The sequence below is a fragment of the Pogoniulus pusillus genome, chromosome 4 (assembly GCF_015220805.1).
Source record: "Pogoniulus pusillus isolate bPogPus1 chromosome 4, bPogPus1.pri, whole genome shotgun sequence".
In the NCBI taxonomy this organism is placed as follows: Eukaryota; Metazoa; Chordata; class Aves; order Piciformes; family Lybiidae; genus Pogoniulus; species Pogoniulus pusillus.
This window is the reverse complement of record NC_087267.1, coordinates 6,240,522-6,359,864: the sequence shown is the minus strand read 5'-3', so window position 1 is coordinate 6,359,864 and position 119,343 is coordinate 6,240,522. Positions and strand designations below refer to the sequence as shown.

Genomic DNA, 119,343 nt, shown 5'->3' with positions numbered 1-119,343 from the left:
ATTTCTGTCCTTTGTTACAGCTTCTCGCTTGCTCCCTGTGATAGGAAGAGGAGCAATGGATGTAAGTCGCAGCAGAAGAGGTTCCCCCTCAACACAAGGGTGAATTTCTTTACTGTAAGGGTCACAGAACACTGGAACAGGCTCCTCAGACAGGTTGTGGAGTCTCCTTCTCTGGAGACTTTCAAGGCCTGTCTGGATGCATTCCTCTGTGAGCTGGGTTAGATTGTATGGTCTGGCAGGGGGGGAGAGGGGGGAGGTGTTGCACTGGCTGATGTCTTTGGGTCCCTGGCACCCTGTGATCTTTGCTCTATACTTTTTTCTGTCTGTCATGGTTTTCTTCACACCAGGTCCCTCATACTGTACTTTTATCCTACTATTCTGGCACTCACCCAGACTTCTTGTCTGTCTGTCTGTGTGAACATCCTGCACTGCCTGATTTTTCTCCATCCAGCAATGCCTGTTGCCCACAGGGAGTTCTGGATCTCCTTGAGTCTCAGTTTCGCCGCCTCACTGTTTCTCTGCCGCTCAGCCTTTGTCAGCTCCAGTCTCGGGCCTGTCGCACCGTGTAGCGCTTTACCGACACAGCCTGCTCTCGCTTTGCACAAGGGTTTGCAGCACAGGCTGGCCAGGAGGCCAGGGCTTCTCAGTGCAGCCAAACCCAAGCAAGTGCTAAGCATCACCTGTTCTTTTTTGTGTTTTCCAGGATGCTTCTCAGAGCAGCAGACACCTGCGGGAGAGTTCATTAGCTGAATAACAAGATGCCACGGAAAGATCAGCAGACAAGAACTACTGTGTCATCAGGATCAGTGCATACTTCCAAGTGGGCATGATCAGTAGTTTTTGTGTGGGTCATTGCTAAGAGTTGGGAGTGGCAAGTTGGACTGAGTGAACAAGGAGCCGTTTCAGGAAAGGAAAAGGTAAATAGAGCAGGAGCAGGGAGTAGGTGAGACAGATGTGCAAGCTGTTGCTACGCTCAGAAGGAGCTCTTTGCAGCAGTCAGTCAGTCACCTGGCCATAGCATATCGTTCATTGAAACAGGGTCTGCCGTCAGCACCTGGTGCCTATCTCAGCAAGGTCAGGCAGCATGCTGCAGAAATGATGTTTCTGTTTGCCCTCTGAGAGCAAGTGTTTTGTAAAAGGCTGGAGAAGAACCATCATTTTCTTTCAGTTACCGTGCAGTTCAGGCTGGACCAGGAGGTTAAGTCTGTACCGGCCTACACAACGAGGACAGCATTTGTTTCCCATCAAAGGTTGAGAAGACCTCCCAGAACAAACACTCTTTTACTTGCTGCCTGTGGGGTAATGGCTCCCAGGGCTGTTTGCCTGAAGCTAAGCTGGGAAGTTGCACATGCTGTTCATGGTGGAAAATGGAGCACAAGAGATTAAAAAGAGAGAGAAGAAAAAGAGGCTATGAAGCAAGCACAGTGGAAGAAAAGAGCAAACAACCTTCATGAGAATTTTTTTCTTTTCACATACTTCACTTTGCACACATCTGATAAACCTAAACAGCTGTGTAAAAAAAAGGACTCCTCTCAAAACACTTAGCTTGAATACACATGCTTGAAGTGTTAAAAGGGGAGTGTGTGTCTGTGTGCACAGCATACAGCCAGAGAGAAGAGCATGCTGACTCTAATACTGCACATGAATATTTCATTTTACAGCCTGCTAGGAAGAAACAAAAAAAAAGCTGATCTGTGTGAAATTACTCTGCAGCAGTTCTGTAGCTCTCCCCAAGTACAGAGGGGAGGGATGGCCAAACTGCTAATACAGCACTTAGAAGCTTCTAGGACAGCAACATTCAAACAAGGTTAGCCTTAAAGACTTGCTGAGGCACTTAGTGCCACGGTCTAGTTGATTGGCTAGGGCTGGGGGATAGGTTGGACTGGATGATCTTGGAGGGCTCTTCCAACCTGGTTGATTCAATGATTCTATAAAACTTGAACTGAGCACATTGTGCCATCTTTACAAATCTTATCTATAAAATAACTGCACAGAGCAGCTGGTAATTGCCATTAGGGGGACCTGCTCAATATCTGCTCAATATCTCACTGAGGTCAAAGCAAGCTGCTATTCCAAACACAAATTGAGTTTCACTATGTCTTACCACCTTTGGTATTTTATTCTTTACATGCCTATTTCCAGAGTCTTTATGATTCATGTCCTCCCTTTCCATAAGTTCCACATCCCTCAGTGTCAGTGTTGGAGCTGCTGGACACCCAATGGCTTCCATGCTTCTCAAATTCTACGATGTTCAAGCACCAAGTTTTAGTGGCAGCCCTTGGGAAAATGTACTTTTCACAACACTTCCTCACAAGAAGGTTAATTCTGGATTTGTATTGTTAGCCCAGCACAAGGCTGTACGGGGCACATTATTCTGCCCTGACAGTTGGTTTCTTCACACTTTTCATTTTGGAGCTCATGCTCAGCAGCAAAGTAACTGAGGCAAATACTGTCTGATGAATTCAGACCTTCTTTGAAGGAACACATTCCACATTCTTTGTCAAGACATATGAACCATTGGACACATGCTGAAAGCTTTTCAGAACTGACTTACAGGGGAGAGCTGAAATGTTTAGGACTTTGTGCACTTGAATGGTCTTTTGTGTTCCTTTGGTTGAAAAAAATTGAGCCACGTATAAGGAGTGAAGCATAGTCAAATAAGGGATAAGGCAAATCTTTTCACTGACCTAGCAGGCTGTGGAATTGATGCAATGGTAGAAGTTTCCCTGTACTTTCTGAGGTGCTTTTCCATGTAGATATCTTCACTTACCTCTTTTAAAGATATGGAAAGGGTTAATAGATGGAAAACAGAGAGCAGCATTGTAGCATACTTAAACATCTTTAAAGTTTCTTTTCTCCCATTACTAATCCAAGAGTAGTTGGTATTACAAGTCATATAGAAGTGCTGTTTGTAGCATCACAGGAAGAATCTGAAGGTACAATGAAGCCTTGGACTCATGAACAGAGCCTTGCCTCATTTCTGCACAAGGGCACAATCCAAAAGATAAACTGATGGAGAAGCCTTTAGGTTCACCTGCTAACTATTTGATAGTTACGTGGTTTTTCACCGTTTGAGGTCAGGACCCGATATGGCCTAATGAGAGAACTTAACTGTTATTACAGAAGGTAAGGTTCAATGAGGAGATCTGCAAAACACCTCATGATTAAAGACGTATGAAGATCGCAGATTGCATTGAACTAAATTAGACACACAAAGTGACAGCAGGTGGAAATCAACCAGGTAAAAGATGCAGATGGAGAGGACAGCAGGCTGAAAAGAAAGGATAATGAGAGCATTGAAAGGCGATCCTAAATTTAGCAGAGACCTGACTTACAAACCATGAACAGACGATCAAAGTTGCTCAGATTTTCACTAAAAGTACAGCACAGAAGACCTCTGATTCTCATAGACAAGATACAGTCTTAAAATGTATCTCAAAACATGCTTTAGGACATCGTGCTTAAGACCTTCCCACACAGAATCATTCTGCTAATTCCTGATCTAAACGAAGTCTGACATTTCCAAGGCGTATTTTCAACGTAGAACAAACCTAGCTTAGAAATCAGGATTTCAATTATTTTCTTACTAAAAATAAAAGAATAATTTAAAAAGTGTTATTACAAATCCTAATTTTGCAACTCATGTCATCACTATGAAAAATGTCTCCTGTATTGTGGTCCTGCTCACCACAAAATCCACCTGCTTCTCAATCCAGCTACCACACTACTGCTCACTTAGAATCAAGGAATCAGTATCTGCAGCAACCTCCCAACCCTTCTGGTGTTATCTCTGTCTTGTCTGCACTCGCCACGCCAGACTATCAGGATCTGAATAACAGACTCAGGCCAAGCAGCTTTTCTGAAGGCCAGAAAAAGTGGGAAGTCATATATCATTGCTTGGTCAAGGGACTGCAACCCACATATGAAACTAGCACCACTAATTGTCCTGATCAGAAGACAGGAAATGGGTCATAAGAGGACTTGTGGCACGAAAAGTTAGCAGTTTTCAGAAGAAAAAGATGTTTCAAGGTGGCAGATGACTCAAAAGGAAGAAAATAGTTTAAGAGGTAATGTATTTAATCCACAAGAAACTACTACCATTCTCATAAGATCTCTTCCAGAGTAGCTCCAGATTTATCTGTATCAGGCCTGGATCTTTACTCTAGAAGAATCTTAAGAACTTAAACTGATTTTGTCTCATACCTTAATCTGGTGAGAATCAAGTATGTCAGTGTGCACAGAATGGCAAAACTGCTTTGCACCAGGGTGTTACTTTCACACTAAACAGCTACATAGAACAGCAAACTTACCAGCCTAAAACGACTGCAAATGGACAATGTGGACAAAACTATGAGCATCACAGTGAAATATCACTGCAAATGACCAGTCAGAAAAGAAGGAGATGGAAAGCAAAACCAATTTCACATTAGGAAGAAAGCTGCAATTGGAGCCTTTGCTACTACATTCACGTAGATCCAAGGATGTAAATTCCTGGTACTACAAGTCAAAGGTGTTTCACAAACAGGTGCATGTGTTCCAGCTTTCCTCCCCATTTCTAACAGTGCCAAAGTTTATGGGGGAAAAAAATAACAGTTGAACTACTTTAAGATTTCTTCATTTTCCTAGCTTCAGCTCTCACATTACTTGAGAGAGCAATCACACAGGGACTGTTTAAATTCCTGTTTCTAACATTTACTCAAATTTTGCAAAAGCCACCATAATGTCATAATGTTCTCACTGCTGGCCCAACAGTTATTTCACTAAAAGATTGAAAATGAGAATGTGTGCTATTTCAGTAACCTCAAACATAAACTAGAATAGAATAGAATCAACCAGGTTGGAAGAGACCTCCAAGATCAGCCAGTCCAACCTAGCACCCAGCCTTATCCAGTCAACTAGACCATGGCACTAAGTGCCTCATCCAGTCTTTGAAGGAACACCTCCAGCATATAAGGGACGATAACTGCTGGGCCCCACTGCTCTGACCTGCGGTAATTCACAGCTGACTCATTCTGCACAGAAGCAGCTGGAAAAGCAGCACCCCATATTTTTTGGCAACAAAATTAATGTGTGAAAAAAAAAAAGAATTAAAAAATCAACCTCTAGAGAAATCATCCCTATGTGGTTCTATGTTGCTATCACACAAGAAATTGAAGTTTTAATCCAACAGTGAGAGATGCGATACTTGCTAAATAAATACATTGTGTGAGAAATGATTACGGAATCAAGCTTCAAATGTTCCATATCTGAAGAGGTAACACACACACAAACTACGAGACAGACAGACAATATGCAGTACAAAAGATTTATTGACATGAGTTTGGGATGACTGTTTTACATACAAAGGTGAAGTGCTAGGAAACAGTTAGCTAATCCTTCCCTCCACACCTATCTTGAGAAAAAATGGCTACTTTGGAAATTATAGGCATGACTGCGTTACGGCTCATGGCTTTCAAAACCATCTCCTGGTAGCCCACTGAAAGGCATCAAAGCCTGACCTCAAGAGAAAACAGCACTTTCCTCTGCCTACCAGACAAGGTATCGAAGCAGCGAGCATTTCCACGTTGTTACAACTTGTAAGTATATGAACATAGCTACTGCGGGAGAGGCTATGGACACACTCTCTTTGTAGAAACCCTCCCAACATGGGAACATGATCTATCTCTGTAGTAAAGGGCAAAGTGAGAAAGACTTCATTTTAACTGCAACTGAAGCATCATTTCACATCAATTACATCTTAAACCCATAATAGAAATTGATAATTACACGGTAACTCATCACTACTACGATATCTCTGATTATACTGTAGTTAAGTTTGTGCTCAAATTCCTTTTTGTTTCTGTAAAACACTATTATTTCTTGGGTACTTTTGAAACACTAAGGAAGTATATAAAGTTTTTTTTTTTTACAGTATACAAGAAAGCTAAGTTAATAAATGCTCATGTTTTCTTCAATCCTATCAAAGAATAAGAGTCTGAGAAAAATAACTTTTATTGCATTCTAATTTCTCAATCTCTTTTTTTTTTTTCCCCCAAAAGATAAAAGTTAAAATGGAAATTAATGACATTTTAGATGAAGAGAAGCTTGAGAGAAACGAAATCACAGTTCAGCAGGCAGATGATGGGGAAATCAAAGCATTTAATATGGCTTGTAGCTGAAAGTAATTGGTCTGTATCTGCAGTCATTTTTAGTTATTGCCACATTCCATTAGTTTTTCATAAAGTGAAAATAAAAACACGTCTTTAAAATGCATGGACAACAGCTTTTAGCCATTGCTGTACATACTGTGCAACCCATCTGAATGCAGTTTAACACATGAACTTAATAGAATATATTTATATACAGTATATACACAAACAGAATCCTGTGGTAGTACCCCTGAAAATGATCATTTCGATGAGTAGTTTTCATAATAAAAGAAGGAAAAAACCCCATGTCTCTGAAGGTGGCAAAACTGCCTAGTTCTAAAGCTGAAGCCAAGATGTTTTCCAGCTGATTTACATAGAAATAAAACTGTGGTCCTGTACAAACTTTACATTACAGGGAAACAGTTTATTAAAAAAAAAGATATTTACATATTTTAGTACTTGGTTCTTTGCCATAGAGATTATAGGAACACATAAAACTGTATGCTAGGCAGGTTTATTTATTAGGTTTTTCTATTTGTTCTTTTTTGTGCAAATTCCAAATCTCTCTTTTTGTGTCATTGTCTGCCTCTATTTGCCTTGTATTACTGCTGCTGCTTTTTTTAGTATTCTGAGGAGGCTGGGTGACTTTACTTCTAGGAACAGGAAGAAAAGACTTAACTCTTGAAACACCCAACTCTGTCTTTGATTTACTGTTGCTGCTTTCCACAGTTCGAGTGCTGCTGAGAGGACGCATTCCATCCTGTGAATAATTAAAAAAGCATTTTCTGTATAAAATATTATTTCTGTTTGACTTGAAAAACAGCCAAGCAACCCTACCAGCCCCGCAGATCCCTTGTCATTTATAGTCTTATGCTCTTTAACGGGACAGCTTCTTATTACTTGGTGAATATTTGCCTGAAATGAAGTATCATCAACATCTTGGTCTACAACTACCTGAGGGGTGGTTGTGGCCAGGAGGAGATTGCTCTCTTCTCTCAGGTGGCCAGCACCAGAACGAGAGGACACAGCTTCAGGCTGCGCCAGGGGAAATTTAGGTTCGAGGTGAGGAGAAAGTTCTTCACTGAGAGAGTCATTGGACACTGGAATGGGCTGCCCGGGGAGGTGGTGGAGTCGCCGTCCCTGGAGCTGTTCAAGGCAGGATTGGACGTGGCACTTGGTGCCATGGTCTAGCCTTGAGCTCTGTGGTAAAGGGTTGGACTTGATGATCTGTGAGGTCTCTTCCAACCCTGATGATACTGTGATACTGTGAATATTCAGTGGGGTTGTTGCATTGCCATTGTAAAAAAAAACCTTACATTTGAATCTTAGGTGCCTTTCAAAACCATCTCCTGGTAGCCCTCTGGAAGGCATCAAAGCCTGACCTCAAGAAAAATCAGCACTTTCCTCTGCCTACCAGATGAATTATCAAAGCAGCGAGCTCCAGGAATGTTACAAATACATGTAATTTCTTTCATTACTGTGCAGAAATGACACCTACAGCCACAGCTAAAAGGTAAAAATTGGAAAGTTAGGTAGTTCTGAGCTAAGAAAAAAAAAAATCACCTTTACAGCTTGAATAAAGATATTAACTTTTCTCTCTTTTTTTTTTTTTTGGGTGTATCACCAAGACTGTCAATAATAACAAAATAATCATGACAAAAATGATAATTGACAAAATAATAAGTTGAGAGAGGAAGTTGAAATGCTGGTTACATTTTAATCCATAATCTTGCAGGCTGTTTTCTTATCAATTCAATTTTAGCCTCTCAAATTAATTTTGCTAAGAAGCCACTGTATCCACTCTGCCCAAATTTAGATACCTGAAGGGCCAGTCAGGTATGTTGCTATTTTCTATTCCTTTACAGTTAAATAGAAAGATGTTAGTTAAGCCATTTTGTGATGGGTATGAATATATATCTTTCATGAGAGATGCCTGTCTTTCCACTGGCAGGAAAAAAGAATTAGAACCTCACCTGTTAACAACAGTTGAATCCAGATCATCTCTCTAGGCAGCAATATTAACAAGTTCATTTTCATCACCATCTATTGCTCTTCACGTAAATCTTGCTGGCAGACCAACAGACATCACTCTCTAATCCTTGTTAATCATTTTTAATCAATTTGTTTCTATCCTGAACCAACTATTTTACATCTCTTAGCAGCTTTTTCTTTCTTCTTCATGTACTTGAAAGCACTTTTAGTTCCACCCAAAAAAATTTAAAATGATGTGTATGTTGCCCTTCTCAATAATTTGTCTCTTTAGTGTTAAAATCTCAACTCCTGCAGTACTGCTTTTGTTATGTACAGGAGTCTATGGTAAATCACAACAAGGAAAAAGGTAGAGAAGGAAACCATTAACCAGCAATGCTGCATGGAGGATTTATCCAAGTGTTGGACTTTTGCAGACTTACTGAATGACATGAATTAGGGGGAAACACTGAACCGGAGGCTTTTATTTCTCTCAAAATCTGATGCAACTCATTTAGAATGTTAGTGTGATGTCAGCAATATTTGGCCTGGGGAGCTGGTTTTATGTAAACATGACAGTGGAAAGAAATGCATCCACTGTTTAATAATCTTTAGATTCCATTAAGACACGTGGAAGAAACATGGTATGTCTAACAAGTTTCCTAATAATCACGGCAGTTTACTTTTGTGATCAATATGGCACTGAAACATTAATTCTTTGAAGCTAATAAGGACTTCAGGGTTTGGAGAAAGTCAAGATATCTTCCCTGTCCTACTACAGAACTTGTTTCACCTACCTTTTGTGCTGTTGTTTTACTTGGGTTAGTATCACTGGCTGAGAATGCAGGAATGTTCTGGGAGTTCCTGAATGTCAACTTGTCCTTAGAATCTGCAATCTAAAAGGATACAAAAATGGGGTGGTGGTTATTTGTCTTTTTTTTGGGGGGGGTGGGGGTGGTGGTGTTTAATCACAGCAGCTTCATTTGCCAAATTTTGGTGTCTGTATTTTATTTTGATATAGTTTCTGAGCAATGCAAAAATATTCGAAGGACAATGAAAATGTTTTTATTTTACTCTTCAGTGTGTTTGTAGGAGATAAGAGAGAAATTTCACACTGGCTATTATCAGAGGAAGACGAAGCCTGTATTTCCAGAGCAATACAAATCAGCAGTGCTTAAGGGCAGTTTCTCATTAAATTCTATCCAGCTTCAGGAACATTACAGGAAGAAACAATCCTTTTCTATTTCTCCTCTCATATATCTTTCCTACTACTTAACATCAGACCTGGTAACTATTCAATAGCAGGTAATAGTCTGATCCACTTTCTGTCCTCACTGAAAACTTGGTACTTGATTCTCAGGCAAGCTGACAGATTCAAATCTGCAACTGTCACAGCTTTGAAGTTCTGTTCCAAACGTAACAGAGGCAGCAGAAACAGGCTTGGGTGAAAAAACTAATTAGAGAGTAGCACTTTTTTTGATGACAGCCTGAAATTACGTTGCACAAAGGAAAATCTATAACAGCACCCTTACTTCTCTAAGGCTCTCCTAAGCAGCTAGGAAATTAGTAACAGAAATTCCAGCCATGGATGGCTCCACCCATGGTGAGGAAACTGAACAAAAGACAGTGACATCTATCTCCTTCCTTATCTAATCTGTGTTTCCTTGAATTGTCAACAACAGGCAATTATATTTTTCATGCTGTTAAGCAATTTTTTAAAGTTGGTTACTACTTCTTTAAGCACATCCCATTCTTTCAAGGATAGATTGCTAACTGACTGGTGACTTAGGTTGCCAGCTTGGTGCGTGTGACTCATGCAAGTACTGCACATACTTAAAAACCAAAACATTATAAAAAGGATTTTATTAAATAGGTTGAAAAACCTTCCCAAGCAGAGTTTGTTTTTTTTTTTTAATAAAAACTTGGTTGAGTTCTAAGGCTAAATTAATGGAACTGCTGTGTGGGAAGATCCTTGGGAATACAATGCATAACCTAACTGGATAATAGCCTATGGCTGACACTGTCTGGGTTTCAGAAGGTACAGACCAGCTGATCTGGTGTGAACCTGCCTGCTGTCCCAGCCATCTATTTCACTACACTAGAAGGAAAGGGAGAAAGAAAAGAAGACATAGCTACAGCTGTAGGATGTTCTAAGTGTAGAAAAAAGAAAACCATTAATGAGATCCACAGCTACATGCTCTGCTCCAACAGGCTTCCCATAGCCATCCACAACTCATTCCAGCATAGATCCATGGAAACATCCTTCACCATCTTCTGCTACTGCTAAAGAAAAGTAATTAGGCTAATCATTCTTTCTTGCTTGAGGGTGCAAGACTGCATTTTGCCTACACAGCAGAGGAACTTTAAGCCAGTTCTATGATGGCTAATGAGATTACATCAAACAAACCAATGTGCGGTGCATGTTAGGGAAATCTTTCTGTCTTTAAGGCTACAAACTTTTCCCAGTGGAAGCAATGATAGCATGAAAGATACATGGGGAACAATAATGCAGAAAAGGCTACTGCTGCTAGCATTCATGAACTTACAAACTTCAGCTTCCACTGCAAAAATCCCTACAAGACAAAATAGCAAAGGTGCAATTTAAAATATAATATATGAAACTAGAACAGTTGCCCTCAAATGCATAATTAGTTGACTTTGGCTTATTCACAAATCATTTAATAATTTTCTTCAGCTCAAGCAGCGTTTTTAAATTAAAAATGTATTCTAAACATGTAGCAAAGAACTGCATATGGTAATGATGTAAATTATTTAAGAACCTCGTGTTTACCTTACTGATATCAGGCTCGGATTTGCTGGAACACATACTTTGAAGTTCCTGCACAAGATCTACTTCATCATCAGAACCAAGGGACAGTCTTTGCTCTATATTTAATGTTCTCAATTGATCCTTCTCTGAAGATCTGGTTAAAAAAACCCCAACAAACAAACAGAGAGAACAATTAAAATTGAGCTATGATACAGAATTTTCAAGTGAATACTACATGCACCTGGAAAATAGCGATTCCTTTCCTACCACAAAGAGAAAGAAAATAACATCTAATGAAGTGGCAGCAAAAGCTATCAGTAGTTATTCTACCACAACAGATTTCTTGTTCTATTAAAACTCATCTCTCCATTTTGAAATTCTAACGAAGAATTATTCTGCCTTCTATCTTAAAAAAAATTACCTCATTTTAAGACGGAGCCATCAGTTTACTCTTCTCTCCTTTTCCCACACACTTAATAAACCCCTGTGGCAGGCAGCAAAGAGAAATAGCCTGTGTTTTTTGTGTCTGTGACTATGGCAGAGCCAAGGTTTCAGAGTGAAGTACAGACTCAAATGCAGTTCCCTCTGGCTAATTCATGTACTGTAATTCGTGTACTGTATCACTTTGACTGAAGTGCATGCACTACCCCATTTAGATTTGCCGTTCAGCAAGCTAAAAGAGCCAGAGGAGTTTTTAGAATGTAATGCTAGTTGAGAGAACCATACGGCTGGTTTTTCATGGCAGAACAACTCTTACATAATATTCTTAAGTCATACACTATTCTGTTCCATAAAAAGACACGTTTGAAGTACAGAAATGCATTCCAAACTTGAAGTGGAGATACATTTTATTTTCTCTTGGAAATGAAAAAGGACTCAAAGCAATCCTCTAGATAAGACCAAAACGCTACCAAATTCAAACTCTTTGTCTATTCATTACAATGCGCTGCTTTACAACATGACTTTATCATCTTTATTGTTCACTTTTCACCAGAAATTAAAACTTACTTTGTGGTGAGAGAAGCTCTTTTCTTACAGTTTGGTTGCAACGTAGTCCTAGATTTAATACCTGCACAGAAGAGGAATTGATTTATCAGTGTATTGCCACGTGTGTTGATTTTTTATTCTAAAATCTGCAATAAACAGGCAAAATCTATTTCCTTTTACTGGCTAATTATATCAAGAGTCTGACAAAGATCAGAATAGATACTTTGAAGCTCTTCAGAGTAGCATTAGGAAATGCTAAAATGGCAAACTGGGCATGATTTGTGCATGTTTTTGTGGAAGACTAAACAAGAGGCTTCTGTGTAAGGTACTTGAACAACTTTTACTGGTTCTCTCAAAGAGAAATCACTTGTCAACAGGAAAAGATTTAAGTTTCCTTAAGTACTGTAATACAATTCACCCTTACTTGGGTAAATATTTGGTTCTGAATAGTCTTCTGGGAGGGCTACTAAAATTAAATTCACCATTCAGTTTTTTACTTCTAATCACAAATATTAACTGGTCTCCAAGAACATTCTCAGGATGCAGAAGATAAGAGTATCATGCATCCAAGTTCAGGTTATCATCATTTGATTCCTTAAATCCCCTTTGTGGTATTAGGTTAACTTCACCGTGCAAACAGAGGACTAGCAAGCAAAACCAGGACATCAGAGCTGTGGTTCAGGAGAAGCAGACTTCCTTCAGACCAAGAGCTGAAGAGATGAACAGCTCAATTTAACATTACAAAGCAATGCTAAATAATTTTCAGGATTCATGATCAAGCATCAAGTATTTCCTTCTTTTATATATGAGGTAATTGAGGCTAGTATCTCACTGTTTCTAAAGTCTGTGTGTAAGCACCTTTCTCTCTAAATCCCTTCCTAACTCTTTCTTAAGGAGTTACCTTCATTCTCTGAAAACAAAATAAATACTTCGATTTTGACCTCTAGAAGTTTTTCTGTGCAATATTGTATTCAGTTACAGTATTCCTAAATTTTCATTCTAGCCAGATGTGTCCTTCTAGAATGATGACATCAGAATCATAGAATGGTCTGGCTTGGAAGGGACCTCTGAAAGTCCCTCCAAACCCCTCTGCAGCAAGCAGGGGCATCCTCAACTAGATCAAGCTGCCCAGAGCCCTGTTGAGCCTCACTCTGAATATCTGCAGGGATGGAGCCCTAACCGCCTCCCTGGGCAACTTGTTCTAGTGTTCCACCACCCTCACAGTAAAGAACCCATTCCTAACATCTACTCTATATATGCTCTTCTCTAGTTTGAAGCCATTGGTCCTCAACCTATCACTACAGGCCTTTGTAAAGTCTCTCTCCATCCCTCTTTTAGGCCCCTTTCAGGTACTGGAAGGCCACTATTAGGTGTCCCCAGAGCCTCCTCTTCTCCAGGCTAGACCAATCCCAGCTCCCTCAGCCTGTCCTCGTAGCAAAGGGGCTCCAACCCCCTGATAATTTTCGTGGCCCCCATTCTTTGCCTGATATCTTGCCTCTGCACATGTCCAGATGCTACCCCTATGCAGTAAACTCCCTTACGGTCTTGAGGTGAAAAGACATTTCAAAAGTGTCCATTACCAACAGAACTTTCACGTTTATTCACACTCATAGTCCCAGTCACCTAAACTCTTCTTTATCAAACAACTTTACAAAGCTTTGACTACTCATAATTTTCCACCTTTTTTTGGTTTTGCAATTAAAGTGAAAATCAAACAAAAATCTTGCACTACTCTTTTTTTTCCAAACTTGGATTTAGATAACAGAAATTATTGAAGAGCAGCTATAAAGTACTTGTAAAAACCACAAGTGAAAAGGTAGTTAGGGGCGGAACTAAGGAACGCCAATCTAATAATGAAGCTTACTCTCGTTCCACTGTTGAAGAAAAGAATAACAGAACAGGAATGGTGTGGTCAGCAGGAGCAGGGAGGTCATTCTGCCCCTGTTCTCTGCACTGGTTAGACCACACCTTGAGTACTGTGTTCAGTTCTGGGACCCCCAGTTTAGGAGGGACATTGAGATGCTTGATTGTGTCCAGAGAAGGGCGACGAGGCTGGGGAGAGGCCTTGAGCACAGCCCTACGAGGAGAGGCTGAGGGAGCTGGGATTGGTTAGCCTGGAGAAGAAGAGGCTCAGGGGAGACCTCATTGCTGGCTACAACTACCTGAGAGGACATTGTAGCCAGGTGGGGATTGGCCTCTTCTCTCAGGTGGCCAGCACCAGAACAAGAGGACACAGCCTCAAGCTATGCCAGGGGAAATTTCGGCTCGAGGTGAGGAGAAAGTTCTTCACTGAGAGAGTCATTGGACTCTGGAATGGGCTGCCTGGGGAGGTGGTGGAGTCGCCGTCCCTGGAGCTGTTCAAGGCAGGATTGGACGTGGCACTTGGTGCCATGGTCTAGCCTTGAGCTCTGTGGTAAAGGGTTGGACTTGATGATCTGTGAGGTCTCTTCCAACCTTGGTGATACTGTGATACTGTAACATTATTCCATGCAATATGAAGTGGAACTACTGCTCAGTTTCCACTCTCTGAGCCAAAGCCTGCCTCATTATCAGACAACATGAAGAGTATTAGAACAAAAAAAGCAAAAAACTAATTAAGATACCTCACAGTCACAAAGAGGTAAGTTTGGGTTAAAAAAGTAAACAATTTTTTACTGATAAAGATGAGTTTCATTTAAGTGAAAACTGATGCAGAAGAAAAATTAGATGAATAATCTATGCATCTTGACCACTGACACCTTCGTTCAGAACTGAAAACAGAAAGTTTTACCTTCGGGATTGGTCTCCTGCTTATTCCATGCCTGGGAGGATAAATGGGCTGACTTTTTTCGAGGACTTGTGCTCACTTTTCTCCAAGAAGCATTCTCACCTCTTTTCTTACTGCAATTTTTGTAGCTCGAAACAACAGACAAAGGGAAATTTCCTCCCTTAAAATCTGCTATATAGTTATCTAGCTCTGAAACAGAAGTGGAAGAGTGTTATGAAGGTACTGTTGCAAATGGTGCTTTTCTGGCTAGCTTGTATGACTGCTCAGTTTAGTGACTGTTATGCTTTCAACCACATTTCTCTCATTGTAACCACAGTTCTGTGGAAGTCTCACAGAAGGAACAAAACAGTTAAAAGTCTCACTTTGTTACTGTTAAACTACTTGCCTTTCAGATTGTTCACTCTTACCTGCTCTGGGTAGAGGGCAGCCATGCAAAACAGCTTTATTTAGCAAGATACTGAGAGCAGCTTTAACAACAGCCTGTTGACCTTGGCTAGGGCTTTTTTTTGATGTTGCTTGTCCTGGCACAGGTGGTCTTTTCACAGAGGCTCTGGAGAGTATTGCTTCTTGAACTCTGGGAGCTATCACAGCATTCCATAACTTGGACATCCACCTGTTGGCACACAAACAGTCCCTTAACTTCAGAGACAATTACTACAGATTCTATACTTTGGGTAACATGTAAGATTTTGCATTTTCAGTAAGCAGGTATCTTTTGGTCTTCCTGTTGTTCCCTGGTTCAGAATGGAATTGATTTCAAGTTTGTTTCTTTTACATTAAGTTATTTGAATTCATTTTCTTCACATTGCTTTTCAAACTGTTTGCCATTTGATGCTTTTCCTCCTTCAGATAAGAACTGTAAAACATCCTTTTCATTTTAGGGCTAAAAGATAGAATGTCCCCTAGAGACTCATGTTCTTATATATAGATATACACAAAAAAGAAGCTCACTTCACCTTTGCCAGTAAATAGAGAAGTTTCCATGATGGCAGGTGCTTATTCATAGTCTCTATGCTGCCAGTGTGGTAAAAAATAGGTATTCAGTTACTGTTGCACCCTGTCCAGCACTCTTCCATTTCCAAACTTGTTCAATTTACAAGATCTTTCTTTTGTAAAACTGCCACCTTCTCACTCTCCTGTTGTCTGTTTGATCTATGGAGGACACTTTCTAGGATGCTGTGGATTTTCCAGATTGCCTGGTTGTCTGGGTAGGGCATAAATCCTGTCAGGCAAGTTTAACCCTAGCTCTTCTCCTGTCATGCTGGGGTCCAGGAGCGAGTAGATGAGCCCTTGTGGGCTAGGGGGCTTAGCACCACATGTCAGGTGTCCTGTGCTGCCCTCACCGTGCCTGCACGGGCAAAGGAGGCACAAAGCTTTGAATTCATTGTCCAGAATGGTGCTAGTGCCTATTGGCCAGTTTGATTTCAAAATCAAGCATATGAAGTGGGATAATTTAGAAACCATGCCTGTCTGCAATGTGCCTTTCTGTATTCAGCACAGAGCTTTCCTATGTCTCCTTATTTGTGGCTCATTAAAGGCAGCCACATATTGCAGCTAACACTAGAATCATAGAATGCCACCCTCTTTAAATAAAATTCCAGCTTAGTGTTTCAGTCTAGTCTTAAGTTTGTGCTCATCTTGATCCAGTCCCCAGTTCTTGATACAGCTGATACCTAGGAAAGATGCAGAATCCCCCTGGCCCTGAAAAGAGCTAAGAAGTGGAATTATTTCCTGTTGGAACATCATCTTTCATTCCCTAGATCAGAACCAATAAAAAACACGTAGCTAAAATTTTCCTTATTTGTTCACTCTACAAAACATGAGAAGAGATATGAAACAGTAACAGCAGGGAACAATTCCTTGTCACACCTTCTTTTCCCTTCCCAGCTTCCTGCGCTTACCACTTGCCTTGTGCTAACAGCCCAGAACAAAAAGATGGCTGTCTGCTGTCTCAATGGATCTAACTGACTCAGTAATGATTTAATAAATGCAAAACCCCAGCAGAATAGCACAGTGGAGAGGAGGGGCAAAAGGCCATGAGTGATTAATTAGATGAAGTAACAGCAACCAGTGAATTGCCAATTAAAGCTATTTATTGCTAGTTCTATGAGCACATTGTTAGCCATCCTACTGCTAAACTTAAAACATCCAGTAAGTGCTCACTGGAGCTGTGCTGTTAAATTTTTTATTAGTGGATAAAAACTACCTTAAAATGAGGAGTCAGATGGCATACTGCTACTATAAAAGACATTTTGAGGTTGTGCTCCAAATAAAGCATTGTGAGTGCAGTTGTGCTGGTTTGAAGATTTCAATGAGAAACTGGAAGATTTTAATGAGAAAAAATAGATTGTAGGCTGTGAAAAGAAAACAATCATGATGTCTACTTCACTCACAGGTTTGCTGAGATACATAAAAACAAGAGCACAAACTCTGTTTGTCAGAGTCTGTTGGTGTCTGTGTGTCTCCCTGGATTCTAACTGGATCTCTGTAACCCAACTAATTGTTCTGCTTCTACTGTTGGTGTCTGTGTGTCTCCCTGGATTCTAGCTGGATCTGTGTAACCCAACTAATTCTTCTGCTTCTAACCTCCCTTGCCAATCCTCCCAACTCACCTTGCACCTAAGGCAGATTCTGGGATAAGAGTGGGGGGTGGAAAGAAGGTGGGAGGGGGATTGGGAAGCCCTCCTGAGGACTCTGACTTCTGGGAAGGTGTATTCTGTTTCTGTATTACTTTTAACTTGTATGTTTCTGTATATAGCTGTAAATATTTGTAATATATTGTAACTATCTGCTTGGCTTTTGTGCTAAGCTGTGAATATAAAGCTTCATTCCTTAACTTCCAGCTGGCTGAGTTGAGTCTGGGTGAATTCATTGGGGGGGAGGGCAGGTAACTCCCAAACCATCACACCAGTCAAAGTTATATTTAGGAGAAATCCAAATTCAGAAATGCAGAATTAAGTGATCTATAAACAGCTTCAGTCCTCTACTAATGCCATTGCAATAAATAAATGATTAAGACATTTCAGAGGTCATGATTCAAGAGGGAAATATGAGATAGACACATGGTGTATATATATATATTGTTTCACAGCAACTATAACATTTCAAGTCAATGCATATCCACATTTAGACTTTGAGAATTACTCTGGATATTAGGTAGTCTGTCTTTTCAGGGAAAAAAAATACAAAGGGAATCACAGAATGTTAGAGGTTGGAAGGGACCTCCAGAAATCTTCAACTCTAACTCCCCTGCCAAAGCAGGATCACCTAGGGTAGTCTGCACAGGAGTGCATCCAGGCAGGTTTTGAAAGTCTCCAGAGAAGGAGACTCTACAACCTCTCTGGGCAGCCTGCTCTGTCACCCTCACTGTAAATAAGTTTCTCCTCATGTTGAGGTGAAACCTTCTATGTTCATTTTTGTATCCATTGTTCCTTGTCTTATTACTGTGCACCACTGGAAAGAGATTGGCCTCTCCACTTGACACCCACCCCTCAGATATTTGTACAGATTGATCAGATCTCCTCTCAATTTTCTCTTCTCAAGGCTAAGCAATCACAGGTCTCTTGAGCCTCTCTTCATAGGGAAGATGCTCAAGTTCTCCAGTCATCCTCACGGCTCTTTGCTGGCCTCTTTCCAGCAGGTCCCTGTCTCTGTTGAACTGGGGACCCTGAAATTTGACACAGTATTCTAGGTGTGGTCTCACTAGAGCAGAGTGGAGAGGGAGAAGAACTTCCCTAGACCTGCTGGACACACTTCTCCTGATGCACCTCAGGCATTGGCCCTCTTGGCCACAAGGGAACATTGCTGTCCCATGGAGAACTTGCTGTCCACTAGGACTCCAAGGCCTTTCTCCGTGGAACTGCTTTTCAGTAGGGCAACTCCTAGCCTGTACTGGTGCCTGTTGTTACTCCTCCCTGATGCAGGACCCTGCACAGTCCTTATTGAACTTCATGAGGTTTGCCTTCACCCAGCTCTCCAACCTGTCCAGATCTTGTGGGATGACAGCCCAGCCTAACAGGGTATACTCAATCCCCTCACTCAGGTCACTGATGAAGATACTGAACAAAAATGGGCCCAGTACTGATCCCTAGGGGACACCAGTGGCCACAACTGTGCCACAGATCACCCTCTTAACTCTCTTGTTGAGTCAGTTTTCAATCCATGTCAAAGACTGATCATCCATGCCACATTTCTTGAGCTTTTCTATGAGGACATTATGGGAGATGGCATCAAAAGCCTTACTGAAGTCAAGGTATATGACATCTACTGCTCTTCCTTTGCCTACCCATTTGGCCATGGTTTCATAGAAGGCTCTCAGTTTAGTTAAGCAAGATCTCCCCTTGGTAAATCCATGTTAGCTACTCCTTATAACCCTCTTTTCTTCCATGTGGTTAGAGATGGCCTCCAGAATGAGCTGCACCATCATCTTTACAGGGATGGAGGTGACACTGACTGGTCTGTAGTTGCCTGGGTCTTCCTTCTTGCCTTTTTTGAACACTGGAGTGACATTGGCTTTCTTCTGGATGTTAGGAGGAAGCTCTTCACAGAAAGAGTGATTGGCATTGGAATGGGCTGCCCAGGGAGGTGGTGGAGGCACCGTCCCTGGAGGTGTTCAAGAAAAGACTGGATGAGGCACTTAGTGCCATGGTCTAGTTGACTGGCTAGGGCTGGGGGATAGGTTGGCCTGGATGATCTTGGAGGTCTCTTCCAACCTGGTTGATTCTATGATTCCATACATTAAACATTATTTTCCTTTTTGATTTTTTCCAGGAGTCCCTTGCTTATCCATGCAGGTCTCCTTCCTCCCTTGAGTTTTTTTTCCCTAGGGAATAATATATTTTTCTTGAGCTTGGAGGAGGTAATGTTTGAATATTAACCAGCTCTCTTGGGCCCCCCCTTCCTTCTAGAGCCCCAGCCCACTGGACACTTCTGAATTTTGAAGAGGGCAAAGAAAAAAAAGAAAAATGTAAAGCAAAAGGTATCAAGATTTGCAGACAGAACTAAAGATGAGAAAGCCAATGCACATGCTAAGCAAAGGGCCCTGGAAGAAGAGTCAGCAGAAACCCGTATGAATGAGAAGGCTGAGAGGAAACAGAAGTGGCAATTAAGCAGAATGCTGTGAAGCAGGGTGAGAAAAGTAACATCCTATCTCCAGAAACCAGTGTTATTTGAATTCTGAATACGTTTGAATCTTAAGTAGGGTCTCCTTATCTAATATAGCCAAGTAACATCTTAGCATGAAATGAATATATTTTACAAGTCTCTAACTATTTCTTGCATCAGTTGCCAGCATCTGCAGAGAAGCTACAATGTGAGCAGTTGTTCATGCAACTGTAAGCAAGAAAAGATAAAATTTTCATCATTGTTTTATATAATTTGGCATCTAACCCTCTGTATAGCTAAGTGTATACATCTGCCTCATTTACTAAGCTAATACATCTGTGAAATTGTATGTGTGCTTAAGAATCACAGAAGCATAGAATGTCAGGGGCTAGAAGGGACTTTGAAAGATCATCTGGTCCAGCCCCCCTGCCAGAGCAGGATCACCTAGGGCAGACCACACTGGAAGGTATCCAGATGGTTCTTGAATATCTTCAGAGAAGGAGACTCCACAACCTCCCTGGGCAGCCTGTTCCAGTGCTCTGTCACCCTCACTGAAAAAATTCCTCCTCAGGTTCACATGGAATCTCCTATGCCTCAACTTCCACCCACTGCCCCTAGTCCTGTCATCAGGCATCACTGAGAAGAGGCTGGTGGTGCTCATCCCCTACATAAACATTGATGAAGTCACCCCTTAGTCTTCTCCTCTCCAAGCTAAGAAGCCCCATCTCCCTCAGTGTGTCCTCATAAGGAAGATGTTCAATTTCCCTAATAATTTTTGTGGCTCTGTGCTGGACTCTCTCAAGCAGCTCCCTGTCCTTGAACTGGGGGGACCCAGGACTGGACACAATCCTCCAGATGAGGCCTCATCAGGGCAGAGGAGAGGGGAAGAACCTCCCTCGAGCTACTAACCACAGCCCTTCTAATACACCCCAGAATGGCACTGGCTTTCCTGGCCACAAGAGCACACTGCTGGCTCATGACCATCATTCCATCCACCAGGACTCCCAAGTCCCTCTCCCCTTCACTGCTCTCCAGCAGGTCCATCCCCAACCTATACTGATACATGGGATCGTTCTTTCCCAGGTGCACGACTCTACACTCGCCCCTGTTGAACTTCATTACATTTCTCCCTGCCCAACTCTCCAGCCTGTCTAAGTCTCTCTGAATAGCAGCACAACTCTCTGGTGTGTCAGCCACTCTGCCCAGCTTGGTGTCGTCAGCAAACTTCCTGACAGAGCACTCCATGCTCTCATCCAGCTCATTAATTAATTCATTGAATAATACTGATCCCAGTACTGACCCCTGAGGAACTCCACTAGTTACAAGCCTCCAGCTAGACTATGTCCCATTGACAACTCTCTGACTTCTTTCCTTTAACCAGTTCCCAATTCACCTCACTACTCCATCACCCAGACCACACCTCCTCAGTGTATCTATGAGAAGGCTGTGGGAGACAGTGCCAAATGCTTTACTGAAATCAAGGTGAAGCACATCTATCACTCTTCCACTATCTATCCACCTAGTTATGTCCTCATAGAAGGTTGTCAGGTTGGTCAAACATGAGTTCCCCTTTGTAAAACCATGCTGACTGCTCCCAGTGACCTTCCTGTTCTTGATACGGCGAAGCACAGCACTGAGGATAAGCCACTCCATTATCTTTCCAGGAATGGAGGTGAGGCTGACTGGTCTATAGCTACCTTTTTGAAGACTGGAGTGATGTTTGTGCTCCTCCAATCCCCAGGCACCTCTCCTGTCCACGATGACTTATCAAAGCTGATGGAGAGTGGTCTGGCAATGGCCTCCACCAGCTCTGTCAGCACTCATGAGTGCATGCCATCAGGACCCAGGGACTTATGGTTGTTCTGTTTACTTAACTGTTCTCTAACCTGGTCCTCCCTAACCCAGTCCCCATCAACCAAAGAAGCCTCCTCCTTAACTCTGTCTTCCTCTCTGGCCCCAAGGGTGTGGGGCTCCTGAGTACAGACGGAGACAAAGAAGACATTTGGCAACTCTGCCTTATCCTCATCTTCCATCACCAAGGCACCCACCCCATTCAGCAGTAGGCCTATATTGCCTCCAGTGTTGGACTTGCCTGCAGTATATTTGAAGAAGGCCTTTCTGTTGTCTTTGGCCTGCCTTGCAAGATTGAATTCCAAGGAGGCCTTAGCCTTTCTAGTAGACTCCCTACATCCTCTGGCAACCATCTTATACTCCTCCCAGGTAGCCAGTCCCTCTTTCCATAATCTGTGGACTTTCTTCTTCCACTTGATTTTGTTCAGCAGCTCCCTACTTAACCATGAAGGTAATGTAAAATGTAAATAATGTGATGTAAAAATGTAACATATTAAAAAAAGTGAGAAATCAGTCTCCAAATTGTCTTCATATACTTCTTCATATATTAGGAACTTTTTAAACTCAGAATTCTTTTTGGTCTGTTTAGTAATGAACTGTGTTGATCTGTTGGAGGGTAGGAGAGCCCTGCAAATGGACCTTGACAGGCTGGATGGGTGGGCAGAGGCCAATGGGATGAGATTTAACTAGGCTAAGTGCAGGGTTCTACACTTTGGCCACAACAACCCCAAGCAGCACTACAGGCTGGGGACTGAGTGGCTGGAAAGCAGCCAGGAGGAAAGGGACCTGGGGGTAGATAGTAGCTGAAGATGAGCCAGCAGTGTGCCCAGGTAGCCAGGAGCGCCAATGGCATCCTGGCCTGTATCAGGAACAGTGTGGCCAGTAGGACAAGGGAGGTTATTCTGCCCCTGTACTCAGCACTGGTCAGGCCACACCTTGAGTACTGTGTCCGGTTCTGGGCCACTCAATTCAAGAGAGATGTTGAGGTACTGGAATATGTCCATAGAAAGGCCTGGAACACAAGCCCTATGAGGAGAGGCTGAAGGAGCTGGGGTTGTGCAGCCTAGAGAAGAGGAGGCTCAGGGGTGACCTCATTGCTCTCTACAACTACCTGAAGGGAGGCTGTAGCCAGGAGGGAGTCAGTTTCTTCTCCCAGGCAACCAGCAACAGAAGGAGGGGACGCAGTCTCAAGTTGTTCTGGGGGAGGTATAGGCTGGATGTTAGGAGGAAGTTCTTCCCAGAGAGTGTGATTGGCATTGGAATGGGCTGACCAGGGAGGTGATGGAGGAGCCATCCCTGGAGGTGTTCTAGAAAAGACTGGATGAGGCACTTAGTGCCATGGTCTGGTTGACTGGAAAGAAAGAAAAAAGAACTGCTTTCTTCACAGTGATGTCTTCAAATTAAGAACAAAACCTTGAGAAATTTGCACAGTATCAGCCATTCCAGTTAAGTAATATTTTGCAACTTCTGTGTCAGAAAATAACTGAAAGATCACAACAAAACTGACTTTCAACCAATGTCACACACTCAGTTCTCACTGTGGCTTTCAAAGTCGCCCCTCTAGTAATGAAATATCAAACAAAAGGTTAAAACTAAAATACTTTCAAGGTTGCTGAGTTAGATCAGTTTGAGGAGAAATGCAACTACTACATTTATAATAAGTATCTCATTGGCACTGTGCAGCCTCAAACAGGAAACAGAAATCTTACTTCACTGTTGCTTGGCCATGCCCTGGTACCACAGGACAGGAGAAGAAATGTTTAGGCCCCATAAGTGCTTCAGGCGCTCCTAGACGTGATAAGCAAGAGTTCAGCTGGTGCCAAACAGCCAGGATCCAGTCTATGATCTTGCACACAGGATCACATGGAGGAGGTACTTTGCCTCTGAACTGCAGAGAGAGATGTTTGAGGTAAGAGCTCTGCTGCAAACACTTCCCTTGAAAGCACAAGAAGGCTTGTGTTTATTTTAATTGGGTATATTACTATTACATAAAATAGGAACAGTCACAAACTGCTCAAACGTTATTATGAAGCACCATCACTAGGGGTATTTAAAAGAGGTGTAGATGTGATGCTTAGGGACACAGTTTAGTGGTAGACCTGACAGTGTTATGCTGATGGTCGGACTTGATGATGTTAGAAGTCTCTTCCAACCTAAGTGATTCTTTGTTCTGTGAAATAACTATGCACTTGAAAAAAAATAAACTAAGACAAATAATACATTAAAAGTTTCATTGATATATTTCACATTACTTTATATTCTATATTCCTGTTCTTGCTATTAAAGAAATACTTTAGAATATTTCTAAATTTCCTCATTATCATAACTGAAAGGCTTGGCTGCCATGCATTTTTGGGGGGTATCTGTTTGAGTCATTAATCTTTTGCAGATGTGAAATGTGGCACAGGGCACAGGAGATGACGTCCCCAGGGATAATGAAGTTACATACAGCTGAACACTCAGAAATGACAGTGGGTCTGTTATCCCAAACCAGAATTCTCTACTACAGACAGCTTCTTCTATTCCTAGAACAATCTCCCTTTTTAAGCTTGTTCAAAACTCTGCTGCCAAGATTATTTTCCTTTGCAGCTGTTTTGATTAAACTTCCCCTTCCAAAGTCTAACACTGCCTGACTGTCTGCAGTAGCTGCTATCACATTAGAATGGTTTTCTTCCAAGTAACTGTCAAAATTCCACAATTCTGGTTTTGCCCACATCCTTCTTTTCATTTCCCATCTTTCATTTATTTATTCATGTTCAAGTAGACTTCCCATCTTTCTTCTCTTTTGGACTTCCGTTCCAAGTTCAGCAGGTTTACTAGCTCAAAACAACTTCCCTACCGATATATCAAGAAAAGCCTGGCTGAGGCACTCAGTGCCATGGTCTAGTTGATTGGATAGGGCTGGGTAATAGGTTGGACTGGATGATCTTGGAGGTCTCCTCCAACCTGGCTGATTCTATGACTCTTTACCCCTCTTTCTGTCTTTGATTTGAAAATTATTAGAATAAATTCCTCAAGAAAGGGGTTTTAAATTTGCTGAACAGATACAAACTATCATTCTTACAGAGAATATGAAAAAAATTACCTAAGCAAGTTTTCATACAGCAGACAACAAAAACAAGGTGGGATGGGGTTCAATAGCTCCAAGTGCAGGGTGCTGCACTTTGGCCACAACAACCCCATGCAGAGCTACAGGCTGGGGTCGGAGTGGCTGGAGAGCAGCCAGACAGAGAGGGATCTGGGGGTGCTGATTGATACCCGCCTGAACATGAGCCAGCAGTGTGCCCAGGTGGCCAAGAGAGCCAGTGGCATCCTGGCCTGCATCAGGAATGGTGTGGCCAGCAGGAGCAGGGAGGTCATTCTGCCCCTGTACTCTGCACTGGTTAGACTTCACCTTGAGTACTGTGTTCAGTTCTGGGCCCCCCAGTTTAGGAGGGACATTGAGATGCTTGAGTGTGTCCAGAGAAGGGCGACGAGGCTGGTGAGAGGCCTTGAGCACAGCCCTACGAGGAGAGGCTGAGGGAGCTGGGATTGGTTAGCCTGGAGAAGAGGAGGCTCAGGGGAGACCTCATTGCTGTCTACAACTACCTGAAGGGTGGTTGTAGCCAGGATAAGGTTGCTCTCTTCTCTCTGGCCAGCACCAGAACGAGAGGACACAGCCTCAAGCTATGCCAGGGGAAATTTAGGCTTGAGGTGAGGAGAAAGTTCTTCACTGAGAGAGTCATTGGACACTGGAATGGGCTGCCTGGGGAGGTGGTGGAGTCGCCGTCCCTGGAGCTGTTCAAGGCAGGATTGGACGTGGCACTTGGTGCCATGGTCTAGCCTTGAGCTCTGTGGTAAAGGATTGGACTTGATGATCTATGAGGTCTCTTCCAACCTTGGTGATACTGTGATACAGTGATATTATTTGCAGCCAGCCTGTGTGTTTGTGCTACTTAGCCATAGCCAGACACCTTCCTCTATGAGGCCAAGCACAACATTTACAACTACACAATCTGGATCTTCCCAGAAATTAGTGTTTTTTTCCCCCAAAACAGCTTAGTTATCTGCTCAGCTTTTGACATATTGCAAATATTTCACAGCCAATCTTGTGGGAGCTGATTCAAGCTCTTACCTTGTTTATAACTTTCCTTCTTAAAAATCTTTGAAGCAAGCCATGCATTGGCTCTCCATCCCACCTAAGTTGAACCCAACGGAAATGTTGTTGCACCAGCAGGTCAGAGCCATGAAGATGACATTTTGCAATTGTCCCCAGTAAAAAGCAGTTCTCATGAAAGTAAAAAGCACCAGAAACTCCATTTGCTAAAAATAAACCATGAAACATTTTACTTAAATACTTTAACAGGATCTCATATAAAACCCCCAAAAAAAAGCAGAGCCATGATAAGAAAGAAATGCACCAAAAGTCATCCTTAAATCATGCCATATTTGATTAAGAACAATTGTTAGCAATAAAAAAAAAAATAAAAGAGATGATATTTTTCTCCTGTTCCCTGTTTGTCTTGTAGAGCACATCAGCACTATAGCAAAACCATTTCTCCATTCCAAATTCTTTAAATACCTCTTTGAATAGTGCAAGGATTTTCCATACTCCGATTCTCAAGAGGTGCCAGGAAATCTCCCAGTAATTCAGACAAAGAAGTCCTCTCCAGATTTTCTAAAATCACAATGATTGTCCTGCTTACAGGAGGCTGTTTAACTGGGACCAGACAAGCTGAAATGTAAAAAATCCCATTAATGTCTGCTTATGAAAACTGACTTTTATTTATGTTCACAGATTTTACTGCTGCTAATGTAACGAAGGAATTCTCTTTTTTTTCTGCCTTTTAAGTTTCACATAAGCAGATAGACTGTGCAATACGTGCAAAACTGGAAGCAAAAAGTCAAAGAGTCCAAAGAATATCATATTTATAATAGGAACAAAATTTGAAAGCTATTGCCAAGATTAATTCCTGCAACAGCTATAATTGGATTTTCATAGATAGGAAGGACTTCATCACATTGGAACCAAATCAAAGAGAAAAAAGATAGCAGAGATCTGAAAGAGTTTCTTTCGTGTGCTGCAATGCATCTTAAAATTGTAAGATGCACTCTTGATATCGTATAGTGATAGAAGGATTCAGAACATTTCATGTTTATAAGAAATTTAATCATTCTATGAGATTGTCTTTGTTTGCTGCTCTCCTTTCTTCAAAAATTCCTTCAATATATTTAAGACTCACCCAAATAATCAGAGCTAATGTGATGCACAAACAGTATCACCTGAAACCAAGGGGCATTAAAATCATATATCTATATCTCCTTTGCTCATAGAATCATAGAATCAACCAGGTTGGAAGAGACCTCCAAGATCATCCAGTCCAACCTATCCCCCAGCCCTATCCAGTCAACTAGACCATGGCACTAAGTGCCTCATCCAGGCTTTTCTTGAACACCTCCAGGGACGATGCCTCCACCACCTCCCTGGGCAGCCCATTCCAATGCCAATCACTCTCTCTGGCAAGAACTTCCTCCTAACACCCAGCCTGTACTTTCCCCGGCACAACTTGAGACTGTGTCCCCTTGTTCTATTGCTGGTTGTCTGGGAGAAGAGGCCACCCCCCACCTGGCTACAACCTCCCTTCAGGTAGTTGTAGACAGCAATGAGGTCCCCCCTGAGCCTCCTCTTCTCCAGGCTAAACAACCTCAGCTCCCTCAGCCTCTCCTCATAGGCTTTGTGTTCCAGGCCCCTCACCAGCTTTGTTGCCCTTCTCTGGACACCTTCCAGCACCTCAACATCTCTCTTGAATTGAGGGGCCCAGAACTGGACACAGCACTCAAGGTGTGGCCTGACCAGTGCTGAGTACAGGGGAAGAATAACCTCCCTCATCCTACTGGCCACACTGTTCCTGATGCAGGCCAGGATGCCATCGGCTCTCTTGGCCACCTGGGCACACTGCTGGCTCATCTTCAGCCTAGTATCTACCAGTGCCCCCAGGTCCCTTTCCTCCTGGCTGCTTTCCAGCCACTCAGTCCCCAGCCTGTAGTGCTGCTTGGGGTTGTTGTGGCCAAAGTGCAGAAACCTACACTTGTTAAATCTCATCCCATTGGCCTCTGCCCACCTATCCAGCCTGCCCAGGGCCCTCTGCAGGGCTCTCCTACCTCATATTTCAAGGGCTTTCCTTTTATTTTTCCTTTGCAAGTGTCCCTATAACACTATATCCCAGGGGAATGTACAAATATTCAACACAACAACTGTTCATTTTTTCAAAACTTTTTAAAGGTGGTACTGAAGATGGCCACTAAGGGAAATGTTACATCATAGGCAAAACTGGAGCAACTGACTGTAGCTGATGACTGCTATTTGCAGTTTCCTGAATATTATGCCCTATTTTCCTAAGAGCATACAGCTGGATAGCAGGGGACAGGTACATGCTCAGTATTTGATGGAATCATTTAGAGAACAGTGCTCTCCTAGAAGAGGAAAGGCTGCTGAGTAGTAAAAAAGAAGCAGGCAGAAAGATTAATGCCTCAAACAGCAGCATTATGCTGAAATACAAGCACAGATTATTAAGAAGAGTGTGCTGCTGACACAAAGTAATGCATCCAAAAGAAAAAGCTTTCCTAAGAGAAAGTGGCTAGTAAACAAGAAGAGGCCTCTTGCTGCAGGCACACAGCAATTAGCTGGCAGCATTCACTCACTGAATAGTAGTTTTTTCTGCATCCAGTTCTGGGGCCTCCAATACAAAGACACTGAACTGTTAGAACAGGTCCAGAGGAGGACCACAAAGATGATCAGAGGGATGGAGCACCTCCCCTATGAGGATATACTGCAGGAGCAAGAGCTGTTCAGCCTGGAGTAGAGAAGGCTCTAGGAAGACCTTATAGCAGCCTTCCAGAATCTGAAGGGGGCCTAGAAGAAAGCTGAGGAGGGACTTTACAAGGGCTTGTAGTGATAGGATGAGAGGGAATGGATTGATGCTGGAAGGTGATAGACTTAGACTGGGTAATAGGAAAAACTTAATCTTTTTTACAGTGAGGATGCTGAAACACTGGAGCAGGTTGCCCAGGGAAACTGTGGAAACCCCCTCCCTGAAGGTGTTCAAGACCAGGCTGGACACAGCCCTGAACAACCTGGTCTAGAGGGAGGTATCCTGCCCATTGCAGAGAGGTTGAAACTAGATGAACTTTAAGGTCCCTTCCAACCCATACCATTGTATGATTCTATATACTCTACATTAACATACTATACTGTATTATTATTGTATGGCTAATACTATGGTGAAATAGAAGAAATCAGAGTTCAAAAACAAGATTATGGGCAAAATGCAGCACAACCTGTACTTCACAAAAAATACTGCTTTTCCCTTCATTTCTAGCACTATTCTATTCCTTTCATAATTTTATGTTTTACTTCCTCCTCCTGACTACACTATGTGCTCCCATTCTTCTGCTTCCATACTTAATTTGTGTCCTTCTTCTTTGTCTACTTTGTACTTTTTCCCCACTGTTACCATTTATTCACTACACGTTTACAGAAGTACAGCCTACTGAGAATACTTCACTGTGGAGCACCCAAGTAATAGAAGTTGAATCTACATGTAGCTATTCACAACCATTAAGAGAAAATGGTTCATTTTAACAGAAATTCAACTTTGTGCTTTAGTAATGAGTCAGAACGCACACAGCAACATTTGCCTGCCAAGGCTGACAAAATGTGGCTGAGATCCACACTTAAATATCTAGTAAACAAGCATGTATCAAAAGTAAGTGGTCTGACTTTTTAAGACCTCTTTCAGGGCTCCTCTCACTCGGAGAAAGGCAATAATTATAGCTTCCCTTTTTGTGTATTTTGTTCTTTTTTATGTAATAATTAGAACAGTTACAATAAGACAACAATAGACTTTCATTTCTGATTTAGTAGATGTGAAACGTAGCAATTGACTTTCAAAGGCTCACAAAGGGAAAATGGAATGAGACAAAAAATTATTAAGAAGTGCTAATTTCCATCAAATGACACAAGCTTTTGACAGAGTTCTCTGCTGGACAAAGTTACACATTCTACCAGTTTAGACTCATTATTTTCCCCTAACCACCTGAAAATCGGTAGGTTCTTTCAAAAAATGCCACCCACTATGCAACATGTTCTCCTGTATTTCTTTATTTTACACCATCAAATCTTTTCCTACAAATTACCAAAACCAGTCCTGCTGAAATAATCTTACCGCTATTGATGAGCAGTTCTGCGAGCTGCTCCTTGGAGAAACCAGCATCCACTTCAACTCTAACAATTTCACATGTAGATCCTGCAGACACTTGCTTTTGCTGTGTTGAAAATTTATAGACTTGGTGAAATCAGGAAAACTCTAATTTATGAACTAATTTACTTCCTATGTTTGTGTTAATACCTTGATGCAGGCTGCTATCTGATACGCTATGTAGTCCTGCAAGCTTCCTTCTGGACCATGGAAAATGACATTATGGTATTGTTCAACCTATGGACAGACAATAAATGGTTCTTGAAAATTCACCAACTTGAGTTTGTTTTTTTTTAAATCTAGATGAGACAATCAGCACCTGAACAGACAAAATTCTTTGGTTTGCACTACTGGAGTTGGTACTCTGTACTATGTTAGTTTCAAAACAGGAAATAATTGCATTCAACATCCTTAAAACAGACTGATAAATTTATATCCTGACTTGTAAAACTACATGAAAAAGGTCACTATAACAATCTGTAAAACTTGTAAAATTCATGAATGAAGGAGGACCTAGGATTTGCAAATATTTTCTTGGTTTTGAAGATAGGTAAACCAGCATGATGTTAAAATCATCGAGGAGTAGTTAAAATCACTGCTAACGTTAAGAATTTAGACTAAGGACTTCATTTCCACTGAAACAGAATCGTACAGTAGAATTAAAATGATTTCATCTGTCTTAACTGCAAAATGACTTTACCTCTGAAAAGCCAGCAAAGGGAAACAACTCATCATTGGGTGATACTGCTAAATACAACAGAAACCTACATCACTTAACTCTTCTAAAATGACTTTACCTCTGAAAAGTCAGCAAAGGGAACAACTCATCATTGGATGATACTGCTAAATACAACAGAAACCTACATCACAGAACTCTTCTAAAATGACTTTACCTCTGAAAAGCCAGCAAAGGGAAACAACTCATCATTGAGTGATACTGCTAAATACAACAGAAACCTATGGCACAGAGCTCTTCTAAAATGACTTTACCTCTGAAAAGCCAGCAAAGGGAAACAACTCATCATTGGGTGATATAGCTGAATACAACAGAAACCTATGGCACAGAGCTCTTCTAAAATGACTTTACCTTTGAAAAGCCAGCAAAGGGAAACAACTCATATCATTGGGTGATACTGCTAAATACAACAGAAACCTATGGCACAGAGCTCTTCTAAAATGACTTTACCTCTGAAAAGCCAGCAAAGGGAAACAGCTCATCATTGAGTGATACTGCTAAATACAACAGAAACCTATGGCACAGAGCTCTTCTAAAATGACTTTACCTCTGAAAAGCCAGCAAAGGGAAACAACTCATCATTGGGTGATACTGCTAAATACAACAGAAACCTATGGCACAGAACATTTCTAACAACATAAAAAACTATTCAATGACATAGCAGAAATTGTGCAGATTTCAAACTAATTCTGATCTGATTAGCAATGTGAAAAGATCTTAAAAGTTAACTCCTAAATTGTTAGGAAAAAAATAATTAAAACTTGTTTCAGAAGATAACTGTGTAAGGAAATAATTAAATGAAAGACTCAAATAATTGTTTACATGAATATTATTCAAATTTACAATCCCCTCAAGAAGTGCAGTGAAATAACTTTGGAAAAAGATGACATCACAGAGCTCTTGATGTATTTTCTTAAGTAGCTCACTTATCAGGTGGCAGCTAATCAAAGCAAATAATGTTCTCATGTGAGTAAAGTTATTGGAGTAAGAAGGAGAACTTTATTTTAAAGTGATAGCTTTCCTTCCATTTTATTTTTTAGAAGTCTTGATATTCTTTCACAGAGCAGAAGATTAAAGTTTTAAAGCAACACTGTAGCAAAAGTATTTTCACACATAAATAGCATGCAGAGAGGAGCCAGCATGGTATTTACCAGGCGGAGGTAATTCTGAAGTGTCTGAAGGTGGATCATAGATGCATAAGTCACACTATCTAGACAGCCTTCTTGAGGACCTTTAAAAAGGAGATACACAAACAGATTTTGTACATCTTTCACATTTATAAACATGTATGATGGACACACAGGCTTTTCATGCAGTAGTCTACAGCAATCACCTAAAATTACAGACTATACAAATTAAAATGGTAAGAAGTGAAAGGCATTTTAGGTAGCAACATATTCACAGGTATCCACAATGTAAGTAAAATGGATATGGCTGTAGAACTGAAAAAGGTAGTAAAGCTTCTATGTGCTATGTTTTCTAAATGTTGTAGAATCATAGAATCACAGAATCAACCAGGTTGGAAGAGACCTCCAAGATCATCCAGGCCAACCTATCCCCCAGCCCTATCCAGTCAACAAGACCATGGCACTAAGTGCCTCATCCAGGCTTTTCTTGAACACCTCCAGGGACGGTGCCTCCACCACCTCCCTGGGCAGCCCATTCCAATGGCAAATCACTCTTTCTGTGAAGAGCTTCCTCCTAACATCCAGCCTGTACTTCCCCCAGCACAACTTGAGACTGTGTCCCCTTGTTCTATTGCTGGTTGCCTGGGAGAAGAGGCAAACCCCCACCTGGCTAGAACCTCCCTTCAGGTAGCTGTAGACAGCAATGAGGTCAGCCCTGAGCCTCCTCTTCTCCAGGCTGCACATTCCCAGCTCCCTCAGCCTCTCCTCATAGGGTTTGTGTTCCAGGACCCTCACCAGCTTTATCACCCTTCTCTGGATACCTTCCAGCACCTCAACATCTCTCTTGAATTGAGGGGCCCAGAACTGGACACAGTACTCAAGGTGTGCCCTGACCAGTGCTGAGTACAGGGGAAGAATAACCTCCCTCATCCTACTGGCCACACTGTTCAAATTTAGTTAATGAATTGAATACATTTCAGAGGATCAAGAAACATTGTAGAATAAAACCAGTAGCAAATGATTCTCAAATTATGTATTTCATATGAAGTGCCTTAACATTAAAACCTGAAAATTATGAATTGAAAATTACCAAACAGAAACACTGTAATATGCTCAGCTCTGTTGTTCTTCAAGAAGTCCCACGGTGGCTGGGAAAAAATCTGACCTGTTGACCATGAAATGTTTCCTGTCAAAAAGAAAAGAAAAAAGATATATTCTCTCTATCTGTATGAAGTGCTCTGTGCTCGAGCATATTCACTTGCTTATGAAGATGATGTGCACACACTGACAGATTTGACAACCACATGAGTTCCGTGTAATAAACCATACTATTACTTAGTATGGTTACCAATGATTCATGCCAGTTTGGGACACAAATTTACTAGCTAGCCTGTCTTTACATATTTACATATAAAATAAAGCTAAAAAAAAAGATAATTTGCCCAGTCTAATATGTATAGGTGAGATTTATAGGGGTGGGGAGGGGAAGGGGAATGAAGATGAAGCACATGAATTTTCAGAATACTATGCAACTGTTACTTCTCCTACCACATTTTGGCCAATCTCATCATTTCAAAGAATTTTCTGATTCACCTTGATAAATCAAGTTACATAAAACAGGAGTAGTTCTGTTCTATGTATGTGATGATTTACAGTCTGGATTTACTGTACATTCTGGAATTACAGTAAAGACAGCTTGGGCTTTGCTTCAAATGGTTTTGTTTCACCTCTCCTCTGGAGTTCTAAACTCAGTAAAGGACTAACTAACATACAACCACAAGGTCTCCCAGGTGACAATAAAGTGCTTAATGAATTGTATGATACACATAGCTAAAAGGAAAGGATGCTTTCAGGCTAGCACTGTTCCAAGTTTCATTTTAGTATTGTTTTTTCTTAGTCTAAGCTTTAAAATAAACAGAAATATAAAGATATTTTTATCCTACTCATAAGATTTCACAAATCTAGAGGAAACACTAATATTGATACCTAGTTTGACAGATAATATACTGCTTGCACTGAGGCCAATGTTGGATTCTGCAGCACTGTTATATGACAGGTCCTCTAGGCTCCTCCATCCATCAGAAGTGATTGCATGGAAATGGTTTGTCACTGCCTGACTCACGGCTTTGGAAAAATCATCCCATGATGTCTGTTTGCGAATATTTAAAGCACATATTGTGGTTTCTGTGTCAAATTCCTCTGCACCACAATGGGTTGGTTCAATGCCACTGACAGAAATCCTCACAGGTAGATTAAGAGCATCTGTTGAAAACCAGAAAACCAAGAATGAGAAAAGCTGCAAAATCCAATTTAAAAAATCCTATTATTATAGACCACTATTATTTAATATTGCAAAGAAAAGCTACACAATAACTCTTGCTACAAACAAGCAAACGTTAGTGAGCAGCACAGGTCACCACAACAAAACCAGAGCACTGAAGAAACAAACATTATGGTATCTATGTTTGGGGTTTTTTTTTCTTTACAATACAAAATATTGTTGTTGTTATTATGGTTAAATAACAGGAAGCAAGACAAATCTCATCCAATCTTTATTTCCTCTTTACAGACTAATTGCTTATAAATGAAGACAGGCAGTAGTAGCTGGCATCTTAATGGTTCCATTTATTGTGGTCATTCACATTATTCTTATCAGTACAGAAAGGAAGGTTATGACACTTGTGCACAAGTGGAAAAGTTAGCTGAGCCAAATATGTCCTAAGTGAAATGCTAAGACAGAAAATCACTTGGAAGCCCTGAGGAAAAGGACCTGGGGGTCTGGGTTGATGAAAAGCTCAACAGGAGCTGGCAGTGTGCACGTGTAGCCCAGACAGCAACCGTGTCCTGGGCTGCAGCAGGAAAAGTGTGGTCAGCAGGGCAAGGGAAGGGATTCTGCCCCTTTGCTCTGCTCTCGTCAGACCTCACCTGGAGTACTGTGTGCAGTTCTGGAGCCCCCAACACAAGAAGGACATGGAGATATTGGAGTGAGTCCAGAGGAGGGCCACAAAGATGCTCAGAGGGTTGGAGTACCTCTGCTATGAGGACAGGCTACAAGAGTTAGGGCTCTTCAGCTTGGAAGAGAGAAGGCTTCAAGAAGACCTTATAGTGGCCTTCCAGTATCTGAAGGAGGCCTACAGGAAGGCTGAGGAGGGACTATTTACAAGGTCTTGTAATGACAGGATGAGAGGTAATGGGTTTAAACTGGCAGAGGGGAGATTCAAACTAGATGTTAGGAAAGTGTTCTTTACAGTGAGGGTGGTGAGACACTGGCACAGGTTGCCCAGGGAGGTTGTGGATGCTCTCTCCCTGGAGGTGTTCAAGGTTGGATGAAGCCTTGAGTGACCTGTTCTAGTGGGAGGTGTCCCTGCCTATGGCAGTGGGCTGGAACTGGATGATCTTTAAGGTGTCTTCCAACCTAAACCATTCTGTGATGATATGATTTCCTATAAAATTAATTGACAAAATATTAAAAAAGATAAAGTAGAACATTTACACATGCACTCTGCAAACAAAATTAATGATGCTATTTAAAATCTTGGGCTTTTGAAAAAATGGAATACAGTTCAACAGAAGCAGCTCTCCATATGGATTATCTGGAAGGCAATGAAACTGAAAATGAAACTAATGCCAAACCAGTACCTTTCAGAAAACATCCCTGAAATTAACTAAGTGCTCCATAAAAACCCCAAACAAAATGAAACAAACAATCCAATCCAAAACCATCTTCTTATGAAATCTTGCAGCATGATCTTAGTCTTCCTTTTGAGTTCAGAAGTCTTCATCTGATACAAAAACAGTGAAGTTTTTTTCTGATGTCAGAAAAGCTCTGATTTAAACTTGCTAGCCTACCACAGGGAAAAGATTACTCAAAGGCATCCTTCAGATGTGGGATTGTGAGAAATGTATCAATGGCTTGCCTTTCTAATGGCTGGACCTCAGGGAAATGAGCAATGGCTATAAGAAATACAGAGTTCTCTGGAAGGAAATGGGCCTCTGGGACAGAGGCACAGTGTATGTCTCAATTTCAGTGCACATGATCTCTGAGACACAACTAGCAATCCTGGCCCCTAGTCTTTGGGATCTGTCCTGCATCCATATAATTCCTTACAGTGGAAACTTTACAGGGCTGTGAGGAAGGCAGAGGATGATACATACACAGCTTACTCAAAGGGCAGTCTTGGCTTGCTGAAGCACAGACTCAGAGGAAAGCAGTGTTTCCAAACTCCCACAGATCTGATATTACAGGAGCCTTGAATGACCTGTTCTAGTGGGAGGTGTCCCTGCCTATGGTGGGGGGTTGGAACTAGAGGATCTTTGAGCTCTCTTCCAACCTAAACCATTCTGTGATTGCACGGATGCTAACTACAGGCCTAACAAAGGAAAGAGAAGATAAACGGAGTCCAAAGGTTGTGATCTGGTAAGAGCAGTGGGGTTCATGCTAGGCCTAACAGGGAAAGAGGGTACTACAACCAATGAAAATAATACAAGCATCAATTTAAGAGGCTACAGATTCAGCTTTCAGATATTGACCTCATCTTACAAAGAAGCAGAACACAGGAGAGCTTCTAATAGGACATAAAGTAAGTGTAGCTACAGTAAAAGAGAAAAATACCTACAGTACCTACAGCTGAAAAGGAAAATCAGAGGCAGCACATAGAAAGCTTCCTTATTTTTTTGATATTGAGTGAACCTAACCACCTACAGCCCTACATCCCACTATACAAACATGAAAAAGGTCAACAAATATAAAGCATACTAATGTACAAGACAACTCTTCTGACTCTACAGAGAAGTAGGAAAGGCAGAACTTCTGAGTGGAGAGATGAAGTTCTATCTCAAGATGTCTAAGGATCAGCCTCCTCCTGAATTTTGAGAGAACTTATAAAGAAGGAAGACAATGACAAATTCCATCAAAGTTAAAATCAGAAGTTCCTGATGCTGGAAACAATTGCTTGATGCTGTCCCTAAGAATAACTTAAGGAATAAAGCAAATGATCTGCTCAACAAGAACCAATTGACAAAACCATTCTTTAAAAGGAGATTCAGATGTGTTTAGATGATTAGCTTAACATGAGGAAATTTGACAGCTATCCACCACTGTGTGATTTTTCTGCAAGAATTTGAAGAGAAGAAGAAAGTAGACTTGGAAATAGTAGCTAGTAATTAAATTAGGAATACAAAATGAAGACATTTTAAGAGAATATGGATGTTTGCACATGTACATTATACACCATCTTTTCAAGTGGTTGAAATACAAAGGCACCTGTAACTTAATATCTCCAACAAAATTCTACCATATGCTTTTGCAATGCTAGCTTAAGGAAACTTAATTTTGTGCTTCCAAAAAAGCAACAACTACCCTTTTAATATTTCTCATTTTCATCCCACAAGCTCTTTACCAAAATATTGTTTGTATAGTGCATATAGCATTTACTTACTTAAGTTTTCTAGAAGGTGTTTGCAATCATCAGTAGCAACATCATGCAGTGTTCGGTTACACTTATCTTTTCTCTCAGCTTCTAGTCCACCGTGGCTACAAAGGATTTCTAGACAGTTCTGCAAAGGTAAGAACTGTATTATTTAATTGTCTATTTGCTGTACTAAAGAGTTCTACCAATATGCAGTTAGACTTCTAATTGAAATTCTTATATATGGATTTCCAAAGACAGCCAGCTACAGAGTTTCAATATATCAGCATCCAAATAATGTTCCTCAAAGAGTTGAAAGCCAAGAGTGAAAGTATTTTATAGCAGATTTCAGTCTCAAATCAAGACTTTGAAAAAGCAGGACATGCACAGTCAGGCTCCTACAGTCTCCAAGCATCAAGTGCTAATCAGTTGAATTGAGAAATTCTTAACATCTGGCCACAGTTTAGGTATTCAGATATGGAAACAGAAGCCCAAATATGCATCCTGTTTTGAACAGCTTGCTCTCTGTACTCAAGCAATACTAACAAAATCTATTCTAAATCTTAATATAGGCTAATCAATGAATCTGTTCAGATGGCACTTCATAAAACTAGTTTACACTTTGCAATTCACCAAGTAGGAGTTTTCATCATGCCTGACATCTGAGTGTGACACAGCAAAAAGTCCCAATCATTCTAAAATTGGCTTGCAAGCCTCTTTAGCAGCTAAACTTCAATTTCAGTAAGCACTGTAATAATGCAGTGAAATAAAAATTCATTTCTATTAAAACCAGACCATAAACATTTTGTGGATACCAACAATGTGATGGCCTCTTAAAATCAGAAAAAGCCATATACTCAACAGAAGAATAATTCCTGACAATTCAATAGAAACAAGCTACTAGCTTATAAATTCATATTGGCATGATCATACATGAAAAAAGAAATATATATTGATGCTCCCAAACTACCTGGGGTGGAGGGGGAAAGCCCTCACAAAACTACACTCATATGTTGATTTAGCAGCAGTTAGAAGACTGATGAAATCCTGGTTTTTATCATCACCCATTCAGCAACAATACAGGTGGCCTTCATGAAAGCTTTGTCATCCTCAGACATTCCTTTCAGGGACAGATATCCATATTAAAAGATAACACCAGTTGATACTAGTGAAGTGATACTAGTGAATGGTGTATTAATAACTCCTGGGGTTGATCAAAGCAGAGAAATCAAATCTTGGAAATACCAAATCTTGAAAATTAAGTATTCCCATTCAGAACAGTGACTTGTTTGGCTACTGTTACATATTTTTATGGCTGTTCTAATAGAAAGACTTTGGCCTTTTTCTGACACCTCTCATGACCATAACAGTCAAGGTGTATTTTTCTGTGGGATGAAATGTTATCAGATTGTGCTTCTGCACTTGTAAGAACTTCTGGTTTTAAATTCAATTAGCTCATTAACTTTGCCAGATGAAAATTAACAACAAACAAACAACCTGGGAAAAAAAAAAAAAAAGAGCATGTTTTCTGCCCAGGTTAGTAAGTTAAGTTTGTTTCTCAAATAGAAGCAATGAATGGCAAAGACAGCAGAAGGCAGGAGACTGAACCATGAGACTGAAAGCAGGAAGTAAAAAGTGAAGAAAGAAGTGGAAGATAACAAAGAAATGAGGGTGATTTCCTTAGTAAAATGAGAAGCTTTGCTGGATCTTCTGCCCATGAAATAGCAGCTAGGATGCTGTAGAGTAATTCACCTCTAAGCAATGGCAGCCAGCAATCTTTAAAGGAAAGGGTGCCAGTGCCAGTGCTAGTGCTGTTTATGTAGTGCCTGCATGACACGTAGTGCAGATAAAGGATTAGAGAATGAAGCTGAAATGTTAACAGTACTTGAAGATGGGTGGGTGCTAGGTTGGACTGGATGATCTCGGAGGTCTCTTCCAACCTGGTTGATTCTATGATTCTATTAAGCTTTCCTCAGCTTCTAAATTATCTCAAACATCTCTCAAGTCAATAAGTGCATTTAATCAAGTGCAATTATATAAAGTGTCTGCAACATCAAAACCAAGAATCCAATTGCCAGCTATATACTGCCTTCATCATCTGAGAGAATATCCTGAGCCTTCAAAACCAGTGTTATTGAACAGTTGATTTGGAATGCACTCAGAAATTCAAAACCATGAGTTATTCATGAAAGACATATTTGAAGACTTCCAATACCAGAGCCTTCAGAAAGACCAGCTAGCCAATGCCTCTTTTAGACAGCAAATAAAATCTGGCTTCCAAGCTCCTGTGGCTTATATAATTGCAGAAAGACACAACATGATGTAAATTATTTAGGTATTTGCAGACTGTAACAAATACTAACTCCACCTAAATTTAAATGAATAGAAACTGAATTAAGAGTCTGCATCTGCTAACAGACACTGGTAATGGAATATTGACTATGCAACGTAAAATACAGAGTAAGTAGTAGTTGTTCCCTAAAAATATATAATTTAATAAGTTTAGTCTTAAATCTGTGCTTATTTGAAATGTATCAGTAAATTTACCAGGAAAAAAAACCCAATATATTGATAAATACTGAATTATGTATGTAATCATAAGTGTGATTTTTGAAGTCTTGGACTGTATTTTCCCCAAATTCACTCTCTTTTCTGTTTAGTGTTCTCTATTTTCTCCCTGGGTAAAAGTTTCACAGTAATACCTGACTGACAGCTGTCACAAAACCCCTCAAAAATCTTTTAAAGGGTCAGTGCTAGAAGTGTAAAGCTTCTGATGTCAAATACTTCAAGCAGTATCCAATTTCCAGAAATCTTCCTGTTTATCATCAACAAAGCCTTTCAGGTCATTCTCCACGTCAGTTATCCCAACCCCCAAAAAACATATTCATTGCCTGCTAAAATGCTGCCCAAAATAACAAATTAAACAACATATTACTGCATAAATTTGCTCCTACAATGTATTTTCCTCCCTCTCACAGGAAAAATTGTTCATAGTTTAGCCATCCTTAACTGGAAGCTAGGTCCATCTAGCATCTGTAATGATTTGACACTCAATGAAATGACATTTAGAGTGACATTCACCTCAATATCACTTTGAAAATCACTTTGAAAATCTGAAACTCAAATACTTGTGTTTTCTCTTTCCATTGCTGCCCCAAAAGCAGCTTCTGGAATAAATTGTCCACTAGAAGTATCTCTATCTCTGTTAAATCAAGCATGACAATAAACTAGATAACAAACTTAGATTTCACATCTAACTTTTAGTTCTTCAAAGAGAAAAAAGATTCATCTTGCCTAAATTCTGTCAGGTTACAGTAACTTGTCCATATAGACTGACCTTAAAGCCTTTTGAGGCTGCTATGTGGGCAGCAGTCCAACCCTCTTTGTCAGCATGGTTGAGGAGATCTGCAGAAATAACAGGCTTTAATCTACTGCTGTAGTTGTCTTCTCTCTTCTCCAAAGCAAAGTAGTCTAAATTAGGTTCTGCATCAGTCAAAGGGTTTCCGTTGTTTGGCTCTCCATAGTACATAAGAAGCTTGAGACTGTCAACATTACCAGAATCCACTGTTGCATGAACTGGTGACCAGCCATCCTAAAAAACCACAGAGCAAAAGGAAAAAAGCACACTCCCACCAAACACATAGAAAATTGTCTGCAGAACCTAAATCAGCAAAGAATCTGAATTGAAGGATGTGTTTGGAAATTAAAAAGACAAGCAAGAGTGACATAACAATCCTCTGGAAAAACAGAGCTTCTTGTATGTGAATGGGGTGGACAAAAGACAGGGGAGAAAATGTAGCAGAAAGAATTTAATAGCTTTCTCCAGGGGCAGTTCAGCAGTCAGGAGAATTTCAATTTTCAGAAGAGTCCAAGTGATATAGAAGTTACATGCTGCTAATAAACTGTTTCCTTATCATGTACTGAACTAACATGATTCTATTAATTAATAATTTGTTTCACATTCCATTAATCAATTTGTCGTCACATATTTTCATGGTGTTGAAATCATAACTTTAAAGGCAAATATATATACTTTCCAAATCCAAAATAAATGAATAAAACCCCCCAACAACCCAAAACCCCCAGTGTAATAGGGGAGTAGAATGTACTGTGGAAACAATACTCTTAGTGCTGTGTTTCCAGACAGCCTACATTCCACATTTCTTACTACGTTTAGGCCAAAGTCTTAGGAAAAACTTTAGGAAAACACCTGAAAAGGTCAATACTTAGGCATTAATTCTCCTCCATTTTTCCTGTATACACTTTTTGGGGGGGGGCACATTCTCCCATTTGTGATATATCAGACTTTACAACGCTAATTGACAAATCTGGGGGTGGCAGATCCCCTGAAGGACACCAATAAGGCATTGAAACACAAAAGATACAACAAAACCCCAGTCACAACTTCTCCACCTTAAAAATTAGTCAAATAACTCTTGATCTGCTTTGCAAATCCAGAGCTGAATTAAAAATCTGCAGCAAACTGCAGGTGGGATCTGAAATACTTAAAACAATAAGGGAGTCCTGTAATGTAGGAGATTTTGGACAATACATGGCTTAAAAAAAAGCAAACAGAAAGTATGATGAGAAGAACAAAATATTATTTCCAAATTACAAGGTTTGTTCCAGCTGTAAACTATAAATAGATATTTAAATGTAAATATTTCTTAGCTGTTTTCAGTTACTCAGTACTATACAAGATACTCTAATTTCACAAACTATTTTAACTTACGCTGGTTTTAACAGTTCGATCTGCTCCACTTTCCAACAATAGCTTAATACAATCATTATTTCCATTTTTACAGGCCAGGTACAAAGGTGTCTGTCCTCTTTCAGCAGCATGGTTAATATCAGCCTGATACATAATTAATAATTCTGCACACCTACAGCAAACAATGAGGTAGTCAAATTATCTTATATTTGACATTCAAAACTTCTGTGTAACTTTTCAACATTTTTAAATCAAGCACTGATTTTTAACATACAGATCTACCTCTGGTTTTAGCCATCACATATACACAATATAAGTTATAATTTTATGTAAATGTATAAAGACAGACAATTCAAACCTTTAACTACTACAGCTGCATTTAAAAATGTGAATGTAAAATATCTGATTTCACAAGGCTAGCAAATAGTTGATGATAGCTGCTTAATAACAACCTTCAGCTGTGAAAGAAAGTGACATTTATTTTCTGAGTACTAATATTTCAAATACTTTGAGAAGGAAAAAAAAGGGATAATTGCCTAGGGCAACATACTTCCTCACAACTCTGCAGCACAAGATCCATCTTTCTTCCCAGTTCTCATGCCATGTTCTCTCTTTCCCTCCCCAAACTTATGTTTTCAGCAGCTCTCAAGACTTTCAAAACATCTTAACGCCAGTCTATTTCCTTTGCAGTTCAAATAAAAGCTGTAAACAAATCTAATTCCCCATGTCTCTGGCTCAATATTTTAAACAGAAGCATATAAATAATAAAACCACAAAACAATTAATGCAATGCTAAATAACTACAGGTTAGGAGACCATGCTTATAACAAATTCGATGACAAAATACTTAAAACAAAGGAAGCTATAGACAAAAATAGAAATATATAATAAAGTGCAAATAAGCTACTATTTAATCAAAAAAAATCAATCAAATTAAAGATTACACGGAGGTTTAGAATAGAATAAACCAGATAATATTAATTACTGAGCTGCAGTTCCTGCACCTAACCTGAGTTGGGGCAATCCCAAGCACAAATACAGACTGAGTGACAGTGGACTGAGAGCAGCCCTGCAGAGAAGGACTTAGGGTTACTGGTGGATGAGGCACTTGACATGGGCTGGCAACGTGCACTGGCAGACCAAAGAATGGCCAGCAGGTAAAAGGAGGTGATTCTGCTTCTCTGCTCTGGTGAGGAGCCACCTGGAGTACTATATCCAGCTGTGGAGCCCCAAACACAAGAAAATGGATCTGTTTGAGACAGTCCAGAGGAAGGCTACAACGATGATCAGGGAGTTGGAGCATCTTTCCTATGATGACAGACTGAGAGAGTTCCTGGAGAAGAGAAGGCTCTGGAAAAACCTTATAGCAGCCTTCCAGTACCTGAAGAGTGCTGGCTGGAAGGCTGGAAAGGGATTATTTAAAAGGATATGTGGTAATAGGACAAGTGGCAATGAGTTTGAACTAGAGCAGGGTAGATTTAGATTAGATATTGGGAAGTTCTTCCAGTGATGGAACACTGGAACAGGTTGCCCAGGGAAGCTGCTGATGCCTCATTCCTGAAGTATTTAAGACCAGGCTGAATGAGGCTTTGAGCAACCTGGTCTAATGGGAGGTGTCCCTGCCCATGGTAGGGTGGTTGGAACTAGATGACCTTTAAGCTCCCTTCCAATTCAAACCATTCTAGGATTCTATGAAAATGTTCAAATGAACAGAAAAAAACCCCAAATAAAAGTAATGTCCTATCAAATATCCAGCAGGTATCCTAACTATACAGTCACAAAAGTCATCATAAGATGGGTCTATAACAAGACACTTCCACAAAGCAACTCAGATTGAGTTTTAAGTCTGCTGTATTGGTGCTTTGCATTATATTGAGTAACACTGGAAATGCTTCATTGACTTTCCCCCTCAAGGTCAGGTAAGGTCAGCCTGGCCTGGAGTACATGGGAAACTATTTTGAAAGTTCTTTCTAAAACCATTTTCTGAGTTGGGGATATTATTGAACAGCCTCAAAGAACTTCTTTTTTGGTGATGATAACAGAACTAGGGCTGGAACAACAGTCTCAGTTCAGGAATAAGTGTAATGAACATGTCACAGGGGAATGGCTGGGAAATCTGGCACAGAAAGTATTGTGTAATTGACAGTTTAGTGCTGCCATTAACCTCAGATTCTTAGTCCTGTAGTGCAAATTACATGGACTACACAACATAATATCTGAAGGGGAACAGACCCTACCTATTGCCCCAAATTCTGCCTATTACAGATTTGTTCCCTGACAGAACTTTGCAATGATCAATAAAACAAGAACCTGCATCCTTTGGTCTCTGATATTTTTGACTTGCCCTGTTATTATCACAGCCTCAAGCTATGTCAGGGGAAATTTAGGCTTGAGGTGAGGAGAAAGTTCTTCACTGAGAGTCACTGGCCACTGGAATGGGCTGCCCGGGGAGGTGGTGGAGTCGCCGTCCCTGGAGCTGTTCAAGGCAGGATTGGACGTGGCACTTGGTGCCACGGTCTAGCCTTGAGAATTGTGGTAAAGGGTTGGACTTTATGACCTGTGAGGTCTCTTCCAACCTTGTGGATACTGTGATACTGTGATTATTCCATGCCTATGTTTACAAATTGCTTTATTTTTAGTATCTAAAGAAAAGTGAAAGCAAGGAAAGTGTTTAAGGATATCATACTACAGAAATAATTGAAAGGGAAAAGAGTATGAACCCTGCAATACCCTAACACAGCTGATGATATATTAAAAAAGTGCTGTGAGAGCAAGCCAGAGAAATAAGTAGCTTCCTATTTAGACAGTCTAAGGTATTTACTGTAGTGACAGAGTTTTTTATGTAGAACACTGAAACATTTAACTAGTCACGGATTTTTGTGCTCAAAACACCTAGTGGGAACCTGCTGCCCCTGGATGAAGACTTTCAGCAAAAAATAATCATTAGCTGATGAGGTTCAAGTCCTACAAGAAGCTGCAAGAATCTCCAATGTCATATAATGATATATACTCATGGAAGATGATGAGGACAGTGATTCCACTCTTCCTCATTGTTGCATCAGGGCCTATCACAGCACAGTAACACTCAAAACTGCCCTCCTATATGCTGTTGTATCAGTAAAAATCTTTAATAATAGTAAATTGTGGCATTAGAAGAATCAAAAACTAAAACACAAGGAAAACCAAAGATAAAATCTGCAATAAAGATTTCTAGTTATGCTCTTTAAGACATTTTGCATTTGTAAAATAGTTTTGTCTGGATAAGGATGCTCTGGAAGAGGTTGTCTAATGGTTGCTTCCAACTTTCAGTTACTCTTGCTATGATTTTATGATACAAAATAAAGCTGAAGAGTGGAAAACAACATCAGCCTCTGGTGAAGGGAAGGGAGGAAATAACTCATATGGATGAGTAGTTGTGTACTGGTTCTTAGCAGAAAAAGAAGACAGAATTTTCCAATCATGCTGTCATAAAGCACCATTATTTATAAAACTAAGAGGTTCAAAACATAAAAGGAAATGATGGTAAGTGTATTTTGAAGAATGCTCTTAGAAATACTCTTTGACTCATACATAATCTTCTGATTTTCAAGATAGTCATACAAAAAAACCCACCCTTAAACCTTGAAAAAAACTGTTTTGTTTTTAAAAGCATTTGATTTTGTATTGCTCTGGATAATACACAGGTGAATGTTCTTCTGTCTCTGAACGATATTCACAGTTACCAATGTTTCAAAAAATCAGTGCAAGAATAGTTCTCTTTTCTCCTTCTTCTGTTAATGCTGTATTATGGCTGATAACTTGAAGAAAAGTAAGAAATTCAAAGCTATGACACCCATGTAGACCAGTTATTAAGAATACATGTTCATCAACCTTATGAGCTGCAATTGGAGACAGAACCAGTGGAAAAATATTAAACCCAGAACAGCATAGGAATAACATTGTAAATGCTTTCAATACATTATAGTTCAAAGCATTTATAACTAGGAGTGCAACAGTAAGGTAATGAAGAACCATATAATATATAGTAATAAAAAGAGAATACAATATTGAGTAACAGCTGACAAGCAAAATCTTGGACACTTCACTTACTTGACATGTCCCTGAGCAACTGCTGAACACAAGGGTGTAAAGCCATTTTTATCAGCAGCATCAACTTGTGCTTCTGCAGTCAGCAGCAATCTCACACATTCTATAAATAGAGCAAAAGCAAACTGATGCAACAGAAACAAGTGATGAAAACCAACAGACATTCAAACCTGCTCAAGAGGCAACGAGGACAGGTCTATTTACCTCTAAATCACACAAGGTAGCAAATGGACATAAAAGCTCAGGAAGCAGTTTGCAGGAGAGAGGTGAGAACTGAATTCCTGGGGGCACCATCACTGCTTTGCAAAAAGGGCTTGGGTTGGGATTCTACTAGAATTCAAGTATGTGCCCACTGCTGACAACTCCAGCAGTGTTAGATAATTTACCTGCAAAGCAGGGGATTTGCCAGCAGCCCCTCAAGTCAGCAGAGGTCCACTAGCAGTCATCTATCACATCCCAACATTGCTCACAAGCTAGACCTAACTCAAGCAACACCCTGGTGGTGGCCAATCTTCTTTTAGGACACTGACTTGAGGCTGCAATGACAAATCAGATAAACTGACAAACTGAAACCTCCTCAAACCACTCCAAATTCATATAGTTCCAAAATAACATGCTAAAAATAGTTGCAGCCTGATTCTACCATCCTACAGCTAAATTAAGATAATTAATGACACAGTAATTAGACTGCTTTTCATCCACAAAATGGAATATCAGTTGAAGCAATTAAGTTTGAAGAAAACACTTAATCTGCTCTATAGTCTAGAAATTGGTTCTAGACTAAACTAAAGCAAACAATTTGTAGTTGAAAATACTACTTTGTAAATACGTTCAGCCAGAATACCAACTAAAAGCTCCTGACCTGATTTCTGAGCAATGCTTAATGCACTGGGTAAGATCCTGAAGCCAGGCTTTGCTGCTGAAGGCTATCTTTAGATGTCAGAAACATGTATTGAGAGTTACTCAGAAAGCCTTGACTAATCTAAACCATTCCTGAACATATTTAATCCTGTTACAATTTTTAAAAATATGAACAGACATAGTGTGGGGTTGATTAAAAAAAAGAAATGAACATTCATCATTTAAGACTTCAAAACACTGTAAATTATTCTATTGGAAATTAAGATTCTTAATTTTTTTAAGGAGTGATCTGAAATTACTTTTTTTTTTGCTTTTGGTTGCCAAGACAAGCTACCAGGAGTTCACTTGGACATTTTGTTTTTAAGTCATAGAGAAGCTTTTTGTGAAGTAACTTACCTAGTTATTTCCATTTGTCAGATAATATCAAATCAAATTGTATTTTCAATCACTTTGTAACAAATAATACTCTGCTAATAATGGCTTTTTTCCCTCTGTTGTCAATCCCAGTCTTGTATTAAAAAAAAAGAATTAAAAAATACAGATTCCTGCCTGACCTCCTAAAAGACTTCCATAGTTTATAAAGAATTTTGAAAACATTTTTTTCTAGCAGTTTCAAGTATTTGGTTAGAATACTTCTTGGTTTCTTCATAAAGCATACATTAGCCATGCAAAAGCCATGAAGAACATACAGAACAAGACCACCTGTCCATAAAGATATGATTAACTCACAATTATTGATTGGCAGATCATTCAGGTGGTCACTTGTCAATGTGAAAATACTGTTTCTGGTGGAGATCACTGTGAAGAGCTTTTTATTCTCAGGGATAGGTGCAAGCACGAGGAAATACAGCTACTTTCTTAAGGCATACCATGTGAGCTACTAAAGTCTACATGAGCTGTTCTGGTGGCATATTGAATAAAAGAGCAGCATCTCCAGGAAGCCTGGGTCCTCAGATGGACTTCTAATTGCGATTTGAAGAAGGGTAATTTGAGTCAGTCCAGGCTCATTAGCTCCAGTTCACTGCTGTCTGCCACAGAAGTAGTCAGCAGTGGAGAAACTGGGCAGAAGGGCAGGCACAAGACACACATTAATGTTGTTAAAGGTTTTGGTCAAAACAAAAGCAAAACATGGAAGCATATTAGCACAAACACCTGGAGACTTCACTGCTCTCCACCACAGCTGGGTACTTAGTTCTTCAAGAGTGTTGGCAAACACCATGCAGATACATCCCGTGGCTTGGCAGAGCTGAATCCATGTAGCTGTGTGTCTCTGCACCTCACTCCTTTCTAGTTCCCACATCATTCCAGTTTTTCCTATCAATCAGGGCGCCACAGCCTCCAAATACTCAGGACAGAAGAGAATCAATTACACCGAAAGTGCATACCATTAGCATATAGCTGAGTCCAAAGGATATTATTAATCTCTTTACATGTCTCAGGTTCAGGATCTCTTACTATTTTTCCCCCTCGACTGCCTCTTGTGTGGCAACACAATTCAGATGTATTTGCTAATGCACACGTTATCAAGGGCATAATAGTCTGAAGTGCCTACTGGTTTGTTAACGGATCAAACCAAGATGGGCTGATAAAGCAACCTGTTCATTTAACCCAGCCTCGTGGTGAAATCACAAAATTAAAGCTTCCTTGTGTCCATTCCAACACAAAGAAAGTATTTAGTGTGCATTTTTAAGATGGCAGTTCTCTCTCAGATTTACAGAACTGGGGATGGTGTATGCAGGAAACATAGCAGCTGCTATGAGCTTCATGCACCGAAAACCTCTCAGCTGCAGCTCTCAAAAGGCAACTGTTTATGAACAGGAAGACTACACATTTTGCAAATAGGACAGATTAGGAAAGAACATTTGAGTGTTCTCTTTTCTTGTGTAAGTCAGTTTTCTCTACAGACTTAGCTAAGAATACATACCAGCTGCTGCCACCATGGTGGTTACAATTTTCTCTGCCGTTCTCTAGTCATCTATACTTCTCAAACACTGTATTTCTAAACTGAAAATGTGTGATCATTTGCTTTCAGGTCCTCTCAGACTAATGCAATTTGGTTTCTGAAAGGATGTATTCATTATGCTGGCTCTCAATAAATCTAGAGCTTTTCTTTTCTTCTGGCAGATATTTCCCATAACAAGTGAGAAATTCTGGTTAGTTGACTTAGAAGAAACAATGGGCCCTGGAAATCTCTGAATCTATTTAGTCACTAACTCCAAAGTTGAAAGTATTCTCAATAAACTAAGATGATAGTGTGACTACCCACCAAAGTAAGCTTATGTGTTAAGTCTTACAGTTGGACTCCATGAACTTAAAGGTCTTTTCCAACCTAAGTGATTTTATGATTCTAAGGAGAAAAAAAAAAGCATCTAAAAGACAGTACTTTATAACTGACAATTCTATTCAATGGAATGAAAAATACTGTACAATAAATTTATTTTCTTTCTTAAAATTACTTCACCATCTATTCTTCTTACAAAGATTTTTTAAAGTAAGGGTTTTATTCCTATACTTCTTTTTGTTCATAAAAGTCTGCTTTGAAGAGCTTCATTTACCCATGCACTTGGAGACATATCACAAGTAACAAAGAAAGGATTATATATTAAACACAAAAACCTCTCACCAAAAAAGTAGTTAATCTACTCCCATTGTTGGTATAACATATTAAGGAGATATAAATACTGCTGCTGTGTGCTTCTCTCATTTCAAATTAATACAATCTATTTAGTTGTTAAAATGTGATGATTTGTAGCACGAAATATTTTCACATCCTGTGTCAACTCTAAATAGAAGAGCAGCACTAAAAGCCTTGTAATAGATTTGTTTATCTTTAAAACTAAAATACACTAAACAATTACAGAATGCATATGCATGTGTTTGGTTTTATTATCGTGCTTTCATTCTTCTGTCAAGTGCCTCTCTCATTTGAAATTTTGACAATAAAAGAAGAAACTAAATTGCCTTTGCTGTCAACAAGTAATTGTAACTAAAATAGAGGACTTCAAAACATTTTAAGAATACAAGATGTGTGATATACACTGGATTTTACTTTGATTTTTGAAACACTTCAAAAAAAAATGAGAGAAGTCATATATTGAACACTGGAACAGGGTTTTCTAATTGTGTTACTAATAAATACATTGTTAAATAAACCCACAAAGTACTCTTGAAATACAATGTTGAGAAACCTGTGGCACTATGTTCCACCTTCTACAGTGAAATAAAGTCTTGACTTCACTGAAAATGAATGGAATTTTTGTTATTGGTTGGGGTGGATTTCATCTTTAGTTGTCCAAACCAGCATAATATTATTTCCAATATAAGAATCTAGGAGAATTTTATGTAAGTAGAAAAATCTACATTAACATATACTGGAATGTTAAAGAAAGCTGCTGTTCAAGAGCCTTATGTTAACAGTCTGATAAATACTGTTTGGAGTTTGTATCCATGAAATCCGTATTTGCTACTAATATATTTGCCCTATTTCATAAATACATTAATAAAATATTACTGTTGAAATGCTCAGAGATGCTACCTCCTTGAGTCTGAGGCTTGGAATAGAGAGCAAAACAGAAAGAAAATAGTTAAATATTTCAGTAGAGCCTAGAGAAGGTGGTTTCATCTAATTCAAAAACAAAAAAGACAGTTCATTTTAGTTCAGAAGTAACGCACTACTCTTGAAACCATCTTCCATCACTTTTGCTACTACAGCAGAAGATCAAAACACTGGTGATAACCTATTATTTTCTGCTTATTCCCTGTAAAGCTTTTTCTTTTATGCCTTTGCTACAAATGATCTTCTGTTTGTCACAGAACACAAAGTGGTGAAATGCAGTGGCTTTTTATAGGAGTGGAGTGGACAATCAGAATGGATGTTCCTGCAGAATTAACACAAGCAAGAATGTGTTTTGTGACCCAACTTCTGCCTCGATAACCACTGGTTATACATATATACACGACTGTGACTTTTGTCATATAATTTATGTATCTCAGTTTCAATTTCAAATTTAAAAAAGAAAATAAATGCATTTGATGTAGAAATCTTATGAAGTTTTGACTTTCACATAAATGCCATACGAGAGCTTACCTGTATGTCCATTTGTAGCAGCAGAATACAAGGCAGAATAGCCATCTTCACAAGAGTAATTAATGTCCAGTCCTTCTTCATTAAGCAGCATTGATAATAAAGTGACATTTCCCTGGGCAGCAGCTTGGTGAAGAAGGGTGGGCCTGCCACCCAGGGGGACAGGACCACCACTTGCTAACAAAGGGGTTAGGGAGGAAGACCAGCCTGTGAGTTAAAGCAACAGAAGTTAGACAGAAGGCACATAAATAAAGCCCTGCTTTTTCTGTCTTCTTTTAAAACTTAACCCAGATGTTCAAGATGACAGCATTTGTTAGTCTAGCACAAGTCTTGTGATGTTGCTTTCTCTATGCATCAGGAGGTATTCTGAAGAACGAAAGCTGTGTACAGAGGTGACAGTAGTTAATGCAAGTGAACAGAATTTCATTACAAAAGGTTAATGTGAAACTTGTTATGAACTATAGCAGCAGCTGGATGTCTCAGATAAAATTATATTATTAACATTCAGAAACTATGGAAAGTTTATTCAAGTTTTAAATTTAAGTGCTGGTATGTTGGGAATGTTGTTTTGAAGTATCTGAAGAAAGGCTTCCAAAACAAAACACGTTCCATATGAAATTTCATCTTTCTTTACAGTTTAGTGCAAACTTGAGTATTTTTATCTCATCTGTATGCACACAGTAAAACTGTGCAGAGAGCTCTTTAGTGTTTTTCAATAAGACTGGGAAAAAAAAGTCAAAATAACTTACACAAATAATATAGAAATAAATGATTACTGAACAGTACCTTAAGGTAATGTTCCTTTTGCTCAGCAATATTTTACTACACAATATATTACGAAATACTCTAGTGGGAATAACAGAAAATTTACAAGTGAAATACTTCACCCTGATAAAAAAATTACTCATCCCAAAACTGTGAAAGCTTAGGAGTTACATTGATTAAATGTTGTGTTAATTTTTTTACCAGCTTTAGTAGATAGCTTGTTAATAAACTGAAATTTGCTGCATAAGACACAGAATATTTTATGCACCCTTTCTTGATCAAAGACTGCAAGAAAAAATAAAGTTTTTTTTCTTATTTTTACTATTAACCTCAGAAAATCCACATTACATTTCTCTCTTTAAATAAAGAATTTTGTGTTCTGTGGCCTTTTGTGTGAGGCTGAAATCTGACAACACAAAGAAAGTTCAGATTGTGTTTGCTGTGGTTCTTCGATACCCAAGACTAAAGAGGAGCTTACAGGGCATTGCCTCCAGCTCCACTAAGCTGACCAAGTGCTACACAACCTCCAATATCTGCAACTAGAAAAAAGCATGTGGCTGTAGATCAGCCACAGTGAGATGCATCTGCTCCACATTTTGGAAAAGGAAAAGAAAAAGAGTACTATGAAATTCCCATCAGAGAATGGGAGAAACAGTAGATTTGGGAACCTCGCAAGATTTGGACAAATTTTAATTGAAGCCCAGACCTACATAAAAGTTCATCATCTGAGCAGGTCCAATGAAGAAGACATGGTTTGATCCCAGTTAAAAAAAAACCAAACAAAATAAGTGCTTGAAGTATTTTTGTGTTTGTTTTTCAAGCAATATTTGTCCTTTCAAATGAAGTTTACTAGATTAGCATGTAAAATAAAGATATTTGTAGTATGTTCACAATGTTATCTTATTATTCAACTTATTTAATTTTGACTTCAGAAGTCACCACTACAACGATGAAGTTACCTTATAAATCTAACTTTAAACCATTGACAAACTACAAAGTTAACTCTACCTCCATATAACTTCAATTTTGAAGCTACTTTCTGGCTATTTGATTTGCCAATATTTTTAATCAGAGGATTTTGAAGTTTTCATGAAGTTTGCACAAGAATAAGCAATATACAAAAGCAAACTTCATCCATTAAGTAGTAAAAATATATGTATTTATTTCCACTTTCAATATTTCAGAATGTTTAACTCTCACAAAATCCCCAAATGTCTGAGCATAACTTTTGTTCTTCCTTTCCATTATAGAAGTGGTTTTATTTTTCCAACATTTTGCTGTTCTCTGAAACTAGCTGTGCTGCAGCTGTTGCTATAAATACATACACATATATTATATATATATATATAAACAGTTTAAAATGGTGCTTGTAGTTTCCACTGACTTGCCATGGCAATTAACCAACAGCAAATATTGCTTGTGTGGCACTCCAGATGCTAATATCCTTTGACCAAGTTATATTGTAATTACATGGGGGAATTTGAGAAGCTTGAAACTAAACTTTAAGAATGATTTTCACTTTAGCAAGCAATTTTCTAATATGAATAGCATTTCTGGGTTCCTTTCCTATTTAAAAATAGTCCAAGGGATTTTTTTGGGTGTGTTCTAATTTTTTTGTTTGGTTTGGTTTGTTTTTTTCTGTTTTGTTTTGTAAAGCATAATTAACAGAAATATCAAAATAAAACAATGGTTTTGTTCCATATGTGGTACCTTAACTTTCAAGTCCTTGAAATTAAAAATATGTTGTTGCAATTCATTATTCTAGGTTACCATCTGATTAAGTCCTACTGAAAAATAGACAAGACCCCAAATAATAACATAATTTTAGCATCAATATAAAGCAATATAAAAAAGCTGAATTCATCCAACAAAATACAGCAACATTAGAAAACACCAATAAATCAGAGATGAAAAAAGTTAGGAAATATGAAGCATCTATGGAAGCTTGTAGGACATGCAGTGATGAAGGGCAGAGGGACAGACAAAAACAGCTTCTGGCATCAGCTTCAGAATGTGAGATGGTTAATTTCATAGCCCAGATCAGTCCCTCCCTCCAACCCCTTTTATCTTTGAAGCCAATTGTATATACAGAAATAAAAAAATCAATCATTACAGAATGAGCAAAATAAAAAACATACTTAATTGAACAGTGACATAGTGCAAAACCAAGAAGAAAGTAAAAGCAGAAATCCCAGGGGTATGAAAATCCAACTGCCTACTTTCATTTCCATTTAGAAGTCGTACAGCCATTGAAATGTAGAAATCCAAACAGAGCAGAAGCATTTTGGCACCATTTCAAAGGCTGCTGAAGTTAATGAAAACACTGTCACAGATTTTGAATCAGGCCATAAATGTTCATTGTAATTTCTCTATGTGCAGTCTGTTCAGTATTAATGACAAAAGCTGGTGTCTTTTTCTACCAGAGATGAAAAGAGTAACACGCAGTACAATGTCCTGTCTCTAAAAGAAGGTATCATCACATTAATTTTGCAGAACACATAACTGAAAATGTCAGTGCTCTGATTATAAGTTTGCTTTAAGTAAGAAAAAAAGAAACATGAACATATTGACAGACAAAAAAATACAGAAATTGAAGATTCTTTCAATCCCGTCTGTTCAAGGCAAGGTTGGACGTGGCACTTGGTGCCATGGTGTAGCCTTGAGCTCTGTGGTAAAGGGTTGGACTTGATGATCTGTGAGGTCTCTTCCAACCCTGATGATACTGTGATACTTAATTTGCACTGCTGATTAAAAATATTAACAATTCTAATTAAGAAGCTCACTACTTGCTCTACAATAAAATATGAATAAGATTTCACTGTGCTCTGCTGTAACTCAAAGTTAAATTGAAATTCTAAACATTTTCTGAAAAAAAAAAAGGTAATAAACCAGATTAAAACTGACCAGAAGATTAATAAAACTAATTGAATCTGTGCCTAGAGGCATGAAAATGGAGATATGGAAAACTAGGATTCATAAGTATTTATAGTTTGTTAGATGTTGTTCACTTCAAAACCAGTTAAACTTAAAGAAAAATATGAAGTATGTGATATGGAATTGGGCATTACTGACCACAGTATTCAATGAAAACAGTGTTATTCAATTTGGGTTATCTTTTCTACAACAAAGTCTATTTATATATTTTTTTTCTTTTCTCAGCATAACATTTTGAAGGAAATTTCTTTCTGTAATTGCCTAACATCTGTTATTCCAAGTTTATTTAGTTCTACAGTTTGGCAAAAATACTTGGCCAAAATAGAATCATAGAATCAACCAGGTTGGAAGAGACCTCCAAGATCATCCAGTCCAACCTAGCACCCAGCCCTATCCATTCAACAAGACCATGGCACTAAGTGCCTCATCCAGGCTTTGCTTGAACACCTCCAGGGATGGTGACTCCACCACCTCCCTGGGCAGCCCATTCCAAAGGCAAATCACTCTCTGGGAAGAAATTCCTCCTATCATCCCAGCACAACTTGAGACTGTGTCCCCTTGTTCTATTGGTAGTTGCCTGGGAGAAGAGGCCACCCTCACCTGGCTACAACCTCCCTTCAGGTAGTTGTAGACAGCAATGAGGTCACCCCTGAACCTCCTCTTCTCTAGGCTAAATAGATGAAACTCCCTTTAAAAACATAAATAAAATGGGGTTTGAGGATAAATGCAATAAAATATATGCATTAGTTTGGGTAAAAGACAAAGGAACTCCTGAGTATTTGAATATTGAGGATAAAGTTGTTAAAGTTCCTTAAGTCTCTTAGTAGTTAGTAAAGAAGGGATACTGAATTAACATCTCTAAAAAAAAAACCCCAGTACAAAGGTAAAAAAACCACCACCAAAACTAACAGCTTTTGGACTAAAATCCTATCTTTGAGAACTATCTCTGAGGAATGTGACAAATTTCATATGAAACAAATTTACTATTTGATGGAGGAATCCTATTTAAAAGGCTGATTACTGTCATAAGAAAAAAGTTTATACTTGCAAGCACAAACTAAAGCAGTAAGGATACACAGAATTATGAAATCAAGTAGTGTTTTCAAGCTAGAACTAACTGAAATATGCTACCTCATTAATGCTAATAGGATTTGTGGAACACAGCCACTAGCCTACAAAAACTATTCACTTTGAAGCTGATCTTGCCAAATTTTTTTTGTGTGTTAATAAAAATAATTATTTCCATTTAAAATGAAATTTTAATTCCATTATTCAGAGCAATAGAACTGGAAGGCAAATACAGTTTGGAGAACATCTGGAATACTGAGATCTGACACGGCAGAGGCTTGCTAGGGATAAGAATTTAAGATGAAAATTCAGGACATCCATATGAAAACCAGCAAACTACAAGGCAGCCATCAAAATCCCACATTTGTTAACTCTGAGAAGTAGTAGACAAGAGGATGATGGATGAGGTTTCTGAACTAATATTTTTTATGGCACAGTTCAGAAACGATGGAGGATTCAGAGGGTATGGTGCCACAGCCAAATGTTAAAACCATGAGTAGGTTACTCCAGAAGCACAGAAAATCTTCAGTGAGGTAGAACTGGAATAAAAATTTCTTAATAATGTTAACTCTGCCGTCTCCTGTATATACAGACACTCTGCTTTTGGAATAGTTTTCCCAAGGCTGATGAGTGTTCAGCTGTCTTATCAGACAGAGGAGCAGGTACAAACAGAAAGTGGCTGTTTGTGTGACGGAAACAGAACAGATGTGATGTATACATGATGATACAGGAACTAAAGATATGAGGGTCTGAAGTACCATAACTGAACTGACAGTAACTATTAAAAGTTTGAGATGATGATGAGAGGTCTACAGTGTTCCATAACTGCGTATCCATCTTCCTCAATGCAGTGCAAGTCAAACTGAAGAGGGGTTGCTACTTAATGTTTTAGTGCTGACAAGGTGATTTAAGAGATCTACAATTAACTGAGAGGTAGATCAGGGCCATCTTTGTTCATGTAACTGCCATCAAGAAGATACCCTGAATCTGGCAGCATATTAGGCACACAAAGAAGCTCCCACCACAACGCAAAATGCACAGGAGATACACACATGTACTCCAGACTAACATAATTTGGGGGAAATTTAGGCTTGAGGTGAGGAGAAAGTTCTTCACTGAGAGTCACTGGCTACTGGAATGGGCTGCCCAGGGAGGTGGTGGAGTCGCCATCCCTGGGGCTGTTCAAGGCAAGATTGGACATGGCACTTGGTGCCATGGTCTAGCCTTGAGAATTGTGGTAAAGGGTTGGACTTGATGATCTATGAGGTCTCTTCCAACCTTGTTGATACTGTGATAATATTTAGATTTTAATTCCCCAGTGGCAAACCTTTGCTAGTATCTGAAGCAAACCTGTGAGATGCCACACACAAAGCCTACAACTAAAGCCAAAAGAGCTATAGGACAATGGAAATGAGATAGAAACACATTCTAAATGTATGAAGTGACATATTTGAAACTGCACTGTTATCCAGGCAATTCTATACCTAATGTTCAACCATCTAATGCCACAGAAGAATAGTAGCTGCCCCAGCTATGCCTTATTTTCTGAAATACTCAGAGTACTAAAATACATATTCCACAACAGACCACCAGCAGAAAAAAAAATCAAAACACTATTTCAGACTGAGAAGGTATTTTCAAGTCCAAAATAACAGCATTCACCAAAAAACCCAACCCAAAACACCCCCGAAAAAGCCTAAGAGAAAAAAAAGGAGTTTCTTTAAGATGCCATCATATGCAGACAATTTCCTTTAAACATTAGTCCTCTTTACCTTTAAAAAAAGCCTTCAATTTGGATACCTCTTTGAGGGGAGCAAACTAATTTATAACATTACTGAATCAGCAAAAGAATTCCCATACCCCTGGCATGTAGGAAAAATACAAATGAAAATGTCACCTTTTAGAAATTAAAAAGGAGAAAGGTATAAAAAGATAAATCAATAGATTTATAGGAGAATTATTTTAGAGGGAGACAGTCTGTAGCATATCAATCCCTTTACCTGATGCTGTTACCAGGAGGCTGTCTGAATCACATGGTCTACAGGATGAAGCACTAACAGGGTTTATGGAGGAGCTACAGGCAATGGTGGTGGGAATGACAAAGGAATTTTCTGAACATGCAGGTTGATTCAATCCAGGAAAGTGGGAAGGCCAGGCACCCACCTGAGATGAGGCTATGGCTGGTATGGCACAGCCTGCAGGTGCCACAGATAAATCTATAGCAGGTTTTGGTGGCAGCTGAGGTGAGGACTTAGAAATAATTTCCTCATTTATTACCCTGATTCCTTGTGGTGAACTTGAAAGAGGTGAGGTCACGGTTTTGCTGTCAGTTTTTGCACTTGTGTTTGGGGATCGACTGCTATCCATTAGAACTTTAAACTGGGGGTGTGGTGGTGAAGGAGTTTGCGATAGCCCTGGTTTTTTAGGAGGAATAGGTGGAGGATTTCCTCTGTCAATTCTTGAGACACTGGGAGTCTTTATATTCGTTCTACCAACTGGGGGGTAAGTGCCAACATCCACTGAATGTGACGTCCCCAGCCGCGATGGAGCACTGCTCTGAGGGCTTGTAAATCTCGACAGGACTTGGGTAACGGTATTCCGAGCTACCTGTTTGGCAACTAGGTTGTCACGACTAGTGGGGGACACGTCCCTTGAGGGAGGGCTTTGGGTTGTGTTTCCATTTTGGTCTTGATCGTTAGCATTTGCTTGAAATCTAAATCTAGCTGCTTGGACTTGTGGATTTAGGCCTGGATGCCCAGCAGTGTTGGCAGACGGTGAATGCAAACTTTGCATAGATGAGGAATGTGAGGAATTCTGAGCTGCAACAGTGGGTGCTGCAGGAGTGCAAAGGGAAGTACTATTTGAAGAAGGGGAAGTGCTACTTGGTACATCAGGTGATGAGTCTGTACTTGGTCCATTCTCCTCCATTCTGTTTTGATTCTGTGTAGGAACAGGAGTTGTGGGAGGGACAAGTTCACTAGATGAAGTTTGCCTGTCAATGACAGGCTTCACAAGCGCTGCATTGGCACACACATTCATTTTTGTATTGCCAGACATTACTGGGTTCACTGTAGAAGGCTTTACAGACACAGACAAAGGCAACTTCTTAATATTTTCTGTGCTACTGTCTGTCACTACAGGATCTGTTTGGCAGGCAACAGTTCTTAAACTTGTTTCTTCTGTTTCAACAGAAACAGAAACAAGACTCCTATCTTTATTTTTATCTTTATTTTTAAGAGAGAGATTAGCTTTACTTTCATTCTCCTTTTTTAAGTGCTCGATCATTTGGATCATTTTATCTCTCTCTTCTCTGAGGTCACTGGTGTGCACTTCCTCTCTGTGCAGTTTGGCACGCAACTGCTCTCTCTCTGTGTCAAACTCAGACAGCTGCTTTTCCATTTGAGCTTCCATTTGTGTACTCCTTTGTTTCTCAGCTGCAAGAGACTCCTCCAGTTCAGTAGCCTTTTTCTTTTCCTCTTCAAATTTTGACATCACTTCTTCCAGTTTCTGAGCTTCCTCTACAATTCGTCCAGACAACTGCTTACACTCTTTCACTAACATCAGTACCACATGCTTATTCTTTCCACGTTCTTCTTCAAGGCGAGCAGATAACTTTTTGTGCTCCAGTTCAAGATTCTGTAACTGTGATTTTTCTATTTCCAACTGTAAGAAAGCACAGAGAAAAAAAAAAAATCTCATTAACAAGAAGGAAACCTTCAACATTAACTAATTTTAACCTGGCACTTTGAAAGTGCACCTTAAATGAACGTGACCACCCCAGGAAAGTGATTTGTGATACCTAACAAAGGTGCCTATAATCTTACACAAACAGACAGGCATCCCTGAAGAGCAGTTCAGAATCTAAGTCAGTCACCAACTGATGACAACACAGAGGCTCCTCTAAGTGATTAAATCCTTGTGATTCTTGAGCGAGGAACTTAATCTATTCTCCAGAATTCAGACATAGAACAACACAGAAATTTCTCTTCTCAGTAATGAAAGTGAATACAAGCAAGAAATGAACTTTGAAAAAAAACCTTTGGGCCCAGAAGTGAAATGTTTAGGGTTCAGGTCTTCTTCAGACTGGAGGAGATTAGAGTTGAAATACACAGGCCATCATGTCCATAATAAGCATCTTATACTTGTTCTAATATTTATAAACAAGACATTCATTTTGAGGACCAACATTTTGATACAGGCAAAAATATTTTCCTGTACTCACTAAGCAGAGTGAGCAGGTGGTCTCTCACTGACATCAGTGATGTGTAAGTACACTATGAGCTAGAATCAACCAACCACCTACTGCACACAGGTTAATTTTCCCTCTCATTCATACAGCCATCGCCTCTAATTCACCTTGCCTGCTAACTCTGCTTTTATTCAAAGACCCTACTCTAGAAAGGCAATGGAAAAATCTGTTAATACACTATTTTATAAAAAATATCCACTTGTAATAATTCAACTGAAATAGTTTTGTATTTTCACAAGCAAACTTTTACACAAGCCAAACAACAATGAAAGATTTTTTTTTTTCTTCCTGCTTCTCCCTTCACATATTGATGCAGGAGATTCCTATGTGGCTTATCTGAATGACTGTTAAAAAAGTAAATGAAGAAAACTCTAAGGAAGTGCTGAGTATTCCTTCTCCTGTACTTCTATTTTCTTTCAATTAATTTCTACTGGAACAGGAAACTGATTCATGCTTCTACAATATGAGAAAGTTTTGCAGGACTAAAGGAAAAATAATCTAAGAAAAGCTGTGTTGAAGAAGTAGTTTAAAATCTTACAATGAATAAAAATTTCACTTCAACAAATGAAAGAAGAATTGCATATTGTAGATTCAGATTATAATTTGGTGAAATTGTATTCATGTCAGAGGTAAAGAAAATACAGTGTCATGAATGTATGTGCTGGTTTGAGGCTAACTGGAATATTTTAATGACAAAAATTAGATTATGGGATGTGAAAAGAAAACAGTGGTGATGTCTACTTCACTCATAAGCTTGCTGAGATGTTTAAAAACAAGGACACAAACATAGATAAGACAGTGTGTGTGTGTCTCTGTTTCTTGGAGTCTGTGTTTCTCTCTGGGCTTCTTCTGTGTAACTAATCCACCTGCTTCTAACCCCCCTTGCTGATCCTCCAAACCCACCTTGCATGTAAGGCAAACTCTGGGATAAGGTAGAGAGGTGGAAAGAAGGTGGAAGGGTGGTTGGAAGCCCCTCCTGGGGACTCTCATTTCTGGGAGGGCTGTTGTGTTTCTGTATTACCTTTAACTTGTATATTTCTGTATATAGCTGTATACATTTGTAATATCTTGTAAATACCTGCTTGTATATTATGCTAAGCTGTAAATATAAAGCTTCATTCCTTAACTTTCATCTGGCTGAGTCTAGTCTGGGTGATTTCATAAGAGTAGGGGGGTGGGTAACTCCCAATCCATCACAAGGGAGGTGGTGGAGTCGCCGTCCCTAGAGCTGTTCAAGGCAGGATTGGACGTGGCACTTGGTGCCATGGTCTAGCCTTGAGCTCTGTGGTAAAGGGCTGGACTTGATGATCTATGAGTTCTCTTCCAACCTTGGTGATACTGTGATACTGTGTGAATATATTTACTATAAATTGCAATGTGGGAAACAAGATGGCCTTGGGGATTGGCAACAGCTATAAAATATTTTGTCTCAGTCAATGCTTCAAATATTGTTGTGGCTGATAGATGCAAACAAGAAACTCGAAACTCAAAGGCAAAAAAAAAGCAACCAACAGAAAATCACCAACAAACCAGGCATTGCAATATAACAGCTTTTCAGAAATTACAACTCACTATTCCCTGTGCTCTCCAACAGAAGATGAAATTACTTAGTTCTGGAAGCTGCAGATGTGTCTAAAGCTTATCATTGATTTAAATGCATTTAAACAAAAGCTAACAGCATTTTTAAATAACGGTGTTGTTATTCTGCAGTTACACTATAGACTTGAAACTCATGCCATCAAGAGATTAGCACAAGAGTCAGTCTGCAGTTGTCCCCAGGATAATTTTTTCCCAAGTGGAAAGTAGAATTAAAACACAACGGAACACTTGACAAAAAGGGAAGCAAAATGGCAGACAGAACAAAGAATAAATGCTGCATGAATTCACACTTACAGATGAATTTGTCTCAATGTCCCAACATTTTGAATCGTGTTACCTGTCTCTAACTTTCATTTCCACTTTCTACAAAAGAGTGGTAAAAAGCATATAACAGTATTGATGTGGTATCTATTAGAGCAACAGGAAATTTGCCTCTTGAATTCATACCATTATCACAAGAAACAGTAAACTAAGATGAAGAAATCAGTATGGGAAATTACACCTACATTATAAATGTCATATTGGCTTCAAATACTTCAAAATCTGGCAATGGAGGGGCTCCAGGGGGTTTCTGAGCTTCATCTGCTTAACCCACACACTCCACATACTGCATTTCACCCTTTCTTACGAACAGTGTTAAGTATATGAAAAATAAGGTATAGAATTATTTGTCATTGCTAAGCCAACAAGTTCAGCAAAAACTGTGTGGTCTGGATGATTAAGTAGTGAGGTGGACTGTGAACTGGTTGAAGGGATGAAGTCAGAGAGTTGTGGTCAATGGGGAGGAGTCTAGTTGGATGTCTGTAGCCAGTGGGGTCCCTGATGGAGTCAGTACTGGGACCAGTCCTATTCGATATATTCATCAATTGAGCTGGATGAGAGTACAGATTGCACTGTCAGCAGGTTTGCTGATGACACCAAACTGGGTGGAGTGGCTGACACACCAGAGAGTTGTGCTGCCATTCAGCAAGACTTGCAGAGGCTGGAGGGTTGGGCAGGGAGACAGTTAATGAAATTCAACAGGAGCAAGTGTAGAGTCTTGCACCTGGGAAAGAACGACCCCAAGTATCAGTATAGGTTAGCACCTGACCTGTTGGAGAGAAGTGAAGGGGAGAGGGCCCTGGGGGTCCTGGTGGATGGAAGGTTGACCATGAGCCAGCAATGTGCTCTTGTGGTAAGGAAGGCCAATGCCATTCTGGGGTTTATTAGAAGGGATGTGGTGAGTACGCTGAGGGAGGTTCTCCTCACCCTCTACTCTGCCCTGGTGAGGATGCATCTGGAATAGTGTGTTCAGTTCTGGGCCACGCAGTTCAAGAAAGACAGAGTCCAGCAGAGAGAAGAGGAGACCAAGGGGTGACCTCATTCATGTTTATAAATACATAAAGTGTGAGTGCCAAGAGAACAGAGTCAGGCTCTTCTCAGTGATGTCCAATGGCAGGACAAGGGGCAATGGGTGGGAGTTGAGGCATAGGAATTTCCATGGAAACAGAAGAGTTTTTTCACTGTGAGGGTGATGGAACACTGGAACAGGCTGCCCAGGGTGGGTGTGGAGTTCCTCCAGCTTCTCTGGAGATATTCAAGACCCATGTGGATACATTCCTGTGTGACCTGGCCCTGCTCTGGCAGGGGGGTTGGACTGGATGATCTTTCAAGGTCGCTTCCAGCCCCTACCCCTTCTGTGATTCAATTATATTAATGACAGTACTGCTGCAAATGAAATTAACAAGATATGATGACCACTCTGCATCTAGGACTGGCCCCTTTCACAGTTCTTCACATGCAGAAAAAAATATTATTTTTTCTCAGCATTTAAATTTTTTTTTCAAACAATCCAGCAGCATTTGGATGCATTACAAGCACTTCAAATCAAGTGAAATATCCAACAGTAGCAGTTATGAACAGTTTCTTTTTGGTTAAAACACATGCAAAAACTATGAGAAATTGATATAATGTTTTTAAGCTTGGGAATGCAATAAGATTATAGTGACAATGTTAGCAACATTTTCTCTATTTTATTATTGCTCCAGCTGAGGGATTGTTTCTATAAATTAACTGTTGTGAAATTGTATTACTTCCAAATAACTGCAAGCAGATTTTAATATATGATTGAGATGGAACCAGCTTGCCATAATGTTACAGTATCTTGTTTGTGAACATTATATATTAAGAGATTATTTACATGCAAAGCCCTTTATTTGATTTTGAATTGACAAGAGTAGCATTGGTTTCTCATTTTACACTATCTTCTATGTCTCTCTTCCCCCACCCTTGTTTTGGCTACAGCATCTGAAACTGGAAAAACCTTAAAGACCTCATTTATTCCTTTAGATGGCAGATTTGGACTAACTGTCATTATTTATGAATTTATGATCTAATTATAACCTATACAAAGTGCACTACATGCATACACTAAATCATATGAGTAATGTAAACATCTGGAAATCTGTCAAAGATTTGACAATGGGTAAAAATGATAGCAAGAAATTCATAGCATACCATAAAGAAGCAACCAGCGAGGACCCTCCCAGAGGTGAGACAAAGAGGGCGGTTAAGACAAGAGTTGTCCTTTAGGAGGCTCAATCTTGAATAAAAGATCTTCACAAGGAGAGCAGTGCAGAAAGACTGCAATACTGCCATTCCTGGAACTGAGCTATGCAAATTTGCAGATGACCAGATATACTGCTGATGACCATCAGCTTTAAGAACAAGGTTAGACTAAATCACCTCAATGAGCCTCCTTCAACCAACACATCTGTCTGTCTCTGAGCGTGCATCCCAGTACTAATGTATCTGCAAACATACTTGGTCCAGAATTAATTTTTTACACCAAGTGTTCTAAATATGCAGAAAGTATTTTTTAAAGTTACAGTTTATTTTCAGTGATTTATGAAACACAAACACCTAATATAAAATGTAAATAAATTATTTAGCTTATGGTATTTAGGTTAGACCAAAAGTAACAGTCACTGCTCTAGATTTCAATGGTGTTGATTTAAAAATGTATTGTGACTTGCTTTCTCAGTGCACCTGAGCTATCCACTTACTGCATTGACTTGTACCAAATAGATTTTATTTAATCCAGAAGTAGAGCTAAATTCACAGAATCAATAAAATATGCACACAAAACAATCACTAGAAAATTAGCACCCCAATATATACAACTATTAAACGATCACATTTTAACATACTTCATAATGACCAATTTAGATAAAGATGTGCATTAAAAAAAAAGTGGCATGAAAGAACAAATCAGGAAACTGAAAAGGAGAAAAGTTTCATAGCAGGATACCTTTTTTTGTCTATTTTCAGCAGCAGCCAACTGAGCTGCCATTCTTTCTTGCATTTTCCTGCAGTGAGCCATCACAGCTTCTAAAATGGACAGAGGGTTCATGCATATTGGCTTCTTTTCTTTATCACCAGCACCTGCCTCAAAGTCTCTCTGAAGAGCCAGAAATGGGTCACTCATATTAAATCTTCCATATCTTTCCTGGATAAAAACTTCTTTGCGACGGGCCTAATAAGAAAACCAAACAGATAAAAGAAATAAACCTAAATGCAATCTTTGGAGTCCATCCACACACAGAAAATACTTAAACCATAGGCCAATGCTGTATTGGTTATGCTGTAAAAACATTTTCTTTAGGTATTTGGTTACAATTTCTAAAAGAAATACATATGTCATTATCATCAATACAATTCTCTACACAAAAAGACCCCTTCTCCCTCTTGATGCAATACAAAAATACCAATTTGGTGCAGTTTCAGAAGTATCAGAAAAAACCAACATCTTGTAAAGTGGCTCATAGACAAAGAGAAAAGGGAAGGGAAATATTCTAAGAGAAAGCTCTCTATTTCCACGTACTACAATGATGCTACTAACAAGATAGGAAAACATGGTTTGTGTGTTTGCTGCAGTACCAAAATGTGTATTTGTCAAAAGATCTGATTGTATGTTTACATACACAGAGTTTTTTATAAGTAAGAGAAGACAAAAGAGCAAAAATACAAAGGCTTTTTTGAAAACTTCCTGATCATGTTTCTTCATGCTATTATTTTCAAACAGAATTATTTTTCCAATCTACAGTACAACATTTTGTTGTCATAACACAAAATATTACAAGCTAAAGGTGAGAGGAAGTTTTTGACACATTTCTTGGTCTTCAGCTCAACATAAAAATAAGATCAGTTTCAGAGAAGGTGGTTTTATACATTTAATACACAGTATACTAGAAGGCCACAGGTAAGTACAGACTTCATAAATAATACTGTTCCAAAATCTCCTGTTTAAGAGTCATATAATTGATAGGGGATGGGAAAGAAAAACTATCCCCCCCCCTAAAAAAAAACCACAAACCAACCAAAAAAAAAAAAAAACCCAAAATACCAAAATGACAATGATTTCTAAAATTATGTTGTGGTGATGTAGTGCTTGCACTTTTAACAGACAGCAGAGGAAAGAAAGCCCAAACCATTGCAGCACAACATTTATAAGAAAAACGATGGCATGTTACCTTAAAAATTAAAACAGTCATCAAAGCATTGCCTGCATATTGTGATGCTTGAAATACTTTTAGTCTGTTTTTCAAGTGGATAATATAAATAAAACTTGAAAATATTTGTAAGAAAACCCCTGGTCTTTGGGGCATAACTTCAGAAGTAAATGTAGAGAGTCCACTCAGACCCAGTATCTAGCTAGGCTTACAGAGTCAAGTAGTGGCTGGTTGCAGATAAAATTAAATTGGTAGAACCTAGTTGTTTGTTGGAGGTGTTTGGGTTTTTTTTGGGGTGGTGGTGTTTTTTTTTTATAAATTCAGTTGCAAAAAAGCCCTAAATCAGTCCATTATTTTAATATCATTAACATAGACTTCAAAATAAAGTAAGATAGCTAATTCCAAAGGTAGTATTACAAAGCCAGACGGGGAAGGGCTGTATCTGTAGTTTCCTGGTTCTGTGTATACTGAATTTAGAGAACAGTCTGCAGCTTAGGAATTGATACAAAGAAAGCAATTGAAACCAGAAACTTGATCTTAAATGTATTACACAGTGATAAACAAGCCAAACAAGATGACAAACCCATGAAGGTTAAGAATTTAAATTCATGTGGAAGCACAGTCCATATATAAACTATCAGCAGTGTAAAAACCACTTTATACAAAAGTGAGCCATCAAAGTAAAGGGAAAATATTTTTGTAGTAGCTCAGCTGTAAATAAAAAAGACCACCAGAGCCTTCATCCTTAAATCCAGAGACCAACAACAAAAAGAGAAGCCAAGTATATTAAATGATTTCAGAGGCAAAGGCCTTTGGGGAAACAAAGGTAGACAATCAGTGAAATAATGTGTTCTTTCCATTTTTTCCTATGACTTATGATTAGCTGTCTTCTTGGCACACACTGTTAAGTATACAATATGAATCTATTCTGTGGAATGCTCCTTCAACATAACATAACAGCCAACAGAGCAAGCAAAGTTTATTGTGCGTCTGCCAAATAACAGCGGGACTGGGTAGTTGGATTTATTAAGCAAGAAAAAGATGAAACTATTCTAGAAGGGATGAGCTCCATCTGAATGAAAATCAGGACAATCTGCAGGCATAAAGAATTTACATGGATATAAGAAAACCTGAAAGCTGAAGACTGGAAAAAAGACAACGCTCTTGATCAGCACATGCATTGGGATAATAGACTCTGTAGGGCTGAAGTCATAACTATGAGCCCTTAACCACAGGATAAAACAGACTGGCAACTCTCAATTTGTAAACAGCAAAGTCATCTCAGGGTGCTTCCAACTAAAAAGGGAGCTAAATTTAAAACATTCTATGTTTCTACACAAGGACTAAAAATGTAATACAAAACGATGAGATGAAGATCATAGAATCAGAACGGCCTGGGTTGGAAGGGACCTCCAAAGTTCATCTAGTCTAACCCATTCTGAAGTAAGCAGGGGCATCCTCAACTAGATCAGGTTGCCGAGAGCCCTGTTGAGCCTCACCTTTAATATCTCCAGGGATGGGGCTTGATTTCAAATGAAAATACTAAAAAGATAAAGGAAAAGCTTGGCAGAAGGGAAACAATGAGTAGTTCCTTAAATGTAGGTGCAAAGTGACAGAAAGACAAGCTAGGCTGTTTTTTTTCCACATGATTCCTCCAGCCTCCCAATAATACTTCTGTCCTTTTGCACTTCACTGAAGTATATCAGATGGGACAAACAGAATCAAAACATTTTCTCTCTTAGACCATCCTCCAGGACTTAATTTCAAGCCCTAAGAGCTATCAGTAATGCCAAAACACCTGTTCTTTGCAATACTCATTGCCTAGGGAATGTACAGTCTAATATCATATGTGTGATGAATCCTTTAAAATAGTCTGTGTAATATGGTGGCTGTGCTAAAAGAGCATTAGCAGTGTCTCACATTCAAAGTTTAATTGCACAGTAAGTGACATTTAAAACATTGATTTGTGAGTAATTAACTGAAAGTGTTTTCAGACAAAAAATTCAAAAGCACAGAACATGCAGAACATGGAGCCACTGTAGAAGGCAATCAGGACTACTGCACGGGGAAAGGTGCTATAGGAATTTGAAAACTGTCAGCTCTGTTCTTCTGTACATACTCACTGACTAGCCTTTTAATAGAAGGACTGAGACTCAAAGTATTTAAAGTTATGAAAAGAGGACTATAGAAAATTTATAATTTTTATAGTCAGTGGCACACAAAATTATGACTAAAGAGAAATCCTCCAACAGGCAACTGCTAATGAAACCTGACAGTAAGCACACACAAATCAAGGAAAAAGATCTAAAACCAAAGGAACAAAAAAACCTCTTAAATGTTCATTAATTCATAGAATCATAGAATCAACCAGGTTGGAAGAGACCTCCAAGATCATCCAGGCCAACCTAGCACCCAGCCCTAGCCAGTCAACTAGACCATGGCACTGAGTGCCTCAGCCAGGCTTTTCTTGAACACCTCCAGGGACGGTGCCTCCACCACCTCCCTGGGCAGCCCATTCCAATGCCAATCACTCTCTCTGTGAAGAACTTCCTCCTCACATCCAGCCTATACCTACCCTGGCACAACTTGAGACTGTATCCCCTTGTTCTATTGCTGGTTGCCTGGGAGAAGAGGCCACCCCCCACCTGGCTACAATGTCCCTTCAGGTAGTTGTAGACAGCAATGAGGTCCCCCCTGAGCCTCCTCTTCTCCAGGCTAAACAACCCCAGCTCCCTCAGCCTCTCCTCATAGGGTTTGTGTTCCAGGCCCCTCACCAGCTTTGTCGCCCTTCTCTAGACACGTTCCAGCACCTCAACATCTCTCTTGAATTGAGTGGTCCAGAATTGGACACAGTACTCAAGGTGTGGCCTGACCAGTGCTGAGTACAGGGGAAGAATAACCTCCCTTGTCCTACTGGCCACACTGTTCCTGATGCAGGCCACTACTGCAATAGAATAAAAGCTTAAACTTATTTACAAATGCTTTTGACTTCAGTCCAATAATAATATCACAGTTATACAGAACTTTTAAATACTAACACAGGAATTGAAACATTAAACATGGAGATTAAAAGAAAAGTTTAACTGCTACTTGAAAAGAGCATAAACCTGAAGTCCATTTATAGACAGGTTGGTATATGGCATTATGCTAAATTAAGGATGGACTAGTAAAAAAAAAAAGAATAAAAAAAAAAACATCTTCAGAGAAGAGCAGAAGCTGCTCAAAAGGTACCACACAGCTTCACCTAATGGAAAAGATAAGTTTAAATAGGGCTTTCCAGTGTGGAACAGAGACAAAGGAGAGTCATGCTAGAAGTGTGCACACTGAAAGGGCAAGTAATAGTTGTCCCATGATCTAATGAGGGGAACTGCAGCTGGACACAAATTATTCTTGCTGAGAGTAGATAAGCACCAGAACGTGTTGCCCAGGGAAAACACATAACCACTGTCACTGGAAGATTTCCAAAACTAGATTGGATAAGGCCACCAGCAACTCATTCCATGTTTGACGTTAGTCCTTTCAGCAGAAGATTAGACTGAACAATCTCTCGAGGTGCTTCCAACTGAAATTACTATGATTAGTGATTTCTTCTAGGACTGTTAATTTTTGTCTTGTAGGTGCTGGCAATCTCCTCAAGTAGCACATGACAGAAAGGAGCTCTCAGAGAAGAAGGAACAAGCACTTACTTGTGGAACAAGCTTTATGACTTGCTTCACAAGAATTTTTTTGTTATATGACTTAGAGAACAGAGCTTTTATTGTGTGACACTGTAGGAGGAAAAAAAAACAACTCAACGTTGAACAATCCTAGGGATTATGCAACTGTGTGACACAGAGGAAGTGTACTTTCAAGTATTGCCCCCTAGGCTTGCACCAATACAAATCTGGAGGATCAGGCTGTAAAGTAAGTGGATTATTTTCTTACTCACAGGAAGTTTGTCTCCTATCACATACAGCAAGACACTTCACTCACACTTACATCTTTCAGGCTGACCCTTTGCAGTCACTGACCCTACTTATGTACTGGCAGATAAAGACTATCAGCAGAATGTACAAAGAGAGGAACAAAGGAGATGAGGCATGTGGACGATGGGCTGTGGGAAAAGTAGCAAATCCAGTAGAAGAACTGTCTTGCAAGTCACTTGTTTCATATGTTCCACTTCATAAGGAAAAAAAAAAGATAAAAAAATACTTATTTTCAGTGACCAAACTGAGAATTAGCTTTTTCCCCTGTTATTGAAATAAAAATGTAAGAAGGCAAGGAGGCCTTCAAATAGTATCCACCCAACTGTGGACTTTTAGCTAAAAACATAAAAAAGTGAGGTAAAAGAAACAGAACTAATTAGTAAGTATGAAATAAGCCAAATAACAAATCCCATAACATTAATCAGAATATGTCATACTGTTAGTTTTCTTTTGGTAATAATCTGCATTGATATCAGTTACATACATTTGCTGAAATGAATTTACATAATTGGTAACAGAATATATAAGCAATGGTGTTTTTAACATTGCATTTTCCCCCAAAACTATCTTAGTTTCCTCTTCAGTTACCTGCCAAGTTAAGAGTTCAGCAAGTCCAAGTCTTCCATCAGCAATTGATGATAAACATCAAAAAGTAGGACTGCATGTCCTACACTGCTGTGGAACAATGGAACTGCATTAAAGCTGCCCCCTAGGCCTTAAACAAAATTTCCTTCCTTTCAAGAGCATTTGTTCCTCTGATTAATTTCCTTTTCCACATACACTAAGATTGTTTTGACAGATGTTGATAAATTCATATTAACATTTTCTCTTGTCATATGTATTAGAGAGTGGTAGGAATGTTTACTAAAATTAGCCATCACTGAAGAGGAGGCAGCAAAAGCTTCTTTTATATACTATGTTAAAGATAAGGATGAGTCCTTAGTGCTAAATAAATTTGAAAGGGTAATAGCTTTTTAAAAAGAGGATAGTGTCTGAAGGAGAACATGTTTATGACTTTTATTAACTGAAATTATTTGCTGGAGCTCTTTATTTAAGCAAAAGAGAATTATGGATGAATACATACTTATAATGAAAACACTACTTTCTGAGATACCTGCAAAATACTTGGGTGGGGGTGAGGTGGAAGATATAATTAAGAATGAATTTTAGTAGTCCTGTTGCACAATAGTTTTTCAAGGCTTTATTTGTTAGCTTTTTTTGGGTTGTTTTTACTTTTAAAATGCAGGTGTAAAATATAAGATGGTACTTCCACATAGTTTTACAAAACAGAGTGAAAATGGAAATGTAAACATCAGTGACTGCTGAAAAAAAATGCTATGCTGCAGTAGGTTTTCTATGAATGAACTCCTCAGAATCTGAACTCTAGCCCAAATTCCTCTCTTCAGCATTGTGACAGTGCATATCTATGCAAAGTCTACAAATTACCTTTTCATGCATTCATGAAAATCTATCTGCCTAATATACACAAACTGTTTGTATCCATGTTAAGTGTCAAGTATCATAAGACAGAACCTTTTGTATACATTTTAGGGATAAAAATGATGGAAATTCTCTGAAGAAGATTGATGATTTTAACAGGTTCTAGTTTATAAAGAGTAAAGATAATAGAGAGAATTGAGATACAGGAGAATGCAATCAAGATGTTAAAAAAACACCAACACACAGATTGGTTATGCTCTGACAGACCTAATTGTGTCATATTACAAAAATCACTCTTAACAGATGACTGATCAGAATCACAGAAGAATTCAAATTCTTTCAATAGTGGTTCTAACAAAGACAATACAGTACACTTGTTTAGTAATTTCTAATGCAAGACAAATGCTCATAAAAAGCATTCAAAACTATCTTGAATCAGTGAAGTGGACTGCAAGAAAGTGGAGACATAACCAGTTTTTCTAGAAAAGCTATCCCAAGCATGAACCATTAAAATAAGAGTAATAACAAGAAGTTGCATTATTCTCATATTCACAACAGCCTAAACACTTTTCCCAGAAATTTCTGATTCACAAAGTGTCTGTTTCTCTCAGAGTCACATTACTTTAAATCCAGCTTTTAAAGATTTTTTTCAAGACAAAAAGCCCTACATATAAGATGATATGCTGTTTTATAAGGCTATCCAAAACAACTTCCATTTAAAGTAAGCAAATCCATCATTTTAAGGCATAAAAGGTCAGACCTTACCTAGCAGCTGATGAAAACAACAGCAAAACAGATTCTCTCTGTTTCATGCTAAGTATCCAAATATTTGGTGTGAAAAAGCTGCTCAGTTTCCTCTTCTCTGCAGTAGGAAGCAGACTCAACAGAACTACAACATGCTTAACAATTAATTCAAATCTATTTGTGCATAAAAGGACAGACATTACATTAAGACTTAAACACTTCTGACTTACAATATAACAGAAGGCACTGAAGAAGAATTATAAACCCAAGATAATGGTGAAGCCTGAATTTCCTTAGGGGCCTAACTTCAGAAAAAGACTACATCACCCAATAGCACCAGTTTACTATTACCCTAAGAAGAATCTTCATGCAAAGAAGAGGTACAGACAGCCATATGCTTCTGATTTTTCACTCCTAGTTTTCTCCTTTAATGAAAATTCACTGTTTTGGACTTCTGAATTCCAAATCAAAACAGACAATGTTTCAAAGCTAAGCTCACTTACTAATCAATCAGTACCAATAAGAAAAATAACAACAATATAGTCAATAAAAATACTCTTCATTTCTTACAGATGTAACAGGTGAAAACTCAAGCCTTGCACTAAGTCTCCAAATGAGGAAAAAGAAAAGAGCTCAGGTCCTGAAATGTGTTTTTAATTCAGAAGAGCCATCCAGATGTTCAATATAAAAATGACACTAGACCTATTCTATGACAGCTTTGCTGTCTGATGTTTAAACACTTGAAAATTATAGGCCAATATTTTGTAAGGAAGTATCACTGCTTGATGCTCTGATTGTCTAACCATCCAGACATTTATTTCTGAAAATAATATTGGATTTTCATACTTCTAATGAGTCTCGACAGATAGAGTAAGACTTGAGCTTTCTGGTTACTTTAAATAATAATTTGTCATCTAGACTTCTTTCCATGTTCAAATTTACAGTTCAAATTCATGCAAATCAGTTCATAATTCTTTGCATGGAAATGTGTCAGCCCTTCTTCTGAAGTACTGAAAAAAGTCTGACTTTACCTCTAACCAAAAAAGGAACATTTTTAACACCCACACTTAACAGTTTAAAAGTTTCTTCAGCTCAGTAACAGTCAAAACTTACCAAAGACACAACAGAAAAACTTTAAGTCAATCTGTGTTTCTTCTTACTTTACAGCATTTAGATTTTCATATTTCCAAGCTATTAAAACATCAGTTAAGAAAAAAAATGCCATAATACTGCATGGCAATTACATGAGTAGCAATTTTTTTAACTATATTAAAGAAAAGGTATGGCATATTCCAGGTTTACAGTGCAATCACCAAGCAGTTACTGCAGCTTCACAAAGAGAAAGTATCACAGTATCATCAGGGTTGGAAGAGACCTCACAGATCATCAAGTCCAACCCTTTACCACAGAGCTCAAGGCTAGACCATGGCACCAACTGCCACATCCAATCCTGCCTTGAACAGCTCCAGGGACGGCGACTCCACCACCTCCCCGGGCAGCCCATTCCAGTGTCCAATGACTCTCTCAGTGAAGAACTTTCTCCTCACCTCAAGCCTAAATCTCCCCTGGCGCAGCCTGAGGCTGTGTCCTCTTGTTCTGGCGCTGGCCACCTGAGAGAAGAGAGCAACCTCTTCCTGGCCACAACCACCCCTCAGGTAGTTGTAGAAAGCAATAAGGTCACCCCTGAGCCTCCTCTTCTTCAGGCTAACCAATCCCAGCTCCCTCAGCCTCTCCTCGTAGGGCTGTGCTCAAGGCCTCTCACCAGCCTCGTCGCCCTTCTCTGGACACGCTCAAGCATCTCAACATCCCTTCTAAACTGGGGGGCCCAGAACTGAACACAGTACTCAAGGTGCCACTTAACTGATCTGATATACTTCTAGAATAATTTGCCCTCCCAGTGGATGAAGGGAAGGCAGTGGATATAGGTTTTCTGGATTTAATTAAGGTGTTTGAGACTGTCCCTTAATGGTATCCTCTGGACCAACTGTCCAGCTGTAAGACAAGTGGGCTCACTGTGAGCTGGTGGAAGGGTTGTAGTGAGTGGGGTTACATCTGGCTGAAGGCTGGCCACCAGTGGTGTTCCTCTGAGTTCCATTCTCAAGACAGCCCTGTTCAATATTTTTATCAGCAACCTGGATGCAGGAGTTGAATTGTATCATCAGCAAACTTGGTAATGGTGTAAACTGGGTGACTCTTTTAATGGGCAGAAGGCCTTCCAGAGGGATCCAGATAGATTAGACCATTGGACAATGGTGTGGAATTTTAAAAGTTTACTAATGATTTACCATTGGGATGAAATTTAACAAGTTTAAATGCCAGATTCCACACCTAGGATGGAGTCATGCTGTGTACAAGTACAAATTGGGAAAGGAGTGACTGGAAAACAGCCCCGCAGAAAGGGATCTTGGGGTGCTGGTCAACACAAGACTCAGTACAATTCTCAGCTATGCTCTGGCAGCCAAGAGGGCAAACCACATCCTGGGGTGAATCAAACACAGGCCAACCAGCCAGTCATGAGAGGTGATCAGGTGCAGTTTTAGCCTGAGTAGTGTGTACAGGGCTGCCAGAAGAACATGAAGGTCCTTGAATGGGCTGCCTGGAGAGGTGGTGGAGTCGCCGTCCCTGGGGCACTTTAAGGCAAGGTTGGACGTGGCACTTGGTGCCATGGTCTAGCCTTGAGCTGTGTGGTAAAGGGTTGGACTCGATGATCTGTGAGGTCTCTTCCAACCCTGATGATACTATGATACTATGATACTATGAATGCATCCAGAGGAGGGCATCAAAGCTGGTGAAAGGGCTGAAAGCAATATCGCATGACTTTGAGCTTGTCTAATTTGGAGAAAAGGAGGCTGAAGGGCAGCCTCATTGCTGTCTACAAGCTTCCTGAAGAGCAGAAGTGGAAAGTGATGTGTTGATCTCTTTTCCCTGATATGCAGCAACAGAATGTGTGGGAATGGAGGTTTAGGCTGGGCATTAAGAAGCACTTCTTTACTGAGAGGGCTGTTAAAAACTGGAACTGGCTTACAAGAGCTGGTCAGTGTTCAAGGAGCATTTGGCCTATGTCCTTAAAAATACACTTTAATGTGGTCAGCCCTAAGTATATGAAGCAGTTGGACTAGATGATCATTTCCAAATGAAATAATCAATCTTATTCTATTAACAGTATAGATTTGAGGTAAGAGAATTTAGTGTTTTCAAATGATTTCCAGTATTCACTGGAAGGTAAACTGAATGAACAGAATAGCTATAACTATTCTATTAATTAAGAATTAATAGACTTAACTAAACAAATTTGATTTCTAGAATGAAACATTTTTAAAGCAAACAAAATACACATCTGCAATGTATATTTTGGACTTTATGCCCTTTATTAAAACTAAGACAAAATTCTATCTCTTTTTTATAGATGCTATTAAAGTTACCAGTTTAAAATTTGTCACTTAAAGCTATTTTCACAATATCTAGCTAAAATTTGACTCTGCTATTTCAGCAAGAACTCATTATAATCACAGTAAGCTCTATTTTCTCACATTTGTACAAATGAAACATTGGCTTTTATGAGAGACCTAGTGCTAAGTATTTTTAGTACACTGCTGAACATTCTATTAGGTTTCTCTTTCTTGGAGAACTGCAGGTGGAAAGATTTATCCACCAGACAGCACAGCATCAAAACAGAGCATGAAGGAGAAAAGCATGGGAACACCTACACTCAGAACAAAAATAATTGCTGCTATGTGAATATTTTCACAAGTGATGAATTTTAAAAGGATCTCAATCAAATCTTTTGTCTTATTCTTAATTATAAGTTACTGTCATTATTTATTTGAAAGAACCAAGAACAATCTTAATACAAATTTTCTTCAGCAAAAGCAATGTGAAGAGGCACAAACAAAAGAAGTGTTACCAGTTGCACTTTAGTGCTACCATGAAAAATCATTAACTGTACCATTCACTGGCAGAAGGGATATATCCTCACTTACCATAATAATTCAGATAGAAGACTCAGTTAACATTTCTCACAGTATCACAGTATCATCAGGGTTGGAAGAGACCTCACAGATCATCAAGTCCAACCCTTCACCACAGAGATCAAGGCACCAAGTGCCACGTCCAATCCTGCCTTGAACAGCTCCAGGGACGGCGACTCCACCACCTCCCCGGGCAGCCCATTCCAGTGTCCAATGACCCTCTCAGTGAAGAACTTTCTCCTCACCTCCAGCCTAAATTTCCCCTGGCACAGCCTGAGGCTGTGTCCTCTCGTTCTGGTGCTGGCCACCTGAGAGAAGAGAGCAACCTCCTCCTGGCCACAACCACTCTTCAGGTAGTTGTACACAGCAATAAGGTTAGCCCTGAGCCTCCTCTTCTCCAGGCTAAACAATCCCAGCTCCCAATGCGAGTAACGACGGCAAAGAGATAAAACATTCTTAGTAAGTCACCCTGACAATAAAGTCACAGCTGTACTATTCATAAAGATCACAGAAACAGAGGAATAGTTTCATTAACATGACATTGGAAGTTTTCAATATTATTTTTAAATATAGCATGTATATCTCATTACTTTATGCTGGATTACACATAAAAATCAAGGGTAAGAAGAATCAAAGTGGGAAAGGCAAAGCAATTATCCAGATAAGAAACAGGCAGAATACTTTCAGCTAAATTAGTAGTTGCATGCCTGGCAATGCTACAGATCTTATGTGAAAAATAAAATATATTATTATCACTTTAACAGTCACTACCGGAAAGGACAAAGCAAAAAGGATGGGGCAATACAGGGCCATAGATTTTTCATACTAGAAAACTAGTCCCACAAGTCCACAGTTGTAGCCTCCAATTTTCAGAAAGCCTGAAACAAGAGTATTCACCTGAGAAGTGAAGTTCACACTATCACAGTATCACCAAGGTTGGAAGAGACCTCATAGATCATCAAGTCTAACCCTTTACCACAGAGCTCAAGGCTAGACCATGGCACCAAGTGCCACGTCCAATCCTGCCTTGAACAGCTCCAGGGACGGCGACTCCACCACCTCCCAGGGCAGCCCATTCCAGTAGCCAATGACTCTCTCAGTGAAGAACTTTCTCCTCACCTCCAGCCTAAATTTCCCCTGGTGCAGCCTGAGGCTGTGTCCTCTTGTTCTGGTGCTGGCCACCTGAGAGAAGAGAGCAACCTCCTCCTGGCCACAACCACCCTTCAGGTAGTTGTAGACAGCAATAAGGTCACCCCTGAGCCTCCTCTTCTCCAGGCTAAACAATCCCAGCTCCCTCAGCCTCTCCTCGTAGGGCTGTGCTCAAGGCCTCTCCCCAGCCTCGTCGCCCTTCTCTGGACCCGCTCAAGCATCTCAATGTCCCGCATAAATTGAGTTGCCCAGAACTGGACACAGTACTCAAGGTGAGGTCTAACCAGTGCAGAGTACAGGGGCAAAATGACCTCCCTACTCATGCTGACCACACAATTCCTGATGCAGGCCAGGATGCCACTGGCTCTCCTGGCCACCTGGGCACACTGCTGGCTCATGTTCAGGCGGGTATCAATCAGCACCCCCAGATCCCTCTCTGTTTGGCTGCTCTCCAGTTCAAGCCTTGCAAAAGAATACAAATACAAGGACAGTTCACCAAAACTTTTGCTGTGCTCAGTGCTTAATATGTCCCTCCAATAAATAGCAAATAACTACTACAAGAAGTGATGCAACACTACTGAAACGTTTTGTCAGTAGCTTCTAGAGCAAGCTTTTTTGTGTGTCAAAATAGCAGAATCCTTCAGCTCATCAAAGTTAATCAGTCTAGGGACTGCTGCTGCTCCATCTCCCACATATACTGGAAAAGGTGTGATTTGGTTCCATTGCGATCAATTTCAAACAGTTTACAACAGTGAAATAACACTTTTTTAACAGCCACGTTCAGAAAAAATAATAATTTTAAAACAATTAGTAAATTAGAAGGTTTAATCCTAGCCAGAATCACTGAATGGGTGATGAGAAACTATACCCAAGAGCAGAGAATAAAAATATATGCAATATATGCAGTCAGTAAATCAAAAGCAGTGATTGGATGAGCATCAACACAAGCCATAGATCATTATCTCCCAAAAATTTAGTAAAAATTAAACTTCCTGAGTGAAATCACAACATGCAAAAATGCCAATGCAAACAAGGCATTATTTGACTTTTAATTCATGCTTCATTTCTGTCATGAAGGCCGACAGCTGCCATCATATCTTCAACAATAACCTTCTGTTACATATAGTTTAGCATATTCTGCTTCTCCTCCTGCCTAATTGCCATTTTTCAAAGACACCTGTTACAGAACAGGTTGCCAGAAATCTCTAAAGCCACCTTCTGTGTGCTCTTAGCTCCATTTTTCAGTGGGATTCCCATGTACAGAAGTTCAGTTTTTCATTTTACTCACAACTCTGTGCAATTACTGCAGGTGAGGTTCTTCATAATTTATAGGCGGTGTAGCTTCCTTTGACAGATTACATGTATTATACATGCCATTTTTCTACCTGTGAATCAATTTCAGAATAACTAAACTGTATGGATTCATTCCCTTTTTCCTTCTAGTTCTCAAATTTCTTCCACTCTAACCTCAAAGTTCATTCTAGAAGTACTAAGTCTTACAATACAATTTTTGTTGATTTCATGCAGTAGTTCAGGACATAAACTTTATCCACATGCAACTGACAATTCTGGTGCTGGTAACAAATCTGTTATTACGTGTAACACAGAGTAAAGGTAAAACCAAGTGCAATCTCATCACAAGATGCAGAAAATAACATGAAAAGGACATGAGAACTCTTAACTGATGAATCAAATTGGAGTGTCTCTGTATATTAGGGATGCTCTGGATGTCATGGGGGTAGAAATCAAGGATGATCAAGTTGAGTCTTTATGGGTGAGAATTAAGGGGAAGGACAAGACTGACATCCTGGTTGGAGTCTGTTATAGACTACCCAACCAGGAAGAGGTTGATTTATTACTCTTTAAACAACTGGAGGCTGCCTCAATATCACCTGCCCTTGTTCTTGTGGGTGACTTTAACCTACCAGACATCTTCTGGGAATTAAATACTGCAGAGAAGAGGTAGTCTAGAAGATTTCTAGAGTGTGTGGAACACAACTTCTTATCCCAGCTGTTACACGAGCCTACCAGGGGGGCAGCCCTGCTTGACCTGCTGCTCACAAATAGAGAGGGGCTGGTAGGGGATATGGTGGTTGGAGGCTGCCTGGGGTCCAGTGACCATGAAATTATAGAGTTTTCAATATATGGAGAAACTAGGAGGGGCATCAACAGAACCTCCACACTGGACTTCCAAAGGGCAGACTTCAGCCTATTTAAGGAACTAACTCAGAAAGTTCCTTGGGAAAGAGTCCTTAAAAACAAAGGGGTCCAGGAGGGCAGGACCTGCTTCAAGAAAGAACTCCTGCACGCACAGGAGTAACTGTGCCATTGAGCCGGCAGACGAGATGATGAGGGCGGCAGCCAGAGTGGATGGGCAGGGAGCTGCTGAAGGAATTAAAGATAAAAAAGAGAGTATATTGCCTTTGGAAAAGAGGGGAGGTGTCCCATTAAAAGTTCAAGGATGTTGCTAGGTCTTTTAGAAATAAAAATTAGAGAGGCAAAAGCCCATTTGGAGCTTAGGCTGGCCATGGGTGTCAAGGAAAATAAAAAGTGTTTCTTTAAATATCTGAATGGCAAGAGAAGGGCCAAGGACAACCTCCAGTCCTTGTTAGATAGAGAGGGGAATATAGTGACAAAGGATGAGGAAAAGGCAGAGGTGCTTAACACCTTCTTTGCCTCAATCTTCAATAGTGGGACAGGTTGTCTCCAGGACAACTGGACTCCTGAAGTGGCAAATCGAGTCAGGGTCCAGTAAAGTCCCCCTGTAATCCATGAGGAAGAAGTAAGGGACCTGCTGAGACACTTGGATCCTCACAAGTCCGTGGGATCCACCCTAGGGTGCTGAGAGAGCTGGCAGCTGAGCTGGCCAAGCCACTCTCCATCATTTATCAGCAGTCCTGGCTCACTGGAGAGGTTCCTGAAAACTAGAAGCTGGCCAATGTGATGCCCATCCACAAGAAGGGTCGTAAGAAGGAGCCAGAAAACTACAGACCTGTCAGCCTGACCTCAGTGCCAGGCAAGGTGATGGAACAGGTCATCTTGAGTGCCATCACACAGCACCTACAGGATGGCCAAGGGATCAGGCCCAGCCAGTGTGGGTTTAGGAAGGGCAGGTCCTGTCTCACCAACCTGATCTCCTTTTATGATCCGGTTACCCACCTGGTGAATGTGGGGAAGGCTGTGGATGTAGTCTCTGTACAGAATCAGTGTGCTAATGAGAAAGAACAACACAAAGGCTGCTGCCTTTGAGGTGAATTCTGATGTTGCTCTCCACAGCAAATTAACTGTTCCCTTGGAGAACAAATCTGGAAATTTGACTGTAAGTGTGACAGAAGTCAGCTTCTACAGGAAGACTGAAAGATCTAGTTTTATAGCCATGCAAAAAGACCAAAAAATATAAAACTACTTAAAAATGTATATACCACAGTGACTGGAAACTGTCAGGAAAACTACTTAATAGGGAAAAATAAAACACTTTATCTACTATGGGAAGTTACCAAGCTCTGATCTACCATAGAAATTAGGTTTTGAGATAGCCCTGTAGTCTTTGTAGGATTTAAAAAGAACAGACACAACAAACAACAAACTCCCCAAATAAACACAACCAAACTTTCCTAGATTTGAAACAGGACTTCATCATATTTTGAAATAGTAACCTCAAGAGTCTTTTCCTTACTGCTAACCATTTTCCTCTTGCTCTGAGGATACACACTGTACGTATGCCAATTTTCTGGCAAAAAAGAAAACACTCAACCCAACTAAACTGAAAAAAACCTCTGAGTACCAAATCTGACATAATTCCAACATAATTCTCTTGTCAATCACGACCTATCTAGCAGCTTAATTTGTGCACTGCTTGAAGACTCTAATGTTGATATTGCTGACCTGTGGCTGCCTGAGTAAAAAAGCCAGGATATCAAAAAACATAATAATTCAAGATATCAGGTTATGATTTTCCAGCAGGTAAAGCTTCTAAGTTTTCCAATACTAGCTAACCACCAGGCAAGCTGTCTGGAAGACTTAAGTTCCTCATGGATTTTTCTGTAGAGGATTTTACTACAAAATACAAGAACTTGAAATTGAGTTGCAAGAGAATAAAAATAAAAAATAAATTCCCCCTCCCAAAATAACAAAAATATTTTGTTAACATTCATATACTATATGAAATTGTAATATTTTCTATATTAGGAAACAAAAAACACACCGCTGTGTACATGCAATCCATTTCAGCAGGTGCAAGAGAATCATCTTTTTTTATCTTCTTTCCCTCTTTTTTAAAAAGAAAAAGAACCCATTCAATTTCAATACACTCAGCATTTGCTATGCAGTATAGTAGCTTGTTCACAAATATGTATTAGAGAAAATTATTTGAGTATTCTATTTGCATACAGGCTGGGCTACAGGCTGGGGTCAGAGTGGCTGGAGAACAGCTAAACAGAAAGGGATCTGGGGGTGCTGATCGATACCCAACTGAACATGAGCCAGCAGTGTGCCCAGGTGGCCAAGAGAGCCAGTGGCATCCTGGCCTGCATCAGGAATGGTGTGGCCAGCAGGAGCAGGGAGGTCATTCTGCCCCTGTACTCTGCACTGCTTAGACCACACCTTGAGTACTGTGTTCAGTTCTGGGCAACTCAATTTATGCGGGACATTGAGATGCTTGAGCGTGTCCAGAGAAGGGCGACGAGGCTGGGGAGAGGCCTTGAACACAGCCCTACGAGGAGAGGCTGAGGGAGCTGGGATTGTTTAGCCTGGAGAAGAGCAGGCTCAGGGGAGACCTCATTGCTGTCTACAACTACCTGAAGGGTGGTTGTGGCCAGGGGGAGGTTGCTCTCTTCTCTCAGGTGGCCAGCACCAGAACAAGAGGACACAGCCTCAAGCTACGCCGGGGGAAATTTAGGCTGGAGGTGAGGAGAAAGTTCTTCACTGAGAGAGTCATTGGACACTGGAATGGGCTGCCCGGGGAGGTGGTGGAGTTGCTGTCCCTGGAGCTGTTCAAGGCAGGATTGGACGTGGCACTTGGTGCCATGGTCTAGCCTTGAGCTCTGTGGTAAAGGGTTGGACTTGATGATCTATGAGGTCTCTTCTAACCTTGGTGATACTGTGATACTGTGCATTCCTCTAAAGTCAGAAGAGTGAAAAAAAGAGATTCTGGATAAGGTGTGCACATAGTTTCAGTTTTCACAAAACATTAACTGGCAATCAAGGAAAATAAAAATTCCCAGTTCAGTCAAATGAGATGTGAAATTGTAAAACAACTAGATGATGAAATGTACTACCTTTCCTTGAAGGCCAAATACCAAACAACTTCAAAGGGCAGTAATTGCTCATAAGCACATTGCTTTCAGTGTCTTACCACTAATAAAGGAAAATTGAATTTTATAAGAAAAGACTGTACCTGTAAGATCTTTAGTTATTAATGCAAGTACACTAGTGACAGATAATTTAAATATCCCTCTGCATCAAGTGATCTGAAGCGATTAAAACAAATTAGATTGAACAAAAATCCATTTACAGTTGTTACTCTGGCATTACAAACAGAAAGGGTTCCCAAGCTACTTGACAACCATTACTCATACTATTAAAAACTAATATTACATATATTTATTACATTGAGATTTTGCTTCAAGAAACCTTAAAGGTCATGTTTCTTCTCCAGCTATGTGCCATAAACCTAAAATCCCTAAACCTGAAGTCTGTTTGGCACCTCTGTTACATTTTATTCTGTTTAATTTTGAAGTCATTATAATAATTAAAAAAAAAACCAACTATTTTGATTAAAATATAGTTTTGTTTCTACAGTTCCATTCAACTTTCTAAGCTGTCATTCTTCTGAAGGTGAAAACCAACCTTCACATGTGCCTTGCATGGTAAAAGTCCAATCAAGTATTTGTGTGTGATGTTGGAAGTATATCCCCATATTTACTCTTTCATTAAAAAAAAAAAAGGGCAAACAAAAAAAAACCACAAAAACTTTTCCTTAAGTGGGCCATTCAATTTTGTTTCTCCTTCCATCTTACAAAAAAATCAAGGTGTTGAAGAGACTAGATGAACAAATAAATAGTTCATTAGAACAAACAATGAATGGATTGCATTCTCCTTTGAAGTTTTCCCTTCTTTTCACAAATAGGACTCTACAGTATAAAAGAATTTAAAGTAGTAATTTTGCAGTTTTCACTTATTTCACCAAAGTTTTGTCAGCATTTTATACCAAATTACATTGAATTACTGAACAGCAAAAATTAATCAAGGAGTATTTTCTGATTACTGAGATTTAGTCAATCTGAAACTTTAAAAATCACAACGTGCTCTTCTCCACAAGTAACAGTTTATGTATAGTGTAAAGGAAGTGGCAAAAGTGAGTCAAACAAAAAAAAAGGCAACAAACCACAACAACCCAGTAACTTACCCGCAAGGCTTCAATAACAAGGTCTCTTGCTTCTAGTTCTCCTTCCATTACACTCAAAAGCATCCTCAATTCTGGCTTGCTCAAGCTATCCACATCAAACTCTATTTTCTGTAAGAAAAAAACAAACACATTGATGAACAGTCACAGGGACTGAAACAATCTGGCAAAATCAGAGGATGAAGGAAGGCAAAAGACAATAAATAAACCTAAACCACAGTGCACATACTTTGGTGTAACCTGTGCCTCATTTGCAAACATTTAGTATCTTTATCAATGATGTGGATGATGGAATTGAGTGCACTCTTATTAAGTTTACAGATAGAGGGAGTGTTGATATATCTGAGGGCAAGAAGGTTCTGGTCAGGCTGGACTGATAAATTGAGGTCAGTTGTAAGAGATTTAATGAAGTCGAGTACCAGGTCCTGCATTCAGGTCATGCCAGCCCCATGCAATGCTGCAGGTTTAGGGCAGAGTAGCTGGAAAGTTGCCTGGCAACAAAGGACTTGGGGTGCCAGTTGGCAGCCATCTAAATGTGAGCCAACAACGTGCTCAGGTGGCCCAGAAGTCCAACAGCATCCTGGCCTGTATTGGGTCAGTGTGGTCAGCAGGAGTATGAAAGGTATTCACCTCACAAACTGCTACAATTCTGTAACAATGTCAATAGACACCTGAGTAAGGGGAGCCACTGGACACTAATATATCTGGATTTTCAAAAAGTTTTGGACAAGCTTCTATATAAAATAATATTACAGAAACTCCATCCAAGAGCACGGGGTGAAAAGACACTTCAAGGGCAGGAAGCAAACATGGGTAACAACCACTTTTCAAAATGGTGACAGGGAAGCAGTGGGGCACCTCTCGGGACCAGCTTTATTCAACTTCTATATCAATAACCTGGAAAAAGGATAGGGAAGTGGCATGATCATCATATGGAAGCTGGCACATAACTCCTCGCTTATGAGGTATCATCCTCATTTTCCCACTATATAAAACCCTGTTAAACCCATGTCTCAAGTACTGCATAAAGTCCTTACTCAAAGTTACAAAACTGGCCAACTAAAAGAATGTAGAGAGAAAGAGCAACTTCTGTATGAGGAAAGCCTAGAAGGCTGGAAGTCTTGATCTTGCAGGTAGGGATGGGGGGATGTTATTAATATTTATAAGCACACAAAGAGAGTAGATAAATTAATACATTTTTCTTGTTCACCAACATCCACAAGTAACACTTACTGAAATTAGAAGAGGGTGATTTTAAGGGAGATAAAGCAGTATTTATTCCATGTCGCTAGATTCAGTTGATCAGCTTGATTTCCATTATGCTATTCACAAGGGAAATACTGCAGTCCCTGCTATGATGTAGATGTGTCTCCCAGCAAAGCCCCGAGATGCAGACATTCAGCTATCTTTAGTATGAAGGAATTAGTTGCCCAAATGGCTGAGCTGAACTGTGTATCTGGATATACCACCTATTTTTTAAGAGTCCACCTACCTAGGAGCTTAACTTCACCAGAGGAAAATCCAACAAAAATTAAAGCTGATGCCATTTCTGCTTTCCCAATGCCAGAAGAATGCAAAACAGTTGTTCTTCCCACAGTCTAGAAGGTCATAGATCAAAGCTGCCCAAAAGCTACAACTATATAATATTTACCCTGTATATTCCATTTTTATTTTGTACTTAAAACACACAAAGGTGCACAAATGGCTACTATGATCTGTGTGCTCCAACTGCAGCAACCTCTTATCACAGAATTACAGAATGTCAGGGGCTGCAAAGGGCCTCGAAAGATCATCCAGTCCAACCCCCTTGCCAGAGCAGGATCACCTATGCCAGATCACACGAGAACATGTCCAGGTGGGTTTTGAATATCTTCAGAGAGGGAGACTCCACAACCCTCTTGGGCAGCCTGTTCCAGTGTTCTGTCACCTTCACAGTGAAAAAATTCCTCCTCATGTTTAAATGAAACTTCCTATGCCTCAGCTTCCACCCATTCCCCTTGTGCTGTCATTGGGCACCAACAGAAACAGACTGGGTCCATCCTCCTGGCACTCACCCTCTACATATTTATAAACACTGATGAGGTCACCCCTCAGTTTCCTCTTCTCCAAGGTAAAGAGCCCCAGCTCCCTCAGTCTCTCCTTGTAAGAGAGATGTTCCATTCCCTTAATCATCTTTGTGGCTCTGCGCTGGACTCTCTCAAGCAGTTCTATGTCCCTCTAGAAGTTGGGGGCCCAGAACAGTACTCCAGATGTGGCCTCACCAGAGCAGAGGGGCAGGAGAACCTACTAGCCACACCCTTTCTAATACACCCCAGAATGGCATTGGCCCTCCTGGCCACAAGAGCACATTGCTGACTCATGGTCAACCTCCAATCAGCTAGGACTCCCAAATCTTTTTCCCCTTTGCTGCCTTCCAACAGGTCAGTCCCCAACCTGGAGTTGTTCTTTCCCAGGTGTAAGACTCTACACCCTATCAATCTATGGATGTATATAAAGTGGTAAATCACAAAGCGTATACAGTTCCTCATGTAATCTAGTGTCAGCACTAGATTTTACCCTGTAGGCTACAGCAGATTCCATTCTCTGCACTTCTAAATTTAATTCAGTCAGATAGCAGGACTCACCTACCCTCCTCCTCCTCTGAACCACTTCATAATATCTAATAGCTCAAGTACAGCAATTGATTTATTCATGTAACTTCCTTTATAGTAGGAAAAAACCCAACTGTCTTCATTTTTCAGATTGAAAACTGATGCAAAGATTATTTTTTTCCAAACAACACAGAAAACAAGTAGTATACAACACGATATTCAGGAACAGTATTATGTCTCCACTCAGTGGATTAACCAAAACCTTATCTTTCTTTTCTAAAATATGCTTACCTTCTCTGAGAGAAATGGCAGCCAAGGTTTCTGATAGACAAGGACAAAGCTAAAGGGAGCATTCACAAGGGTAGAGTGCAAGCAACATGACCCTACTCTTCTCTCCAAGTCAGTAAATTCAGCTTGTCAGGAGGTACAACATAGGGCAGCTCTTTGTGAAAAGACTGTATTTCATGGGTGAAACTTTTTATTCCTGCAAACTTCCACAAGATATAAATGCAAACACTTTCACATACTTAACAAAGGAGAGACATTCTTCAACATACACTATGCAGTGATGAGCTTTTTAACTATGCATCTAGTCAAGCAATTAAAGTAAATTTTACTCAAGTACATACCTTGAGCTAGAACATATGAAAAGACACCAATAGCAAACAATTAGTGTTCCCTGGTCATTTTCACTTAGATATAAATTAAACTGAAAAAAAAAATTAATAGAACAATACCAACAAGATACACAACTTAATACTCTTTTCATTTTAAAAACTTGAAATAAGAACTAGCAAAATCACATCACATACAAAGTTCTAGCACATCACACTAAAAGCCCACTTAGCCAAGCATTCTGTCTCCAAAAGTAGCCAATAATGGACGCCTTGAAATCAGTAGCAGAGCAAGACAAGCACATAATGATACTTCCCAGAAACAGCCTCCCAAACTCCAACAATTTTCAGCTTAAGAACCTTCTGAGCCAGAAACTGATTTTCCACAGAGTAGCCCTTGGCTGACATATCTGTTGTGAATTTGCCCTGTTGCTTTTTGAATATCTATGTATTTTTAGCATCCACAACATTCCACAGCACAACTACACATTTTATGAAGAACCACTAACTTTGTGGTCAGTCTGCCATAAGCTACTTCTGTTTGATATCTTCTGATTTATTAAGCACAGAAAACAATCTATTATTACTCATACTCTCCATGCTACACACTACATCAGGCAAGTCTTCATATGCACACAAAGAAGAAATGTTTCCCAAAACTGATATCCAAACATCAACCAGAAAAAAAAAAAAAGTGGAATAAAAGAATTTAAGAGCTTTATTGGATGAAAGAGAAAATAATATTTTTTCATGTCTTGTTCATGAATAACTTTATGCTCACTAAGGCATAACTTTGTCCATCAAATACTGAAATTTGAATGACCAACTTTTTTGCAGCAGAAAAAGAAAGTTCAGATTTGTTCAATATAAATAGCATTGAATCCTCTCTCTTATGGAGGACAGCTGATAAAGAGGCTACTACATGTACCCATGCACACCTCTGAATCTGCACTTAGGGAGCTATAATGTAACTGGACCAAAACACATAAAGATTTAATATATTCTCAAGTATAGTCATAAAAATATTTTTAAGATATGAGTATGTAAAGCATATGGTGAAATAAGACTCTCTCTTAAACACTCCCTACCATCTTCTGGGGATCAAGATGTCTGTCACTCACGGCAGGACTGCCTGAAGTTTTTATGCAGATGGAGCACAGTTTGCCTAAATCATAGGAAAAAAAATATTGTTTAGACCTAGAAAAGTAATCTTCCTAACCTCTTCCAGTGGAGCAGTAAGTCTTAGACCTCCAGAAAATAAAGACTGCATTAGTAGTTCAGGGTTTATGTGTCATCTGGGGTTTAGCTACAATGCCTCTGGTAGAATGCCAAGCTGTAACAATTTAACAACAATGTAACCAAGCCATCCATTATATTGGTTTTATAACAGAGATGTGAATATGTTGCCCCAGGGTGACATTTGGCATTTACAACCAAAACACAGGAGAAGTTATTTTTTCTCTACCTCATTTGGATTTTAAAATGTCTGGTTTATATGATTTATAGAATAAAGTACCTAAAAGACTACAATTTCTCTCTCTCTCAAACTCCATGTTATTTTTCACATCAGTTTTGTAAGGTTTCTGTGTTGCCTGGCAGCAAGTGCACTGACAATAGAGCAAACTGCTAATTAGCTAAAGCTCATTCAACTACCTGTGTATGCACCACAAAAAAGCGGACAGGCAAAATAATAACCTGCATTGCCAAAGATTAAAAGAAGCTCTACCAGGAACCAAAAAGATGACAAAAATAATACTTTCTGAACAAAAGAAGGATGATTTAGGACAACAGTGATCAAGCTGGATAGGCATTTTTCTGTCATCTTTGGAAAAGCTGGAAAGAGGGTGAAATGGGAAGGTCACCAAGAAGCACAGGAACAGAAGAGACTGCTTCCCACATGCATCACTGCATGGAGCAGAGATAGAAAAAGTTTTTAGGGTTAAGTTTATCCCACCATTCCCCCTCAAAACAAGCAAACAAACACACACTCCCACCACAAAAAAACCACCACCACAATACCGAACAAAAACAAACAAACAAACAAAACCAAAACTCAAACAAATCCCAAAGGCCACCAAAAAACCCAAACCAAAACACCCCTCCTCAAAAAAGAAAAACAACAAAAAAACCACACAACCAAAACCACAACAAACATCAAAAAAACAAACCAACCAAAAACAAGGGAAAAAAAAAAAAAAGGTAAAGGTGTGTGGGGCTACAATCTTTTGAGGGATTGACAGTGCCAATACTTTGGGTTTGCTGACCTAGGTCAGCTGACAGCATCTGCAACTTCATGAGCTAAGACAGTCATTCATTGTGCTCCCATAGAAGCTATTACAAACACTACCTATTCAGACCTCTGCTGAAGGCATCAAAGTATGAAAGGCATTGTTTTATGCTTTCTCTAAGCAGAACAAAGGCAAAAAACAAGTTAGCTGTGGATTAATCACAAGTGACCAGAGAAAACAAGCTCCTTCTTGCTCAGAAAGCAGCTACATAGCCTTTTAAAGATGGAGCTTGGTATTAACCCAGGACTTAGGAAAGAACCTGTGGACCATAATTGAGGTCTGAAGTGAAAAGAAATGGGGAGAAGTATAAAAATGGTGTACAGAAAATACACAGGACAGTGTGTCCCAGGGAGGCCACATACGGAGTACTGTGCCCAGTTCTAGGCTCCCCAGTTTGAGACAGACAAATACTGGAGAGAGTCCAATGGAGGGCTACAAAGATAAGGGGAGTGGAGCGTAATTCTGATGACTGAGAGACCTGGGGTGGTTTAGTCTGGACAATACCGAGAGGGGGGTTTTATCAATGTCTATAAATATCTAAAGGATTAGCACCAAGGAGATGGAGCAAGTCTGTACTGAGTGGTGTCCAGTGACAGGACAAAGGGCAACTGGCACAAACTAGAACCAGAAAGTTCCACCTAAACGTAAAGAAAAACTGTTTTACTTTTTAGAGTGACAGAGCACTGGAAAGCGTTGCCCAGAGAAGCTGTGGAGTCTTCCTCTTTGAAAACTTTCAAATCCTGCCTGGACATGCTCCTGTGCAATGTGATCTAGGCAAACTTGCTTTAGTAGGGGACTGGACAAGATGAGGTCACTTCCAACCCCTACACCATTTTGGTTTTCTGTGAAAAGCCATCAAAAGAGTCCTTTCAGAAGGAAAGGAAAAGGTCCATATTTACATTTGTTACATGTTTTACACTGAGTTCCATTAAATACCCACAAAACCCCTCCTGAGGATTCACAAAGTAGACTTCCAAGATGAAATTCTAAAATTAAAAGGTGATGCTATTACGCCTTAGATGGTACAAAAGCAATGTTTAATACCATGATGCAGCTGACCCAAGAAGCAACTGCACCAGTAAAACACACTCTTTGATTCATACATTTTACAACATTAAATATGACTCCCAGGTACAACTCATCTGACCAAGAATAAAAATGTGGTTTGACTAATTCTATTTAGTTGCCTAAAGTAGAAGTATCAAGTGTGATTAGAAGTGTCTGAGGGATTAGAGATACCTTTTTGGGACAGGTAGATATGACACAGCACTTAGAATCATACATGCCATCTGGAATATGCCAGAGTATCACATATGGACCACTAAAGGAAGCCTTCAAGATAGAACTAAGACATGTAAAGGTAGGTGTGAGCTATGTAAGCTAGGTACCTAATGTCCCTTTGCTTTCAATGGAGAACTCATCAGTTCAGTCAAAACAATCAAGAAAGCTATCCAGCCAACCAGCCACCAGAACTATTGTTCACTGCTCCACTGACTGTATTGGTCAGATTTCTGCTGACTGTAGCAGGATATTAAACACTGTGTAGACACCTACATTTAAAGCATTTTGAACTCCATCCACGCCTTTAGGAGTCAGCTAAGTCACTTCACTCAAAACCAGAGAAGCTTACAAACCTGTTTCTAAAACAGGTTATTCCTTCCAACCACTTCACTCTACCAACTGTAAAAGAAGGTTTCAAGATACAACTCAACAAAACCATGGATATGTGGTAAAATGAATCCTAATCCTTTTCTAATAAGGAACTCTGCAAACAGAGTATTAAAAGAAGTATTTATAATATCCATTCATAAATATTTTAGGGAAAACCACAATTTATTCCTTTGGCTATGGAAGGCTTAGTCTGAAACTATGGTGAAGGACTGTGACCCCACACTCCTCCAGAAATTACCTAATGTACAAATACATGTCCATTTCCCACTCCATCCAAAATGAACTTAAGTAAGATGTGATGTCTAGGAATGTTCTTTGCAATAGAAAAAAATATGAAGACAGAGAAACACCTTTCCAGGAAAAGCAATGCTGTGGAACTTGCATACAAATTGCAATTGAACTTGCATCAGAAGAGAATATCATCTGATGTTAACATCCAGTTGGCGCAAAGTTTCACACAATTATATCTGAGGGATCATGAGAGGACTGTACATGCATTTAATTACTTCCATCCAATAGTTCAGTGACTTTTGTTGTAGTGTTCACCACAATAAATTAACTGCTTATTCTGCCCTCCTCTTCTCAAGCACAGCTCCCTTGCTTTCTGTTTTTTTCCAAAGGTTTTTTTAAAAGGCATGGGGAAGGTTTTGTTTAGTTGTGGGGTTTTTTTTTGGCTTGTGCCAACTACAAAACTTCTAACAGCTTCAGCATTAAGCATAAACATGCATTAAAACTGGGAAATTTATTTTGGAAACAAAAATTCAGCCCCTGACCTCTCAAAAATTAGTTAAGACACTAACCTTTACACATAGCCAGACATTGTCATTGCTGCTAAAACATATTTGCAATCTATTAACAGCCACAAAGGTACTTAGTCATTTTCCGTTTCAGTGCAAGCTAGGTAATTCTCTTTATACAGATGTAGGCCTACAACCCTTCAACAGCCATGTCTAAATTCTTGCTTAAATTGAACAGGTAATTTCTACTCAGAAAGTTGCTTTCAGATGTAATTTCTAAGGCAAACAGCATATGATTAGATCCAGATGCAAGTACACATTGTTGAATTTATATTTAGAAGTTTTCCAGAAGCTATTTTTAAGTGTTCTAGAATTTTACACCTTACTCTGTGCTACAATACAACCAAAATTCAATGCTCGAGAAAGCTTTAATTCATATACCATAGAGGCAGTATCTCCTTCCTAAGTCTGCTTGACACCTCCTGGCACATTTGCATATTCAAGGATTACACAGGCTTTGTAAATCATCAGATCCCTTTTTTAGGTAGAAGTGGTTGCAGAGGCAGACCTCAAGCTCTTGTCTTCCTGAACTCCTTCCTTCCCACTGCAATTTCCATCTCTATTCCTATCCTGCTTAAGTCTGAAGCCAAAGCAATGCTTACACAACTTAAGTCAAAGCAGTCGGGAAAACAGCAGGATGTATTGCATCCTACAGATTTGCATTTCCATGCCACTTTCACACATCCAGCCCACGGCATTGCCCCTCTGCACTTCACCTTTAAGGACAGGCAGTGTGATGAATCCACATTTAGAAGAGACAGGAACATTTATGTGGACAAATGTAGTGGCTTTCTTTTCTTGTGCCCCAGGACTCCACAACATGGGAAGACAGGCTGCACTGCAAGTCACGGAGCAGAAGGCACAGAAAAGGCAGTGCTATAGTTTGGAGTAGAGGGCAGAAGATGCAGAAAGGAGGTTTGAAGCGTAACACTACACAATGGATCTAGACCAATCTCTCATCAAGCAGGAGCTACAGGACTAAATCAGAAGTATACTGTCACTGCACCTTACCTACATAATGGACCACCACAACAGTACCACACAAGTGACTAGACAAAAATAACTTCTCAGGAATATAAAGCTACGTTGAAAACTTGTATTCAAATTAGATGGTAGTAGTTAATCAAGGTACTTCTGCAAGTGACCATTTTCCAAACATAATCACTAATAAGAGATAGAGTCTTTGCTTCTCAAGGGTTATGGTCTCATTTTCTGATATTTGCAATTATTTTTTTCAGATAAGAAGCTTTTCAACTAATCTAAGTCAGTCTGTATAATTGATCTGGTCAAAATATTAGTTATCATTTCACTATATTGAGACCAGAATGGCAATTCTACAAACATACTTGCAAATGGATAGTGAACGTACCAAGCTAAGGATAAAATCCTTACACAATATCACCACAAAGTGTTATGGAATTCCTCTCCATTTATCAATTTTTTTTTTGTAGTATTGGCAACTTTTTCTGTAGAGTAACTTTTCTTTACTGTTATGTGACTCGCAACAACCCAGGCTGATCCTTTCAAGCATGAACACAATTTTTAATGAAATTTTGACCGATGAAGACAGCAGCAAATTCCCTACTCACTTTAGAGGAATCAACATTCCACTCTACCAACCTCCTCTATAAGTACAGCTGTAGAGGTATTGAAAGACATGGCCTTTTGAAGAAAAATAGCATTTTTTGCTTTTTATCAATGGTCAAGTAAAATCAAACCCAGAAAACTTTACTGAATAATTTAAATAAACTTATCTTTGATAAAAGAGGCTTTTCATGGGCTTTGTGAAAGCTACACTGAAGCACTAACATGTCACAAGCTAGTCCTCTATGCACAGCAGGTTGATGTTCAATGTTTCAACAAAAAAACTGTCAAATTGGATTATTCCTTGCTATTATATAGTCATTATTGGTAGACATTACGCACATGGAAGTCATTCAAAGATATTTTAGAATATACACATATGTTTTCTCTCAATTCTAGTCCAAATTGCACCAATGCAATTTCCTTGGCTTCCATGTAATTAAGCTGTGCAGGTATGAAAAAGAATCAGAACCATTCCCCTAACATTTTCCCTTGTCATCCTTACCACTATAAAAATACCAGTGTTTTGTGGGGAAGAAGTGTTGGGCTTACCAAATGTTGTGCTCCATCCAAGGAAACTCAGAATTATAAGACACTAGCTTTGTTCCTAAATGTAACACGTTATAGAACAGTGTAGGCTTTTTCAGCCAAATTCCCTGGTGAATATATAAAAAAAAAAAAAAAAAAAAAAGGGAGGTGGACACTTCTAGACCTTTTCTGCAGTGCTTCTAAAAGCAGCAAAAGAAGTCTCTTTTTCCAGTGATATTACTGATAGTGCACCAATGTAAAATAACATTTAGTATCAAGAAATCCTGCAATATTGTCCTGTTATACATCTTCTGCTTACACTGAAAAGCTGACACATGAACATATTATTACTACAAATAATGTTCTTACAATTATTTTTACTGCACTGTTTGTGCAATCAGGATTGCAATCAGGATTCTGAGAACTGAAAAGAGAGAAATATCTAGAACTGTACTGAAAACAGTATTTCAGAATAAATGGAAGTTCAGTGTGATTTACAAGTCAACTAGACGCTTACTGTCATCCTAAAAGTAAGCAAGATGACCCAATTCATGATTTTGTATCCTAAAGACAGAAAATAAACTATTCATAGTAGCACTTCAAAAGGCATATTGGACAATTGTGTATTTAAAAAAAAAATAAATCTTTTCATTGAACAGAGGAATTTTTTTTTACTTTCCTGTATAGGAGATAAAAATGGAACCAACAATGCAACACACACTGGCAAGGGGGAAAAAAAATCATAGAATCATAGAATCAACCAGGTTGGAAGAGACCTCCAAGATCATCCAGTCCAACCTATCACCCAGCCCTAACCAGTCAACTAGACCATGGCACTGAGTGCCTCATCCAGTCTTTTCTTGAAGACCCCCAGGGACGGTGCCTCCACCACCTCCCTGGGCAGCCCATTCCAATGGGAAATCACTCTCTCTGTGAAGAACTTCTTCCTAATATCCAGCCTATAAATATTAAATATTTAGCGACTAAATTAAAAACAGTAATTCACAAATATATTTAGTTATTGCATGAGTGTAGCTATTACTTTTGCTAGGGAGCAGCACACAGGTATCCCTTCAGTTAAAAAAAGAAACACTCCTGTCTTTCACAATAAGAACATAAGTTGCATGAGTGGCTAAAACTGCATTGCCTAATAGGACAATATTCGAGTGCTACTTGGTTGCAAGCTACTTGTTGGAGTCGGAAAAATCATACTTAAGGCAGTAAGTGAGTATATTGAAGAATTTTGTATAAATGCTTTTTACTCAAAAATGGGACTTTAAAGCTTTTTAATAAGTTAGCATTTATGAATTCTTACCTTAATATTCTTTGGTCATGGCTATGTGATTTATTTTTTTTTTTTAAATCCAGTGATTTTATACATATATTTCCTGTGTAAGGTTTAGGGGTTAAGCAAAAACGTTCACAACACTGCAGAAGTTAAAACATGCAAGGAAGATTGAGTGCAGTGACAGCAATTAGTGTCCGTTCGAAAGCAAGCAAGCAGGCAAACAAAACGCAAGCAATAAGCTCAGTTTCAGAGAAACTACTGTTCTCTCTCCAGGGTCATCACCTTCAGGAACGATCCCACGCAAAACCTACACGGGTTTAATGCCCTAAACTTTGCACGTCGCTAGGAGATCGAGCCCTTGCAGCCTGATTTTGGACCCTCGATACGGCTGCCACCCAGGCTGTTATCACGGGCTTATTAGTCGCAGTCTGTCCTCAGGCAGGTTTGATCAAGCCAGCTCGGCGACGCACTGGGCAAGGGAGACCTGCGGGGCTGAGAGGGGTATGTCTCTGTACGGGCGAGGACCTGGGGGCCCACAAAGGTACAGGCCACCCTAGGGGATGGGCTCCTGCTGCTCTGCAGAGCTTTCAGTTCGGGCTGATAGGTAGTACAGGGAAGCCTGCCGCTCGCCAAGGTGAGCGCAGCCTCCACCCGATACCGTTTTAGCGCCCGTCACCATTTTAGCAGGCGCCCAAAACGCCACAGGGGAGGAAGGAAGGCGAAGGCAAGCTCTTCGCGGGCCTGGCAAAGGGTTAATGATGAACATTTCCTCTCGCCCGGTTCTGACAGGTCCCACCGCTCCGGCCGCAGTCACCATCTCAGCCAGCCCGGAGAGACAGGGTGCAACCGCTCTCCCTGTGGCAAGCGGCTCGAAATGAGGGGTGGGATGGTACGAGAGGCGAGATCGTGAGATGGACCCCCGCCTCTGTGCCCCTTCACGGGCGCCACACGCCAGCCCCGCGCCAGGACAGCGGGAACAATGGAGGAGAAAACCCGCCGTCTCTGGCCAGGGGAAGCGGGAAGCCGGCGGGGAGGTACACTTCGCACCCCTTCTCTTCTTCCCCGGGGCGGGACGGGACGGGGCTCGGCTGCGGCGAGTACCGCAGCCGAGTCGCGTCCCGCCCCGGGGGAGAAGGGCGGAGGGACGGAGTCGAGAAGGCAGGTCTCCCAGCGCCGCTTCGTCCCATCCCCACAGGAAGCCCTCTTCGCCCTGGCTGGGTTAAGGCCCCTTCTCCTGCCAAGCCACTTACCTCTGCCGTGGCCGCTGAGTCCTCCCGTCCGTCAGAGACCGGCTCGCCGCACGCACCCTCCGTCGCCATCTTCCCGCTGTAACGGCTCCGACGCGGAGAGCAGCGCGGAGCCGAGTGGCGGCAGCCTCCGCCAAGCGCTTAACCCCCTCCTCGCCGGCAGCGAGCCCACCGTGGGGGGGGCTTAACCCCTCCGGCTCCGCACAGGCGAGGCTGCCGAAGCCGAGCCACCCCTCTCGCCGGCCGAGGTGAGAGGCTCCCGCTTGCGGGCGCTCAGGTTTCCGCACCCACCCCCTCCCCGTCCGCCATAAGGCAGCCCAGAGCCAGGAGGAGGGGGAGCGGGATCTTGCCGTGGGCTGCTGGTGCGCAATGGTGGCTGAGAGGAGTGCCCCCGCACTGTGCTGCCCGAGCCGCACGCAGGCACCACTCTTCTACTATTCTTCCCCTGTGGCAAGGGGCAGGAGAATGAAAAACATAGGCTGTTTTACAGTGAGATCCTTAAAACAGCTAAAGCCGTTGAGGGAAGGGCATCGCTTTGCCTCTTTTCTTCTAGAGGTGCTGACAGAGGGAGTCACTTCTCCCTCCCCGTGCCCAGTGGAGAGTCTCGGAGATGTCTGCTGACGACCCTTGCTTAGTGGCTTATTTTCAAAGTAGGATGGCCTCAGAGCCTGTGTGAGACTGGACCTTCATCCAGGCCCAGGCTTCAATACCTCACAGCCCCAGCCCTGGAGCCCACCCCGGCCTGAGGCAGCCCCTTGCCATTTGAGGTCATTATTGAAGCCAAAGCCTGTTCTAACTCCTCCTGAGCAAGATACAGGCTGCTGAGCCCAACCTTAGCTCACACAGGTTAATATTGCCCCCCCAGAAGCACCCCTTATCTATGCCACACTGCCTGCGTCCAGGGAGTGTTCCTCAATAGTCCCTCTCCACAATGGGAGCCTGTGGTGAGCTATATACCAAAACCAAACCCAAATGCACCCTTCTGTGGAACGACCTTGCTGCCCCTATACACTAATTTTACCAGTACCTTCCTTTGATCAAAGAGAGTAAATGTTCTTCTAAGCATGCTGTACCTAAAGATGTACATAAAAGCATGCACAAACTTTCCCTCTTTTGCATTATTGGATGAGGAACCAACAAACCACTGGTAGAATTAACTCAAACTGTAACAAATGCACACTGAACATAGTATCACAGTATCACCAAGGCTGGAAGAGACCTCACAGATTATCAAGTCCAACCCTTTACCACAGAGCTCAAGGCTAGACCATGGCACCAAGTGCCACGTCCAATCCTGCCTTGAACAGATCATCAAGACCAACCCTTTACCACAGAGCTCAAGGCTAGACCATGGCACCAAGTGCCACGTCCAATCCTGCCTTGAACAGCTCCAGGGACGGCGACTCCACCACCTCCCCGGGCAGCCCATTCCAGTGTCCAATGACTCTCTCAGTGAAGAACTTTCTCCTCACCTCCAGCCTAAATTTCCCCTGGCGCAGCCTGAGGCTGTGTCCTCTTGTTCTGGTGCTGGCCACCTGAGAGAAGAGAGCAACCTCCTCCTGGCCACAACCACCCCTCAGGTAGTTGCAGACAGCAATAAGGTCTCCCCTGAGCCTCCTCTTCTCCAGGCTAATCAATCCCAGCTCCCTCAGCCTCTCCTCGTAGGGCTGTGCTCAAGGCCTCTCACCAGCCTCGTCGCCCTTCTCTGGACACATTCAAGCATCTCAATGTCCCTCCTAAACTGGGGGGCCCAGAACTGAACACAGTACTCAAGGTGTGGTCTAACCAGTGCAGAGTACAGGGGCAGAATGACCTCCCTGCTCCTGCTGACCACACCATTCCTGATGCAGGAGGCTTGTGTAGGACCCATTACAGGCACATAAAATCCAATCAAATACATGCATTCTGGGCTTAGGATTTGATTTCCCTATTCCTTAAAAATCACCTATCTTTCCTCAAACACAAGCTTAATACTCTTTATAACTATAGTGAGTACTTGCATCTTTTCAGCTGCTGAAGCTGAGAAACTCATTGATGATGCAAAGTGTAAACCACTGTTGTTGTTTTTTTAATCTCAGTTCCTAGAACTCCAATACCATTTAACTATTTTTAGGATATATTGTTGCTTGCTTATTACTTCATTGAGAGCAAAGAGCAATCCTCACTATCGATACAAACTGGGGGATGAGGTGACAGAAAGCAGCTCTGTGGAAAAGGACTCAGGGGTGCTGATGGATGTGAAGCTGGAGCAGGCCAGACATTGTGTGCTTGCAGCCCAGAAGGCAAATCACATCCTGGGCTGCATCATAAGAAGTGTGGCCAACAGATCCAGAGAAGTGATTCTGCCACTTTTCTCTGGTGAGACCTCACCTGGAGTACTATGTCCAGGTCTGGAGCCCTTAATACAGGAAGGACATGGACATGCTGGAGCAAATCCAGAGAAGGGCTACAAAATGTGGAACACTGGAACAGGTTGCCCAGGGAGGTAGTTGAAGCCCCATCCCTGGAGATATTCAAGGTGTGGCTTGCCAAAGCTCTGAGCAACCTGACCTAGTTGAGGATGTGCTTGCTTACTGTGGAGGGGTTGAACTGTGCGAAATTTGGAGGTCCCTTCAAACTCAAAGCACTCTATGACTCTATGATATTATTTATATAATTTTTGAAGAGTATGTGATGCTTTGCCATGGAGAAACCCAACAAAAAGTGATGTTTACTATGGACTTTGTCATACTCCTCTCAAAAACTTAAACACTGAAGTTTTAAAACTGGTTTTAGAATATCTTTTATCTTACTGATTCCTGTCTACCATTCTCACTGCCAGTATTTCCCTGCTGCGTTAGAGTCATCTACTGACCATCAGAATTACTGATGTGTCTTTCTAGCTGAGTTGGTACAAAGCACAAATACAACATACTACATAGGGGTAATTTTTAAACTCCATCCACATCACAGTAACGATGTAGCAAAGGCTGCACCATTTATCTCTTGCTCTGCTGAGATCATAAACTCTGGTGCAGCTAATATTTTGTCAATTACTAAATGTACATTTATCAAAGTAACAATGAATACTAGATTTGTCATAGCTTTTCATCTCAGACTTGAGAACCAATCTCTCTTTCCTCATCTGAAGATAAACTTAGAATGATTTCTGAGAAAGATGGAGGATGTTCAGATCTCAGCCAGCAAGAAATTAATAGGATAGATGGACCAGCAACACTTCATTTAAGAGCTCACCCCCAGACAACTAATATCCAGCACATCATCCAAGCACTGGAAAGAGTTTGACATGCTGTTGTGGTCAAAAAGGTGACAGGCATGCTTTTGAAAGAGGAATGATCTATTTTTCTTCTTTGTGCTGTGAAACAAATCATCACAACATTTGGAAAATATTATTGATTTTCCTAATTGTGTATTTCTTCCCTCTTTCCCCAATGACAGCAACAAGGCTTCCTGTTGGCATGAGAGCACTAAAATCCATGCTAAATATTACCAGTTGCTTTTAGGAATAGATTCTCATGCTGTGTAGAAATTGTTGCTGCCTCATCAGTGACGGTGGTAGGACCAAAATAACTTTGGGGTTTGGCTGCTTTGGACTTAGGATCATCTTCAAAGTAGGAAATTTTTTTTCCTTGGTAGTACTGCCTCTCTGGACAAGGTTTTACTTACTGTTTAGTCTGTTTTACTACTGATACCCTTTTTCAAAACTGGCTTTAAAACCTCAGTAATACAGCATCTACACACAGAATAAATGAGTTGAGAGAGGACAGCATGACTTCGTTACTGCTCCCATCGTGTAGTGTCATTGTGATGCCTACCCTATACACCTCTTTAATGCATGATTAAACCAGAACCCTTCTAGGAGAAGAAATTGCCCATTTTTTTCAGTTATTTTTACCATTACACTAAGGCAAATAGGTTGCTTTTCTCAGAGGAAGGTACTTACTGTTTTACTAGTAGCATATAGCTGGCAACCTGAATGCAATTAACTCTTTTTCTGCTGTTACAGTTTTATTTGGCATGAGTTATTATAAAGGAAAGGCCAAACCTAGAAGCAGGCCTTACAACTGAGCTTTAAGTGTATTTTTTCCTATGATTAGAGAGATGGCACAAAGCTGTGGAATGTCCACACCTTACAGGATGCATCTGCTGGTGCTCATTCCCTCCATTAGCACACAACTGCTGTGATAGAAAATGCATGCCTTGGCTTTACACTGGCAAGGAAACAAACTGCAATGTGTCTAAATCATACAATTCATTGAGGCTTTATTGCCTTGCTACTAACCATTTGCATGAAATCAAAAAATGCAAAATGATGGTTTATTCACCTCTTCTAAATGGAACATAAGACTCTGTCTGAATTTAGAGGAAACAGGAGATGCTGAATTCCCAATATAAGTCTTTACAGAACATTTGTTATCTGAGAAAAAGTTACTAATCATTGTATGATGACAAGCTTTTCAAAGGTTACCCCCCCAGTGCTAACTTAAAGCATTTCTGCCATGACAATCATCTAGGACACATCAAGCCAAGCCAAATAACATAATTCAAACACTGCACTGATTTTCTCTTTAGGGATTTTTGGTCATGAAGACCTACAAGCAATACAGACCACTCTGATTACTGAACCATTAGCTTGGGGCTTGTGAAGAAGGGGCTGCTGTTTCCAGTCATACCACTGTCTGCATTAAATTCAATAGAAAAAGAATCAATATTCACAGATTCACACTTTCACAGATTGCACTGGATTGGAAGGGACCCTCAAAGATCATCTTGTCAAATACCCCTGCAGTGAGAGGGGCACCTCAACTAGATCAGGCTGCCCACAGCCAGATTGAGTCTGGTCTTGAATGCCTTCAGGGATAAGGCCTCAACCATATCTCTGGGCAACACGTTCCAGTATTTTACCACTCTCATTGTAATGAACTTTCTCCTTATGTCCAGCCTAAATCTATACTGCTACAGTTTAAAATCTTTGCCCCTCATCCTATTCTGAACAGTCTCTTCCCCAGCCTTCCTGTGGGTTCCTTTCAAATATTGAAATGCAGCTATAAGCTCTCCCAAAAGCTGCCTCCCCCAGCTCTTTCAGCCTGTCCTCATAGGAGAGGTACTCCAGCCCACTGAATTCTAGAAGACATGTTAGCTGTTTCTAAGAATGTTAAACTACATCAAAAAGTAAGGTGAAAAGGAGATAAAAATCAAAGTGTTGACAACAAAATGGAGTCTCCAGTAGGCATCAATAGAAGAGATGCTTTAATTGACTATGCACAAGGAGCATAGCTGATAAATATAAAGTGTTGGAATTGTTGATTTATGAGCAGAAGTTCAACAGTCCTATACTATAAGCTAGTGATGTGATCCATGTGACTGGAATGTTGAAAACTGGCTATAAACTGCTTAGAAAGGCACGCATGGAAAAAAGGAAAGGAAACCATTATCAAAATGGAGTGTTCTGTGTGTCATCATTGTTGACAGGAAAGGCTATTTAAATGCTTCTAAACTGTGTTTTAATGTTTAAAACGTGAAATTCAGTATTAGTGCCTGCTGCAAACCTCACATAGAATCATAGAATCATAGAATCAACCAGGTTGGAAGAGACCTCCAAGATCATCCAGTCCAACCTAGCACCCAGCCCTAGCCAGTCAACTAGACCATGGCACTAAGTGCCTCATCCAGGCTTTTCTTGAAGACCCCCAGGGACGGTGCCTCCACCACCTCCCTGGGCAGCCCATTCCAATGGGAAATCACTCTCTCTGTGAAGAACTTCTTCCTAATATCCAGCCTATACCTACCCTGGCACAACTTGAGACTGTGTATCATACTTAAAGTACAAAATTACAAGAACACTAAGAATCTTTTACACAGAAAAAGAAAGCTATCACCTCAAATTATAACATCCTGCCAATACACTAACAACCTAACCTAGAAACGTCAGAGTTACAGGTGATGCTGCAAGCAGTTAACCTTGATCAGGCGAAATCGAAATGAGATCTCATTTTAACATATGAAGAGGGAAAGCTAGCTCCAACTGGAGTCTCAAATCTGAGCAGTTGCTGTGCCTAACATTTGGAAATCTGAGCCCAAAAAGGAATCCAGAAACTAAAAATGGGTACAGTCCATGATTTGAAACACTGTACATTATGCAAAAAGGAAAGATCGTGCACTTATCTCCTCGTTGAGTTGAAACCTCTAAGTTTGCTAGAGTATTTATACATTTAATGTCTATGCTCTACTATCTGAAAAAAAATTGGATACATGCTTGTCTTGCATGTCTCTTCCTATGATGAAGAAGGTGACAATTCATTTGCTGTCAAGTCAAGAAAGACTGTATGGCTTTTTAAACACTAAAAAGTTACAGGAGAGTTAAAATTGTTGGGAGTGAAAAGGTACAAAAGTATTCAGAAAAGCTGAATTTCTCTCTCACTCATCTTGTCATGGGTACAAGTAAGGAATGTGATGCAGATCCACAAGAAATTGCTAACTGAAAGAATAAAGGTGCAGTAATCAGGAATTCTCAGAACCAGTTTGCCTGAGCAGGCATGATTCTATGATTCTATGACTAATGCAATTTTACAGGGACCAGCACTTCCAAGCAAAAGGATACTTTATTTTTCTTTTTTCTTCCCCTGAACATAGGAGAGGTGCATACTGGCTGTAGTGGCAAGAGCAGGGGAATTCATGCTGCAGCTGCCAGATATGAAAGAGTTTGTTCCTTCACTGGCAGTGATCTGCAGTGCACTACCTCATTTTGGAATTTAACTCTTAGCCCACAAATCACCACATAATGAAATTAATTTCTTCAGTGATTGTTAACTCACTTCATTGCAGAATCTCTCTCTTTTTTAACCTTTTGTTTGTTTGTTTGTTTATATATTTATTTGTTTTTCCATTTGATCAATAATCAGTTAACTGCTATCCCCACTGTTTTGGCATTTCCCCCTTTTTATTATGCAAAAGATTCTTCTGCTGCTGTCTTCCTATAAACAAAAAGGGATCACTAAATGGCCCCTCTAGAGATGAAACTGTCCTGCCAAAATGGACTGCTGTATCTTAGAAGAGACTCAGCTGGAATGGAAATGATAGCACACACACTGGAAGCTGTCCTGTCTGCCAAAGCTCTGAGAGCTCACTCTGCAAGTGCAACGTATACAAGCATTCAGCACACGAAACAGCTTCAAGAGGACCTTTACTCTGTAAATGTAATTGTAGAAATAAAATCTAAAAGGAGGTTAATCAATGCATCACCAAGGAGGATCAGTCTTGGTAAGGTGGCAACTACCCTAGAACTTGGATTGAACTTCTTTATTGGAACATGGTAATGAAATGTTGTTTGTATTGAAATGCTCCACTAGGGAGAAATTCCCTTGCTAATGAAACAAAACTGCTTCAGTAGTTTGTTAGCTCCACCACTGATGCTACAGAGTCACAAACCAAGGGAGTTAGCTTCTGTGCTGCTGACACAGGACAGAAATCATTGTGTTGAGAAGTTAACTCCCTCCTGGAAAACAAGCATATGTTAGAATAAAAGAACACATTTGCTTGCCTGTATGAAAATAATGGACTTACTGATGCAATTTGACTTTTGCAGGGTATATTTATACTATTAAAGTTGGAAAATAGTTCCTTGAAGACAAGAGAACTGAGAGTGTGTGTTCCATAAGTTGCAATAATGTGATTGTATGGCCAAGTGTCATAGTGACCTGAACTAAAGACAGACAACTCCTGTGCCAGTCTGTAATTCAAGTTTGTGGGTAACACAAGTGCTGATGAACGTTTTAATCAGAAAATAAATTCAATGAGACAGACTTTGATTGTGAAATCACAAGAAAAAAGGTGAAATTATAATTCATGCAGCATTCAGGATGTTTACATGTAAATGAGGCAGGCAGAGGAAAAGCAATGAGCAGAAGAGAGATACTCCTGTCTAGTCTTTCCTGTCAAGCACAAGCATCTTTCAGTGTACGACTGCACTGAGATCTTTTAAGTCATGGATTAGGGATTCTGCTTTTGCTGTACAATTTAAATTTTGGATATCCATAAGATTATCTTTCATTAGAATTTTGCTCAGTGTGTCTCTCAAGATTGAGATGTTTTACAGCACGAGAGGTTGGTTCCCCAGTGTGTCCTTTGTCTACCTTGCTGGGAATTAAGTGAGCATGACCTTTTTTAAATTAGTATAAATTAGCTGTGTTACAGAAATGGAAAGGATGTCCAGGTTTTGTCAGCTCTCACTGAATGCTGGGAACTATCCTGCTTTCTGTCCTTTGACCATTTCTTCTGAGATTTCAAGACCAGGCAGAAATATAAACCCAAAGCTCTACAGAAGATCTTCTGCAGTGGAAACTGGTGTGATTGTAACGACTTTACAAAATATCCCAAAGGACTGAATAATCTTGCTGCAGGACAATGGCAGAACAAAACAAAACAGGAAAGTCAGTGGATTTGCAATGTGGAATATTTATGTAATATTTGATCTTTGATGTTTTAAAATAACTGCAAAATATGACTCATAGAAGCGCAGGACTGGACTACCAGTCATATCCTTGCAAACCTCTTCTAGATCCTAGCAAATGTATTCCATACTCCTGTCAATAAAATGATTACTTTAATAGCTGGATTTTTGCTGTATCTTTTCTATTCAGACAACGCTGAATGTGTTAGCTTAAAACTATATAGTTTCTGCATTTTTTGTGGCAAAATTAAATGTCCTGATACTGGTGACTTTTCTTTAAGGGCTATCAAATAGCATAGTAGCTACTAATTAAGCACCACAATATCTTTCTGGGTCTGAAGATATGTGAGCAGCTATTTAGAAGTAAAACCAAATGATAATAGAAAGCCCACTGATTTGTTAAGGATCACAGAAGAGTTCAGAAACTGTAGCTGAGAAAGGAAATCCTGAAATACTGATATCCAGACTTTTGCTCTTATTGAAGCAACCATCTGAATAAATACATACATTTAATTAAGTGAGATTTAAATGTTCCTGTGCCAAGATAAAGAGATTGCACAGGAAAAGAACTGGTACTTTAACAAATGGTGCTATCAAAAAGGAATGCTTTCACAGCTGTGGAAGACTACATTTTGGTGAAGTTATTTCTGCACTGTATATACCACTGAGATACAAAAGTATTTGTATAAAAACACAGTCCAAGTCATCTCTTAAATTCAATGTATAGTTTGTAAAAAAAATATAGTTCATTGTAAAAAAAATCATCACTGGAAGCTATTCCAATTAGAAATGAATCCACATAAACACTTCCTTTGGAAACAAGGCTTTACTATTGAAGGATGACAAGAGGATAGTGGTCGTATTTCTGATCATAAAAGGTGTGATGGTTTGGGGGTTACCCCGCCCCTCCCACACTTTGTATTTGCCCCAGCTAACTCAGACGGCCTCTGGGAATATAGATGAAGCAATTTATTTACAGCTAGCAGAATTTACAAGCAGCTATTTACAATATATACAGTTATATACAATTATATACAGAAATATACAAAGGATAAACGATATGAAAGCACAACTCCCCTCCCAGAAACCTGAGTCCCCAGGAGGGGCTCTCAAACCACCCCAACACCTCCCCCCGGCCCTCTCAACCTTACCCCAGTTCTCAGGAAGAAGAGAGGTGCAGCCAAGAGGTTAGGGAGCAAGGTTAGTAGGAGCAGGGTTAATGAGATGTGACCAGGTCTAAGGCAAAAGCAAGAGTGAGAAACAAAATGGAGAAAAAAGTCTTTCTTCTTCCCAGAGTTCTCAGCGTGACTGTGAGAGAAGTAGACACAATTGTTTTTCATTTCACTGCCTGTTATCTAGTTCTTTTACCAAAACATCCCAGCTTGCTTCAAACTAGCACAATCCACCCCTTGTCTACTTCGCTCAGAGTATCGCTGAGAATTATCCAATCTAATCTAAACCAATATTTTCACTAAAACAATATATACAAGTTCAGTTCACACTTCAATCAGATGTAGGTGATTCAAAAGCTCAGAACAGGGACTCCCAGGTGATGTTGGGTTTGTGCTCACGTACTGTAGATTCTATCGTAGATTCTCTCAGTGTTGGGCGCCGATGTTACCTAGAACAGAAAAACTCCTAACAGCTTGAATTTAAACTCTCTCAGCTAAGGTTAAATTTTTCTGTGGAATACACTGGATTTCACCATTCTCCTGCATTACCCAGTATGTATGACCAGGACCCTCAGCAGAAACCACCCCTCGGACAGGTTTCCCTTCGCCCGAAGGAGAAAATACCCAAACAGTTTTCCCTAACAGATTTTTCTCATGTACAACAGGAACTTTATCACCGTCTACTGTTTGGACCAAATCTGATTGTGCAGGTCCTGCTCTATTTACTGAACCTCTACTATTTACCAACCAAGTAGCTTCTGCTAAATGTTTGTCCCAGTTTTTCAGAGTTCCACCCCCCATGGCTTTGAGGGTGGTTTTCAGCAAACCATTGTAGCGTTCAATCTTCCCTGAAGCTGGTGCATAGTAGGGTATGTGATAGATCCATTCAATACCATGCTCTTTGGCCCAGTTTTTCACTAGATTATTCTTGAAATGAGTACCATTGTCTGACTCGATTCTCTCTGGAGTTCCATGTCTCCACAAGATCTGTCTCTCCAAACCAACAATGGTGTTACGTGCAGTAGCATGTGGAACTGGATAGGTTTCCAACCATCCAGTGCTGGCTTCTACCATCGTTAGCACATACTGCTTGCCAGAACGAGATCGAGGTAAAGTGATGTAGTCAATCTGCCAGGCTTCACCATACTTGTACTTTGACCATCTCTCACCATACCATAAGGGCTTGATTCGCTTAGCCTGCTTAATAGCAGCACAAATGTCACAGTCATAGATGACTTGGGTGATAGCGTCCATGGACAAGTCAATTGACCTATCACGAGCCCATCGGTATGTTCCATCTCTGCCTTGATGTCCAGATGAGTCATGGGCCCACCGAGCTAAGAACAGTTCACCTCGGTGTTTCCAATCAAGGTCAATGTCAAGTTCAGAGGTGGTATCAACTTGAGCAATCTTAGCAGCTTGATCTGCCTTCTGGTTATGTTTATGTTCCTCAGTTGCTCTGCTCTTAGGCATGTGTGCATCTACGTGCCGCACCTTCACTGGAGTTCTCTCCAGCCGTGCATCAATGTCCTGCCATAGATCAGCACACCAAATAGGCTTTCCTTTCCTCTGCCAACCATTCTTCTTCCAGTCCTTTAGCCAACCCCATAGAGCATTGGCTACCATCCACGAGTCGGTGTAGAGGTAAAGGATAGGCCAATTCTCACGTTCAGCCACATCAAGAGCAAGTTGAACAGCTTTTACCTCAGCGAACTGACTGGATTCTCCTTCTCCATCTTTCGTTTCGGTAACTCTCCTGGTTGGACTCCAAACCGCTGACTTCCATATTCGCTTGTTCCCAACAAGACGACAGGAACCATCTGTGAACAAAGCATAGTTCTTTTCCTGATCAGAGAGATCACCATAGGGAGGAGCTTCCTCAGCACGAGTTATTTTCTCCTCTGGAGGTTTGGAACAGTCTGTGCCTTCCGGCCAGTTGGTGATCACCTCCACCAGACCAGGTCGGTCAAGATTACCCATTCGTGCTCGTTGGGTTATCAAAGCCATCCATTTAGACCAGGTTGCATCTGTGGCATGATGTGGTGATGAACCTTTGCCTTTGAACATCCAGTTTAGAACTGGCAGTCTAGGAGCTAAAAGCAATTGTGACTCAGTTCCAATCACTTCAGAAGCTGCTTTCACTCCCTCATAGGCTGCTAGAATCTCTTTCTCTGTTGCAGTGTAATTTGTCTCTGAACCTCTGTAACAACGTCCCCAGAAACCAAGTGGACGACCACGTGTCTCATTTGGAGCTCTCTGCCAAAGACTCCAAGTTGGACCATTGTCACTGGCAGCCGTGTACAGAATGTTTTTAATGTCTGGACCAGATCTCACAGGTCCTAAGCCCACTGCATGGACTACTTCTCGCTTAATTTGATCAAAGGCTGCTTGTTGTTCAGGTCCCCACTCGAAATTGTTTCTCTTACGAGTCACATCATGCAGAGGTTTGACAATCTGACTGAAACCAGGAATGTGTAGTCTCCAAAATCCCACCACACCAAGGAAAGAAAGTGTGTCCTTCTTACTGGTGGGAACTGCCATGGTAGAGACTTTGTTGATCACATCCTGAGGAATGTAACGGCGACCATCCTGCCACCGCACTCCCAGAAACTGAATTTCTCTGGCAGGTCCTTTGACCTTGTCTCTCTTTATGGCAAAACCTGCTTGCAACAGAATGTCAATGATTTTGTTACCTTTCCCGAAGACTTCCTCAGCAGTTTGGCCCCACACAATGATGTCGTCGATGTACTGGATGTGCTCTGGAGCTTTACCTTTCTCCAGTGCATTGTGGATGACTGAGTGACAGATGGTTGAGCTGTGTTTCCACCCCTGAGGCAAACGGTTGAACTGGTACTGGATTCCTCTCCAGGTGAATGCAAACTGAGGCCTGCACTCCTTCGCTATGGGAATAGAGAAGAAAGCATTAGCAATGTCTATGGTTGCATACCACTTAGCCTCCTTCGATTCCAGCTCGTACTGGAGTTCCAGCATGTCCGGCACAGCTGCACTCATGGGTGGCGTCACCTCGTTGAGGGCACGAAAGTCAACTGTCAGTCTCCAGTCGCCCGTAGGTTCACACACAGGCCAGATGGGACTGTTGAAAGGTGAATGAGCTTTCTCGATGACAGCCTGACTCTCCAGTTGACGAATCAGCTGATGAATGGGCAACAAAGAGTCACGGTTAGTTCTGTACTGCCTATGATGAACAGTTTGAGTTGCAATTGGCACTTCCAGGTCCTCTATGTCATGCTGTCCCACAACTGCAGATTCATCAGAAAGTTCAGGCCTAACGGACAATTTCAATTTATCATCCTCAATCTCTACAGATGCTATACCAAAAGCCCATTTATGACCCTTAGGATCTTTGAAACAACCTTGTCTCAAAAAGTCAATTCCCAAAATGCAAGGCGCATCAGGACCAGTTACAATAGTATGTGTCTTCCACTCTTTACCAGTTAAACTGATCTCAGCCTGTACCTTAGTTAACTCTTGAGATCCACCAGTGATTCCAAAGATAGAAATGGACTCTGTCCCTTTGCAATTAGATGGCAATAAAGTACACTGAGCACCTGTGTCAACTAAAGCCCTGTATTTCCGAACTCTTGAACTGCCAGGCCACCTAATGAATACATTCCAATAGATTCGGTTCTCTCCACTATCCCTTTCCTCCTCCTGGCTGGAGGCAGGGCACCCCTAATGCTGAACATGGCATGTAGGGTGTACACAGTGATTGGTGGTGTTGTGAGAGGAACTGCAACTGTTGGAACAATTGCAGTTGCTCTCGGGAGCTGAAGAAGTGACAGCTACTTTCCTGGCATTATTGCCTCTGTTTCTGCCACTCTGCAGATCCCTGACCCTCTTTGAAAGAGCTGAAGTAGGTTTACCATCCCATTTGTTCATGTTCTCCCCGTATGTGTCACGCAGAAGTATCCACAGTGACGCACGTGATTGCTGCTGTCTAGGTGGAATTTGTCTCCTCCTGGGCTGGAATTGCCTTGCAGGAGGTGGGCGTCTGTTCCTGACTGCAGAAACATTCACCCATTCAGATGATGCAGGAATGGTATCCTTGACCAGATTGGAAATTGAGGTTGTAAGGTCCTCCTTCAGTTCTTTCATGGTATTCTCAAAGCCATCTTTCATGCCCTTTATTTCAGCAGTCATAGTTTGTATGGCACAGATTATACCAGAATGTGACAAGCTGTCCTCAATCTGCCTGAGCTGGTCAGTGAATTCACCAACAGTAAAAGATCTTCCATTATCACTCCTTGCTAGGAATTTACTGGCCAAGATGTTAGCATAGGATGAAGGAGCAAGCTTAATCAGCTTCTTCATGAGACCTGTTCCCAAAGGAATATTGTCAGGCTCATGAGTACCATGATCTCCATAAAGCACTTCCTTCACAGCAAACTCCTTCAGAAGCTTAATTCCCTGCTCAACGGTGTTCCACTTCTTGGCAGCCCATGGCAAATCATCTCGGGAAGGATATCTCATAGCCACAGCCAACAGAAGGCGTGTCCACAAGCTAACCCTACCAAGAGGACTTGCCAGGTGTTTGTCCACTCCACTCCACTCTCCTTAGTGAGTGGTCCCAGCTGCTTGGCAGACTTGTCTCCTACCTGCAGAGCATTAGCACCAATGCCACGGCATCTCACTAGCCAGCTTAGGATTGGCTCACCTGATTCTCTTGTGTATTCCTTCCTAACTTCCCTGACCTCTCTGAGTGGATCCTTTGAGCCTTGGATGTCATCTTCCTCCTCTTCTTCCTGTTGTTCTGGTGGTGCCGGGCCTAACACAATCTTCCTCATAGCATTCCTAAACTCATTGGAACCATCCTCTCTCCTGGCAGCTAACCTCACAGCACTCCTCTCACTTGAGTACTGTTGTCTCAGCACATCTACAAGGTCTCGCAGACTAACTGCCTCCTCTTCCTCCTCTTGCTGCTGATCACCAGAGGTCCCATCTCTTACATCCTCCTGCGAACCACACTTTGTCTTAGCTTTTGCCTTAGCAGGTGCCAGAAGGGCCTGAGCAGCAACAAACTTGGATGTGTCTGCTGGAGGATTTGAATCTTTAGGAGTCTGACTTGGAGGGTTTGAATCCTTAGGGGTCTGACCTGGAGCATTTGAATTATTGGAGGTCTGACTTGGAGCATGTGAGTTCAGATCTGCCTTGCTTTTAACAGGAGGATTTTGGTTCTGGTCTGCTGGCTGGGGGTTCGAATTGGCTGAGCTGGTGTCATTAGGATTTGGACTGACTGGGCTAGCGTTACTAGCACTAGTAGTAGTATTAGCATTAGTGGGATTGTTTGCCTGTCCTCCTGGGGTTCCTGCCAACCCTGAGGTGTTATCATTTTTGCTAGGGACATTCTGATTTTGGGTCCCTGCCTGTCCTCCTGAGGCTCCTGCTGAACTCTGCGGCCTGTTTTGGTTATCCTTATCATTGTTTACGTTAGTGGCGGGAACGCTGGCTGTGTTCCCAGCACTTGGAGAAGGAGGGGCAGAGGCTGGCAAGGGGGAAGCCGATGACTGTGTTCCCTTGTTTTGCTGTGAAAGAGACTGCTTCTGAGACACAGAATTTTTCCTAGCTCTTACAGAAGCTGGTTTTGAATTTTTCACCAATAATGCCAAAATTAATATGAATATTAAAATCATGAGGCAAATATTAAAAATTGTGAGAAGAAAAACAGTTTTACAAGAGCATGTGCCTATGCAAACAGTTGGAATTCCTGTCTTAGGCTGAATAACTCTCATTAGAGCCATATTTAAAGCAGAATTTCCATTGATTGTCACATTATTGACCAGAGCTCCTGTAATGTCCTTGGTAATATTCTCAGAGATATTAAAACCAGCATAACCAAGAATAAAATCACCCCAGCTCCAGAACATATCTGAAACCTTAGCTTTAGCCTTATTATAAGCCAGATCAATGAAATAAGCAACAATTTGACCTTTTAACCAACTAAATGCCAAGAAAACAAAACCAGACCAGAGCAATGCACCAACCAAATACAATAGCTGCTTGATTAGCTTCATCTTAATTCCCAGAGCTAATTTCCACTCACTCCAAAATATCTAGCCCCACGTTGGGCGCCAATAAAAAATGTGATGGTTTGGGGGTTACCCCGCCCCTCCCACACTTTGTATTTGCCCCAGCTAACTCAGACGGCCTCTGGGAATATAGATGAAGCAATTTATTTACAGCTAGCAGAATTTACAAGCAGCTATTTACAATATATACAGTTATATACAATTATATACAGAAATATACAAAGGATAAACGATATGAAAGCACAACTCCCCTCCCAGAAACCTGAGTCCCCAGGAGGGGCTCTCAAACCACCCCAACACCTCCCCCCGGCCCTCTCAACCTTACCCCAGTTCTCAGGAAGAAGAGAGGTGCAGCCAAGAGGTTAGGGAGCAAGGTTAGTAGGAGCAGGGTTAATGAGATGTGACCAGGTCTAAGGCAAAAGCAAGAGTGAGAAACAAAATGGAGAAAAAAGTCTTTCTTCTTCCCAGAGTTCTCAGCGTGACTGTGAGAGAAGTAGACACAATTGTTTTTCATTTCACTGCCTGTTATCTAGTTCTTTTACCAAAACATCCCAGCTTGCTTCAAACTAGCACAAAAGGTATCCCAAAGTACAAAAAAACACCCAACTTATGCAGCATTTGGCATCTGTTTAGCATTTGAAAAGGCTTTTCAGACATGCAGCCTTTCAAGGGATATTTCTTTTGCAGAGATCACTCTAGAAACAACCAGAACTGAGCATCAGCCTAGAAGAAAACTACTTCTCGCCCATGGTGGTATGAAAAGATCCCACTCTTGCCTTTATTTGAGGCCCCTTAGAAAGCCTAAGAGATGCTGGTTGCTAAGCAATGCTCAAAGAAATAGTGTTTATAGCATTAGGTATTAATTATTGTCATGGACTTTTTCCATGGAAGATCCTGAAAATATGCAATTAGACATGTCACAGGATAAGTAGTTTTGCATTCTGATGGACAAGCATTATTAATATGCAGAAAAGTCAGAATATGACAAATTGTTCAAAGATGGCAGTGCCAGGCCTTTATATTTTCTTTTTGTCATGCTGTGGGTTTGTTTTGGGGCTGTTTTGTAATTGCAGTAAGGGGATTTGAGCAACAATATGGTTACAGTGAGCTGTTCAAAGGTTCTGAACTACAATTCAATATTGCTTCATTTATTTCCCTGCTTAAAATGCCTAACCCTAAACTGACCTGTGCCAGCACTCTATTTTGAACAGTTAGGTCAGTAGCTCCGCAAAAATTGAGAGGAGAATAATAATAATTAAAAAAAAACAGGAAAAGAAAAAAAAACCAGCCTTAGAATATGAAAGCTATAAAATAACATATTTAATAGCAGCTGCATGTTGCAACACAGAAGTAGAAATAAACAACAAATTAAATCTTGTGAAAGAGGCAAAGTTTAGTCTGCTAGTGCTGTCTTTTAGATAAGCTTCTTCCTATCAGTCATGACATTAACTTTAATTATGAAAAAGGAGAGCTGCTCTTTCTTCTTTAGCATTTTTTATCTAGCTAATGATCAGTAGTGTAACAGGATGTATATGTGGTTTCAAGGGGATGTTTATCCATTGCATGAGACAAGTTGTAACTCCTGAAATTAATTTGGGCAGCCAAGATGAGACTCTAGTTAGTACAAAGAAAAATGAAATTCACTCTAAGGCAAGTCACTACCAAAAGTGCAAACATATCCAGCAGCATATTGGAAAATCCTGTGAAGTGACAGTGATGAAATACAACCAGCACCAAAGCAAAGAAACTACTGTCTTAGCCCTTCAACTGAGTAATAAGCAAATTACTGAAAGAAATTACTAGGCTTTTATCAATTACTGTAAGAGAAAAAAGCACTAATTATTTTCTGGTTGAAAAGACTGCCGATATTGTGAATGGGGGAACCTCAGTGAGACACTAAAAGGAGGCTGTGTGGCTGAAAAAATCTTTGTACACAAATAGTACTTTGTAGTGTTTGTGAGGAGGGAGAGTGAACTGCAGCAAAGAGGAATAGGAGGCACTTTGTTTTATCTCACATGTAATTGAGCCACATGATAGGGTTAAAGCTTTCATTCTGTTTCCTGAATCATGTCTCTTTAAATGGATATATGGCAGAGAACTGTAATGAATATTGATGTCTGATAATTTGTCTTGGGATGGTTCAGAAAGTGGAACATGAGTCAGACTGGTACTGTGCTGTTTTGAATACCCATAAAGCATGCTAGTGAGCAAGCAGGAAAGCCCTGAACCTATCTTCTTACAGCAGGCAGTGAAGAGTCCAGACATTCCATTTCCATCAGGTGGAGACAGAAGTCATGAAAATTTCACTGCTGTTTCCATAGCAGGTCTCAGCTCCAAAACATGACTGTCCAGTTGTTAAGGCCACTGGCAATCTATCTTCTCACTTCTTCCAACCAGAAAGGCATGAGGAGCAGTTTGATAGGCACACAAATGAGACAAATTGCTATCTCTTGGCCATTCCTAGAAACAAATGGTCTAGAATAACATTATCTTGATCTGTTTTTCTCAACCACAACATTTTAACAATACTATGTATACTTTGTAATTAAATGGTATGCTAGAAAAATCATTTATGTAAAAGAAATTAAAAGGCTGAAATGTGGAAATGATATTAATCTTCTCACAAAAGAAACCTAACATACTGTGATATCTTTCTATCAGCTATCAGAGATTTACCTTTATTTAGCACTTCCAAAGCAGCTGGATTTGCTGTCACTACCTAGTTCTGAGGAGCCAGGATGTACTGCACGATGGCAACCACTAGTTTCAGGCTTGCTCAGGATGCATGTCTGTACATACAGTACATACAGCCTGACCAATATAACTTGTTTACATGCCAGAACTCTCTCACAACAACCTACAAACAAGTGTGACTCACATCCTGCCTTACTTGCAATGCTGATTTTTGACTACCTGCCACAATCTTATGAATCTTCATCAAAACCTCCTCCTCTTTTCCCTGATACTTCTTTGATCAATATGTTTGTCTTTTCCTTTAGTTTTCTGATTTCAAGGTATAAGACAAAAAAGGAAATCATGCATTGATGTTCTCTATTTTTCTTACATTTTTGAGTGTAGGTATATTACTCTGAATTATTCTGCAGCATTTCTAGTCAACTGACACAGTGAATCATGGCCCTCAAGTTATTTATTTGCCATTGTATACCTTCTTTACTTCCTCCATTTCTCTCATGACAAATAGCTTAGATTTTTTTTTTATGATTCTTTGATCAGAAGTTTTCCTGAGTCAGCTGTTGTATTTAGTTATTGACTCAAACTAAACCCTTCATCTCATTTCACAGTATCAAAGTATCACCAAGGTTGGAAGAGACCTCATAGATCATCAAGTCCAACCCTTTACCACAGAGCTCAAGGCTAGACCATGGCACCAAGTGCCACGTCCAATCCTGCCTTGAACAGCTCCAGGGACGGCGACTCCACCACCTCCCCGGGCAGCCCATTCCAGTGTCCAATGACTCTCTCAGTGAAGAACTTTCTCCTCACCTCCAGCCTAAATTTCCCCTGATGTAGCTTGAGGCTGTGTCCTCTTGTTCTGGTGCTGGTCACCTGAGAGAAGAGAGCAACCTCCTCCTGGCTACAACCACCCTTCAGGTAGTTGTAGACAGCAATAAGGTCTCCCCTGAGCCTCCTCTTCTCCAGGCTAACCAATCCCAGCTCCCTCAGCCTCTCCTCATAGGGCTGTGCTCAAGGCCTCTCACCAGCCCCGTTGCCCTTCTCTGGACACGTTCAAGCATCTCAATATCCTTCTTAAATTGAGGAGCCCAGAACTGGACTTCAGTGTCTGACTGTGATATTGTTATGGTTACTATGGTTGCTTCCAGCGATGTTTATTTGCAGCCCCAGTTTGTGTATATGGAGTTTAGGGAATCAGAGATACTGCTTTGGGGAGAGGCTTTGTAAAGTCTGTTTTCAATGGATGTACCTTTAATAGAACAGCTAGTCATATTTGTGGCAGATGTATTCAGGTTCAAAATCAAGTAACCTTCTCTGGGGTTTCAAGTTGATTTCACAGGTTGATAATAACTGAAGTGATATAAATAATGACGTTGAGTAGCTATACCTCAATTTCTGTGCCTGCAGACTCATTCTCATTAGCCTTTTTTCCCCATGAACATTACTGAAAAGTAGAGCATGGTGATCATCATGAATACATTTGCATTCATATCTGCCCACCCTTGCTATAAAACTTAACATTTTCCTAGTTGTCTTCCACTGAAAGGAAAACATTTGCCACTTGATTTAATTTCCTTTGCAAAGCTTTACTTTGATATACTCTAGAAATCCAATACTTTTATTGAAAACATGATCTTAAAAGTCAGAGAAAGTCAGACTTAACTGTCTGAACAGTCACAGCTAAGCTACATCAGTACATTTTATATTACATGTGCTGGAAGAAGAATAAATCAAATCTAGGGAAAGCTTTGTCTTCACCTGCTAGCTGTCCCACTCAGTGACAAATTCTTCTTGAATTCCCTCCTTGTTTGGAAACAGAGATCTCCTTCGACATACACATTCATAACCCGAGAGAACAAAAAAATCATTAGAGTGGCTACTGAAGGCTAGAAAGATGGATTGGTGTAGACAATTGTGAAGTGTTCTCAGCACATAGAATTAGAAAAGCTCATTTATGTGATTTACAGCTGCCTTCTTAAAAGGTAGATCAGAACACGGGATCTGCCCTATGCTGTATTTGTGTTACAGCAAGTAACAGACAGAACCTCAAGTAGGCAGAACCAACAATAATGGTTTTTCTCAAGGCTTTCTTAGCCCCCCCTTTTTTTTTGTTTTAAGTTTTCCTAGTCCCCTGGTGTAGGTTTTAGGACTCAACACTTCTGCCTCTATGAAATTGGCATGTTCTGACTTTCTAACTTCCATATAACTACCTACAGGGAGGTTGTAGTCAGGTGGGGGTTGGTCTCTTCTGCCAGGCAACCAACAATAGAACAAGGGGATACAGTCTCAAATTGTGCTGGGGGAAGTATAGGCTGGATGTTAGGAGGAAGTTCTTCCCAGAGAGAGTGATTGGCATTGGAATGGGCTGCCCAGGGAGGTGGTGGAGGCACCGTCCCTGGAGGTGTTCAAGAAAAGCCTGGATGAGGCACTTAGTGCCATGGTCTAGTTGATTGGATAGGGCAGGGTGATAGGCTGGACTGGATGATCTTGGAGGTCTCTTCCAACCTGCTTGATTCTATGATTCTATGATTCTATGAAGCACTTAGTGCCATGGTCTAGTTGACTGGCTAGGACTGAGTGCTAGGTTGGACTGGATGATCTTGGAGGTCACTTCCAACCTGCTTGATTCTATGAATCTATATCTTTTACATTTTGTTTCTGATTGCTATACTGGATTTGTTTAGCTTTTTCTATCTATTTTCCTAATTAGTGTTTACTTATGCTCTGTTTTCCAAACATAATGGCACATTACTACACAGGAACACAGTACAGTTTGTTAGACTGTTCTAAATATCCTGGCAATTTTAGAAATGTGTTGGTCTCATTGGCTGCATGTAAATAAAATGACCTGCATGATGCAGGAATGAAAGAAACACAGTTGAAAATAACGCGCTCACTGATGTAAGCAAACCATGACTGATAGGAAATGAGCCTACACGAGCGGTGCCAAAATCACTATAGAAACAGAATGATCTTGTGGCCAAATTCAAAATGCTAATCAACTGAAGACAGGCACAAAGCCTGTCAGTGCAACAGAGGAGAGGGAAACAACTATCAGTGCCTCTTCTGATAGGGCAGTAAGGAATCCAGTTAAAATGCTATGCCAAGGTTTGTTTCCCGTTGCTCCACATGGGTGGAGGCAAAGGAAATAAATGTTAATTGTAAACTAGGATCCTGATCAGAATAAACTTTTAGAAAATGAAAGCAGATGGATAGTTAGTGAGGGCACCACTAGCTTTGGAGCCCTGGGACATATGGACCAAAATTTCTTTATAAGAAGGTTTTGTAGAGTCAAAGAAATTGTTTCACAGAGGCTAAAGAAAGACACCATGCTGGACCATATGCACTCAGAGATGACCTAGGTATTTTACAGTTAAATTTCCATTGTAAGCACCTTGAGTTCTCCCAATGTTTAGAGTATTTTCTTCTTGACTTTAAGCATTAGTGCTATGATTTAGTTAATTAGAAGGGTTAGGTGATAGGTTGGACTCGATGATCCTAGAGGCCTTTTCCAACCTCATTACTTCTGTGGTTCTGTGATACTAGAAAATCAATAACTAATGCTAAGAAATTCTCATTCATTTCCACTGAAATTAAATATTTTGATTTATCAAGACTAATGTTCACTGTCTTCTCATGATAGCTTTGAAAAACTGGCAAAACTGCATTTTCAAATACAAAGCAAGAGCCTCCTTCAGTAAAGAAGCTTCCTTGGTTAGATGCATCAAAGACAGTAAAGGGACGAGCATCAGTTGCTACACAAACAGCCTTATTAGTATATAGACAGGTATATGAGGCTGAACCATACTTCTGCATTCAGCCTAATCTTTCCCCTCCTATGCTCATCTGGGTTCCAAATTGAATGAGAGTTAGGCATTTTCAAAGGGACAGTACACTGGGATGCCTATAGCACTCATAGGTGGCTAATGATTTCTAGGTGGTCAGCAGAGGTTCACAGAAGCAAATGATTGGAAATTCAACTGCTCTGCTTTTCCTTCACCATTCCACAAAAGTTAAGCTCAGCCAAGTTCTGGCTGAATGTGAAGTGAGTACCTGTAGAGAAAAAAAATTCCTTTTATATCATCTAATTTGGTGTAACAACAGTATTAGGAAGCTGCTAAGCTACAACCCAGAATATTGTCATTTCAGAGATAAACTGTGATCATTTCATTATTGTCTGAGTCCTCTTCCAGGGGAGTTGGAGTAATCCTTCATATGGGGAGTCAGTACAGTTAGCTTTCTTTCAATTTCTTATGTGGAAAAGCCATACCTATATATTTGATGGCCATTGCCAAAGAGTAGGAAGTCAGTAGTGGCCATTCTCCTGCTTGACTGCTTTGTCACATTACTGATCTATTTCCTCTTCAAGTGAACTGTTGAAAGACGGATGGTGCAAGACTAAGATCTCATGTATGCACCCTGCTGAGAGCAAGAATACTTCAATGTGGAAAAGAAATAATGACAAGTAATAAGATGACATGGCTTCAAATTACACAGCATGAAGCTTGAACTACATCAGGAAACATGCTGGCTGCCCACATCATCCTGTGATGCTGTTAAATTTAATAAGAATAACTGCAAGTGTGGGGATGCTTCCAAGTAAATTTGCTTAATGATCTTACAGTATAAGGAAGTGGTGTCCACCTATTGCTTAATTATTTAATGTATTAAAGGGCATGAGAATAATGCAGCAGTTTATCTGCCCATCAGTATAGCTCAGCAGGAATATAACACTAGTTTTTCTGTGCTGCTTCCCCTTCTGCCTAACAAATCCA

The 119,343-nt window shown here is 40.3% G+C and overlaps 1 protein-coding gene across 2 annotated transcripts; it reads right to left on the bottom strand.

Moving 5' to 3' along the window:
* Positions 1 to 5,291: 5,291 nt before the first annotated feature.
* CTTNBP2 (cortactin binding protein 2) lies at positions 5,292 to 96,594 on the bottom strand. 2 transcript variants are annotated; one of them, XM_064142066.1, is made up of 23 exons: positions 96,210 to 96,562; positions 83,602 to 83,709; positions 64,729 to 64,953; positions 57,592 to 59,254; positions 50,828 to 51,031; positions 45,883 to 45,982; positions 41,815 to 41,965; positions 40,420 to 40,674; positions 37,113 to 37,230; positions 33,661 to 33,936; positions 32,765 to 32,860; positions 31,699 to 31,778; positions 29,962 to 30,048; positions 29,779 to 29,878; positions 26,136 to 26,288; positions 25,689 to 25,876; positions 23,284 to 23,462; positions 15,028 to 15,233; positions 14,624 to 14,809; positions 11,875 to 11,935; positions 10,888 to 11,020; positions 8,894 to 8,992; positions 5,292 to 6,888 (listed from the first exon to the last, which is right to left on the bottom strand). In XM_064142066.1, exons 1-23 carry the CDS (start codon positions 96,276 to 96,278, stop codon positions 6,643 to 6,645), a joined length of 4,983 nt encoding a protein of 1,660 aa, XP_063998136.1. In that variant the 5' UTR covers positions 96,279 to 96,562; the 3' UTR covers positions 5,292 to 6,642. The 2 variants fall into 2 exon arrangements, with proteins under 2 accessions (XP_063998136.1, XP_063998137.1); XM_064142067.1 differs by lacking the exons at positions 5,292 to 6,888; positions 8,894 to 8,992; positions 10,888 to 11,020; ... (1 more) ...; positions 14,624 to 14,809; positions 23,284 to 23,462 and having other exon boundaries at positions 15,031 to 15,233; positions 96,210 to 96,594.
* Between the last annotated feature and the right edge of the window lie 22,749 nt (positions 96,595 to 119,343).

Excerpts from the sequence above, each read along its gene's own strand:
- CTTNBP2 (XM_064142066.1), bottom strand. The coding sequence starts at position 96,278 with ATGGCGACGGAGGGTGCGTGCGGCGAGCCGGTCTCTGACGGACGGGAG. Across the intron at positions 29,879-29,961 it reads AGATAGCAGCCTGCATCAAG|CAAAAGCAAGTGTCTGCAGG; the intron begins GTATTAACACAA and ends TTTTCAACACAG. Across the intron at positions 6,889-8,893 it reads GTAAAACAACAGCACAAAAG|GATGGAATGCGTCCTCTCAG; the intron begins GTAGGTGAAACA and ends AATTATTCACAG.